This window comes from Meriones unguiculatus, chromosome 8 (assembly GCF_030254825.1).
Source record: "Meriones unguiculatus strain TT.TT164.6M chromosome 8, Bangor_MerUng_6.1, whole genome shotgun sequence".
NCBI classification, from domain to species: domain Eukaryota; kingdom Metazoa; phylum Chordata; class Mammalia; order Rodentia; family Muridae; genus Meriones; species Meriones unguiculatus.
In genome coordinates this window covers 115,427,211-115,528,341 of record NC_083356.1, presented here as the reverse complement: position 1 = coordinate 115,528,341, position 101,131 = coordinate 115,427,211, and the positions used below count along the sequence as shown (strand labels likewise).

Genomic DNA, 101,131 nt, shown 5'->3' with positions numbered 1-101,131 from the left:
GTGCTGTAGTTGAAGGGAGCATGAACTTGCCCGGCCTTCTGGAGAGGGATCTGGCAGAAAATGGATAGGTCATGTCAGTGCTGCTACCTTTCAAGCTGAAAGATCAGATGCCATCAAAAGGGCACACGATGGCCATTGTTCACTGCAGCATGGCTTAGAGCACCGCTAAGAAGGAAGGGAATAAAGCCAAGGTTCATAAGCAGTGGTTGCTCTCCACATTGACTTGCACAGGAAAAAATGTTCATAAAGGGAAATGTGAGGTTTGAGGACACTGATGGTAAGAAAGGCAGGGATTAAGCTGTGTATACATGTATCATGCAAAAACGCAAAGGAGAAGCATAAAATTGATGGGTTGTGGGAAGTTTTTACTTTCTGTACATTTCTAGTGACCTATGGTACTCTTAGAGAAACAGTAACAGTGTATTTGAACAGGACTTTAAAAGAATAAACTATAAAGGGCTTTCTCTAGTTGCTCACAACTCTCATTCATGACTCACAAGATAGTAGAAAATGCATTGTCTTCCAGATAGTGGTAATCTAATAAATACATTTGCTATCTGAAATTTCTGGAAATACATGACAGGGTTCCCCAAAATGCCACCTACACAGCACTGACTGACTTGGAACCTGCTATGGAGAGTAGACTGGCTTTAAATTCTTACAGATCTGCCTGATTCTGTCTCCTGGGAACTAGGATTAAAGGGATGTACCACCATCCTGGGCATAACTCTGTATTTAAAAAAAAAAAAAAACTGATAAGACAATTGAGTTGTTGGTTATCTCTGTGGTTGAATACTTGCTTCTTATGTGTTAGAAACATGGGAGGGAGAGTCTGAAAATCAACATATTTAAGTATTTATAAAGACTACTCTAGAACCTTTCAATTCAAAGTATGTAAGTCAATGTGATAGTGCAGGCTTGTAATCACACCACTTGGGAAAAGGATAAGAATTCAAAGCGACCTTAGCCACATGTGTGAAGCCATTCAGGGCTGAGTTAGAGCTTATTACAAAAAACAAGAATACTCACAACTATGTATGGTTTGCAGGATGAAAACACAAAACCCCAGATTTGATTCTAGACTCACCGAATCAGAATTTTCATAAGCTCTCTGGTTGATTCAGAAACACTGAGTTTGTCATGGATTTGAGATTTTCACTTTGCTTCTAACTGTATGTCTACATTGTGATTATTTTTATAGCCTTTAGCCCTCCCAGAGGGATCTCTATGGTCTATGAGCTTTATAAATATTTTTTAAAGGAACACAGCAGCAATGAATGGTATATGTTCTAAAATCTATAGGTAGATCCACCATTCAGAAATAACCATTATTTATTGTAATGAGTTCTAAACTGGGCACAGTGGCACACACCTGTAATCACAGCCAGTCAGGGAGGCAGAGGCAGATAGATCTCTATGAGTTCCAGGCCAGCCTGGTCTACAAAGAGAGTCCAGGACAGCCAAGGCTACAGAGAAACCCTGTATTAAAAAAAAAAAAAAAAAGGTTTCTAGGTTATCCTACAGCAGTTTGCTTAATCCATGAGGTTGAAGAGAAGTAACCATATCTTAGTGATTGTTTTAATGGTTGTTTTGATGCTCCTCACTCTAATACGAGAGTCTAGCTAAGACTGGTTCTGCCATCAGTCTAGGACTTCTTCCCGTTACGGTAGTTTAAATAACACCCTATTGGCTCACATGTCGAATACTTGGACCCCAGTTGGTGGAATTGTTTGGGAAGAATTAGGAGATGTGGCCTTGCTGTAGGCCACTAGGGGTGGGCTTCAAACAAACAAAAAACCAGTGCCATTCCCAGTGTGCTCTCTGCTTCCTCTTACAATTACACATGTGCTCTCTGACCTGATGCTTGGTCACCTGAGGCTGTGCCATCACGGACTCTAACCTCCTGAAACTGTAAGCTCAAAATAAACTCTTCCACAAGTTGCCTTGGTCATGGTGTCCTATCATAGGAACCATTCATGAATGTAACTGTTTATGCGTGTGGATAACTGGTAGGGCTTGTTAGGTCTGAAAATACCCTACAGATAAGGCAGACAGAAATATCAAAGGTTGATACTGAGCTACACACATTTACTCTCTTTTTTATTGTAAACATAGATCACAGGCAAGTGCTCTTACCTTCAGAAATTTGAAACAACTTCATGGACATGTCATCAAGTCTTTATCAGGAATTCTAGAGATTCTGACATTAATTAAGATGGAATAACTACTGATATAAATTCTCTGCATGATACGTTTTGTTTGTTCTTGAACTATCACTCAAAGAACTTCATTTGCAAATTTCTGAATTTTTGCAATCAATAATTCATGGAAGCCACTCTGCAGCTGCAATTATTTACAGAGAAACATGATTTTGATGAATAAAAAAAGATAATTTCGGGGGCTGGAGGTGTAGATGCGGTCTCAGTCTCCTCTGCCTGCCTGGTGAGAAGAGAGGAAATACATGTCCTATCTATGCATAGTGACATACTATCTATGTATAATGATGACCCTGGAATGCCGTACCTGGCAACAGCACTGAATCTAGGCCACCTAGGAAAGATGGTTGGGTTGTTAAGAGTTGGGAGAGAAAGTTCTATCTTCTGACATTTCAAATTCTTTCAGAATAAGCATGCTACATTACATTTTCTTTTGTTTTAATAAAAGATCTTTAGAAAATACTGGTCAAAATTTAACTTTAAAAATAATCAAAATAGGTTCAGAGATGTAAAACTCATCAGATTATGCTGTAGGGATCAGTAATGACTAAATTCTCCCTAGATTTTTATGAACAATCTTTATTTACAGAAACCAAACTTGTCCGTTAACAATATGGCAAAGAAATACATATCAAAACCTGCTGCCATTGAATTTTATGATTTTTATTGCATATTTACAATTGGGCACATTATAAGGATTTACAGTAGAAGCCAAATTTCCCAGCCCTTAAAAATCTCATTGGAAAGATTAGGTAAGTAACACAAAGGCATTTGAACATGGGCACTGAAAACATATGCATGACCGTAATTTTACAGGTGAATACTCTGTGTAATAGAACAGAAGAGGAGGATAATACACAGGAGAAAAAAGTCACCCAAGTATGAAGCAAACAAAGTTAAGCTGAAAAGATGGAAATTATGACATTTAAAGGCTAAAATGTCTACAAAGCCATACCTATCTGCTACGTAAAACTGTGAGGTAGAGTTCTTCCCAACCTGTTTTCTGAATTCCTGACCACCCCCTGGGCACTTCTCTGCACAGATGCCTTTTTCATGCTGTGGTGCCGGGAACTGGCTCTTGTGTTTTCCTGGCCTCTCCACTTCCACCACAGTGTTCTCTTCTACCCAATGATTCCTCTCACTCTGCTTACTGAAAGTTGGTGGTCTAGGTAACATAATCGAGCTAGTGCCATTTCTTCTAGCTAATGAAGTAGCATAGTTGGTCTTAGGGACCTCTGGGGGAGCTGTTTTGTGGCAGAGAGGAACCCTTCCCTCTTATCCCAACTACCACATTCATACACAAGTGATGTCATTTCTACCCCCAATTTCTCTTACCATCTCAACGTGGGAATCAGAAAAATCATTTACACCTTTTTATACACCCAAGATATATTTTTAAAAAAATCAGGGAACATGACAACACATTGGCAAAATAATAGTTTTTTTTTTCTTTAAAAAACCACTCTACAAGCCAGAAATTCTAAGTATTTACTCATGAGCAAACAAATAACTATATTCACATAGCTGTGCTTAGGAATGATCACTGTAACTTAGTCCAACATCCCAGTTATCCAATAAGGAACTGGGGAAATGAGTGGCAATATACACTCATAAATGGGATAATACTCAGCAGTAGAATGGGGATGAAATAGTAATGCAAAGTCCATGAAAGAATCTCCCGAATACAACAGTAGTGAAGATGCCTTGTAAAAGAGAGAACCTGATGTGATGTGAATTAAAAACAAGCTCTAAAATGGAACATCTAGCTTACAGCAGAAAACAAAACAAAACAAAAAACAGTGCTTGTCATGTGGGGACAATGATGGGTGAGAAGGGTCGTGTGGGAACTTTTAGAGGGGTAGATTTCCCTCTACATAATACTCGATATATTTAAACACACACACAGAGCACGGGAATGTTCCATGCATGTAGATTCTAGGAATGTAATTTCTGTCGCCAGAAAGCTACAAGCAAGGATGGCACCCCTGCAGTGAGAGGTGTACGGAAATATTTAAGTGGAAGAAGCCTGCAGTCTCAGATGCATCAAAATAGATTCTGGATGGACATGGACAAAGCAAGTGTAACTAATGCTGAGGTGGTGGGAATACTATGACATTATTTTATAGACTTTAAGCTTTTATAAGAAAACCTTGAGAAAACGGAAGGTTCGACATTTACTGCCCCCAAATGTTCAGATGACATTGTAATCGTCAAGTATTACTTTGTGCCAATTTAGAAAACTGAGCTTCCCTTCAGAGTGTGAGGCAAGTGATTCAGCTCCCACTTCTCTTGTTAAAAGCTGCCCAACTGATAGTTCGATCATCTCACGGCTCTGGAGAAGCACACCTACCAGATAACAGTACTCTGAGCAACTTGACTGGCTATGGAGAATATCACCCAAGCTAAGATGAAGGCTGGAGAAAAAGTGACCCTAAGAATGGTTTGTGCTCCACCTTATAAACTAAGACAGTCAGAAAAACGAGACAGAAGGGCGTGATGCTTCAGTGTGCAGAGTGAGAAGCCACTGTCGCCAGTGGACAGACCTACGTGCTCGCTCTGCATTTGACTTGTCTGTACTTCCAAGATGCCTCCTCAAGATTCACTAGGAAGCAGCCTCAGAGTGCAACGCTCCATTCAGACATGGCGTTCCACATGCCTTCCTTCAAACTTTCACAGCTCTGCTCTTAATACTTGACAGTAACTATTTTTAGCCATGTTTAGAATTCCTGTATCATGACATATAAAAATTATATACTGCATCTTGCCTCATTAAGAGTTCTCACAAAAATAATCTTGATTCTCTGAAACAATTTATTCACCAGCTTTCAAAATATTTAGTTTCAGTGCTGGCTGTCTCGTGCTCTTGAAGATCTTCATGTCCTAGCACAGGTTCTGCTTCTTCCTCAAGTGCACAGTCTAGTGTTTATTCTTGTCTCAAGTTCACTTTAAACTCCCACTGCGGCATTAAGTCATACTGAGCGTCACCTCCACGGCACTGCCAGGGCACACCCTCACTTGAGCCTCTATTACAAGACCAGTCTTCCCCATTATCACTGCCCGAGTTTGTCAAACCGCCTCTTCTCTAACCGAAACTGACACTAATGGTTGTCTCAAGTCATCTTTACCTCAGTACTGGGAGATTCTACAAATACCCTCAGACTCATGCTCTTGCTTTTATGGCTTGTTCCTTTCTTTACACTCCAACCATGTCATCTTTCTTTGGCTTATGTTAACTGACGGAGTTAGTGGAGTTGACTCATGCCCTGTCAAACACAGCACAGATGATAATCCTGTCTTGTCTTCTGTCTGACTGTTCTATTTTCCTCCCACAGTGGGGAATTTGTCAGTTTTAGAGCTTCACTATACTGCTGAGGGTACCAAATCTACCCTCAGCATCTCAGATATATAATCTGAATATACGTTTCCTTATCCACTGGCAAAAAGGGGGCAGGAGCAAGGGAGGCAGAGGTGAAAGGGTAGAGGTCAGGGGTGGAGGTGAAAGGTTACGGATGAGGAGAAAGAGGTGAAGAAGTGAGTAAGGTGAAGGGAGTAGGAGTGAGGGGGAAGCAAACGGGTAAGGTGTAGGGCTAAAGGGGTGAGGGCGAGAGGGTGGAGGTGAGGAAGTTATGGAGCAGAGCAGATAAATAGTGTGTGGTCTCTGCCACTCCATGAATGTCACTCGAGACAGAGCAAGATTCAGAATACTATTTTCTGCTCTGAAATATAGGAGAATAGCAATGATATCTTCCACTGTATTTGCCCCTTCAGTTTTCAATACTTCTGAGGATTACTGTAATTCATTATTGAAACTGATGACTTGTACATTTGCATATTTCAGAGTCTCTAGGATAGTCATTGACACATATTTATTCTGAAAAGTTGAGCAGGGCCAAATACTACTTTGTTTCATGGAGACTACTTTCTGCTCTCGATGGGGAACATTGACTTCTGGAACTGAACATTAACGCTAATCCTGTTTGTCCTGCAGAGCTTTCCCTTTGGGTGCTTAATGAAAGACAGCAGCACTGTACAAGCCTTTCCATAGATGACTGCCTATTTAATGATGCTTATTTAGGCCTGTATCTTCTCTACAAACTCAAGGTCTACAGAGTTACATCAGCTATAGTCTCTTTTAGTTTTTAGCAGCCATCATGTTGTTCTGATGACTTGGTGTGTTTGGGGTAGGGTGTGAGGCATACGTAAGAACAAACCATCTCTTCTGGCAAGCACTTGCAGTGTATGAAAGAATGCTGATGGTCCCTACCGACATGGCCTGTGTAGTGGGATACATCCGCCCAATCCAACCGTCACACCATGGCATCAAAGGGGGTTAGAAGAGAAAACAAGATTTGCTTAGAACTACTGAAAAAAAAATCAGCTTGTCCTGTTCTCACTGAGAAGAATGACAGCAGCAACGCTAATAGCAGACCGTCCATGACCTGAAGTAAGGAGGTGACAAACTATTAAGAGTAGGGGACATTCACAGGCCAGTTCAAACCCCAACAGAGTACGAGATCCAGTCAACCCTCAAGCACAGAATGCCAGCTAAGAGGCTGCGCCCTCACCAGTGTCACTGATGACTCGACCTGGGCAATAAGGTCAAAACAATGAGAGCTGGGAATAAAGCCAAAAGACTTAAAAGGAAGTTATCATCTTTGCCTCACAGCTCTGCTGAGTCAGACATGCACTAAGAGATGGCTTCAAGCTGCCATTGTCTACTGAGTTTACACAGGAACAAAGATATAGGCCAAAAAGAAGAGAAAGAAGAGGAGGAGGGGGGAAGGGGAGGAAGAAGAAAGAAAGAAAGAAGGAAAGAAAGAAGGAAGGAAGGAAGGAAGGAAGGAAGGAAGGAAGGAAGGAAGGAAAGCAGCAGCCAACCAGATACAAGCTAACAGAAGCCGTCCAACTAACATGCCAGGCAGTCCCTAGGAAGGACTAAAGACATGCACGGGCCTGTGGCCTTGAACCAGTTAGGAAGAAGGATTTTGAATGTCTGTAGGCCAACGCCAGCAAAGGTCTGAGATTTCAAACAAGCTGAAGTCCCAGCCTTCGTCTGTCCTCTACATGAGCTGTGAGCACAGGAGAAAAGTCGGTTTGGGGCATTGCTGGGTTTTTATTCATAAATCTTGTGTATCTATCAAGATACACACAACGAAAAGAGGCCTACATTTTCCAATGAAGGGACCATGCTCATTCTGTGTATCTGGTTTCATGTAACTATGCAGATCGCACATGCTTTCCCATATTTTGTCTTTCTTTACTTTTTACAGGAAAGTGGGCTTAAGGACTGTGAAAGTTAACCCATTTGGAATCATGCATCCATGAGCTGATGGTAAATTACAAAGTCAATAGAAACACTGGTGAATCTGAAACTCAGAAAAAGGAACAGAGAGTGAGTATAAGGAACAAACATCTGAAAGTTACGTGTCTAAGGGTCTAAAATATCAGGCTTATTCCACGGAAACAGATTTACAAGGCAGTCCTGACTCTAGGAAATAGTACAGTAGAGGAGGGTTGTTACTAATGCTATAATGGAAGACAGGTGCAGGACCAAACATGCTACATACAAGGAGAGGTGTGGGCACAAGACCTGTGAGACAAGAGTCAGCCCCCAGAAGGACTTACGACATAACAGGAAAGGCTTAGCACCGTCATGAAGACTGAAGAAAGACCCGCAGGAGCTCTTACCCAGGAGGAGAGCCCCGGAGGAGGGTTATCAAGTATAGAAGGAACGTCTGGATGGTCTCAGAGGCAGCGGCAGTGTAAGACATGGGGAGCAGTTGAAGTTTGCCCTGGACATTGTGGCACCATTAATCAAACTACTCCAGGAAGAAAAGGCAAGTATAGTATGTCTTTCATTTCTGTGGAAACGGCAGGGAGGCAGCTGAAAGCCATGCATTTCAGATCAGACATGTCCTGCAGGACACTGGGGATAAGATGCCTAATGAGCCAGCGAGAGGACAGAGGCAGAGTGCGCATGTGCAACAGACCTGCGTTAAATGAGTCCAGAACTAAACTCTCAGTCACGGCAGAAGATAGAAGAGGGTTGGAACACTGGGAGAGATGCTAGAAATAGAGAAAAAGGGAGGTGACGTGACAGAGAGCAAAAACATTCAACTCAGTAACTGGAAGACTCTGGCTGATTTTCAGAAGGACGGTTTCCTGTAAAGTGAGCTCTAAGCTGAATGAAAGGTGCCACAGAGTGAGTGAGGAGGATGGATGGACAAGGAACATGGACTTATTCACAGCTGGTAGACAAGAAGGCTGGGGAAACTGGCTTTAGCATAGGAGGGTATGCGAGCATCTCTACAGATCGCAAAAATAAACCATCATACAGTTCTTTGCATAATTTTGTACTGATGAGCCCAGTTATTTTTCACTTTAAAAAAATCTTCTAAAATAAAAATTAACACAATGTTAAACTATATACATTCTATAACTTAATACAACCATAGAAGCATTACCATTATATGACAAATTTTATTTCTAAACATCTGTACAGTTTTTGTGTCTAGACTTCTTCAGGATGATTTTGCCTCTAGTATGATATTAAATATTATTAACAGTTTCTGCTTTAGTTCCAGAGTGATTACTGTGATATAAAAGATTACACTGAAATAATTATGCATACCTTCATCCTTAGCCCTCCTTCCCCCAAGACAAAGTGTCTTCAGGGTAGTTAATATTTTGGACAGCACTTTTCAAGAGAAAAGTTAAAAATAGTATTCTATTATAATGTTCTTAAATGTCTAAATTGCTCTTCACAATAAACATGCTTATTTTTATTATATACACATGCATACAATGTGAAATTCCTGCCTAACATACATGCAGCCACCATCAAAAGCAATGATTAACCCGTCCTCACAATCTTAAGAATGCCCTTTTAGTAAGGCACTCGTGTTTAGAACCAGGATGTAACTACCAAATTAAATAAGATGTTTAAAGAAGACTTTTATTAAGCACAAACAACTTTTAATACATTATGAATACAGTAGGAAAATGTCTTTCAATGAATATGATATATCAAAGATCTGAAGGGTTTTCTTCATATAGACAATAAAAATAATCCATTTTGAAGAATTACAAAGTAAAATTTTGAGGACACCACTATTCACTAACACTCTAACTATGATCTAAATATCCTACATCACCTGGGGAGGAAGGGCAACCATGTTTTAGAGAGAATTCCTAAACTCTGATTAGCACCATTCAAAGCTTAGTATCAGCTGCTCATCTACACACTGACAAGCCCGGTACAGCGTGAAAGCAAGGACTCCGCACCGTGCTTACAGTTCCTTCTTCAAGATCCCTGGAGTCTATAGTCTCAGAGCATGTTATGTGGTAGGCCTCGGCAGTCGAGAGGTGTTAGCATTTAGAGAGACGTGTCGTGGGAAGAAAGGCTTTTCCTGTTGTGAAATGCATCTTAATGAGCTGTGGCTAACCCTGCAGTATGCCAACTGCAAAGACTTGTGGGCGCATGACCTGTGGACCTGTGGGAGCTGGGGACATTAGCTCTCCGTGGTCACCATTTCAGGATGTCTCAGCTGCTGCCTTTTGAGACTGACCAGTTTCATTCTGTCTCTGATGTGCTCTGCAGTAGAAGCCATGTCACTTGGACTCCCAAAATACTGCTCAGTTCTAAAATCAGAAAACAAACAGGTTAGCACAAATTCACTGTAAATGTTATGCAAAATGGGATCTCGCCTTTGAGTGCAAACTAGTGCACCTGAGGTCACGCACAGTGACTTGGCCCTGGAAGCCAGTTTTGCTGGTATTATTCTCTTCTGCTGCAGGTAAATCATATGGGGTTAAGCTACTTCTGATAGTTCAAATCTAGGCATTCCTAGAGATTTTCTCAGTATAGATTATGAATAACATTCTTCCAAGGGAATAAAATGGTATTTTTTTCGACATGAATTCCAAATACTCTTTGGAGCTCATGACACAGCAGTATGGCCCTTGTGTCTCATAGCCAAGTTCGTTCTTCTTTCTGTTTGGCTCCAGGAGGTCCCCAACTGCTGTGACCTGAAGAGGCACAATTATCCCACCCTATGATCAGGCATGAGAACCAAGACAGAGAGAGCTGCAGTCACAGCGGAGAGGTAGGAAAGGAGCCGAGACCTTGGACTCCAGCCTCTACCCTCATCACACTGCCACGAAGCCAGGATACCTTACTTTATCTGATATCTTGTCTTCTATCTTGGTTTCTCTCTCATCTGAATGAAACTTCCTTTGCCCTACCTCTCCTTGACTCACTGACAAGGACCAGATTTCCAGGAATGAAACTCTGATTCTTCTCCTGGCTTGTTGATTTTCATATTAGGCCATTTCACATTTGAAAGAAAAAAGAAGGGTACAGGTGACTGATGAGTTTTCATCTGTAAAATCTAGGCTGCCTTAGAGCCCAGAGAGGAGGACAGGTTTGGAGCTGGATAGACCTGTTTGGACTGTGTCCTAAGTCCAACAACCTAGAACTGGGAAATTCTGGTCTTCTTGCTTAATCTGAGCCTTGGGTCCTTCGATTCTAAGTCATAAATAATCTGGATCAGGCTGGGGTAAGCAGCAGGGCTGAAATGTTGAAGCTGCTTTGCTGGTGTCAGGCCTCCCCCGGCCCGCCCTTTCTGAAGGAGGCCCACAGTCTCCTAACTCACTATCACCACAGCTCAGGCTCCAGGCCGTGTCTTAAACTAATCTGTGGTCATCCATCTACAAGTTGTCAGGACACAAATCTGAAGTCAACTAACAGCGACTGTTGCCAACAGCAGAATTTGGACTCTTTTCAGTCTACGCTGATTCATTGTAGGAGTTGAAAATGTGGACCAAAGTTAAGAAGCCTGGCTTTCTAAAGAATAAATCGATAAGCGTGGGCACCATACCCGTCGGGGTAAACCACAGGGACAGTGAGTCTATCCAACAGTGATTTCCCAACTGCTTCAATTTCTTCAAACTGCTCCTCATCATTAATAGCTTCAGGCTCTTCTGGGCAGTCTTGCAAAACCTGTAGCAAACAAAAGGGCAGCACCAATCAAGAAAGATAAAAGCGAGTTAGTCCGGGCAAACTTTGGAAACTGAAGAATGTGTTCGGCTCCATGCTTGGTTATCTTCGCTAGCTGTGCAAGCCTAAGCTGAGACTGGTAAAGAAATTCTAATCACAAACGAGCATATTTCTAGTAACAATAGAATCTATGTTAGTACAAAAGAATCTATGCTGATTTCTAGGAAAAAAAATAATGCAGTGCTGTTTGGAAAATGAATGGAAGTCGTGCTTAAGAAATAGTCCCTAACTACTGAGGTTCAGCGACCATTTACTAGGCACTTAATGGGATGTTTATTTAGCAAAGTTGGGTGTGAATGTCAGACAGACTGTTCTTAAGGAGCTTACAGACTTCAAAATTCAGAGAAGCTGTAAACTAAAACCAACACACAGTGTGCAAGCATGACTGATGTGAAGGTCTGCCTCGTTTCTTTCATCTGCTGATTTCACTGGCTATAATTCAAACATAGGAAGCTGTCTCATCTTTGAAGATGTTTTATTCTTCTGGTTTTTTATTTAAAAATTCAAGATTTGGGGCTGGAGAGATGGCTCGGTGCTTAAGAACAGTGACTGTTCCTTCAGAGGACCCGGGTTCAATTCCCAGCACCCACACAACGGCTCACAGTGTCTGTAGCTCCAGTTCCAGGGGCTGCGTCGCACCAGGCATGCATGTGGTGCATGTATCTTCACACGTAGGCAAGTCATCCATACACACAACTCTTTAAAAGAGAAATGCCAACTGTCTATTTAAAACCTCCTAACTGTATTTTTTAATATACCTTCTAGAGAGTTCTTGGTTTAGAAAATATCCCCACGTTTAAAAATCCTCTCCTAAAGTGTTACTGGTGGTGGCAGAAGCTGGAAGGATTCTCCTGATACAGGCGGGGCACTGTGCCCTGAGCCTGCACTGTGCGCACACGCACTCTGCACTCTCTGCACACACTCTGCACATGCACACACACACTCTGCACTCTCTGCACACACACTCTGCACTTTCTGCACATGCACACACATTCAGCACTGTCTGCACACACACTCTGCACTCTCTGCACACACTCAGCACTGTCTGCACACACACTCTGCACTCTCTGCACACACACACACTCTGCACTCTCTGCACACACACTCTGCACATACACACACACTGCACACACACTCTGCACTCTCTGCACACACACACACTCTGCACTCTCTGCACACACACACACTCTGCACTCTCTGCACACACACTCTGCACTCTGCACTCTCTGCACACACACTCTGCACTCTCTGCACACACACTCTGCACTCTCTGCACACACACACACTCTGCACTCTCTGCACACACACTCTGCACTCTCTGCACACACACTCTGCACTGTCTGCACACACACTCTGCACTCTCTGCACACACACACACTCTGCACTCTCTGCACACACACTCTGCACTCTCTGCACACACACTCTGCACTCTCTGCACACACACTCTGCACTCTCTGCACACATACTCTGCACATGCACACACACTCTGCACTCTCTGCACACACACACACTCTGCACTCTCTGCACTCTCTGCACACACACTCTGCACACACACTGCACTCTCTGCACACACACTCTGCACTGTCTGCACACACTCTGCACTGTCTGCACACACACTCTGCACTCTGCACTCTCTGCACACACACTCTGCACTCTCTGCACACACACTCTGCACTCTCTGCACACACACTCTTCTGCACATGCACACACACTCTGCACTCTCTGCACACACACTCTGCACTCTCTGCACTCTGCACTCTCTGCACATGCACACACACTCTGCACTGTGTACACACACCCTGCACTCTCTGCACATGCACACACACTCTGCACTCTCTGCACACACACCCTGCACTCTCTGCACACACACCCTGCACTCTCTGCACATGCACACACACTCTGCACTCTCTGCACATGCACGCCCACCCCGCACATGCTGCGCTGCCACACTAGCCCTGTGAAAGCCCATTTAGCACATTTAGGGTCTACACTTTTCCTGGGTGAGTGGGATATTGTGTGATAAGCAAAGTGTTGGCTGAAATAACCAGTCAATAAACAGGCCAAGCCGTGCCCTCCATTTCCTGTCGTCCTCTTGAGGCTGTCATTTGTCTGCTGCTTGTTCTTCAAGGCAGGGTCTGTCTCGACGCTCAGCCTGCCCTTGAGCTGGTGGTCTTCCCACCTGAGAACTAGCACAACTCAGTGTCTGTCAAGCTCGGTGTGCAGGAGAGACTTGACCAAGGCCCCTTCCGACATGTGCTTGATGGCCTCAGCTCCTGAGGTTCCCTGTCACACCCGTTCTGTCGTGAGATGAGGCTACAGCTCAGGCTTTAAAGTCCCCTGCATATAAACTGCACGGTGACAGCACAACACAAAATTAACTGCCTTGCTAAGCTTCCTTCCTGACGTTCTCAGCATCACTGAGTGAGAGGAAATGTGTTCTAACAGAAATTTGCCAAAACGACACTGCTCTCTTTATCTTTAGCAGCTTCTAGAACTAGTGACATAAAGCTATGGAAAAATAAATTCTAGAATGAATCTTTAAAAATAACCACAGAACAAAGAGCTTTTGTTTGTTTGTTTGTTTGTTTGTTTTGAGGTTCCGTTACTGTTTGTGTCATTAGTTTCCTTGGCCAGCCTTTACTCTAAATTATGAAATCACAAGGTAATTAAAAAAATTCCGAAAAGTACTAAAGATATAGTTGCTAAAACAGTTTCCTTCCCTGGGCCTATGAAAGAGCCTGACAAGGTGACAGCAGAGTGCAGACAGAAGCCTGGACCTGGCTGGACAGGGCCGGTAAGGAGGGCAAGGGGAAACAGGACAACTGTAGCTTTGGAATCCTGTGGCCAAGGTCCCCAGAGCCGGGTCAGGTCAGGAGACTTAGTGTTAAGTCTTAAGACATCACACGCATTCAAGTGAACCTTAGCAACAGAATGAATATGAGTAGTAACACACACATTAATCACATAATTATATTATTCCAAGTAACACTTTTAAACACTGGCACCCTTCTCTTTTCCAGGAAGTACACTGGGGCTGGAGAGGGCTCAGTGGCTAAGACATCACCTACTTTCCAATAGGCCTCAGGCTCAGTTCTAGGACCCACGTGACAAAGCACAACTGATGGTAACTCCAGTCCCGGGGGAAGCTGGTGCCCTCTTCTGGACTCCGCAGGTACCACATACATGTGATGCCCAGACTTAAATCAGGGAAACACTTAAACACACAAAATAAAAGTAAAAATTCAAATACGTTTTTAAGGTTCCTGCCTACCTTCTCAGCATTTGAGTGGAAGGCGATCGCCATCTCCAGCCTGTGCACTCTCTCCTCAGAGGCTACCGTGAACTGCTTCCACACTCTGTTCAGCCGAGGCAGCGTGTCCCCCGAGGAGCGGGAAGCACAGCGCAAAGACTGGCACAGCACGACGGTGGCCTGCAGCAGCTGCCTGCCGTAGTCATAAGTGCTCTGGGAAGGGAAATCACCACCGGGTTAGAAATAAGCAGGTCACAGAACGGGGGGGGGGGGGGGACAGGGTGTGGCACCACATCAATATTGCACAGCCCAGTGGCTTCCGGGATCTGCACACACAATCAACAAATGCAGCCGTTTGTCTGGTTAGCTTCACGTTTGAGTCGCTTCAGGCTTCCCAGCCGGCTAAACTCTGCTGGCCAAACAATGCCAGCTCTCTGATTACCAGAAGGAGGCGGCGAAGTTAGCTACACTCCTTATATCACGTACAGGAATGTAACCCTGTGAGCTCTGTGTTAGGGGAAATCCACAAACGTGCTCTCAGTCCCCAAGTAATTGTGTATCCGTGTGCTACCTCTCCTGAGATGACGGGAGCGCTGCTTCTACTCTGCGGTTATTAACAAACACCTCACATCAGTGCTGTGAACTGTTAGCTGGTCCACACGGCAACATAGCACATAATGCAAAGTACGGGGAGCGCGGAGACCCTACACTCAGGAGGCAAGCCCTCGAGTTCAGGGGGGGCCAATCTCAGTGCGCCAGCTGGCACCCTCTGAGCCGTGTGTAGGGAAACTGAGCTCCGCAGACCTGGAAGGTGAGGCTGCACTATAATCTCACAGAGAGCCACGCGCACACTGCACCTCAGAGAAGGCAAGTTCCGTCTGTACCTGTGCGACGTCCACAAACTTTCTATGCTTTTCCAGTAAAACCTTCGTTTCCTGAGCGTCATCGCCCAGCCTGGTGTGGGTCTTGAGCAGGGCATCCAGAAGTTCACTCAGCCATTCTACCGCCTACAGGGAATACAGAAGAACGCTGGAATCAGAACTCTTCTCTTGTATTAGAGCTACACAAAAACTATCTTTGTTTGGTTAGTTAGTTCTTTAATTATAACCTTGGTTTTAGCATTCATTCAATGCCATACTCAATGAACTAATGATTTCCCCTGCTCCTCAACCTTCTGTCTCAAATGCCAAGGCTGGACCTCAGTGTAAAACTAGCAACACATAACACAAAGCCATGGGTCTCTGTAATACAGTTCTGCTGGGATCAATACAGATATGGATTCTGAGAATGGTAAGTTCTCTCTACACATCAAGATTAAATAAGTTTCTGACACTAGACACATGATTACTTCAAGTTTATGCAGGGCTGAGAATTCCTCTGTGGGGTAGAAAGCCATATGCTTCACTAGCCTTCATTCCAGGACAGGACTAACAACCGAGCTGACAAAAATGTTAATAAATGTTCCCAATCTCTAAATCCACACAGGGTTTACCAAGGGGGGAGTAAAATGGGATCAGCAAACCAGATGGAGTACCGAGTCTTATTCCCTACAGGAGAAACAAGAGCCTGACGGGATAAGCGGAGTCCACAGGACTCAACACCACAGGAGTCCACTCTTCATAGCTCCGTGAGGTTAACCTTGTGAGTTAAAGTGTAACGAACTTCATGTAGGCTAGCCTCCGGGGCAGGGGCTGTGGGCCTTACCTGGGAAGCGTCCTCCTCACACTTAAACAACTGCACCATCTGAAGCATCTTCAGCCGCCGCACGTCCACCATGTCCTCACATCTAACGGACCAAACACAGGCTCAGCTCACTCTTCCGGCAGCGCATGACAGGTCACTAAAATACTTAGTCCTACGCTATGGAAACCGCAACTAGGTTGTACTGGCTTGTCAGGAGTTTATGAATATCTAGTCTATTATCTATGTTACATCAAGACCTCAAAATACCTGGAATGATACTGAATGACAAACCCTCTTGAGGATAGCATGGATTCTGCAAAATATTGAAGCAAAGCATAAATGCAGTGGTCCACCAAAACCCAAGGAAACCTCCATCGCCAACTTTATTAAACAATCTTCAAAGATAAAAAGTATGAAAGTTTAGAAGACGATGTTTTGTGGAAATCTAATATATTTTATCAAATTATATTATCTGAAATAATCTTAAATTCTTAATTAAAAACTTATATCTATACTCTTTAGGAAGAAAATAACCCACAGATGTTTTGAGTTTAGACAAACACAATGCAGAGCATTGTCTAATCTCACTGTGGCCTGCACACATAACATACAGAGCAAATACCAACAGTCCTGGTGTAGCTAGATCTGACCCATTTCTTCCATTCCCACACAGTTCTGTGATGAGAAGCAGGAAGGGGACTCCTGAAAAGCCCCACATACCAGAAACAAGGAATTTAACCAGGTCCCAGGCTCTACATTCAGCATTCCTGAAGAAAGCCTAATGATAACACAGAACTAGCTACCAACAGGTTACTTTTTAAATAAGTACTTCTCAATCACAGCCTAATGTTATAGTGTAGCTTGTTAAGGTTCTTCTACAAGTGAAGGAGAAAAATGTAAGAAGTATGCAAGATACCTTCATAATAAAGATGATTAACACATGTAAGCTCATACATATTTTGTGTCATTGGGGAAATAAGACAGTTTAGCTTAAGTTTAAATTGTATATCATCTAAGCACACATGAGTCAGATTGGAAAATGGTCATGGGAAATGATAAAAACTGCTACAGACACATGGAAAGCATGCTGTGGGGGTGGAGAGGAAAAAGGGACTTTCCTAGCACAAGCATCCACTGGATAGAAAACAAGAGAAAAGGGAAGAAATCCTGGACACATAAAAACGACAGTGTATCTGAGAAACAAAGCAAGAGCAACTCTGTGGCATTTATGGACACTAGGACCGCAGAGCTAAAGGTGGCTTCCCACATACCCTAACAACATGGTTTTGCAGAAGACAGGCCCAGTGCAACCCCACCTGTCAGCCATCTTCAGGCCAGCTTCTCACTCACCAGAAGTCCATGCCCCTCCCCCCCATGGGGGGATGATGAACATGGTCAGAGACCGTTGAGGCCTCACAGCTCTCCTCTGGTTGTGAACTGAAGGCTGATAAAGAGTATTACTTTAAGATATTAAGATAGATAATGGTGCCAGGCTCAGGGGTATACGCCTGTAATCCCAGCACTCAGGGAGGCAGAGGCAAGTGGATCTCTGTGAGTTCAAGGACCACTTGGTCTACAAAGCAAGTCCAGGACAGTTAAGGCTACACAGAGAAACCCTGTCTCAAAAACAAAACAAAACAAAACAAAACAAAACAAAACAAAACAAAACAAAAAGATGGATAATTGTGAAATGAGCAACACTTGTCAAGAAAGGTCAATTTAGATACTGAGGCTAAAGATGAATTACACACAGCTGAGGCAGAATTGGTCAATTACAGGGCAGTCCAATTAAAGTAACAGACTCAAGTGTGAAAAGAGCTGTACAATCACCAGGTGGGGCCGTTGAATACCACCACCTGTGGTCTCCAGGCCCAGGCAGAACCCAGGGCCTGTGCACGTTAGTGCACATCACCTAGTAATGTGGAACAGCATACAGAGCCAGGAGACAGAGGTGAAGAGGGTGTGAAACTCCTGAGTATGTCTGGGAATGGCTCTGCACCTAGAAGTGGTAACAAGGTTCCACAGAAAAAAGGAAAGCTTGATGAAGATGAGGAAGAGGAGGAGGAACTGATGAAGCAGCTCCAGTAAAGGAGTCTGGATGACATACTCCAGCCAAAAATGAAAAAAAAAAAAAATCAAACCAGAATGGAAAAGACTTAAAAAATATCAACACCATGATCAAAAGGTCAAAAATCCAAAGCAAACAAACAAAAGAATAGAGAGAGAGAGAAAAAAAAAACATCCAAAGGACCAAGTTCTGTAGAAGATGTTAAGGCAACAATGCAAGCAAGTATAGAAAAGAGGGTTCTCTTCTCAGAGTGGAAGCCAAGTTCATCAACTACGTGAAGAGCTGCTTCCAGATGACTGATGCTTCCAGATGGCTCCTCAAGATCTCTGACAGTGGAGGAAGTCGCTCCCCACAGTAAGGACACTGCAGGTGCAGGGCAAGGAGCAGAAGGGACCCCTGCCCTGTGACTCTTCGTGATGTAGAATGGGGAATTCTGTGAAATTCTCTTCACGACTCAAGTGTGCATACTCCACAAAGCCATGCCAGGTTACATATCTGTACCTATTCTTGCCTCTGTAATTTTTGTTTTGTTTTGTTTTTATTGAGACAGGGTTTCTTGGTGTTCCCTTGGCTGTCCTAGACCCGGCTGGCCTTGAACTCACAGAGACCCGCTTGCCTCTGTCTCCTGAGTGCTGGGGCTACAGGTGTGCATCATGGCTTTGCTTCTGTAATGTGAATCTTTTACTTTCTAACGCTGTCAGGGCACTGTTATAGGCTGAGTCTCTAGAGCAATGCTTCTCAACCTTCCTACTGCTGTGACTCTTTAATACAGCTCCTCATGATGTTGTGACCCCAACTATAAAAATTACTTTACGGCTACTTTCTAACTGTAACTTTGCTCTAGTTATGAATTGTAACGGAAGTATCTGATACACCAGATATGTGACCTGTGACACCCGAAGGGCTCCCAACCCACACAGGATGAGAGTCGCTGCTCTACAGCCTCAAATTCCCATTAGTCTAGCAAGTGAAGCAAAATCAGTGTCAGTCTACTGCCTAATCCTACAACCAACACACTAACCGACATGTGACGTAGGAAGATGAGCTGCAGAAACAGCCAGGCAAGATTTAACGGAGCTCTAACGTAACAGAAAAGCACCTCCATGAGATCTTAAAGTAGGCATCAATATCTGAGTCTAACTACAGTCTTTACAGTAAGGGGAGACAGTTCGTGTACTGAACTGGCACTGGTTGTCAGAACAGTTATGTACAACAGTTATCACATACATATGATCAAGCAGGTAAGACAGCTGAGTCTATATGCAACGTGTAAGGTATGTAACTTCTCTCCTGGTCTCACATTATCTGGGTAAATGTAACATTAACGTTCAGACTTTGCCTTTGTTTTCTAAGCTGCATATCCTCCATCACTCCTTGTATGTGGTCCACGTTTTCTTTGTTTTCAATGGTTACGTCCTTTCCATAGGCCCAGGAAGCCTGGTTGGAGATCTGATCCAGGAGGCCTTGACCTTTTTCTCGCAAACCTTGCAGTCCCACATCTAAAACAAACAACACTGGATTGAATCTCTTAATAAGGGTGTTTTCCCCACAGCAGCTGGACATGGGTGCCAAATGTACAAGCTTTAGACACTGACATGCCAGGGCGCAGACTTTTGACTATTTCAGGCAACAGAACCTTGAAACGGGGCTCAAGATGCAACTCTCTCTGTTGCCAAATTCTCCCCAAAGGGAATCTCCAAAACACAAATATGTATACAGGACTACTTTTAAAAACTAAAAGTGTAACAATTCCTATTTCAACAAATACGATTTTCTATTTTTCCCTTTTGCTTTTGTACTCCAATTTTAGGGAAACTGAGCACACGATTTGCTTAACAATGTGTAAGATTTGAGAGATTAAAAAAAATGCAATATATAATCAAAGTAAGAGGGTGAACCTGTGCAGAAGCCTGCCACAGCTACACGCCAGGAAACCCCACTCAGGACGTCTAGACTCCAGATTAGATGTGCATAGGAGTTTTCTTTTGAGCTAAGGGGCGGCTCAAGAAAACTGCCGATACTTACTTTAAAAGCATGCTTGGCATATGAATTATTAAATAGTATTATGCATATCATCCACTAACAAAGGCTGTAAGCAAGTAAAATGTCAATACAAAAATGCTTTTTAAACCAATTCCCTGAAGTTGTTTTCATAATGAATTAATTCGGTTCAATCACGTGTCATCACTTCCTAGTAACTCAGTGTTCTGCCCCCTCTCCACTCAGCCCTTCTGTAAAAGACCCCTTCTCAACTTCACTGCCGACTAGGGAAGTTCACTGTGTTTCCTACTGCAAACACACGTGAAGGGTCTTGATGTCCAGCGACAGAGCTGGGTTAATGAAACCGGACCACACTTCCCTGGACCACACTTCCCTTGGAGACTATTCCCAGTGTGGAGATACAATGCACAAACTCAAACCAACTGTTCGCTTTCTCTTGGTTAGAATACAGCAACAACAAAATCACCACGTCAAACACCGGTCAAGACATGCAGGGTTTGCCGTGGAACATTCATGAGTAATTACGGTTTCCGCATGCATTTACAAATAACTGTCCCTGGACTAACAAGACATAGCACCTTAGATCGACTGAGTAACAGGAAGGTGAAGGGCCCAAGGAAGGCAGGGCTGACCAACCACAATGGAAAATAAATGTTTTAGCATAAATCATAATCCTTCAAGGGAATAAAACCTTTCAATATTATGTTTTCTGTGTTCCCTGCAAATGATAATTAGTTCGGTATATAAATTAACTGTCTACGCATGGTAATGTTTTTAAAAGAACTCTTCGGTTTCAGCATTTTTAAAATCTGCTTACCAACACTTTTCAGCTTCTCTTCAAGCAGTTTTAAAGTTTGCTGAATCGATGCTCCATCGGCTGGTGCTACGTCTACGCACAACATCCCTAATAAGCCGTCCAACTGCTGAGACAACTGAAGCAGAGGGACAGAGAGACAACCTGATGCAACCGGCATCTCAAGGCTTCAGTGATTAATGGGCTTTATCTAATGAGGTCGTCACAGTGCACTTGGAGAGACTACGCAGTTAAAAGATAAGGACGAGCAATCAGAACACGTGTTATCTACGGATGGGACACACTAATGCATGCACCAGGAGGGTCAGCAGAGTGCAGGAAGTTACCGATGGCTCCATTTCTGTCTATGTTACAAAACATATGCACGGAGAAACCATCAAAGCGAGCAGCTAGCTTGGAATGCTCTTAGACATTAGGCTTAATTAGACAATAGGCGTAATCGCATGCAGAATAACAAAATAACTTCTAATTAAAGGATTTCATTTCATTACCTCCACCAGTAAATTACTGTCCCAGAAAAGTAATCACGGGGCATGCAAACCTACAAAAGTTTTATGCATATTGTTTGTACCGTTTGGTGACACGGAAAGCAATCAGAGCAGGTACTCACATCTTGGGCCACACCATGAAATTCCAAAGCCGCCTGCAGGAGGTTCTGCCTAAATTCGAGCTGACTGGCCTGCCGGTAGCAAACGTCGCTCAGCTGCTGCTGCAGAGACTTCAGCTCCACAAGATCCTCCTCATCCCCAGCGTTCAAGAGGGCTGCAATCTGCTGGTTAAGCTCCACATACACCGCGAACCACTCCTGCAGCGGGGATGTGACAGAGCGCTGAAGGCCGGACAGGCTCCTGGAGCGCTGGCTGTGATTTCTCCACAAGAGAAAATCTGAGAGAATCCCCCAAATCCATCCACTGTGGTCCCTGAAGCCAGCCCAAACCAGTCTACCCCAAGCCTTCTAAAAGGCCCCTTCTTCTCTGCTCTAAGGGATGCCAATCTAACTCAGAAAACACAGGGCCCCCGACGTTTCCCCAGACCAACTATAGTCCTTACCACCAACAGCCCACAGGCCTGGGTGGGTTCACAGGTAGGCCATTCCTCACTGTTACCTCCACTCTGTTTCTTGTCTGCTCTCCCAAACCTCACCATGTTCTCAGTGCACACTGCTGAATCTGAATTTTACCCCAGCAGGGGTGTGGCAAAGGCTTGGCTTTCTCTCAGCACACTTCCACCATAAAGACACCTATCAAACGCCAACTCTAGAACTTGTCTCCCTGACTCGAAGATTCTTTCTCAACTATATAGCCTCACTTCATCTCACTGACCTACCGCAGACACCATAAAAACTAATTGCTTACTGCTGCACAGCTCCCTAAACCATGGCCTCATGAACCCCATTCTCTGATCTGCAAGTTCTGACCCCAGCTGTCCTCCGGCAGGCCCACACCTAGAATGCCATGGGTCCACCAATCACTGTCCAACACGTGTACCATCTGGAACTTGGCAGCCTCCTGCATCAAAGGCTGTGCCTACCTGCGCTTAGAGCCAGGCCATGCTTCCTCCCACTGATGTACCGCAGCTATGGCAGCTCACGTGGCTTGGGCACTATAGCCGCGCACCACACAAGCATGGTCCTGGCAGAGCACTCAGCACAGTGGCGCTCCACAGCTATGTGGCTTACCAACACCTCAGTCCCTCAGCGTTTATGCCACGTAAAGACAGTTTCAGGGCTTGCTGCCCACACTGGCGGGTGGGGAGGGGCAGGAAGTGCGCAGACCTTTTAAGGCTGTCACTAACCCCCAGACCTTGGCACTGCTCCCGTCTCTCTAGTCCTTTTCTCCGTTCTCACGATTCTGTCTCCTCGCTCCTTCCATCTCCTGCTCTCTTTTAAGGACTTGTCTTGTGGCCAAATAGGTGGCCTTTCCTTAAACAACTTACAGGAACTACCGCATATTAGCTGGATACATTAAGGGTTCTGGAGCTGTGGCAGTCCCACGAGTGCACATCTCCCACTTTGTGCTTCGGTCATATCAAAGACCCCAATTTTTTATCATTTAAAAAGCTTGCCATACACAAGTATTAAGTTTTATTCTGTAATATCATTTTTAAAAAAAATCCTTTTTTGTTTATTCTTCTTCCCCCTTTCTCCAAGCATTTTCAGCACTGTCCGTGCTCCCCATCCACCACACACACACACACACACACACACACACACACACACACACACACACCTCCTTTCTACTTTCACATTCTATGTGTCTTATTGGCCTCTGCACTCCTTTCTCAGAACCTCGTAACCCTCTTCCATGATCTCCCTTCAGTTTCACAACCTGTGCACACGCACTGGCCCCCCACATACTGAGTACATGCAGGGACGAGAGAGCGTTCAGTTCCTAGGATCCCGCTTCTTCTGTGACCCCACCTGAAATCCCGACCTCCACTGGAGCCCTGCAGCCGCCTCACAGCTGAGCCCGCGCCTGCAGCCACGGCTCCGCGACTCAGGGAGCCGGTCCACTGCCGCTGCCACACAGCTTCGCTTCTGCAGCAGCGCTATCTGTGTCACCCGCCAGCGCTCCTCACCTGGGTTGCTTTCATCACAGGCAATCAGCTAAGACATATTTAAGGGCACATTCTAGTCTACATTTTAATATGCTTTAAGTCACACATACATGTTTACTTTCACATACATGCAAACATGAACACATGTAAACCCATACAGAAATGCACACACACACACACACACACACACACACACACGCACGCACGCACGCACGCACGCACACACACTCCTTTATAAGAGTTTTCAACACTCATTTTCTCTCATTTCCTATTCTTTTGAATTTCTCCCAAAGTTGTCCTAATTTTGTACTTCCATTCTTCTAAAACCAACCATGTCACGTGCACTAGAAAATTCCCAAAGCTTCGGTCCCCCACCAAAGAGTACTGCTGGCTCTGCTGTGTGAACTTAACATCTCCTCGAAAGTCCGCTGCCTCCGTAACACTTGTTAGTTCTTCATTGTTATTATCTCTCATGCTACGCTCCACACAAGTCGATGCTCAACGTGTGCCAAGACTTGCACATACCATGTGACACAGCCTTGGTTCCTTCCCACAGGTTGAAGGTCATCACACATCCCAGCTGCAGACTCTCCCTCGGCACTGGGGCTTCTGTCTCTGTGCTCCCTGACAACATTACATCTCCGTCATCTTTCCACAGGGTGCGTCCAGCACGGGTTTTCTATCTCAGGCGTCTTCTGTCTGAATTACCCCCTCACCACATTTCAAGGATGGGCAACTCATCTCCTCAGAGAGGCCCTTCCCCAACACTACACCTCTGCTGCTCTCTACTCCCCGTCGCTCCCGACTTGGCTGTAAATTCCATACGGCAAGGCTCTGCTGTAACTCAAGCATTCAGAGCAATGTGCTAAGCTGGCACATGCTGAGCAAATACACACGACGCGACAGACAGTGCGGACTTGGTATCAAATGCAATATGGCAACGTCGGAACATATTTTTCCTTCACACGACTAAGAACACAGTAGCGATACATATGGGAACCCGTACAACAAAGACCTACAAGCCTACACTGTCAGACTGTGAAGGTCGTCACTGTGGGCCTAATGGTGGTGATAAGGATTGTCTCACCATCTTATTGATTATTTTAGAAACAATTTGTTTCTAAGGTGTTTTTTAAAAATATAAAGTTATGACAATGACTAATAGAGAGTTACCGAATCTTGTTTTACGTGTGTGTGTTTTGTGTGCACATGGGGGGTGTAGGTGTTAATGTGTTGCATGGAGGGGGAGGTCAGAGGACAACTCTCGGAAGTGGGGTTTCTCCTCCCCCCATGTGGGTACAGAGGACACAAGTCGGGCCATCAGACTCGGAAGCAGCCTCTTCTCTCCAGCTCAAGAACGGCTATTTTCGTGAGAAAAGTATCGTGGAGAAAATTGTTATCATGCTCTCAAATAGAAAGTGATTTCACTGTCTTATTTATAGCATTTAGAAATTTCGTTAGTATTCTGCAGAAATGTGTCCAGTTCCTGAAAAGGAAGTTGCAATGATTTTAAGCAAAGCAATAAACTAAGGGACTGGTTAGTGTTCTAGAACACAGTTTCTTACTGAGGACTTCAAGCTTCAGTTGGCTTAGTGCATATCAAGCAGTCCAAACTGTTTGGGGGGCCCTGGGAATTCAGGTTCTTGTAACCTTGACAGGGGTGTAACTAGAACACAAGGGCTGGCATGCCCCCAAATCAATACCTTGATCAGAGATATGGATTTCACTGATTTACATAACTGAGGTTGACAAAGAGTCAGATCAGCCTGTCTAGGATGGGGTCAACGAAGACCCGGCTTGCCTGTAAGATTTACTGAAAATTAATTCAAGTGTTTCTCCCTTTAAACGGGGGTGTGTAGAGTACATGTGAGCTCAGGTGAGCACGCTGCCTTTGATGTGAACACTCTGATCTACCTGGCTTGCACATCTGTTGTACGGAAAATGACTGAGTATGGTAAGATGAAGAAGCACAAAATCTGGGGCTTGAATTCCAACTGTTGGGTGGCTGATGAGCCTGAATGCCTTCTTTACAGCACAGGTCTCTGCCACCAGTGTGTGTGGTGGCGCACAGCTGGAATGACCTTTACCAGAACAAGCATCCTAATGCAGGGGAAAGAAACTGCCAGGCCAGGTAACCAAGGCGATTCCCACATGGTCTTTATCAAGAGGGTTCGTGTCTTGATTCTCAAGCAAAGCCACACTGCTGGCCGCTATCAGATGGCACACCAGGAGCTCTCGGCCTCCGAGGCTAGGCCACTGCCTGAACGCCAAAACGGCTCCAGAGACTACACTTCACTCTTACCACAGCTCTCCCACTATGCTCGCCTCTGCCAAATTGTACAAGTAAGGCTTGTGCTGAATGAAAACTCTTTTGTATAGTTCTTGAATGTTTTGAGAGAAGGACTGTCTTCCAATTTGGAATTCTTAAAGCTCTGAGGTTGCAGGCACACAACACCACACCCACCCAGCTTCATTAGAAACATTGACACCTGTGAGCAGATTCTACATCCACCACGTTTCTGTCTCCCTGGAGTAGTGAAAAGCTGAATGGATTTCCAACCCATAATCCTGAGCAAAAAACTGCATGTTGGTAGGAGTCGTCTTCATTACATTAATCCTAAACAAACACATTTGAGGTTTTAGTTCTCCATTATGCTTTTATGTGAAATTTGAAATTTAACGCTGGACGCTGTAATTAAATGCAAATGATACAGTAAAAATGTTCCAAATTCTTTGTTAGCTATCAATACTAGAATTTTGTCACTACTACACAAGACCTGAAAAACACCAATAAATGCTTTCAACATTTGGGTCTTATTTTCAAAGAACAGAGTTTTATTTTGTTGTTGGGCTTCTGGTTGGTTAGTTGGTTGGTTGGTTGGTTGGTTGTGGTTTTGAGATGGAGTCTCACTATGTAGCCCTGGATGGTCTACAACTGGCCATGTTGACCAGACGGGGCTCAAACTTGTGGTAATTCTCCATCCTTTGCCTGAGATTACAGGTATATGGCATACCATACCAAGCTAAGAAAGTCTTAATAAAATACTGACTAATAGAGCCGTAACCATCATAAGCAGGCCAACCAACCCATTCACAAGGCAACAGAGTAGCGCCACCTCTTGGTTAGAGCAGCACACTCCTCTCTTTAAGCCTTTCCAGGGAGAATTTCAAATCTAATGAAAGTACAACCGAGCAAAATGATGGAACTCCACATCCACCAAGCTTCAGCAGTTACCAGCCTGCGGCTGACTCCATTTCATCCACACTCCCACACACTATTTCCACACCTCCCGATCATACAATGAATGCCAAACACCACACACGCCTTACGTGACATCTGCAACGGGCCATAAGTGCTTCTCTTTGGGGACCATGAATGCAGACGTCAGTTTAGCTATGTAAGTCCCCAAGTACTAACAGCTCAAGAGCTAAGACACAAGCTAGAACACACTGTCTCTTAAGTTCACTCACTACGTTGAGTGGTTTCTCTAAGGACGAGACAGAAAGGAGCACATTCGGGCAGAGATCCGCTCTGACGCCAGTATCGTCCGTCAGCAGCGTGGTGGCGTCTGGAATCTACATGGTCCGATCCAATGTAACAGTTCTGCATACATTTCAACACACAAAGGTACGCTGGAGCAAAAGGCTCCATAAACATGCTGCCTCTTTAAAGTAACTTAACGACCGTGTACAGACGTCATGCAGGCATGTCTATGCATAAATCTGCACATTTGTCTAGACTTACAAAACACGCCATGTGCTTCGTGATCCAATGTCAACTTACACATGGTATGTGATAATTCACTTTACACCTACAAGTGTTTCCCTCTCTCTCTCTCTCTTTTTAAATAACAAAACACAATGACCTGCCTTCAGGATCCTCACATCACAAGCCCTCACTAGAAGTCTTACAGTCTTACGTAATTAAGACCTCTCAGATGAAGTCAGAATGCTCTATGACATATATTGTTTTCAAGAACTAAATAAGGAAACTAATTATAGAATCCATTTATACTATAATAATGTACTCCAGAATAATATACACAGTTCTAACAAACTAAATCCCTATAAAAAATAAAACAAAACCAAAACCCAAACCCAAACAACTCAATAGCATTACATCATTTGAAAAGGATCAAGAAAATTAAGAAGATTATTATCCCAGGAACAGGGCTCATAAGTTATCCACTTACAACTTTGTTTAACCATAAAAGAGCGATCCATGTTGGAAACTGTGAAATACATTAAGATGTATATATTTTCAATTATATGATTTAATTTCTAAGTTTCTTATGGGTTCCACATTGTTACTTCTGACCAGTTTTTGAAGATATTCTAAGGAGATGCAAATTAGCAGATTTAATTTTAATGTTTCCAATTTTGTATTCAGTCCACCTAAAATCAACATAGGCAACATGGCTGAGGGGACAGAGGGTCTTCCTCCCAAGCTGGATGCGGCTTTCTCACTGAGGCCAGGCTCACCACCCCACAGCAGAAGCCAAACAACACTGGCCCCTTCACTCACCAACTTTTACATTTCAAATTCTCTTGAGCCATTATTATCTGCAGCCAGTGTTGGGATTAATTTATTGCCCAATCTATATCTGATTCCCTAGAGTAAATCCTTCACCAACAGAGAACAGACAGGTGCTCTCTATCCCACGTCCTCGGCTCCACAGCTAGGTTTAACGCAGTGGCTGGGGTGGGGCTCCTCTCTCTGAGGACTACAGGAGTGTCACTTGGAAAAGGAAAGGCAGCAGTGAGGAACAGAGTGAGGGGCAGTTGAGAGTTTGAAGAGGGAAGTGAGTATGGTCAAAGCATTTGAAATGCAAGTGTAAGAACGCCACAGTGAGACCACAGTGTCTGTGAATAATACTTGCTAAAACGACAGCAATTAAAACCAGAAGTTTCTATCTCAGGACTGCTGATAAAGATTCTGTATTTTTTGGTCACCTTTTCCCTAATACTGTAAACATCACCCAAATCGTCCTTCTGAAACAAAGCCATGGAACCCTCTGGGAATCAAGTCCACACTATCACCGATCATGGACTGTTGGAGTGTAGCTTCAGATCTCTGGGCACTCAGCATAAGCACTCTGTCCCTACAGCAACATGGGGAACAACCCAGTACACAGCACTCAGCATCTCCCAAGCACTAGTGATGCCCACGGGAGACCCCGCTGTGCCTCGCGGAGGGAAAGGTCCTCACACTGTGCTGGCTCTCGATCTCCTCGTGCTTCTGCTGCAGGGCCTGGGAAGCCCTGATGGAGTCGCCGATGCCCCACTGTGCTCTCAGCTGCTCAGACCCAGGCCCTTCCAGCCAATTCACAACCTACAAAGGAAAAGGGAAATGAAAATAACCAAAAGCTCTTTTCAAATTTTCATTCTCATTAGTTTCCCTTCCTTTAATTCCTAAATTCCTCACATGTTTATAACTTCAATAATTTAAATTCTATTGCGTATCACTGGCAGTACATGTCTCATTTGGAATTATGTATTTATACTGGATATTATTTCCAAAAAATGGAATTAAGAAGGATGAACTTTGTAGCTAACACTTGGCTCAGCTATCCAACCATCTGACAGGCTGGTGCGGGGGATGGGGTGGGGGTGGCGACACTGAATGCTTCTATTAAAGAAGGTTAAATTTTTACTTATAATAAGAGATCCAGAACTGCAGGATTTAGGGTTGGGAAGGACATCAGAAATGACATTGGTGAAAGGTTTTACCTAACACTTCAGAAAGTTGAGTTTCAGAAATTAAACGACTTGTCCAAGGCAACAATATACTACTGAAAAACTAGGACCAAGAGGACATGGGTAATGATCCCGTGGAATATTCTTTCCAAAGCCCTAAAAACAGAGTTAGGGAGCAAAGTTAAAACCCTACTTTCTCACTTTAGGAGCAAACTGCAGAATGAGAATACTTTAATACTCTCTAGGTGTCTTCCTAGGATAAACACTCAGACTTCCTGAGAGAAGTCCCACACTCTTCTCAATAGAATATTGCGGGGGAGGGGGTCTACAATTTGCCAGCATGACAGGACCCAGCAGAAGCAGGAGAAAGGAGGCAAGAACCATTTGGAGTATATAGGAGAGTCACTGTAGCATCAAAACCTCATGCTCCCTCATGAATCACTGATCTCAAACATGCTCAAAGTTGTATCCCATCAAATATTAACAGCTCAGACCAGACCCTGGGTGAATTTTAGCAGAAGCAACATTACCAAGTATCAGTGTTTACCCATCAGCCTTTATCAGGTGCTTGGAGGCACAGAGCTAAGATCAGACAAAGGCAGGTTTCCCTCACTCCTCCTACACACTCACTGTTAACAAATTCAAACAAAGTAGAGTGGAAAGAGCATCTCCAAGCGCAATCTGTCACTAAGCTACAGCAGGGACCCCGAGACTAGATGTCTAGTGACCTAAACCTAAACCTAGAGGGCAGTTGTTGGAAAGTGAGTGCACAAGCCACCATTGCTTGCTGGGCTGGCCTCAAAATAGCGAAGAGCAGCCTGTCTGCTGTGGTGCACTTCTGCTAACACAGGGTTGACACATGCTGTTTTAAATGTTTATGCGTTCCTTTTTATGCTGTACGAGCATACAGCATAAGGAAATCATGTGCATTTCCTTCTGTTAATCTTCAAAGCAGTTTTCCTCCTGTATCTTTCTAGATGTATTTGTTTCACCCAACTCTCAAGATCCAAGTGATTTCTATCTTGTGGTTGTTCACTTAGCACTAACCTGCACTACTGTAGTAATTTTCCATGCTGCAACTACAATAATTTTCGATGAGTTTACAAACCTTATTTTAAGCAGGCACCTCCTCGCCTGCCTCTCTCCAACTACCCAATCAGTCAACCCATCCAGCCCACTCTAACCCTAAGATGCACTACTTCATGAACCTGCTGCATCTGCGGTCAAGACTCTCGTTGCACGGGTATGTGATGAACCTGCACAGCAGTCAGAGGCACTATTTTCTCTAAAAGTGTCCACTGTTGTCCAAAGATGATGCTCATGGCTAATGGCATGAGCGAAATACTTGCTTCTATCCAGAACACCTAAGGACGAGTTTTAACTATATTTTCAACAGCCTTTGCAAGGTATACAAACTGTTGTTGTGGAAATACTCCTGCCAGCTAGAAGAGAAATCTGTGCATACAGGGGACATACAATCAGTAGTAACTACTAACTGAATTCACTACAAATGTCTGTTTACTACATGTGTGGGGGCTCCTGTGATTTCTCTTTGTCTTTTTATCTTATATTCTACTGCCTTAATATGCAGACTTCTATTTTAAGGTTAAATACAAGCTCAACATTAAAACAGCATTACTGCTGAGTCTGTCACTGGAATAACTGTGCGGGGCTTTCTTCCGCCTGCACGCTGTGGCCAAGTTCATCATGCACTCTACCGGCGGCAGGTGCTCTTCAGAGTAAGACAGGGTCTGCTCGCCACCATCTTCACGGCCTTCTCCTCAGTCTTTCCTAGGACCTGCCTCTAGGGGAGCTGGCTCTAGACCCTGCTTCATTCCACCAGCCAGCATCATGTTCACAGAGGAGACATGAATCCTGGCTCTGTTCCCAAGCTGTAAGATGCTGTTTCCTAACCTTGATGGGGGTGTGCAGGCTCCTTTCAAGACACACCAGTCGGTGTATCTAAGACCCTCATTACTGGTCCATGTTTTAGTGATAGATTCAACAGTTAAGACAGACAGGAGTTTTTAAAGAAACCTACAAACCTTATGGGAAAATACAGATGAGAGACAAATCGTAAGGCCTCAGAGGATAGAAGGAGCTAGACTACAGGGAAGGTGGAACAGCACAGAGCCTGGGAGTTCCACAGTCCCACAGTAGGTCTCATAGCGGCAGCAGCCCTGTGCACCACATCTGAGGCGAAGGCAGAGTTAGTGTCAACACAGGGGCTGCCTGCCTGCTGATTAACTCACCCTCGTGTGTTTCTGCACTGCCTACTTCTCGATCAAACTCTTGCCTCTTTGCCTTCTACACAGCAAGAGAGCCCTAATCAGAAAGTGATCTCCTGACCCTGGGTTTTCTGGCCTATAGAACTAAATACACAAGGCAAACCTTTGCTCTTCATCATTAGTCTGTCTGCCATGTCAGTAAAGACACAAAAGTGAGGAAGAGAGCAGAACCAACTGTAGAGAAGCCAGAAACCTGAACATTGACAGAGAAACCACATGACCAATAGTACACAGCTTTAACACTCACAGAAACTGACTTTCCTCAGTATGTAAGGTCGTAGTGTACATGCAGTAACTGCATGACTATTTCTAATAAAATTATTCAAATTGAGGCCAATGTCCAGGAAACAAGTCCATTTAACTGCATCTATGATGGTGCCTTGCCAAACGGTGTTATAAAATTTTTCATTCACACTTTACGATCAAGTATGAATGTTAACTTATTTCAGAGACAGTTCTATAATTTATAAATTATAGAACAATTTATAGCAATAGGACCCCTTAAACAGTTATTAATACAGTTCAATGCAAAGTATGACCTTAGAGGTGTAGCCTTAAAAGCTGTGAGAACAAATATTTGCACAGGACAAAAATGCCTCTAATGATCCACTACTGTTTTATACTGGAGTGCACGAGGGAACATCAGGACGCATACAAGGTCAAGCCGGCAGGAGGGCAGACAAGCACCTGACTGCAGGAGGGGCTCAGCCACTGCGGACACGGCCTCCAGCTGTGCACTCAGGCAACTGCGAGTGCATCCTACTTGGCACCCGTGGCCTCTCTCCAGAATGGAGGAAACAAGCTGCACTGTCCTAAAAATAATGCTGCAGTGCTGGCAGAAATGCTGCCATAGTAAGAGATGGGAAAGCCCACAGGCTCTTCAGGAAAGAGGTGCTGTGGCCGACCCAGGGGCGCTTCACAGAAGCAGCACGGAGGATAGCTGAATTCCTCTGAAGCCCGACCCTGCTGATCTAAACTGAGGCTGAAATCACCACGTGACGGCTTAGCACACAGTTTACCAGAACTGCTGACGGCTCACGCATCCCATCCTCAGCGACAGGCCAGCACAGGTATGCGCAAAAGTCAGTTTGCACTGATTTGACAAAAACACATGTGTGTGCACCTTTCCGGTTAGCTTTATATGAACTGAATTCCTCCAAATCTGAAAGACTCTATGGTGTGTGCCATGTGTTCAACATGCCATTCACATGTTGCTGTAGTTACGTTTAAACAATCCTTTTGGAGAGGGAACTTGGTCTTTAACCTGTGGCCTGTGGGAGCGCTGCATGCTCAGCAGTGGTGCACCAGCATATCGGCAGATTCATAAGCAGCCAGGTGTGGCCACACCGCCCGCCATCCCAGCATTCAGAAAGCTGAGGCAGGAGGCAGGACGATAGAGAGCTCATGGTCTGCCTGGGCCACAAAGGGAGACCTTATCTTTAACAGAAATTAAAAACAAACAAAGAAACAAAACCTGAGCTGCAATGAAAGTTGTCTCTTTTTACAAATGATCTGTTAACTAACACCAAAGTCATTATCCATATCAGCAGCGGCAGCGCCATCATCACTACCATTATAAATAGCATCATCACCATCACTACAATCACCATTGTCATCATCTCCCTGCTATAATCTCTTAATTGGGCGTTTTAAAAATGCATTTTCAATACACTGACATCTTTTATCTTATCTACTCAGCAAAGTACATGTGGGTGATGATTCTTATCGCTTTTCACAAATCCAAAAGCCAGAATTTGTTCCACATCAGGCATTAAGGATCTTGTAAAATTATCACCTTAATTCTGCACTTAAAAGTCTTGGTTAACTGGTGTGTTGCTAGTTAGTGCTGGAATTCCTCTGTGGAGGATGAAATGAGGGCACAGAATAGTCACCCAACAGTTATCCAAGGCTAACCTGCTTGGAAAAAGAAGAGGCCACACCCAGACAGCCTGTATTCAGAATCTGAGCCTTGTCCTAACCACCGTGCCATTTTGTCTCTGTGCTCGTCAAAGACAATTCCATCATAAGGGCTGAAGCTTACTGAGGCTTAATACAGACCGCCTTTAACATACTAATGAGTACATGGAAAGAGTCACAATTAAATATAAGCTCAGACATCTTTAGTTTACATGTGATCAATGTAAATAAAGCCTCAATTTTCTGTCTGGAATTCAACATCGTCCTCTCACATCTATCTTCCTATCACGTGCTACAGATTCAGATAGAGGCCAGCAAGCTACAACCTACAGGCCAAATCTGGCCCATTACCCATTTTTCAGATAAAGTTTCATTGAAAGAGACTGTGCACATTCATGTACATATACTATACTTATACATTCATTATACAATAAAGGCCAAGTAGCTGCAACTACAAAAAACACCACGTGATCCAAGAAGCCTAACTTTTGAGCCTTTACAGCTAAAGTCAGCTAATGGTTATAGCAGGGGCATTTTGGCTCTGCTGTGCCACATCGGATGACAATTACCTTGGGCCACACATTCGAAGAAGTGTCCAACCTGTTACCCACTGGCAATGAAACCATCCACGAGTTTTTCTATGTGACACTGCCGCCCTGGCCACAAAGCAGGCTGGACATTGCTCTCACAGTCTAGCTTAGCAAATATGCTCCACCATTAGAGTGCTGGTTCCTTGCTGAACACTAGCCTTCCAAAAGTGGTCCTACACATGCCTCAATTATGAGAAGATGCTCTATAGAACCTGGTGCAACCCAAGACCCCAAATTCCTCATTGTGCTCTTCCCTAGGCACCAGAAAATGGAGCCTCCTTTCTGGGTGGTGAAATAATCTTGGATAAACCAACCGCTACTTCCTTGCATTAGGCCTTCCCAGACTACAGCAACCACAGAGGGCTCCCTCGATAAACGACTAGAATGCTCTGCTTCTTCCCTCTCATGCCTTTCCTCCTTAAGCTTAACAACCACCAAAACTAAGTCTACTTTTCTAACTTGCATAAAATCTAGCACCATTCCTAACACACATGAAGCCCTTCGTAAAGATTTACCTAGAAAATCAATGAAAGCTAGATTTAAAAAGAAACTCTTGAGGATTTCAGGCTGCTTGTGCTTATTTGTAAAGGTCTGATTGTGTGTGTGTGCGTGTGTGTGTGTGTGTGTGTGTGTGTGTGTGTGTATGGGCATGCACATACAAGCGCAGGTACCCACGGAGGGCAGAGAACACAGCACCACACTCCCAGGAGCTGGAGGTAGCGGTAACTGTGAGGCCCTGAGGTGGGTAGTGGGAACTGCACCCATGTCCTCTCGAGAGTAGTAGAGAGCAGCCCTCTGTTACTGCTGAGTCATCTCTCCAGCGGCTCCAGCTTGTATCTTCAAATAAAATAACTTAAAGATTTATTTTCTTAATTGTTCAGTAGATTAAAAATCCACCATCATCTAATGACGAGAAACGTCTAATATTTTTTTTTTGGCATTTTCAGCCATATTCTGTATGAAAACCAATTCTAAAAGCAACTAAAATTCATAAGTATATTTAACATTTTTATAATAGCATAAAAATAAACTTTATGTTAGAATTACCTACATTGCATGTTCTACCTTTGAATGCTAGAATAGAATACTTTACAGTGATAGTGAACACTATCAAAGTCCAGCATATTTTCATTGACAGCCAAGTTGAGCGATTTGCCATAGGGTATCAAATTGCTCCTGCACGAGGTCAATCCTCTGATTGAACACCATCAAGCTTCCTTTTAGTTGAGCATTAATTCCTTTTTGTACAACTAAGGCATGAGGTACATTGGCTAAATGATTATTCAGGGTCTGTGCAGTCTGCCCAGTATGACTCATGGCTAATGCCCCGGTGGTAGCTCCAACAGCCGTCAATGAGATGGCAGTAACAATGGTGGCTGTAGTTCCAAGATCCCTTTTCTGTCTGAAGAGAGTCATAGCGTGAGGGGCATCAACGGGCACAGGCACCCAGCGAGGCATGCGAGTAACCAGGGCATACCTAACTTTACTAGCATTCCAGCATTGGGCAAAAAAGCAAGTATCATTACCACAATTACTTGGCTCTATCTGGCTAATAATGAATAAAACTATTAAGTTTTAGAAACTAAGAATAAATCAAGCAACCATGTTCAAATTTTATGAATTAAGTGAATATAGAGAACATTTGTTTTGATGTCCATTCTATTAGTGAGTTAAATGATGAATTCCACCATTGCAGAAATAGTATAACCTTAATGTAGATTACAAAGATATGAATCCAGTCTGGAATCTCTCAAGTTCTCTGCTTGACATAAACAAGATTCAACACCATCAGTCACAGGACAGACACCACGAGGACCAACGCCGGGCACGCACAGCCCGAGAGGCGGCGGGACCCACCTGCATCACCTTCTGCTGGATCTCCTCCAGCTGCGTACGCTTGCTGCGCTGCCTGCACACTTCCTGGTAGCGCGTGTACTGCTCCCGGAGCGAGTCGAGCAGCTTCATAACCTGCGGCTGGGCCAGCAGCTCGTCATCCATGGGCGACCACGAGACCCCTCCGTCGGAGCCGTTAAACCGACGCTGCTGCAACTCAGACAACAACTCGTGCCCTTTTCAAAAGGAGGAGACTGGCGGTTAATGCCCACAAAGAGCACAGTCCCTACGTGCTGATCTCCTCAGTCCGAGCCCCTCCTTAACCCCCGCCTTCCTGTAAGGAATGAAGTGCAAGTGGAAACCTCACACGCCACCCTGCACATGTACACACACAGACGAGAACATAATTGTTTTATATAGACTGAACACATGGCCAGTTGCGCGAACACATCCACCCTACATCCCATAGTAAATGAGCACACGTGCATTAATACGTATTTGTCAGATTCTTGCTGGGTTATTGCTCAAGATATTGTGACACTAAACTGTCTTTCTCTGTGGGGTAAAATTACACGCTAGAAGTTTCATTACTAATTCAAGAAATAGTAGTTCAAGTTGGAGGGCTTCAACTCTTCTGTCTCGAGCGCAGCACTTAAAAGAGAAGTTGACAGAGAAGCAAAGGGATCACGGTAACCTGAGGAAAGCCTCATGAGCAGTGCAAAATAAAGCTCAAATATTCTCTACAGGAGTGTTTTGAACAGACTAGTGAGCAGGCCACGGGGGTGGAAGAACTGCAGCAAGCTCACTCAGGAATCTGCTCAGACACGACAAAGCTGTAGGCACATTTACAATCTCAAAAATAAAGAGACCATTTTCCCAGGATGAAACTACTCTGATTATCACACAAGTATCAAAAAATATTTACACATTATAAATTTTCTTCTCATCTTTATTCTGAAATAATGTATCCTAAATTTAAATGGCTTTTAAAGTCTAGAAAGAGAATTTTTATTATAGCTTTCAGATATAACCAATTTCTTTTAAAAAAATCTAGATTGTTCTAAATCTCCATTATATACTTTCAATGCCTACTTTAAGTGTTCAGAGAATATAAAACAAAACTTAGTGCATATATATAAATATTTAAAATGTTCTTAGATCAATGGCTTAAAATAAAATGCTTTCAAAAATGTTAAATAATTCATGAAATTAAGCCTTATATAAAATTGTACTTTTACTGACCAACTACTGTATTTTTTAAATATGTAATTTATGGGTTATAAGCATTTCTTTGCTCCCTACAGAAATAAGATCTGTATCATATTGAAAACTGAAATACAGCTGAACAAATACATCAGAACTATTCAGATTTTAATAAATTATTCCTGGCATTTTCTAATTGGAAAAACACTTGTTTTAAAAACTGCAAATACTTAAGACATCTGAGTCTTTGCATGGACTCCATGTACATAACATGTGTCATTAACATCAGAACACACTCGTTTCTTCTTCTACTCTGACAATTGCAATCTTAGCATTTTCCTTGTGGGTACCATCTTTACCAGAGAACATTTAGGACAATTATTTCAGAAAACAATCTGGCAGCTCCCTGCCTGGGTTCAGGTTCTGACTACAAAATTTGCTGGCTGTATATATGCATGAAAAACTCGGCCCATGAAAGAACGGCCTGGGGCCTCATGCGTGCTAGCAAAGTATGCTGCTCCTGAGTGACATCTGCAGCCCTTCTCGCATTCTTGGTGTTAAGATGAGGTCTCCACATGTCCCTCAAGCGTTCACTTAACTCGCTGTGGATCAGGCAGGCCTCAAACCTGTTATCTTCCTGATTCTACCTCCTGGGATTGATAAGCCTGGGCTCATCTTAACCGTTTATGCTCTGGTTGCATGCCTTTTAAAAGCGATGTAGTAACAAGATCTACCTCACAGACTGTGTGGAAGGATACATGAGTTAGCATACAGAGAACACTTAGATTTTTCCTGGACCCCAGTTAAGATGGAAGTATGAGCTATTAGTTATTTAAGAGGGTTAGAAATAAAGTTGCAGTATTTCATTAAAGGACTTCTAATTCATTCTTCTAGAATCAATGGATTTCTTCTACAGACATGGGACCAGGACACACGCTACATGAAGCATGGGGTGTCAGTACACAATGCCACTGCCAAGGGCTCAGCGTTTCTTACAGATGATTACAAACTGCTGTAACTGGCGCCTCTGCACTTGGACCTGCTTGGAGCTACGATGATAAATTTTCTTTATTGATTCCGAACAACTTATTTCCTTAGGTTATTTTTTTACCTCTAAGCCTTGACTTCTTGAGGTATAAAATAGAGACAATAATACTAATTATGTCAAATGTTGTTGAGGGAACACAGCACATAATAGTCCTCCTAACAACCCAATGAGACAGAATCAACTGCACTTTGTGAAATCTACTTCATAAAATAGGAAACAAATCCAGTACTTCCAGGAGAAAATAATTAATCATTATTAATTTTAAATGTTATCCTAACACCATCAGGTTAATCCTAAAGCAGTCTGAACATCTTCCCTTTACATTCCTACTACATTACCCGCGTATGTGCTGAATAAACTTTTTAAAGAGAATCACACTTTGTTTACTAGATTATTATTATTATCATTAATAAATGACGTTTTTCTGCTTTACCTGTCTGAAGAACTGTCTCAGGATCAACGGATGGAAGAAAGTTTAAATCCACAGACCTGGGAGGCATCAAAAGAATCATTTTTAAATGCTGTAGTATTTCTATAAATCTACTTCAGAAATTGTTTTACACAAAATACATATATAATCCAGAAACATTTGATGTTAAATTCTATCAGACTACTAAAGAGCTAACACCAGTGTTCCTAAAACTGTTCCATAACTTAGGAAATGATTACTACCAACTCATATTAAGAAGCCAAAAGAGAGGTAAAGAGCAAAAAGGAACACTATATCTAAATAAACATAAATGCACAAAATTTTTGATATAAAATTTGCAAGCCAAATTCAACAACACATTAATAGGATTGGATACCTTTGCCAAGTTGGGCTGGCTTCCGAGCAAAGAATTGTTCAGCATATATAATTAAGTATAATATAGCAAACATATTATTTTAGGACATAATATAGACTTCAGAAACCTCAATAGACACAAGAAGACAAGGGTTACCACTCTCTCCCTTGTTATCCAACACAGGGTCTGAAGTATTAGCTAGAGCAGTGACAGAGGAGAAATAAAGGGGATACAAACAGGAGAGGAAAAGTCAAACGGCCCCTTAGTGAAGATGACATGACCCATGATTCCATAATTAAAGCCCTGACAGAGACAACGGAAAACTCTTAGACCTGCATTTGTGCTTGCTGAGTTTTGTCTCCTACACCTTTAGCAAAGGAGTGGGAGAGAAAACCCAGATGCAAACATGACTAACATGCACACATATCCACATATGCATGCGTGTGTGGTGTGCTAACAGTTGTGCTCCACTCCTTCCTGCTACGGTCCTGTTTCTTGGGCAGCTGGATGTCTGCCTTCACTTTCTTAAACACTGGAGAAAGAAAATTCCAGAAAGACTGAGGAGCTAGCAAATCAAAGTCAAAGACCATGCTGCTGTACTCCCAAGTACATCCCGTAACTTGTTAACTGATCCATGGCTTCACCTCTGCAGGGACCTAGATGCTCCCTGAGGGCTAAGACAATGAAGTCTGATACAAAGCTGCAAGAGCAGGACTCTAATACCTGATGATAAAAGGAACCAAACAGGAACATTTGAGTGTTTAAAGAGACTGGTAGACCCAAGTTCCCAATACTTCTTGTAAAAACACAAGTCAACATTTCCCAAACTAATAAAAACTTGTTATAAAAAAGAAAGGGAATGAGGCCCTGGCCTTTTGTCATATAAGCATGGGGCATCTAAAGACGCAATGAAGCAGATGTTTTGATGCTTCCTCGGAGCCCTTTATCCAGGTTTCCAGCCGTCAGCAGGGACAGCAGTACTGCAAACTCTGACCACTGATTCATTTTCTGTGGGTGCCCTCTTCAAATGTCTGTCGTTCTTCACAAATAAAAGCGTGTGCGATTGCCTCATATGATCACAAACTTAGTCATAATGTTTATATGTATTTACATTTTTATATGGTGCTGTGCAACTTTGTTTCCCAGGCAGAATATGCCAATTGCTGTCATGAAACAGAGCAGACAGGATTACCATCAAGAGTCTGTCATAAGACTGGACCCACTAACATTCTCTTGTGAAAGTGTAGGAGGGTGTGCCAGACAGCACAAGAGGCCTCTCTCCACCTACAGGAAATACAAGGGGTTGACCCGTGCCAGACAGAGAGTCTCTTCTTTGGTGCTATAGCTGCCTATTAAGTTGTCTACTGTCTTGTAGGTAACCCCTTATCTATGCTCCCATGAGCAACCCAAATAAAATTATTGCTACTCCAAGCTAGACTTGTGTGGAACCAAGACTCTAATGGGTCATGAATGTATAGAAGGAAAAGACATAGCCTGTGCCTCCATGGGAAAAGCGACACAAAGTATGCTACAGACAGCATACTAATACTTGTGAGTATTTATGCTATCTTTAACTAGACTGCAATTCGATCTCTTTTTACACTTTCGTTTTAATCAACATTTGATAAAATTATCATCCTCTTACATCCATGTGATCATGTTATTCCAGCTGACTGACATGTGACCGTGCTTAAATACATAGGTTCCACTGTATATTCAAGGAGCAAAGGAACGGGATGAGAGTGCCTCAAACTTCCTAATGAAAAAGCACAGTTCTAGTGACCACTAATGGGCTGGCTGCTGTTTCTTAGTGTGCTTTAGCCTTAAGTAGAAAGGAACGTGGCCCACCAACCAAGAAATGAAGGTAGTAAGTTTGGACAGCTACAGCTTGATGACACAACCTGACCACTGTGCCGAGAATGATGAAATGCCAAACTCCTTACGTTAAACTTACACATGTCAGATTTCAAGAGAGGAGTTCTCTATGCTAGACATTTTGGTACTAATGAATGTAAATAAAATTCTCAGAATTTTATTTCAAGCTGCAGATGTGCTCAGGAAAAGGCAAAATTAAGAAGAGTAGAAAATAGCTTCATTTCCAAAGTATGTTCTTTGGAAAGAACATACTTGAATACTCTCCAGTGCAAGGGGGAAAAGTACAGGCAGGCTCATCAAAAATTAGCTTTTTAAAGCCGTCATAAGTCAAATGAAGACTGAATGTGTAAAGCAGACTCTAGTAGCTGTGCTGTTGCGGGTAAAGAACTGTGGCCTCCTATCCTGAGCCAGCAGCACGGGCATGCTTCACCACACGACCCTACGCACCTTTCTTTCTCCTGCTCATTCCCCTTATCACTTCCGTTGTTGATCAGGGCAAGTTCATCCAGTAATGACGTGGACTCCTTCGTGAACTTCTCAAAGACCTGCAGCAGGAGCGCGTACAGACACACCATGAATAATCTCAAAAATCGACACATAATAAGTGGTTCACTTACTGGCAACAGCACAGTCAGCGGGATTTCTTTCCCCTCCCAGAAGGCCACACAGTGCAGTTCAACCACCAGAGCTCAACAGTGCACAGCCCAGAACAAACCCACATCCCACGGGATGAGGAGCTTTAACGGTGGTGGAATTTCTAATTTAAATATATTCAATTACTTCACTCACAATTATTTTCATTCTTATACTTCTTTGAGAAACATCTGTACCAGTAACAAACTCCGTAATGACATAAATGTTACTACGACCAGTTGTATCCACCAATGCTAGTCAGAGACCATTTCTCACCTTACTGTCACCAGCCAATACTAGTCATATGTAACATCAAGAGTTTCACAGACAAGTCCATAGTATAAAGAAACATTACTTATAATTTTACCATGATTCCGTAAGTACTTCTGAGAAAAGATTTGGGCGCATCTGAACACAGGAAATAGACTAGACATACAGTTGCCTGATAGCACGCCACTGTTTAAATATGGGGCAGAAATGGCTATTCGTTCAGGGATAACCAAGTCTCCCAAGGTTAACACACAATCTCAAGATGCCACCTTAGAGACCTTCTCTCCATAACTCAATAAAACAATGCAGTGTAACACAGAGCAGTGTCCCCCAGAAGTCTGACAAGGAGAAGCTTTCTGAAACAGCAGGCTTAGACTATCATCCTGAGCTGCAGGCCGACAGCTCACGCGATGCTCGAGCCCCTTCTGAAAGGCTGAGCTCATGGAGCTCACCTCTCAAGACATTGTGCTGCCATCACGCCACTCTAACGGTGCTCTTACTAATCCTGACCCAACCGGTTACAGCTACCATGGAGTGCTACGGTACGGCTGATCCAAGTGTTTAAGGTCCACACTCATTTTGTCTTGCTCACAACTGGACAAGATGGTACTAGCATTATGACTGCCTTAAGGCCTGGAGAAATTGCATACATCAGTAAAGCCACACGCTGGTTTCTGGCGTCAGGAATACAGTTATGTGACTGTGACCCCAGAGTGTGAGCTCCATATACCACACGAGTGTGACACGCACAGTGCGCCTCTTTGTTTTTATGAAAACAACCTACAACTTAGTTGATTAAGATGAGATAGTTACGCAGACATCTCATTTGTGTGTAAAAACATTTTTCTTGTTTTGCACTAATACCAACCAGCCTCTTATTTAGCCAGTCCATGTGATCGTAGGTGAGGCTCCCACCAAAGTCTTCTGTCAGCTGGCATGGCTCTATGTAGCGGGTCAGCTTATTGGCAGACACTAAAATGACCTGCGGAGGACAAGCAAAGGAACACTGAGTACACCATTAAAGTCTCTGAGGTAAAGGAGATTGAAAAGGTAAGAAAAAAAAAAAAAAACACAGCACTGCCTCAAAATGATAGCAAATAACCATTAATTTAAATAGTTAATGTGAGAGCATTTCAAGTCAATTTAATAGATTGTGGTTATCTGCTAAAAATATATCAAAAAATTCTGACAATATCAACATTAAAAAACACTAGCATCACAGATAAACTTTTAAAATATTTTATCAATATTAAAAAAAATCCCTTGGAAATGAAACCTTTTCCTTAATAAAATCATGACAAAGAATTTTTACATCTATTCAAAATTAGCTGGTTGTACTAAGATAACATTTTTTTCTAGGCAAACACTGCAGAACTATATACTCTTAACATCCAGACTGTGACATCCAAACACTATTTCCCAGTGAAAGGAAGCAGGCTAGTCAGGGCACTGACAAAGTATATACGTAAGAACACCATCTCACCCAGGTCACCACAAACTGTCAGAGAACACTACTACGGTAGCACCAAAGGGGCCTGAAAAGATCTGTGCTGACTAAAGGTGTCAGTAACAAATGAGGCTGAAACACTGAATGGCTTAAATCTGTGAACTTAAAAGATAATCTTCAGGCTGGGCCAAGGGATACAGGCACTGTGCTGAAGACCAGCAACACTGACTTTCCTAAGAGGGACCAACTGCAGGCACGTAGCAAGAGAAGGCAATTCTCTCACTATGCAAATGCTCCAGCAAGGACATCAAGAAAGGACAGGAGATCCAAGCCCATTCCCCAATTTCTGATAAACTAAGAAATACAGACTCTGAATGACACAGCTATTGACAAAAAGGTCATGGTCAATGACTGAGTCTCATTATCAAGAACTTATCTCCAAGCAAGTAGCCTTGGGAAAAGAATCAAATCTGAATGTGGCTGTGGAAATCCAAGTGTGGATTGGTGGAAATAAAGGCTGAAGATGGTGAAAGTGTGATAAATTTACTGCAGGGTACTCACTACAGTGTGCTCACAATGGATGCCCTGCAGGGTGAAAGCTGGGTCTGTCCAAGAATGACAACAATGAGGAAGAGGAGGAAGAGAAGAGGGGGAGGAAGAGGAGGAGGTGGAAGAGGAGGAGCAGCAGGAGAAGGAGGAAAAGGAGGAAGAGGAACAGGAGAATGAGAAGGGAGAGGAGGAGGAGCAGGAGCAAGAAGAGAAGGAAGAGAAGGGGAGGAGGAGCAGAAGGAGGAAGGGAAGGGGAGAAAGAGCAGGAGGAAGAACAAGAAACAGAAGACAATGAAGAAGAAGAAGCAAAAGATTAAGCAGCTTCACTTAATGAGAAAGCCAAGCCCGCAGCTAACAGCAGGAGGACTGCATATTCATTTCCAGGAAACACACAGCACTTAAAAACCTTCCTGTATGTGCAACAGTCCTCAAAGAAAAGCTTGGCAGATGAAAACAAAAATCTAACCAAATAAATAAAGCAAATTTCCAAGGAACACAAAACACAGCTAATACTTCCAAGAATAAAAATTAATTTATTCTGAGCTGCACTTGAGCTATGAGGGAGCACAGCCCTGAAGCACAGATGCAGGCATCCCCAGACAACGTGTTCCCATGTAGAAGCAGTTCCTTGAACACTATGGTCAGAGAACAAGAAAGTGATTAATTCAAGGCCTTTTTCAATCAACGTTATCTGATGTTGTTCTCTGGTTCAGGCTGGCGGAAGCCAGTGGCCTGCTGGAAGTCACTGTGAAGGTTTTTACCTGTAGCTGAAGTGGTAGACCAGACACAGAGGTGAGCTGTTCGGTGGGCTCAAGACAGCTCCAAGTAATGTGGCTTAGATCTACAATATCCCAACCATCCACAAGGCTCTACTAGAATTTTGAAAAACCTGAAAAGAATAGATGAAGCCAGGGGTGTTCTTGACATAGGAACATAAAGAAAGTCTTTGGTCCTGGGTCTCACCACCAATAAACTTCAAAAAAGGTAAGATTCAGATGCAATTAGAGAAGAACACAATTTCAACAAGTACACTTTTATTATTATACGTGTTTAGAGATAAAAGAGGTAAAAGCAGCATTCTGATTGTTAGCATCTCAGTTTGATGACGAGATTAATGGCAATTCTAGTCCTGTCACAATCATAGGGATGCTGTCCCCTAACCAACAACGTCGTACTGAGGGACAGAAGGACCCTGAATACACTGGGTGAAAAGAGAGATGAACAAGTGTACAGGGATCTCAGACAGGATGCACTTACAGAGAAACACTGAGGTTAGCAACAAAAGGAGCATTCAGAGGACAATACAAAACACTGCGGAGTAGAGCAGGAGCTGGATCAACACAAGAGTGTCCCACAGATGGGAACGAACATGCAAAGTCATGTGGGGACAACTGACAGGACCACTAGGTGCTCAGCTAGTTAACACTGTGGAAAGCTGACAGTGAAACTTTGTTGTATCATATCTAATACTATAAAACAAAGCCCTTAGTCATGCTTATAAGAACATCGGCATTTGTAAAACAGTTACATGTTAAAAATAAGTAGACGACCTACAAAGACATGAACATTTTTACAAAAGCCCAAATTATCTGGAATGACTATAAGGAAAATAATTTTCAATTAAATAAGAACCAATGTTGAATTTAATTCTATCTCTAAGCTCTAAGTGCCACTTATTAGCTAGTGTTGTTGAATATGTTTAGTGGCAAAATAGCCAACATTTGAAATTAATTCCATCTCTTTAGTACATCAGGCTTTTAATAAGCACTTATTTGCTGGGTAAATATCAAAACTGAACCTCTTCAGCGTCTAGGAGAAATATACTGATACCAAAAGCTTCATTCATTAAATGCTTCCATTTCAAGGCAAACATCTATGACACCAGACCAAAGCCGTCTTTTCTTTTATCCTCCACAATGTTTAGCCACTGCTCATTCACACAGTAGGCAGACACCTATGCCTGAGCAGCTGCGCCAGGCTTGCATGGAAGGTTCTGGTTTTCCCCATTCTGTCCACGGTTCAGAGTCGGAACAGATGGCGTCCGTTCACTTTGCATTCACACAGAGTGGCCTTCCGTAGGTCCCTAGCTGTGAACTATGCATCTGAAGTACTCACTCTCCACAGTGCCAACTGCAGCATTCAGGCTTTCTTGGCTCAGCTTCTTGGGATGTGGTTTCTATCCATACTGTCAGGAAAAGACTCTTTGTCTAGCTGGAGCCATCGTCCTTTAATTGGCTAACATACATCTCGCCACTAAGTCCACATAATAGTGAAATCTACCAACACCAAAATTGCAAGAACAAGTGGGGAGAAACAACCCGGTTTCCACTCACTACACAGGAAGCTAGAAAGAGCACTCCTCCAACCAAAGTAACTACAGAGAAATTCAAAGTCTGCATACATGGAGGAAAATAATGAGACACAGCCAGAAGCCAATTCAACACTTTCCCTACCTGCTAAAATCCAAACAAAAGATAAGATGGGTTACTATGCAGGCACAAATGCTATTTACCTTGATTTTTACTGTCTTGCACAAAATGTCCAGTGTTCAATTCAAAATAAATTTAAAAAAAAAGCAAACAAGAAACAGCACGTTCAAGACTCAAGCAGACAATGTGAGAGAACGAGTGAATGTGTTGCCAGGTAGCTGGGATTATGCAGATAGCTACAATACACAGACAAAAAGGTCATGGCAGCAACAGACAGACGAGAGTTCACCCAAAAGACAAAACCTAGACTCATCGCTTAGGGCCTAAAGGGGCTGGATTCTGGATGCCACTGCAAGCAGCAGAATCTAAAGATACTCAAGGTCTCGACATACAGTGTCACTACATTTGCATGGACAGCCCACATAAAACTCCTGCTCATTTTAAATCAATGGGGGATTCCTTAGGATACCTAAGCAAATGCAAGTGGTGGATAAACAGTTGTTCAACTATACTGCTTAGGAGATTATGGAACAAAGGCTATATTCAGTAAGAAACAAGTGTGTGTATGTATCTGGTTGTGTGTGTGTGCGCCTATCTGTCTGTCTGTCTGAATCTGTGCACATGACGGTATATGTGGAGGCCAGAGAACGACCTTGGATATCATTCCTCAGGTCCATTCACCTCTCTTTTTGTTTAAACGCAGGCTCTCTCGTTGGCATCAAGGTCACCAGTAGGTCAGGCCGGGTAGCTAGCCAGCTCCAGGGATCCATTTCCATTTCCCCAAGACTGGGATTACAATTATGTGGCACCATGTCTGGCTTTTATTTTAATTAATTTTTATTATTTATTCACTTTACATCCTGACTATAGTCTCCTCTCGGTCCCACCCTCCCTCTCTTTTCCCCTCTAGCCCCCTCCCCTATTTCTCAGAAAGGGGAGCCGTCCTCCCCCACCATCTGACCCCAGCCTCTCAAGTCTCATCAGGACTGCCTGCACCTTCTTCCTCTGTGGCCTCGCAATGACCCCCACCAGACGGAAGTAATCAAAGAGCAAAAAACAAAGTCCACATGGGAGACAGCCCCTGGTCCATGTCTGCTTTTGACTTGCCTTCTGGGACTGAACTCAGGTCCATATGTTTACACAGAAAGCTCTTCAGCCATGGAGGCAGCTCCTCACCAAGAAGCAACTTTTTCAAATATTTTTACATGAAGTTTGAATCTATGGATGAGAATACTTGGATGCAGGGCTGGGCATGCAAAAGTCAAATAGAGATGCTACGCAGCAAAACGATGGCAACAGATGAGACTTTCCAGTCGTCTTGTCAACAAACTCGGCATGACCAGAAAACAGAGAGCCTGAAAATGGATTAAAATTGAAAATACTCCAAGAGGGAAAAAACTCACACTGGACTAAGAACACCACTCCGTAACGGGGCATTTGCCTCCCGTTCATAAGACGCTAAGTTCAATCACCAGAACTTTAAAAAAATGAACAAAAAGGGGATAATTCGGGGTGAAAATAAAACAGAAGACCAAACAAGAAAAATGAGATATTTTCAAATCATCTAACATGGATACGGTTAAAATCCCACAAATACAGAAAATAGAGAGCACAGAGATTTTTCAAATCACAGTGGAGAAAATTTTCAAAATTAATGGGAGACACAACTCAGAGATGCAAGAAACTATAGAGGCCACCAACAAGAATAAATACCAAATGAAAGATCTATGCAAAACTAAAATCCAAATGAAATCTTGAAGGTGGCCAAAGGGGAAGAGTGACCTAAACATAAAAGGTTGAAAACGAACACAGCTGACTCCACGTAAGAAAAGCCCTGGAAGTAAATATGGCATATCATAGACAATACACTCTTAGGTCCACTCTAAGGTAGACTTGCTACGTTTCCTCCCATAAGCACTGACAACTTTAACACAAAGGCCCTAGTTATCTAGAGTTGAGTTAATAGTGTTCAGAGGGAAACAGAACTTTTTACAGCTTATGAGAAAGACACAGTCATTCAACAAGTGTCTGAGCGCTGGGAATATACCAGTGATGGTGTAAGAGGCACAAAGCAAGTGCTTCCAAGTAACTAAACTCAACATACACAGTAATGTCAGCCAAACCTACTTTCAAAGATACAACACATCTCTTTTTGTATAGATCATATTTACCTCAAAGCCAAGTCTATCCTTTTCTTTCCAAAAACAAAAATGTGTTACTTTCTTATCCCAGAATTCATCTGGTTTCACTACACAGACAAGGGATACTTCAGCCGGAACAACATTCTGCAAAAGAGAGTAAGTACAAATTATACATGCAAATGATTTACTAAATGTGCAAATTACTAGACATAGTTGTGATTATGCTTGGATACTTGGAAAAGAATTCAAGTAATAAAGCAGAAGAAACTCTTTAAACTTCAAAATCTAAATGGCAATAAAGAAAGACAAGCTATTCAGAAAAGTTTTCAAACAGTTTTAAACAAACCATACATGTCAATTATGTCTGTTATATGCAATATCTCTGCTGGGAGTATGTTTAGATTAAACCACAAGACTTAACATTTTAGCTGAGAAACTATTAAAATTGGCTTTTCTATGGTATGGGACAAATGCTTCTAACACCACCATCATGAAGAATTTCTTCAGAAAATGAGAAATCCATTTTCCCGCAAAGCTAGTGTCTTAGCAGCTGTTACACAAACGTCAGGATTCTCAATGATCATTAATGGGAAGAAGAGGACAAAACTACCTTTTCACACAATACAATTTCACATTTTCTAATATGACCATTTGCTTCCTGGAGAGGACGGCAGTTAGCATTTATTAACTTTGTGAGTACTTCTTTCAATTAGGAAGCCACATGAAATCTAACTTGAAAACACATCTGCACTCCAACCACAGTTCCCACCTTTTCTGCTAACGTTCCCAAACTTCCTCCCACTTACCTGCAGGAGGCTGGACAGCCTACCACTCAGTGCCTTGTGCTCAGAATGCCTTGCCAGGGCTGCTGATGTCCTGCTGACTCAGGCTTGGCTGTATACCTCCCCCTCACATCACTCCTCCACAGTCATGCTGAGCCCAACTCCCAGAATGCAAGTATGATCCCAAGTTTGCCCCCTACTTCCTCTGCACAGCTGTTTTTCACTCTGTGTCCTGTACAGAGTTCCCTCCTTCGAGAGGCCTTCCCCGCCATCGCGTGTGTGATGCTTGTCTTGGCCCCACTCTGCATTCATCACAGCCTTCATCACCACTTAATGTTGCTCATTAATTTCCTTAACTGCTCACTGCCTGACAACTCAATGGCACAAAGCTTCCCAATGGCAGCTACCTTATCTATGAATGTCTCTCTCTATTCTCAGTGTGTGACATATATGCCATTCCGTATATAGCTGTGAGATAACTGAATCTTCATTAGCAGTAGATCTCATTCAAGAACAGAAGCAAGATGTCTGACTCAGTTCCTCCAGACTGTTTCACAGGTCAACACATTACTTCTGAAAGGTCCCAATGAAAAACATCTTTGAGGCTTTGAGGGCCACAGAATTTCTGTTCCAATTATTCAGTTCTGTGGTGAAGTATAGTCCTTAAACAGTATACAAATGATGTGCACAGCCAGCTTCCAGGAGTTATTTAAACCCAAGAGTCCAACCACTACTCTAAGCCATGAGGGCTGCACCAAGTTATCATAATTTCTAGGAAAGAGATGGAAATGATCTCTCAACAGGAGCATGTCAGGGTCCAGTGAAAAAAAACAATGCTCCTGTAATGACTATGACGTTGCTAAGGTAAGCAAACTCAACTGCTTCAAACCCTTATCAGTGAGGCTGAATGCAGTCTGTTCATTTATTGACCTATGGAAAAATCAGTATTTCCAAGTCACTGGATAGGAAAGCTGTGAGAATCAAGAGAAAAAAGTCCCTCTTTCTGAACACTAGCAACAGGCAGGGCTGCCCTCAGGAGTCTGGGAAGCTCCCAAACAGCTGGCCCCAGCTCCTGAGATCAAAACAGCGAGTCACTTCCTGAGCAGAGACAGTTAACCACAGAAAATGACCAAGGGAGTTCTGAAAAACTTAGATATGAGTTAGTCCAAATTTCTAAAAAATTACCTATGAGGGAAGAAGAAATCACAGCATGGACTGTGTCCACTGACTGTTCTACAGAACTGCAGATCAAAGTGCAGTTCAGAGCAGGTCCCAGAGGCTCACCTGTGACAGGTGAAAGGATGAAAGGAAGAACCGAGACCGTCTCGATGGATTCCTTACCTGAGCGGAATTTAACAACTCTTTCAGAGACCTGAGAATGATCTCCAGGGTTGGAAAGCAACGTGCTGCCACACATTTGGCAGAGAGGCTGCTACGGGGCATCAATCTGTGCCCCCGAAAAAGTGGTCCTAAGAGGACACCTTACTAACTCAAGACAGAGCCTAATGAGGAAGCATTTAGCTCATATTCTTAAGAAAGCAACCGGGGCTGGAGAGATGGCTCAGCAGAGAAGAGCACTGGCTTTCTTCTGAAGGACCCAGGTTCAACTCTCGGAACCCAAACAACAGCTCATTCCTGTCTGTAACTGCAGTTCCAGGGGATCCAACTCCATCTTCTGGCCTCCTTGGGTACCAGGCACACGTGTTACACAGAAATGCACACAGGCACAACACCCATACAGATAATATTTTTTAATTAAAAAGGAAAAAAAAAAAAAGAATGGAGCAATGAGTAGGAAATTTGGCATCACTTCAGACACGGAGGAAAACCCAAGGCCCAGAACTTGGGCTCTGCAAACTTCCAATTCTGTGAGGTTAAACTTAAATAATGTATACAGTGCTTCAGAAACACTAAGCTCTAACACCAGAGTTAAAACTATCCCTCCTTATTGCCACCCCTTTAGTGGTTTCACTCTAATCATCCTGAATAAAGAATGAGACATCGCACAGCACTCTCCTAGCTAAGGGCTTAAAAGCGCTCAGTTCCATTTCTCTCCACAGAACCTAAGAGCAGCCCGCCACTGCTGACATTCACTGACACCCTGTATATGGCACTGACGCTCACTCAACACTCACTACCCTGTTCCTGCCAAATTAATTACAGTTTCCCCAAACTGATCTATCAACTCCTTTCATTGAGTTTGCTTCCTATAGAGTGTCACTAAGTGACAGTCCCCGCCAGGAGGGGCTTCTCATCTTCTTCCAGTTATTCAGATAACTTTTACTTAGCTCAAGTATTGTCTTCGCTAGAAACTCTTCTCAGGAAGACAGTGCAATGAGACCAGTTGCCTGAGAGCAATCTGCTCACCTTGGATGCCTCCGTGTCTCACAGTAATATTTTCAGTAGACTAATAGGAGTCTGCATGTCTCTGCTAGAGGCCAGAGACGGACAAAACAGTCTGTGGGGGCATGAGGAAATACAAGGCGAGATGCCCCGCCCACTCTGCAGACCTCGTAGCTGTTTATTAAACGTGAATTTGTGAGCTGCCGATGTCCCAAAAGACACAACTATAAAACAAATTTCTGCGCTGTACGTTCTCAGTCCAACCATCACAAATCCCTAATTTTTATTGTTTGTTTGTAGTTTTCTTTCTTTTTATTTTTTAAGAAGCTACCCAGTATGGGAAGATGTGTAAGGCTCACCTGCAAAACTTTTTCAGACTTGACTCTCCCAGCCCTGCTTGCTGCATTACCAATAGGCGCCAGGGAGGGAGGGTGACCCCAAGCACAGCACACCAGGCATGCCCAGGTGACTCCTGAGTTCCCGGCCGTCACGTGACAACCATAGGCTCTGTTGCTCAGACTACAACATCACATACTATTTATACCCTAAAAAGCCTGTAGAGTGAGGTGGGGTGCAACTCTACCACATAAATTTAAACATATAAAAATTCAATTTAAGCAATTCAATGGAGGTATATAAAAAAAATTTTTTTTAGAACTACGTCACTGCTGAGAAGCTTGGGCATGGTCTGATAAACAAAATGTACTTGCTATTTTCACCATGGTGTCCTGCTATAAAACATAGATCGTTTCCCTTCTCATGATGTCCTGATATAAGACATGAATCATTTCCTGATTGACAGACAAAAGGAACATTACCTGCAGCATTAAGACGACTGTCTTCACCACATTCCACTGAGACTTGCGGCCATCCACGATCACAGTAAAGCCTCTGGCCTTACACTTCTCACTGAAACAAAGTACAGTTACAGGTGTGAAACGGCACGGACTTTCCTCACAACCCTGAAGGAAGCATTAGTAGCAGCTTAACACCTTGCTTGTCTGACCTACAATAACAACTGATAAAATTCTCCAGGAGTCTTTCCATTTTCTAGTGTTGGTTTTCTCAGTTTCCAAGTATTAATCACAAGCTAAGATGGAATGAAAATGCTCTGGAAACAAGGGAAGTGAAGGTCTTAAGTGATGAAAGCAGCCGCTCAACTTCTCCATCTGTTACTCGGGATCAAAGAGAGCCAGGGAGCAATCAACTGCCTCATGCCTCATGCATTCTTACCAGAATTTAGGATGTGTAATGACACAGCTTAAAACAGGTGAAGAACAATAAGCTATTACTAACCCACTGGAGACTGGCTTCCTTGTGCACAGGAACTATACCATGGTGAGGCCAGACTTGCTTTACAAATGGAAAGCGTGAATGCACCCCATCTAACCCACCACAGCTTTGATTTCCTCATTCTCAGGCATCTGACCAGCACAGAGCTGTGAGATACGTTGCACTATATCTAATTATTCAAGCATTTACTGAGTGTAAGGGCTGCTCCATGCAAAAGCTCCATTCTAAAGGCAAAAGCACATAGCTATTATATCATTACTGTTGACATTTTGTACTTACAACCTTAATGCAAGAACCTCCCGTGTCCTCCCTCAATACAGGGGGAGAAACCTCAGCCTTGCTTAGCCCAGCAAGGATTCTGACGGGACAGCAGGACAGCCTAGGGTTCCTTCAGTTACACACACTGTCGGGAAGGTGAACAGCCGACTTCCCCTGGGATTTTAATCTGGCCTAGGATATCTCAGAGGCCTTTCCCTATTCTCTCCCCGCATCCACGTTAGCCGCCGAGGCTGTGAGGAAAAGCAAGGCCTGTCTAGTTCCCCCAAGAGACAGTTGAGATCCCAAGAATGAAGAGACACAGTTCAGTATTTGGGAAAGGAACAGGGAGACGGAGGCAAAAAATAGGCTAAATAAACAGAGGTGAACCCCACACATAACGCTGTTTGAAGCACGCGGCCACACAGAATGTGCATGTCAACATCCGAAGCATGTAAGTTCTGATAGTCAAAAAGTAGCAGAGCAGTGCAGCCGCAGTAAAAGCTACTGCCAGGAGCTGATACACGCCATGATCCAGGGGACTGGTCACGACATTATGCTAAGAAGCCAGGAGTAGGCATCAGATGTTATATAATCTCTTGTGCAGACTATGCAGCAGAGGCAAATCCACAGGGCAGATTAGCACTTGCCTGAGGCGGGTGGCAAGGGGAAAATGGGCGGGATTGCTAACGCACAGAGATTCTTTTGGACTGATGAAAACTATTTGGAGTTACTGTGGTCACAGGACCCTGTGAATATACTACAAACCACTCAACTGAATACTTTATTAAAATGATATTTTATGACAAGTTAATGAATTTTTAATGTAAGTATTTAATATTCCTACATTGAAAAAAGAAAAAGGATCCTCTCAATACCTCTGTAGAAGGGGAAAGTGATGCAATGAACACCCGCATCTAGGCTTATAATAGCACATAAACGCTTAACCAAACATCCAATTAGCATTTGCAGGTGCAAGCAAAGAGGCCCAACAAGACTTATACAAAGGCCAGCATGCCTTAGTGTGGCTAAAAGCCCAGACAGGCCAGCCAAGGCAGGGGAGATGGATGCTAAGCAGCCTCTGAAGAAAGGCAAGATCTTAGGGCCTCCTGATGCTTAGAAGTTTGCAAGAAATGGAGCCAAGACAAAGGTTTCCTGTGTGAGGCCACTACCAAAGACTCGTCACTCCCAACACTTGATGTTTTGTTATTAGTGCTTACAACCCTGAGGTGTAGGTCATACAACCATTTGTTAAATAAGTTTTTTTAATAACACATTTATATTTCAATGCATATTATAAATTAATCTGCAGGTTAATGCTGTGAAAGTAATGAGCCTTGCAAATGCCATCTGTACCAATCTTAAAGGATAAAACACTAAATCTTTTAGAGTGCTTAAAAAGACCCTTAAATTTAACTTTCTTACATTTTTCACTAAGATGGAAAATGAAAATATACACAACCATGGAATAGTATTTCAAAACTGCCAACCAAGTGGTATTTTAGATGCTTTGCAAAAGGCATGTTCATGGGCCTAGGGTGCTATAAATAAGATTCCTATACCTGTTTAGAGCAGGGGAAGATAGAGGAAAACGTGGGATCCCTGATCCTCAGAGTCTTTCAGGGGTAACAAGGCTGGGTTAAAAGAGCTCTATGAAAGAAATGTGGATATTAAATATCCTCACTTCTAACCCAGAAGGGCTTTTGAAGGACTTCTAGGTCAATGCCCCAATGCTCACAATTATTTCTTGACCTTATCTAAGGGTTCTCCTTTTGGTCAGCATTCTGCTGACACATTTCAGCACTGGCCTGACCATGCTTTTATTATAATGCTGTGTACGGAACTCCTCTCCATCAGAGGACACGTTTACAGAGTATTGGAATGTTCATCCACTAAGACTATGAACTCCTGGAGCAATGCTTTGAGATTAGAAGGCCATGCGTGATCACATGTCTGATAATGCCTGACTCAGAATATAACACTGTGTTCCATGTTGAGATGAAGCCCAGACCATAACCTACGTGGTGTTGGCTGACCCCAGCCTCCCCTCTAGCCAGCCTCCTAGCACTGCATTCCCCTTTCCACGCTCGCCTGGCTGGAGAACCCACAGGCATGCTAAAGCTACTCCAGCCTCAGTGCCTTTGACTTGGTAATACTCTTTCATCAGGTATTTGGGGGCCCACCACTCACTTCTGTAATCATGGTAGAATGTCATCTCCCTATCTTGTATGCTGCCACTGATTCTTGTGAGTCTTTCTCTGTGTTTGCTTTTTCAGCAGACAGATGCCTGACACAATGAGTATGCATCTGTGGCATTTGTGTCTGGTCCTCAGGTAGTGCTGGCTGCTGGTCTGCTTTATTCCCTACTTGCTTAATACCCAGAAAACCAAGGAGTCCCCACAGGCCTTCACAGCCACCTAGACTTCTAGCCTCAATGTCTGTGTGCCTTGTACTACCTCCCTTAGACTCCTCCCTCTGAAGTTTCTTCTGTAACACTGAGTGTTTTCACAGGTAGAAAAAAATCAGTAATTGGATTTTTAAAATTATTACAAGTTGAGAAATCTAACAAGGTAGTTTTAACAGATTGAATTTCTATCAGGAAGGACATGAGCCATTCCTTGGTGACATTCTACAAGACTTGAGTTGCAAAGCCACAGATGGTTTCTGTGGTTTCCAACTTTGGCATTCTCTGTCACACAGTAAGTTCTTTTTGAACTGGGAAAGAACATGATTTGAAGTATTGCCAATGCACTGTTGAAAGAAAAATTCTAAATAATTTTTAAAGGATAGCCAGGCTTTCTTTTAGAACACAATACTCAGTTATTATGTGAATTATCGGTTATGGCTGGCCCGGGTTATGAGCTCCTTAAAGAGGTGGCTCCTACACACTGAGAGGAGGTCCAGAACCGCCTGGGTTTGTCACAGGCTTCTGGCCAGGCCGTCCATGCTCACATTCTCCATGCTTCAGTCCCCTCATAAAATGGAGACGCAGGGCCGTGCCCCTCCCAGAGGGGCAGGATGAGGACTGAGTGACCATTACCTATTGTTACCTTAAATGTGGGTCTTCTCTCCAACCCCTGCCCACAGGTCAAGTGTAGGCTCTAACCATGATTAGAGTTCTAAAACAAAGCACAAAGCAATCAACAAGCTTGCTCACCAAACAACTACTGTGTTCACAACCCTCAATTTTATTTAGCGTTTCATCAATTGTGAGTCCATGAAAACAGCCAGTTAGCGGGTTCCGTAAGCCCACACAGATGTATGCAGAGCTCTGGAGAAAATGAATTTGTCGGAAGATAAAGGCAGAAACCAGTGCTGACCATTGACTAAGGATGGGCCAGAGCTGTGGAATGTGCATTAGAACACCCCTCTCCAAGAACTTGCCTCTCCTTAGAATGTGCAGAGATGGAAATAAAGTGCTTTGATGTCTACCTTATATTCCCTATTAGTGAAACAGTATAAACCTTTGAAAACTTAAGAAGGACTAATACTTTTTAAGAAATGAGAGGTTACCATTAGTCACATCACTAAATTTAGAATATGTGTGTGAGAGACAGGACACGGACTAAGAAGGTCAACCCTTTAGGCTGCTTTCCCTCCCACTGCCTGCCTGCCTGTGAGCACAGCTCTGAGTGAACACGAGTCAGGAGACACGGGTTGACGTGCTGTGCTCTTCACTCAACCTGAGCCTCCTGCACTGAGTGTGAGTGAACAAGTCTGTGGTTTGCCGGAGCAGCCTCGCCCCAGGTGAGCACATGGCTCCAGCTGGAGGAACATGCATGGGAAAGCGATGTGCAGGTCTCTGGGCCTGCTGCGCCCATTCTTACTACATTTTCTTTACTTTTCTGTCTGACATGTGTGTGGGTTAGTATGCCACGACACACATGGGAAAGTCAGAGAACAGCCTGCCAGACATGGTTCTTCTCCTCCTACCACGTGTGTCCTGAATAGCAAACACACGAGTGGTTAGGCTCAGGAGTAGGGGCTAAGCCATTGCCTCCAGCCTTTTCCTCTGAATAGTTTTTGCATTTCACCTGAACCTCCAAAACTGTCCTTCACGGAAACTACAGCTACAAAGATTTCTACTTTGAAAAAACAAACAACAAGAACAGAGAAACCCCTGACTGGATTGGTGTGAGGGGCAGCAGATCCTAGCCCCATGCCATGGCTGGCCAGTTGTGTGATCCTGAGTAACCCAACATGCTTAGTTTCAATCTCCCAACTATGAAACAGAGAAGATGGTCCTGATGGTCCCTCAATGACTATTTTCATGATTTATTAGCTGTGAGTCTACCTCATCTTAGTCACCTGAAATGAGAGGTTTATTAGTTATTGGGAATTTATAAATTGGCAGTAAGCAACACAGATCAGCAAGGCTACTCTGTGAGTGCACTGACTATGGGGCCTGGTACTTTTCCTTTTCAGAAAGGAAAGAAAGAAAAAGGAAGGAAGGGAGGAAGGGAAGAAGGAAAAACACTTTTACTTGAAGACTTGTGCTTCTCCAGTGCTGAAAAGAAGCAGCCACAAATCATTAAATGCCACATCTGTACTGGAAGTAGGTCTGTGTCCTTGTCAGTTCTGTTGTCCACTGCACACACATGTGAAGAGGGAACCTCAACTCAGGAATGGCCTCTGTCAGTCAGGCTGGCCTGTGGGCAGTGCCATGCCTGGGCAGGTGAGTCTGGGCTGTATAAGAAAGGCAGTTAAACATGAACCCAGGCCAACAAGCAGCACTCCTGCTGGCTTCTGCTTCAAGCCCCTACCTCGAGCTCCTGCCTTGGCTTCCCAAGATGATGAACTATGAGGTAGAGGTCAAGGAAACCCTCTCCTCCCCAAGTTGCTTTGGTCATCGCAACAGAAATTAAACAACAACAGGAACTGGCACCAAGGGTATAAGAGAGTTAAACATGGGCCCAGGAGCAGGCCAGCAAGCAGTGTGGGGCGCTGATGTCAGGATGTCTTTTGCAAGATCTGTGGGAAGATTCTGGAGGTGAGAAACACCATTGAGTACTCAGAGACTAAATGTTGTGGGAACCTGCAAGATAATACTGAACACGATGCAGACAATGGAGAGCTGGCTGGGGAAGTCCCAGAGGGAAGTCTGAGAGCACCTAAGACTATCAGCCATTTATGTGATGTTTTGAATTAATAAGCTGTGGCTCTGGTCACCCGGGGCTGCAGAATCAGCTATGGTTAAAAAAGACCAGTACCACTGAAGTGAAAGCTGGGCTTTACGGAGACAAAAGGTACTGGTTACCTGAGGCTAAAAAAAATCATCTGTGATAAAAATCTGGGGAGTAGCTCATCAGGGTCAGTATACAGGAGCTGTGATCCAGAGAGGGGCAAGGCTGCATCTTTAGCTGGAAGCTGCAAAGAGTCTCCCATACAGAATTGATTTTGATGACATGAAAGCTGCAGGACTGAAGGGGTCCTGTGGAGCAGCAAAGGCTTAGTGACAGACAAGGGAGACGGCTGGTAACAATGCAGCCTGGACTGCAGTGGAGACTGCGGGATTTCAGATGTCAGAACCACAGGATAGCCATCAATGGGCAGTGGCAGCTGTGGTGCGGGGCCAGCCTGGGCACAAGCCTGCCTGACAAGCTGAGTGCTGTGGAGGCAGAGCAGGAGATGGGGCGTCTGTCTCCAAAGGCCAGAAGAGGAAGTTGGGTCTTTAGAGTTACGGGTGTTTGTGGGACACCTGCTGTGGGCACTGGGAGCTGAAATCAGGAAGAGCAGCCAGCTCTCCTAACTGCCAAGCCATCTCTGCAGCCCCTGCTTTTGATTTTGAAGTGACTGGTAGATTTAAGCAAACAGAATTGACATTTATCTTCATTCAAGAACTATGAAAATTAAACATTCAAGAACCATAAGTTAAATTACGTGGATGCTTTTGTGTTTTTAAAATAAAAATATTTGAAGACTAACAGACTTTGCTCATATTAGAGACTAGTGAAATAGTGAACTAAAAGAGAATTTCCCATAAATTAAATTCTCTCTTTTTTAATTCATGTGTGTTTGTGTGTGTGGATGAGGGTGTCACACGTCTATGCAGAATGTGTATACCTGTCTGCACATGGAGGCCAGAGGGGACACTGGGTATCCTGTTCTGTTACTCTCTTGAAACACGGTCAGTCACTAAGCCTGGACCTTGGCTGGCAGCTACCAAGCCGTAGCAAGCTTCCCGTCTCTGCTACTCACAGTAATGGGGTTTGAGGTGGGCTTGCCCATATCTCATGCATGTGCTGGGCACTGGAATGCATGTCCTGCAGTGCCCTTAGCCTCTCCTCAGCCCCTAATGTCTCTTCGTTCTGAAGCTCCACGGTATTCAGACGCTTAACCTAGTGGTTCTTGAAAGGCTGAAAGTACATATTTAGAAATCCGTGTGCTGTGAAGCGCATTAAACAGTGCTTTATCTGTGTACTGCTGTCAGCCACTGGTTCTAGTCTTTAACTGTAATTTCACTGCTGAGAAAACACATGATGCTTCAACAGCAAGAATCAATAGAAAACAATATTGAAATTGAAGAAAATGACACCTTTGAAGTCACCTTGGGATGCTGAGTAGATAGTCCAAAGTGACGCTGAGCTCGTCCATATTTGTCTGCTCAAGGCATAGCGGAATTGTCAAGATGAGTCCACTGCGTCTGTCCTTTCCTCCTACAGAAAAGATACATTTAAGATTTACTGGATACTAAGACGTTACATGAATAACATTCTATTCCAACGTTATTAAAACAATCACAAGTTTGGAAACTATCTAATGGGTACCTGCGGTTTATAAATGCTTATAACAGTAAAGGCAAAATAAATAAATAAATAAAAATGCAGAAGAAAATGCATCTATGAAATCTACATCAAAACCAAAATCATTTTCATTTTCTTTCATTTAGTCTTCTGCCTAATTGAATCACCTTATCAAATGCCTGCCGTGTGCCTAGTACAATCAGTGTTGGCAAGCACGGCACATTTGCATCTGGAATGAAAAGGTTTACACCACCGTAACAGTATAAATTATGACCACTCATTTGCTACACTGTGTCTTCATATAAAATCCATTAAAAGGGACTGAGATAATAGAGAAAGACAATTAAAAAAAAAAAAAGGCTGTGGTAAGTGTAAGAAAAGTAGACTCGAAAAAACACTCTAAGACTCTTTAAACCAAGTTGAAAGAAGAGCCCATGATAAGAGAAGTCCTGAGTTCACTCCCAGAAGAAACAGACCTGCATGTGATATGGAAAGCAATGGCAGACTGAATTCTATGTGATAGATTAACTGATTCATTCAGCAAGCAACGTGCTGGGCTACTGCTGTGCACAGGCAGGCCAGCCAGCTGCAGCCTGCTCAAGTGGACACAGCCCCGTCCACCCGAGAGCATGGAACAGGACTGGAGGCTACAGCAGAAAGCCAGGGACTGGAGCACACAGAAAACTCAGGTATGTTACGGCCTTGTCCTGTTTGCCCTCAGTGTAAAATGTCACTTTTGAAGCCCAGTCTGATGGCACAGGCCGACAGTCTCAGGTAAAAGCCGGAAGACAGCAAGTTCAAGGCCAGTGTGGACTACACAGTGAGATTCTCACACAGCCCAGGACTGTGGATACAGCTGAGTAAAAGCTCTCCCCTACCTAAGACCCTGCGATCAGTTCCCAGCACAAACGAACTCCGAGAAGTTGTATTCATGCCTACCATCCTTCAAAGTTCTGCACACGCTTGACTCACACGGAAGCCTACTGTCAGAACCAACTGACATTTACAGTAGCTTTAGAAGTTTAAAAAGCAGCAAGTCCTGAAGCAAACAATTCTGTATAATCTCTAGCAATTCATCACTAAAAACTGAAAAGCCTGAGGTGAAAAAGACTTCCATTAGTGACAGAAATGCAATTCATGGCATGACAACCATAAAGGGCTATTTTCTATGCAACTGTTGATATTGAACCACTTTGTCTAACATCAATAAACTGCAATTTCAGAGGGTTCGACCTAATACACAGTGATTCAATAGCATTTTTGTTGGTTAGAAATAGGCTTTATTTTTTTTAATGGATTACATGGGTGACTTCCAAATGTTAGTAGGCCTTGGGTAATTCTGTTGGTTTGAAAACATTTTCCTTTATTATTTAAATAAAGAGTTTGAGAATAACTGGCATTAACTACTAATGGCCACAAAATAAAATTTTAAGAGTGGACAACAGGACTTTTTGTTTTGTTTTCTTTTGCTGAGACGGGTCCCTCTATGTAGCCCCAACTGTCCTGGAATTCTCTACGTAGACTAGACTAGCCTTGAACACACGGAGATCCACCTGCCTCTGTCTCCTGAGTGCTAGGATTAAGAGTGTGTACCACTATGTCTGGCTTACACAAGGGAACTTTCATTTGCTCTTCAAAGCTGTTAAGTTTTACCCATACATTTAAACTAAATGCGCAGGAGTTCACACCTAGACTATAGGTGACATATAAACCACTCTGAAATTTTCCTTTAGGGGTCAAGTTTAACCTTCAAAATTTTATTACCCTGAACTCCATACTCACAGTTGTTACTGGAGGAAAAAAAAAAAGAAAAAGGCACTGGTATAAAAGTGAAAGTCAGAAGGCAAGAGAAGCAAAGACCTTCACAACCGCTATAATCAATGTACTCAAATGTTGTAAGCCACTAAAATGCCATTGGTGAAAAGAAGCTGACAGCATCCACAAGTGACAGCAGTGTGGGAAGACGGGCATTTCAAAAGTAGGAGCTAGAAAACTTGAGACAAGCTTCTTGGAGGACATCTGGCACACCCAAACACTTCAAAGTAGTTGGTACGGTTGGTTGGTTGGTTAGTGGGTGTGTTTGGTTGGTTGGTTGGTTGGTTGGTTGGTTGGTATGTTTGGTTTTTTGGTTTTTCGTTTTTGCTGTTGTGTGAGACAAAATCTTCTGGAGCGCATATTGGCCTCAAGCTTTTGTTCCTCCTGCCTCAGCCTTCTGAGTGCTGGGATTATACAACAAGTACATGCCAATTTACCAATCCTTGTATTCTGCTCGATATTTCCGGTTATAAGGATGTACACTATAAAATTCACAAGGCTACAAACATAAATGTCAATAACAGCTTTCATACGGAACACCATGGAGACGATGGAGTGCCCACTGACAACACGTTCTTAAAGAACATCAGATTAGGAGAGACACGACCAGAAATTCAGCTTTTTGCTCTGTCCTTTATGATCCTCATCAGGAAAACATGTCAACTTACAAAGACACAGCAGAAGTCTGGGGTTAGAAAAGAAATTAAAGCTATCCAGACAATGACTAAAGCTTGAGGAAAGAGGAAAAAGGGAAGACACTAAGTCTGAGTAGCGCTGACCTGCAGGCGCTGGAGCCTATAGTCTGTGCTGACATATTCAGTTAGCCAGATTCCAAGGACAGTGCGCCATAATGAACCAGCCCGCAGCTCTCAGGGGAGACAGGATCCTCCCACTTCTCCTTAAATCATCTTATCAGACATACACTTCACAATAGTAACTTTAAGCAAGTTCAAGAAAGAACAGGGAAGAGCAGAAGTGGCATTTTTATAAGTCTTCCAGTACAGTCAAAGTTTCCGTGATGGAAACTTTGCGCAGATGGAGGACAGAGCGCAGAGAGAAGGAATCAGAACGACTCCCTCCCGGACACCTGTTCAAATGGAGGTCAGTCAACCAGCACTTACCACTCACTTCTTTAGAATTACTTTAGAAGTGGGAAGCTATGATTTCATCAGTGTTTAGGTTAGTCAAATCACAGAGCAGAATAAAAACCAGAATGTGAGAAACCAGCAGTGACGGCCACAGCCACCCATTAAAGAAATGCCTTAAAAACAAGACCTTTATGAAAGAAATTACTAGCGATTTTGTTAAAGTAATCAAAGAAAGCTTACGCAGCACACAATCCTGGCCCAGCACACATACCTGAAAGGAAGGCCAGCTTCTTCTTCAGGACGGGCAGTATCACCGACGCCTCCATTTCACTCTGGCAAACGTCCTTGCTCCTGGAAACAGGGTGAAACATCAAACACAACAGTCACTCTGTGAAATTCAGACTTGTCATGGTTCATCCAGGGTTGCTCCATCTGCGCAAAAACAACTGGTACTTTGAGCCAGGTAAGTCTTTTCGTGCAGGGAGATGCAGATCTTTTAGTGGCATCCCTGCCCTTCACCCACAAAATACCAGTGACACCCCTCAACCGCAGCTGTGACAACCAAGCTAAATCTAGACACTGCCAAACATTCTTCAGTAGGCAGAGCCGCAGCTGGCTGAAAACCAACAGCTTACACGTTTTTCAGAGCACCACTCCTGGGCCAGAATACTAACTGTAGACAGCAACAGCTCAGGAATTGCTTCAGTTCTTTTATTAATCCATCAGGTCGGCAGTCAGTCTCCCATTGTTTTCCCTAGTACACAGCTTATCCCAAATACCTGGGTCCCTGTGTAGCAGTGCTAACAGCATTCTCTAACTTTGTGTGCTCTTCCTCCTTCCTAATGCCCTAACAGACCGGAGCCTCTGCTTACTTCAAGGCACTTCTCAACGCAGTCTTACTTAGCAGCTTCATCTTACCACATTTCAAAGCTTTAAATTCTCATGGAGGGATCTATTTGTTAGCTCAGTTCATTTCTTTTGCTTTGCTGTAATCATTGTTTGTTGTTGTTTGTTTGTTTTTTGTTTTTGAGACAAGGTCTCGATCTGTAGCCCAACTGGCCTGAAACTCATTCTGTACCCCAGGCTAGCCTCCACCTTATGGCATTCCCTCTGGGCCTCCTGAGTGCTGGGCTGTTTATCCCTTAGGGCACGCCACAATTTACTATTTGGTTTTCCAGGGTCCACAGTCACAGGCAGGGTTTATGGCTACCTACAAAAAGGGAGTCCTCCAGTAGTCAGTGCAGGGCAGGACAGTTTTCCTTAAATGGAGGCTTTGGCAGGGCAGGCATTCTGAGACCTGTCCAACCCACCAAACAGAAGCTGAGCAGAGCAGGGCCTTTAAAAAACAGGAAAGCTGAGGCTCAGCTACACTGGCTTCTTACAGGGAGTTGCAGCCTGAGGCAGCGTACTCTAGCCATCATTCTCTGTCCTTCCCTCTCTGCAGAGCTCACCCCGTCCAGCCAGGGCAGGCAGGAGAGAGCCATGAGAACCCAGGGAAGACTGCTCTCTTCAAAACAAGCTTCCAGGGTGGATAACATGACTCTCTGGAGTGTGCCCAGTGACTACCTGCTGCGAGCCTATCCCATTTCACCGTGTTTTGGCTGGAGCAAAACACTCAAGTTGCAGTCCTGCCCTACAAAACTACACTCTTAAAAAAAATCCGTATTTGAAAAAAAAAATAAATCTAGTCATCAGATAATGGCTAATTATGCAAGGCTAATTAAGACAGTGAAGTATTTTACAGGCTTCGCGGTTAAGAGAAAAACAAAAACAAAAAATACCATTACTAGTCCCACCTGCTTAGAGAGAAAACAAGCTGTCAAACTGATTGAAGCATCCTTAGGTTTTACTCCTTAAACACTTGTTTACAATTTGCTCTTTGCATCCTGAGTCTGGCTTACCCTGCTAACAGAGTTCACACAACCTCACATTTTTACAACCTGATAGAAAGAAAACCTATAGCATTTCATGTTTCTAGATCAATACTACTGTTTGATCAGTCATTATCAGCTGAACAAGAGTCCAGAAAATATGTGTTCACATCTTACAGCCTCCCTCCTGTGATCAGCTTGCTGGAGCCCTGATCTCAAGTTTGATCATGATGCTATAATGATTATGGTAATTAACATTCACCTTACACTTATTACAAACTTCACCCTTTTCTAAATGACTTCTAGTATTGACTTATTTACTGTTCCAGGATTTCTCCGGCAAGAGCTAGCTGGCTGCTGCACCATCACACAGCTACTGAGTGTGGGAGGCAGGACTCAGAAGCAGGCGATCTGGTTCCTTCAAGGCCACTTCCCTAACACGCTCTCAGCTTACCAATCTCTAGCTCTGAAAACATCCAGTGACATCTAGGCAATTAAACCCCAAACTCGTCTAGCCGGGATACAAACAACAGACACCCGGCAAAATAAAACACTTATCCTCAGTCTTTGTCCTTCGGATAGGACTCCACAGCCACTTGGAGTTTCCTGAGTGACAGGAAGGAGTGTCTTGTCACTGCTGAAGGGCCGCTTCCTATCAACTCATGCTAACGGAGTAAATTATGGTGGAGTCAGGCTATGGGTTTTATACCAATTAATACCAGCCTAACTGTTTACCACTGAGTTTTCTTGTGCTTAGAGGGGCAAATGTGAACTTCCATCTTGTGGTCTAAGCTCACCCTGGCAGGCTGGCGCCTTGAGGCCTTCTGTTTTCTCCCCATTTCTTCAGAGGCAGCTGCCAAACCCTTCAATGTATGACAAAGCACAAGTGGGTTGTTGGTGGTTGTTTGTTTTTGTTTGTTGTTTTTTTTCTGAGATAGGGTTCTCTGTATACCTTTGGCTATTCTGGAACTCACTCTATAGACCAGGGTGGCCTCGAACTTACAAAGGTCTGTCTGCCTCTCCCTCCCAAGTGCTGGGATTACAGGCGTGTGCCACCACTGCCCAGTGCACAGTGTTTTTTAATCCAACAGCTTTTTTGTTATTTTGGGGGTCACGTTGAAAATGACAAAGAGCAATGATAAATACCCATTTTGGGGTACATGGGCCATAACCAAATAAAATGTGAAGCTGTGGAGGCGGCCTCCCCTCATTCTACCTCTTTCTCTGCTGCCACTAAAGAAAAAGGCAACAAAAATGGTAGAGACTGTATAGCTATGTTAGTTCTTCAAGCTACGGCTTAGGGGTCAGAAAGATGGCTCGTCCCTTCAGAGTCTCGCTGCTCTTCCAGAAGACCCAGGTTCGGTTCTCAGCACCCACACCAGGCAGCTGATAGTTCTCAGTGACTGTAGCCCCAAAGAATCTGATACCCTCTTCTGGCCTCCAGGGCATTCATTGTTATAGACACACACAGAACATAAAAATCTCTTATTTTAAGTTGTTATGCCTTAACTTTTCAAGTGTTTACAGAATCCTTTTTAAAAAATAATTTGCTTCTCTTTGATTATGTTAATGCCCCGTGGAAGAGCTAAATTATGTATGAGGTCTAGAAAATGAAGAAAAGTTCTGTGGAAATGTATGCAACCTCCACAGTGCGCTGTTAGATAAGGCAGAAGCACCAGGTCCTGCTCTCACCACAGGGCAAAAGCAGGCATTATTTTCACAAAAAAACATTACTCACCCCAAATATAGGAAGGAGCAATATTCTCAATTAAAGAGTAAAGCCAGCAAGAGACGGTGACCTGATATGACAGTTAAAGCTACCTAGAAAGATGCAGTTTTTAAATCTTTGCTAAGTAGAGTAGGGCATACTTAACAAAAAACGAAATAAAATGAATGAAAGGTTATTACATAAAAAGGATGAAAAACCAGGCTAGTCAGCAAGGCTCCTGGGAGGCCCATGAGGGTAAGATGAAATCTGCGCCTGGCCACGTGCTGACCTCAACCACAGCAAGGATGATTCTGGATTGCGCTGCTCTGGTGTTCAGCACCTCAAGTAAGTACGTCATATCTTACCAGCCTGGCCACAAACTCACAGAGGCCCACCTGCCTCTGCCTCTCAAGTGCTGAGATTACAGGCGTGTGCCATTGCCCAGCTTAATATAATTTCTTGATACAAAAATTTAAATGTCACTGGGTTCCTTCTAAAGCAAGACATGACACTATCTGCAAAGCAGAAATGCACAAGCTACGTTCTCCTAATAACTGCACCTATTCCAGCACCTTTCCCAAGATCTCAGTTGAAAGGGCAGAAGAACAACCAAATAGTTATGTAGCTATCCTGTCTTCCCAAGAGCATCAATCTAGGTAACAGTTTACCAGACCGAGGCAGGGCTAGGTGCTAGGTAACCTTGCTGGCAGAAACACCAGAAGCAGTAATGGACTGACATAAACTAACGCAGAGGAACACTCAACCTACATCCTCACATCACTGGAAACACTCGAATGCCCACAGCCTGGTGCCAACAACACCCACACCCTTCTGCAGCCCCAGCAACCCACAGGAGTAGGTGGATGCCCAAAAGCTAATTCTGAAGGTGGCCAGGGAAGTCAATAGCTGCCATCAATGGGCAGCCATTAGAGGGCAGCAGAGCGTGTCCCGAGCAGCAGGACAGGACAATTACAGGCCTTTTAATCAAGGCTCAGCAAATTACACTTCAAAAGAGATTATAATTGATGATATGTGTGGGGTGCTGGAACTCTTCTCCCAATAATGATAAATCAACCAGTCTGCTTGGAAAATTCAGTTAGATTCTTTGAAGAGTGTTTTTTTAACAACCAGAGAAAACCCATTAGGATTGCCTGAGGCTAACTAAATCATCTCCAATAAATCTACATTATGTAGACACATAATGGCGATGAACAAAACCAGAACACAGGCTCCCTAGACTTGTATTTCCAGGAAAACACTGAAACACAGCTCTCCTTCAAAGCAGGTTAGGAAGAGCTTCCACTGGCGGTTAAAGGCAAAGTCTTTGAAATAAAAACACACACAAGGCCAGCGCCTACTGCTTCTGCCCGGCTCGCCATACCCACACACAGAGCTGTGCAGACAGGAGCTTCGCTCGGCATCAGGATGGCACTGTAGAACTTCCACGTGACTTCTGTGTCAGAGCAGGTGCCAGGTTGACTAGCAACCTAGTTTTAAAACAATACTGACAGTTTCAAACGGAAGAACAACAATCCTCTAGAAAGACGCTGAATGAACACGGAAAACAATGGCGGGCTTTCATCGCCTGAATCTAGGGCTCCTCCTTGAAGTAGCTCCCCAGTCCAACCCTCCTCACCTGCTGCGGGCAGTGCTGGCCAGGCTGGGCTGGAACTTCTCTGGGCTATCATCTCTTCTCCCCTGACCCTGCTTCTAGAAGGAAGCGTTTGGTTTTATTTTTGTTGTTGTTGTTTTGGTTTCCCATCCTCAACAAAGATACACACAAATCCCACTGGCTGAACTCAGACTGAATCCCATTCCCCAGACACTGCAGATCCAAATACATTCCAAGGGAGGTTCAGTCTGACGTGTTTCAAGGCCCCAGGCTACCAACAGTAAGAGTGTAAATTAACTTTAATCCTGTTACTTCTGTGTCAAATACCACAAAGGAAAGAACACCTTTGTTCAAATAAAATATGACCTACCGTGTGCATGGACATTTCTGGACTGTTTGCTTACATAATGTAAAAAGGTTTAATCCTGGGGAAAGTGGTGGAGGAGCAAGAAGGACAGAGGGCATTCAGAGAGAAGAGAAACCGTGGCCTGTGGCACCTCTGAGACAGGCTGGATATCTACAACAGGATAGGCTTCCAGGAGGATATGGGGTGACTCTAATGGAGACCCCTACAAGGACTCTCTTGCATGCTTTTGGATCACTTCCCCTGGCGGGGTTGCCTTGCTAAGTCACCAAGGTAGAGGATGCACTCAATCCTGATGTGTCGGTTTAAGTGGGTAGTGGTGGGGCTCCCCTTTCCTGAGGGGGAGGATGGGGGGGTTCAGGGAAGAGGGAAGGAGGGAGGGTCTGTCAGGAGAAAAGGGAAGGAGCTACAATTGGGGTGTAAAGTGAATACATAAAAAGGATAAATAAATAGACAGACAGACAAAGAAAATCTACAAAAAAGGGGGGGTTAACCCTATCTAAAAAATTGCCTCCCCTCATCAAAACTACTCTTAATTTTATTTAATGTGTGTGACTGTTTTGTCTGCATGTATTTATGGGCACTGTGTGCGTGCCTAGGCCAGAAGAGTGGACCGGATCCCCTGGATCTGGAACTCGAGGTGGCTGTGAGCCACCACAAGGATGCTGAGAACTGAACTCAGGTCCTCTGTAGGAACAGCCAGTGCTCTTAACCCCTGAGCCCTAGCCATTTCTCTAGACCCAGAAAATTCCTTACTCTTATGGATTTAGTTATGTATGTAGTATCTGGCATACTCCAAGATAGTAATTGCTCAATGAACACTGCCTACTGCCTATTGCTGACATTTCCTTCCTCCACTCATTGCTAGCTCTACCACTGAGACCAGTCAGAGAATTCCCGCTAAAGCCTCTGGGCCAAGAAATGAAAACAGTCCTGGCCCTGTTATAAATAACACATGTCCAGATAGTAACGGCCCAAGGATCCTCACCTGTTCCTACCAGTCTCTCCATGGTATCTCACTTCATCAGAAGAGAAAGCAAGGGCTAGAGGGATAATTCGCTTAGGGCACCCAAATGGACAGATCACAACTTGCAGAAGCGGAACCACTGACTCATCTAGCCCATCTTTTCATCATTTTGGGTGGATTTCATAAGTATACACATTTTACCTTACTAAAGCTGTTAAGCAATTTAAACAAACAACAGAAGTGTCTAGAATGAAAAATCTGGATATAAGCGGTGTTCGTGGAAGGAGCAAAACACAAAAACTAAAACTGTGTGAGCACCATGCTCTCAGCCACCTGCGCTCCGCACTCCAAACGCTTTGCAATTCATCCCAACTCCACTGTGATCAGAGCAGGAGGCTACCAAGAGCTTCAGCAGCAAAGACAGAGTCCTTTCAATCCTGAACATCCTTTGGATGATATTAAGGTGTGTTCTAAAGAGCCTTTATCTGTTCTGGAGCCTGGGACTTCAAGATCACAGTTCCAGCCAGTTCAGGACCTGGTAAAGGTGCTCACAGGAGGCACTGTTTGGGAGCCCTCGCAGGATAGGGGGGCAAAGGCAGGCAGAGGAGGGAAAAGCAGGCTTTGCTCCCTTTAACCTGGACACCTTTGGTAAGTAGGTGTGATGAGGTCAGCAGCCAGTGCCTGGATCTCTTCCTGAAGCATACTGCCTGCCACCCCCAAAGAGACCAAGTCAGTCTTGGAGACACTGAGCACTGGGAACTAACTGGGAAGGGACAGATACTTCAAATAGGACTGACAATTTGTCAATAATTGCTCAAAGCAGATGATGGGTAAAACTGCTTTCTTTTTTTACCTGTGTTTCTTTACACTTGAAAATGTCCATGAGAAATACCCACGCCAGTAATAACATCTTTAAAAATGCAAACACTGAGAAAAACCAGATATAATCCTTTAAACAACAGTTTCCAGGTACCTTTTTTTTTTTTTTTAATTTCAAAACCAACAGAGAAAGCCAGATATAGTAACGCATGCCTATAATCCCAGCATTCAGGGGTTGGTGGTGGGGGAGCTGCGTTTGAGGAGAGCCTATGTGATACATTGTAACTGTCTAAAACACAAAAGGGATTTAGAAAACAGACCAAGTGTGTTCTCACTTTCACCATCATAATCTAAAGGTGGAGAGTAAGGCATCTGTGAGTGTGCGCACAGCTCTGCCATGTCCGAGTCACTCAAACATCTTAGAGTCAGATCCTGTGTCTTTCTCACTAGTCGTCCTCAGCCTCCCTTGCTATCACCACCACCACTCACGCTTTTTTCACGAGATCAGTTACTGGAAACGGAAAACATGTCCACAGCCCACACCGTGACAGGTAAGCAGTGGCTGGTCAGACAAGCAGGCGGGTCTGCTAGGTAAAGCATCAACAAATACCATCAATGTCAGAGCTTGAGCCGGACAAACGGATCTCAAAGCTGTGTGCATGCTACATATCAACAGTGAGAACCTGTTCCGAATGTTACAACAAGCCATCCTGCCTGTGTAGTCAATAAAGACAAAACAGTTACTGTCTCTGAGATCAGAGCAGGTATGGTCTCCGCTGTTGGAACGTTCCTGTGTGCTGGCCTAGGAAGACCCCCACGCTCAGCCAAGGCACAGTAAGTTCTGTTGACTAAAGTCCCTGCCCACAACCACACCAGCTTTCTCATTTAGGTGCCATTTAGCAAAATAATTAGAAAGTCAAAAAATAAGCTGTGATAATTTTAAACTGACCCAAGCACTATGAATGCAGTGTGTATTTTCGTTGAACTGAATATTAAATTACACACTTCAGGGACATTTGCTGGAACATCTTGGGTCCTGGCCCATTAGGGTCGTGAGTGAAGAGAGACACTGTCTAAGGCCTTCTTCATGGTGAGCCAACTCTAATTTTAGGCTCTTGGAAATGGCTTACTCAGCTTCACTGTTTACACACTAAGTGAGTTTTCATCATCTATATTTCAACACTTATACAAGTCATTATTTAACGTGCACACTTTTCATTTCCTGAACTTATACCTTAGCTTTTATGATAGTAATTACCATAACCCTCATCTCACTTTTTGACTTTAATACAAGTTTTTCAACTTGTTTTCCTAGCATCAGTTAGAGGGCTTCTGACTCCTGTCACCCCATTGTCACTTAACAAAATAGTTTGATTAGTTATCCACAAGAGAACTGCAGAGGAAAATCTAGGGTCTCTCGGGATAGTTGAAAAGAAAAGCTTTTACTGGCAAGTATCTCCCAACACTTCAAGCAACATAACCGGCACAATTGGTTATCAAGCACCATAATTACCATAACTCTACACACAAGATGGTGACAACAGAAATTAAAACAAGTGTCTACTGTAGGGCCATGCAACACAGTTTTAAAATGAAAAACTATAGCAATTATTTACTTTACAAAAAGTAATCTAAGGTTTGTGTGTGTGTGCAAGTGTGAGAGTGTGTTAAAAACAAACAACAAAATAACAGGACAGGGAATGCAGCTCAGTTAGAATGCATGAGTCCCCAGAGCCAAAAAGTAAAGTAAGACTTAAGAGCTCTTTCCAAGGAGTCCCTGCTTCTATACAAAAGATAGCAGGTCAGTAAGTGGTACCAAAGAGCCCTTCCTGCTTTGGTGACTATCCTGACAGCCCAGCCTAGCTGTGTATTCTGTTCCTAAACAGGAGCAGCAATTAGATTACATGTGGAGCCACCGGACAGGAGTCAAACCCCGACTGCGCCTCCCACTCAGCATTAGTACCACAGTACAACAGACTTCTATGAAATCGCCCTTTTAGCTCCAAATCGCTCACACAGGCCTCAAAACGGAAGAGGACCAAAGCCACCCTTCCCAACTCCTTCCCCTACAGTCTTCTCTGCAACTGGAATCGACCATGGCATCTGTCACCTACTAAGGCAGAAATCTATTCACAGCACCCAGCCCTCACACTGGAAAAGGATATGCCACGTCACGTGCTGCCAGGCAACTCTGCTTCCATAATAGGCCAGTGTGTGTGTGCACGCGCACGTGTGTTGGCTGGGGAGAGGTGGAGATGTGAAAAGCCTTAACACTATTCTGGCCTAAACATAATACTTAAATTACACATATTCCACGCTCCTATGGTGAGGATTTATACTGCCTTCTTTTTAACTAAGATACCCCTCTGTGTATAAGGTTTGTGTGTGTTTGTGTGTGTGAGAGTGTATGTGTGCATGTGTGTTAAAACAAAAAACAAACAAACAAACAAACAAAAAACCAGAACGGGGGACATAGCTCAGTTAGAATGCATGAGTCCCTCGAGGTTTAATAGAAGAAGTCTGTTACACCGTGATACCCCTCTGTGTGTGTTGAGAAGTGAGACGCTGTTTAGGGTTTGTGAAAACAATTGCAAAAGAAAAGAAGAGAAAAATGTTATAATGATTCTACCTAAAGACTCTGGTGGGTAGTAAATATGGGCTTGACTTTATTAAATGGGAAGGCTGAAATCCCAGAGGATTGTTCTTCGTAAGAGAAGGCGTACAAGGTTCACCGTGAATGCTAGTTGGTCCTATACCCTGTGTTGCAGGATCTGATGGCCACTGCTGTCAGTAGGAGGAAAAGTACCATGGGACACAGTTTCACAATTCTTAGATTAAGCTAGATCTCCCAATATGCCGTTTAAAGTTCTTGTTAAAGAACAAATAAAGCCACACAAAGTCTGCACCTGCAACACAACTTCAGGCCAACTACGAACTACAAACAGTTCAGGGAGAAAATGCAAATGATGTTTTTATGGAATTATTTCTGAGGATTTCCCCTTAACCCTTAGATAATAGGAGTGGATCTCGGCAAAAGGAAAGTTGTACAGGAGGAAGAGGATAGTAACAGAAGACCTGAAACTAACCCAATCACACAGAAAGGTAAGGCCACCATCAGTGCAAGATCCTTGAAGAATAACTGTGACAGCCAGCATCATCAAGACAGGCCACAAGCAGAGTCAAGAGGGCAGACGTGGGAGGCTGAAGCATCAGAGGTATGTAGGTACCAGCTTGGCCAGAGGATGCCAATGGCTGTTTAAATGCAATGTCTTACATGCCCAGGAGTGGTTTTCAAGACATTAGCATCTGAGCTGAGGACTAGTCAAAGCACACTGCCCTCTCCTTCATAAGGAGAACCACACAATAGACCAAAAGCCAAGCAGAACCCAGTGGGGGGAAAAGCTGAACTGTCTGCCTCATGGCCTGGGTATGGAGACCTCAGTCTTCCATCTTTGCTCTAGAACATGCAACACTGCTGTTCTCAGTTCTTGAGCTTTTAGCTCTGACTAGAAGTTTCAGCACAAGCCTTCCTGAGTCTCCAGACTGTAAACAGCAAATCCTGGGGCAATTCAACCTCCATAATCGCATGATTCCATTTCCTGAGACAGCAAGATAGAAAGAGCGAGCACACACTTTCTCCTTCCCTTCGTTCTACTTCTGCCTCCATTAATATGAGTCAGAAAAAGACAGAGACAGAGAGAGAGAAAAAAAACAGAGAGAAAGAGACAGAGAAAGCGAGACAGAGGGAGAGAGAGCAAAGAGCTATCCCACACAACAGCCACATTTACCTACACGTATGGCACCTTAAGTCAGTCTACTAAAGAAACAGCCCTGCTCACTGACAAAGGCAGAAGCTGTCTCCATGTATATGAAGAAACCTATCTTCATTTACAATAAACTAATATAAAAATAGAATTAGAACAAGAAAGCTGCTGAAAACTTAACAAGAACAGAGTAAAGGACCTTAATCATTCCAAATTGAATTATCTCTCTTTAAACAAGCATTTTGGGGGCATGAAAAGACATCTGAGATCAGAAATTTTAAATCTAAAAGCAAAAGACAAAAGCAAAAAGAAATGAGATGACTGGCTGGCTGCAGCAAGAAATAAAATAAAATGGAAAGGTCTTATTGGCATTGAAGACAGATTAAGTTACTAAATATACTAAATTAAAAACAAAATAAAAGACAATCTGGTTATCACACAGATGGCTCTGCTTAAACTAAATGGGTCACAAAACAACCAAAATTTATGTGAAAGGAACTGGGGGTTTGACGGGAATGACAGGTGTATGTGTATACATACATATATACACACACACATATACATACACATATATATGTATGTATACACATATATGTATATATATGTGTATATGTGTGCATGTAGGTATGTATGCAATTGTCAGATAACACAATTCATAAAAACAAAATATAAAAATAAACTAAGCCATTTTAATCTTTTAAATTCTTTCAACAATGGCACTTCAAAAGCCAACAGAATCATCTGTACAGCTACTATTAAGTCATGTGTTTTGAACAGCACACTCTCACTATCGGACAAATGCCGCATGTCTCTCTCCCCTGTTAAGAAGCACATTAAAGTATTATTTTACGTGAATGGGTGTTTTCCCAAATATATGTATGTGCACATGTGAGCACCTGGTGCCTTAAAAAGTGTCAGAGCCTCTGGAACTGGAGTTACAGAGGTCGTAAGACAGTGTGGATACTGGGATGCTAAAATGGAACCGCCGCCCTCTGAATGAGCAGAGCTCTTGATCACTACATCACCTCTCTAGTACTCCATCTTTGAACCCTACTGACCACATCTGAGGTGGGGCTGGAGAGACAGGAGAGGTTAAGGGTGTGTACTACTCTTCCAGAGAGAGGACTTCTATTCCTGCACCCATGCAGCTCACAGGCCTGGAACTCCAGCCCCGGGTGAATCAGAGCCCCCTTCTGGCCACTGCCAGCACCGCGTCATGTGCAGATACACATATAATTTAAACTATGTACAAACAGCCAAGCAGTGGCAGCACATGCCTTTAATTCCAGCACTCAGCAAGCAGACTGGCCAATCTCCATGAGTTTGAGGCTAGCCCAGTCTATATAGCAAGTTCCAGGACAGCTAGGAATACACAAAGAAACCATCTCAAATAGATAGATAGATAGATAGATAGATAGATAGATAGATAGAGATAGATAGATGATGGATAGATGGATAGATAGATATAGCAAGTTCCAGGACAGCTAGGATTACACAAAGAAACCATCTCAGATAGATAGATGGATAGATGGATAGATAGTAGAAACATACATACACAGATACATATATAGATACACAGATACATGCATTGATACATAGATAAATACATAGATGATAGTTACATACACACACATACACACACAGATACATAGATGAATACATAGATAGATGATGATAAATGCACAGAGAGATAGATAGATAGATGACAAAAAGATAGAATTAAATCCTGTCTTAAACTCTAAACTGGTTGCATACAGAAAAGATAGAAGGGAAAAGCACAATACTGACATAGGAATATGTGCCTTCGGCCATATTAGAATATTTCTATAAGATTCTATCGCAGCACTAGTGATGACTGGAAAGCCCAACCTTAAGTTCCCTATGTTCACGTAGACAGAAGATTGGCTCAATTAAGAGTGAATAAAATTACACAACAAAGCAAAGCTTGGTAGCACCTGCCTTTAATCCTAGAAGCAGAGGAAGCAGGGAGAACTGTGAGTTCAAGGTCACCCTGGCCTACAAAGTGAGTTCCAGGCTAGTGAAAAGCACAGTGAGAAAATATCCCAAATAAAACAATAAGAACTGCACAACGGAATGACACACAGGTCTAAAACATGCAGCTTCTTCATCTACTAGGAAATAATTCAGCTACCTCTTCAGCAGGGAAAATCTAAGTATATTCAGTAATGGCAGCTCAGTCTCCATGTGGGTTCCTGAGTAAAGGGAGCAGGGGCTGCCTCTGTCATGAACTCGGTTGCCTGCTCTTTGACCACTTGCCCCTGCAGTCTTGACCGGCCACAGAGGAAGAGGATCCTGGCAGTCCTGGTGAGACTTAACAAGCTATGGGAAGACAGCAAAGGAGGAGAACTCCCCCATTCAGTGGACTCCGGGAAGGGGATGGGGGAAAGAGGGAGGGAGGATGGGACTGGGAGGAGTTGAGGGAGGGGCTGCAATCAGGATATATAAAGAATAAATTGTGAAAAAATAAAAATTAAAAAAAATAATAAAGGGAAAGAGTGGTCTCTGATTCTTGGGCCTTCTCTTGGCCAAATGCTGACATGAGAGCTTTTGTTTTATTATATTTTATTTTGTTATACTTTATTATCATCTGTTTGAAGCCTTTTCTAATGAGAGACAGAAAGGGCTGGATCTGGATGGGAGGAGCAGTGGGGAGGAACTGGGAGGAGTCGAAGGAGGAGAAACCAGAATGAGTATAGTACATGAGAAAAGAACCAATTTTCAATAAAAAGAAAAAGTAATAAATATTTCACCTAAAAATAAAAACATTAGCTATATTTAAAAACAACACAAAAATGAAAGATGATAAGTATTTATCTGCTCAATTTGTGCAAAGAGAAACAATATAAAGGAAAATCACCTTCTAAGAAGGGAAGGCAGGAAGGGGCGATAGCTGGAAAGCAGCGGTGAGGATGGCTAACACTCTGTGCTCAGCTCTCTTTGTCTGTCTACTATCTTACATGCTGAAAACAGGAGGGGCTGCAGAGCAGCAGTCAAGAGCAACCACTGCTCTTGCTGAGGACCCTGAAAAGTTCCCAGCACCTGCATAGCGGCACACAACCATGTGTAACTCCAGCCCCCGGGAGTCCCACACCCTCTTCTGGCCTCTGTGGACACTGCACCCATGTGATATACAGACATACATGCCGACCAAACACCTATACTCATGAAATAAGAGTACAGCTACCCAGTAAGCACTGTACAGTAGAACAAACAGGAAATTAAATTAAAGGAAAGATGACACATATTTCACAAGGATGGCCAGGTAAGAACTTCCGAAGGGGAAATCCAACAGAAACAGCAGTCGCAGCTGGAATTTCAGATAACCGATGTGACCACACAGAAGGGGGGTCACTAAACCAACCAACTCTCAAGCTCCTTTTCCATACAGCTGTAAGCACTAGAAGCCCAGGATGACACGGAGTCCAATACATAGGTGCAGCTCTTTCTAAATTGCCTGGCGTGTGGGGGAAAGAGGAACCAGGTATCTCACCATCACAGAGGGGAAGCTGCAAAGATGGAGGAGACTATCGGGATCCTCAGTGATGGCTGGATAAGGAAAAACAGAGTTTCTAATGCACAGAGGTAGACGAAGGAAGCAGGAATGCCCCAGCCCTGTCCACTGAGAGCACTGACGGTTACTTTATATTCCAATTGACCCAGCAGCTGAACACCACCTGCTTGACAAAACCTTTTTTTGGGTTTCTGCATGGGTATTTTGGGATAACATTAACAATTAATTTGTGCAGCAAATGAGTTTGCCTTCCATAATGAGTAGGCCTCGTGTAATCAGTTGAATTTCGGAATATTAATAGGTAAAAAAAAAGAAAACCCTCAACCCAGTTAAGAGCCTTCATCAGATACAGCCTTCAGCCTTGCTCTACAGGATCAGCCCTTCCTGCCTGACCGCCAGTAACTACATCACCATACCCTGAGGGCTGACCCACACTCACTCAAGCCTCCATAAACACACAGATGCAGGTGATGAAACAGACAGGGCCATGATATAGACAAAGACATACATAGCTCCTGTTGGTTCAGTTCTCTGGAGAACCCTGATTAACATAAGGGCCTAAAAGCAATTGTTACTGAGGGCAGTGTAACAGTTATGCAAGGACCCACAGCCTGATTTCTAAACAGCATTCCAAGGAAGAGGAATTAGGATTCTTTGAAACACTACAGATTCCAAAGGTGGATAAGGCATGTATGGGTGACTGCGACACGCCTGCCAGAATGTAAATGCTGAAAGACTTCTGAGCCCTTGTCAAAAGGACATTAAAAAATCCAGGTAAGAATCATGACTGTATGTTCTCACTTCTAAGTGAAAATAGGAGAACTGAAATATCGAAATATCACCCCACAACATAGACATTAATTATGAAGGGACAGTCACCTGACAGTGAGGAAACTGGTGGGCATCACCACACCCAAGTGACGTGTGCATGTGACCATTGGTAGAATACAACACCACAGGCCTCCTGACAAGACATGGGGGAGGGGCAGAACTGCTGCAGAACAGACGCCAAAAGGCACAACCCAAATCTGAGGATGAGGACGCACCCCACCCACCTCAGTAGCGGGCTATGTTGAAAGTTAGCTGCAGAGTGTTCTTCCAAAATGGCTGGAAACGAAGCCTGAAAGCGTCCTAAGAGTGAGACACCACAGCGTATAACACAGTGCCAAGAAAGGATTTCCCTGTCCCAAAAGGACACAGGAAGCTTAGCAAAATTTGAACAAAACTTCTAGTTATCTGTAATAGTTCCCTGATGTTTTATTGTAATTACATGTATTTTTAAGGTGCATACTAAAATATTTAGGAGACAAGGACTACAATATGTACAAATGGCTTTTAAATGGCTGGGGGGGTAGTATTTCATTATTGCTTTTTGAAGAGTATATGTGATGTTGGGCATAGTTACATGTACCTGTGACCTCACCACTCAGGAAGGAGAGGCCTTGGCCATACAACAAGATCCTGTCTCAAGACACCAAGGTCTGAGGTCTGGGAAGTGGCTCAGCAGGTAAAGACTTACCCTGCCAGCATGAGGTCCTAAATTCAGATCTCTCTGGGTGCCAAGTTACAAGTGATAAGGCACCCCAGCTGCCCAATCTTCATTCTGATACCTACAACTTCCTCTCAGACATATTCTCCACAGTTGGGATGCATTAGATCTCCATATCTTTGTGGGATGACATTTATCCCTACAATTTTTCAATCATTAAAAATATAAAAATAGGGATTGGAGAGATAGCTCAGAGGTTAAGAACACTTACCGTTCTTCCAAAAGTCCTGAGTTCAATTCCCAGCAACCACATGGTGGCTCATAACCATCTATAGTAAGATCTGGTATGCAGGCAGAATGTTGTATAAATAATAAAAAATAAATCTCAAGATATATCTATATAATGTCAGGCGCACGGCACACAGCTGTAACTCCAGCACTGAACCAATGAACTCCAGGTTCAGTGGCAGAACCTGTCTCAAAAGTAAGGTGGAGAGTGAGAAAGACACCCAACATTGACATCTGGCCCCCACAAACACACACATGTATGCAAGTACAGGAACACATGTAAGCATGTGCGTACACACACACACACACACACACACACACACACACTCCAGAACCCAAGCATGGAACAATGAACAACAAACAAACAGCTCTCAAAAGAAGAAATACTAATGGCCAATAAATATTTTTAAAGTGTTCAACATCCTTAGCAATCAAGGAAATGCAAATTAAAACTACTTTGAGATTCTTTCTCGCTCCTGTCAGAATGGCCTTCATAAAGAACACAAATGACAACAAATGGTGATGAGGATGTGGCAAACAGGAGCCTTTTGCCACTGCTGCCGCGAGTGTGCGCTGTGGTGGCCACCATGAAAATCAGTCTAGAGGTTTCTACAAAACTAAAAATAAAATGACCCTGTGACACCACTCCCGGCATACTCAAAGGACCCTCTAGCCTTCCACGGAGATGCCTGCACATCTGTGTTCACTGCTGTTACATGTATAATTCAAAGAAACTGAATCAGCTGAGATGTCCACCCACAGATAAATAATGAGAACATGACACAGACGCACACTGGAACCTTATTCAGCTGTGATGAATTTGCAGTCTGCAGGATCATGGGGGGACAGGTAAGCACATTCCATGAGATGAGCCATGCCACACTGTCTCTCTCACTTCCAAACCCTAGCTTCTAGTGTATACGGATACATGCATGTGTATGTGTGTGCTTAAGTGGATAGACGTATGTAAGTGGACGTTAGGTGAGCAGAGGTCAGGAAACTTAGAAGTGGTTCTAGGAAAGGTGGAAGAGGGGAGCTTTAAGGGAGAGTTGTGGGGAAGGTAGCAGAAAACAAGTGATAGCAAAGTGAAAGAAGAATCCTGGGGACTGAAGGGTACAAGAGGGGAACTGGGAGATGAGGGGAGGAAAAAGTGGATTAAAGTAAATACACCATGTGAAACTTTATAAGAAAAGTTGTTACTCCGTATGCCAATTGAAAACTAAAACAAGAAAAAGAAAGCCAAGACCAAGAGGCCCAGCTCAGCAGTAGAGCACTTGGCCAGCCATGTGCACAGCCCTGGGGGTGAGTCCCGGCACAGAAAACAACAAACACAGGAGCGGAGCTGATATTAGCAGACCGCAAGGTAAAGACTCTATATGTGTAAGAATTCTTCAGATTCTTTTTGGTTACTGTTCTGTAAACCTCAAATTATTTCAAGATGAAGGCAACTTCAATAAAACAACAGCATTTGGGAGTTTTTCCATATCACCCCATGGCACACTTGCACATTCGCTCACATCATAAAACCTAATGGAAAAGTCCACGCTATTGTTGTCCCGTGTCCCGCACCATCAAGGCTGCTCCCCCTTCCACAGCACCACCGCCCCCAGACTGAACAGTGCTGGCGGCCTTCCTGGCTGCAGACTCTCCTCGCCGCCAGCCTTCACACATCTGCAAAACAAATCTGTCCCCTTACTGCTGTTCCTGGTGTGAAGTGGCCAGGCCTCCTGGACTGTCACAAGGAGGCGGTCCTGCAGGCCGGAGGCCCTGCCTCTTCAGCTCTGTGCCTCTCAGGAGCAACATTCAGATACACCTCTGCGCTTAAGTCCTGGGCTCTGCCACCAGCCACCTGCAACACTTTCTTCTACAGGGCTTGGCTGGTCTGAGGAATCCCTGCCTGGCTTTAAAGCTGTACTTGGCTTTGCTTTAGCTGTGCGGCATTCCTGACAGTGTGAAGGTGGGCGCCTTGGCCAACCTGAGCTCACTGAGAGAACAGCTCACACAACAGTCACTGGGTGAATTACCTTCTATATTCTTAAAAAGTTCTCAGTGTTGATTAATATGAAGAACAGTACATACACATACACACACACACTAAGAGCACACAGTAGAGAATAAAGACATTAAGAAGTCTCCCCATAATGTTTTGCTGAAAATGAAGAAAGCTAAGAAAATTTTTTAAAAATTTTAAGTTGAATACACATCTTTCCAAGAGCATATACTTCTGCTAAGTAATGCAGGACAGAACAAGTTATACACTTACTTCTTTATGTGATTCAAACTTAACATTTTAATTTCTACAGCTTTATAGTTAAGGACACTGTCAAATGGTTTCTATTGCTGTGAAAGCTCTCAGTCATGGACAGAAACTCAAAGCAGGAACCTGAAGGCAGGAGCTGAAACAGCCGCCATGGTGGGGTGCTGCTCAATGGCTCACTCCTCTTGTTGAGCCTGCTTTCTCATAGACTCCAGGACCACCAGCCCGAGACGGCTCCATCCACAATGGGCTGAGCCTTCCTACATCAATCACGAATTAAGAAAATGTACTATAGACTTGCATGTGGACCAATCTGGTCGGGTATTTTCTCAACTGAAATTTCCTCCTCCTAAATGATTCTAGATGATGTCAGGTTGACATAAAACTAGCAAGTACAGAGACTATTGTTCAAAGGTTTTAAATCATGAACTAAGGTGGAAATTAACACTGTAAGTAACAATAATATAAAACCGAGGGCAGTGCTACTTTATATTTATAAAGGATAATAATCATCTTTTTGTCAAAGTGCTTTAAAATACGTGACTCCTGACTTTAAATTCAGCTCTGTTAAAAACCTAATCAGTCTTGAATCTTGCTGTCTTGGTTCTAAAACCAAACCCATTATATATAATCTTGTATCAGAAAAGAAGCTAAAGGAAACATTATCAATGATAGCTGCCCTTCTCTCCACTACATATAATACAGAAGATGGAATTATCTCAGTCTTAAAGCAGACATTCTAAAGTTATTACTGACACAATGATCTAAGTTAAAACTTCTCTGGGAAAAAAAAAAATCCTACAACACAGAAATGTGTAAAGCCCTGAGAACAGAAGCCAGCCTTGCCCCGGGAGGCTTCACGAACCTGCCGTTTCTCAAGCTTGCTGACGGCCAGTTTGCACCGATTCTCCCGTAACTTGAGGGGTTGACCTCTGCCCACCATCCTGTTCTTCCTCTGTGTTCCTATCAGGGCTGACACGAACACTGAGCATCCACTAAATGATTGCTCCAGCAGGGCAGGGACAAAGCCAATTTCATGTATCATTGTGTCAGCCTCTCCCCCGTGAGACCTGACCACTTACAACATACGTGGAGCACAAGGGGGCTAAGACAAATAGCTGAGGTAGGCTGAAGAGGTTTTCTTTACCACATTTATTTGTTTGGGGGTAGAAGGAAGGTGCAGGCCACAGGGCACGTGTGGAGGTTGATGGACAACCTGCGGGAGTCAGCTCTCCTTCCACCATATGGGTCTCACGAAGGATAGTCCCTGGGCTTACCTGCTGCGCCCCCTCCCACTTCCTAGAGAATGTGTTTAATGGCTAGTTTTTGTAAGACTTTGCCTACTGTAAGAATCATGAAGGCATTTCTATTCCAGAACAAGAGTGGATAACTGGACTGCACATGCCTAACACAGCCACAGGCCTGCTTCCAGTACCATGAAACTTCACACCCTTGCCAGCATTTGCAGGGACAGAGACTCCAGCCACCACACACCAAGACAAGAGTCCATGAAGCTGGCAACCTTATCCCCGCCAGAAAGATGGAGATCCAATCATGGCATAGAAATGATATGGTAAATAGTATGTAATTGACCACTTAAAACATAGAACACATCGATTCCATAAAAAGTACACCTTAAAGAAAACACAAGCATCTAGGACATTCAGAAAGCCAGAAGCTGACTGAGACTTGGACAGCCATCTAGTAATATCTCCTGTCAGTCCCCAAACCTACTACACAGCACCAACTCCCTGGTGACAAGCCCCTCGGCCAAGGCTTCTGAAGGAAACTAGAAACCTACTGTTCGATGACTGACTAATTAGAGACAAGGTCTCACTTTTATAAGCCTGCCTGTGTCTTACTTACAGAGGTCATACACAAAGACCTAACTAAATATGCACACCCCGAGCAGAGAACTAGAACACTGCGCTTCTCCCCACAGGAAAGGCACTGTCACAGAAGTTAATTGAATTCTTATCTGCCCTCCTATTTTTATCTCCACGATCTCTATTAACTGGCCTCTTTTCTCCTTCCTCTTTCTTTCTTCCTCTCGCTTGCCCTTCTTTCCTTAGGCTGAATTGCTTTTCCTACTAGAAGCCAAAGCCACCTGCCTACTGTTCCGCCACCATTTTCCACAGAACGCCATGGTCACTAACCACTACCAATGTCTAACTGTCACTTCCTTGTCTGCAGCTAGCCGAGATGCTTAGACTCTTAGGAGCTATGCACGTCATTGTCCGGGCCAAAAAGAAACTCTAACTCAGATTAAGATTACCTTGGAGTTGGGCATGGTGTCACACATCTATAATCCTAGCACTTGGGAGGCAGAGACAGGATAAGGCCTCTAGGCTACAGCATGAGGTGGAGCTTAGTCTAAGCAACATGAGAAAAGGTCTTTAAGAGAGAGAGAGAGGACTGTGAATTTCAACTGTATATGGTGATGTACCCTATAATCTAAGCAACCAGAAGGGGGAGGGAGGAAGGCCCAAACAGGGAGTAGCCTGGGCTAACAGCAATCTCCAAGACAGCATAGCCTATAGGGTAAGCCCTGTCTCAAAATAAATAGCAAACATCCAAAAAGACAGTTGACTTTGTTTAAATAATACAGAAAAACATGTTACAGTCTTGTTATTTTCCTACAAGTATCTTCCTAAAAACTCCAAATAATGAAAACAATTTTCCTGGTAAAATGGGGACAGTGAACTACAAAAAGTTACAAGCTCTGGTGCTGAACACGGACAGGATCTAGATCACCTAAGAGACAAACCTCTGGGCAGGTGTGTAAAAGAATTTCTAGACTTGGTTTACTGAGGTGGAAAAACACATGCTTAAATGTGGCATCACCAGCCCATGGGCCGGGGTCCAGGCCTGCAGAGACATGAGCTGGGTACCAGCTTCACCTCTGCCTCCTGACTGCCAATGCAATCTGACCAGACAGGAACAGAGAGCAAAACAAACTCACAAAAAATACAGACCCAAGCTCTAACCCAGCAAATACATTAAGTGTAATAATCTAAATATACTGAGAGAGCCAACGGAGTGGTCAAGAAACACGAGCTGACTGCAAGCTGCCTACAGCAAATGTAACAACCTGCTTACGGCTCTGTGGGTTTATCCAGAGCCTCACACACACTAGGCCATTGCCCTACCACTGACCTATAGGCAAGCCTCATTTCTTTCTTCTTTTAAGTTTGAGACAGAGCTAAACTGGCCCTGAATTTACTCTGCAGCTCAGGCACAACTCAAACTTAGATTCTGCCTCAGCCTCCTGAATAAGTGCGATTATAACACACACCACTTACCCCAAATTAAGCAGAGTAACTACTTAATTTGCAGAGGCAGGCTGCAAGTAAAAGAATAAAAATGAAAAAGCATGTAAACAGTAACCAAAGGGATACAGGGTGACCTCAACCATGTATAAGCTGGGTTCAGAGCAGAGAAAATATCAGACGTACATCACTTAATGAGTGCCGATCGGCGCAGACACAGCACACCTGAGCATGTGTCCAACGAACAGCAAAGCTGGAAAACACGGCAAAACAGAACTGAAAAGGCAACCAACGGTCAGAGCTGGAGACTCGACAGACAGAGGCCTCCCTTTCCTCCTCACCCCACCCCACTTCCTCCACCTCTCCTTCCTTCTTCTCTCCCTCTCCCATTCCACTTCTCCCATCTCCATCACTCGTGTCCTAGCCCAAAAGCTCATAAAGCAGAAAATCAACAACAGAGAACCCAACAGCTCCAGATCAAGCCGCAGTTCCTCATCCACCCTTACGGAGCAGTGGATCAGATAGAAGAATGCACCTAGCTTTCAAAGTGTCCCTGGGTCATATCCCAAGACCACCCAACTTAGGACAACTGTAATCCGACTGAATGTCTTCGCTAATCACAATGCTTCTAAACTAGAAATCAGTAACAAAGACGCAAGGGAAATAAATTTTCAACCATTGCAAAACTAACAAGCAGTTAGGAAGATTGTGACCAAGGAAGGGGTAAAGGTAAAATCCACTGGAAAAACTAGACAGCAACAGTCGGCCTCCATCCAACTCTGAGCTTATGTATGACTGGGCTCTCGTTAACAAGTTCCCTTGGGCACACATATCCCCTTGCTGGTTAAGCAGGCATTCTTGATAATTGAATAGGATAAAACATGAGTTTTTTTTTTTTTTTTTTAGTTCAGTTCTGGTGTTAGGGTGCAGTTCAGTGGCAGAACATGTATTCGCCCTGAGTTCAAGCCTCTGCACTGCCACGTCAGTTCTTCTATTACTAGAGTCACTGAATCACATGACATAGTAATGAACGCATATGGGTGGGTGTGTCACCAGCGCTTCCCTCCGCCAGCCTGTGCTCCACGCTCAAATGTCACCAAAGCAACTTAAGTGCCGACACGAGCCTGCACAAGAGAAATGCTATAAAGTGAATGCCTGTGACCTCTCGGAAGTCCTAACCTTCAACGTGACGTCTGAGGTGATGGGCCTCTTGTAGGTGACTAGGTCCTGAGGACAGGACCAGCACCTTCCTGAGAGAGATGGCCAAGTCCTATAACAGCTCCGACCTCTACACTCCTAGCCACAGCCATATGGGAAGCAAAGACAGAAGACCTCCAAGTTCAAAGCCTACTTGGGCTGCAAAGCAGGCTCAAGGCCAGCCTGGGAACTTAATGACACTTTCTCACGTTTTAGAATGTAAAGAAGGTCAGGATACAGTTCAGAGGGAGAGCACCTGGCCTGGCCATGCATGTCTAAGCCCCAGAATTCAATGCCCCATGCCACAAGAAAGAGCTCCAAAGCCCCTTCCTAGCCACCTCCAGGCAAGGCCACAACCAGCAGATGCGATTCTGTGAATCACCCCAGACAGCAAACTTGACACTGCTTTATCTTAGACCTTCCTACCTTTAAAAGTATCAGAAATAAGTCTGCATTGCTTATAACACCCCCAGAATGTAGCCTGAACAAACAAACTAGATATAAATAGCAGCCTGAACAAACAAAAACAGATGTTAATTATAAACATTTTTCTCCTACCAAACTTATTTTTTTCTAGAGCATCTGATCTCAAGGAAGTATTAGGGGGAAAAAACCAAATATCTGCTTACATGACTCACACTAAGATATGAGTAACTACTGGGCTAGAACAGTCCCAAGGTACAAAGGCACCCCACTCAAAGGGCACTAACAGAAACTGAGTGTGCAGAAGAGAATCTGAGTGCTCCCATCTGCTGAATACAGTGGCCCCAGGGCCTAACACATGCTGGCCTGGCAGGTCTTGAGTATTTAGAATGTAAGTGGCACACAAAGCCCAAGTCACACAGCACTAATAGCGGCTTTCTTCTTGCCGCATACCCAGACCTGAACGGGCTTTGTCATTGTCCCACAGGGAGGAGACATGAGCACGATATCTGGATAAAGACAAGACAAGCCCCAACCACATTTGTAAAATCTGCATTTGTCTTCTCAGCCGCGAGAAAGCCCACTCCTGTCTCCTGAGTGCTCCAGCGCATCCATGTAGATGCTATCTCCTGGGCCCCAGGGTCTGTCCTCTCAGATTAAGACAAGAAGACTTAAGAGGACTGAAGTGCATTTTAAGGGAACTAAGAGGAGTTCTGGCTCAGCTGGGTCTGATGAAGGAAATGGGTCTGCTTCCCTTTGGCTGAACCCCTAGGCTTCAGAAGAGACTCAGATTCCATTCAAGTGTTCACTTCCCCTCTTGGTTTAGTATCTCCTTCCTTTCCTCAGCATGGAGGCCACGTTTGTACCTACACCATCACCTCTAAGTGCCAATAATGTGTTCCAGAGTGCTGGAGGGCCGGTCCTGTGAGTAAGTAGCAGGCATGTACAACGTTCCAAGCTTAACTCACAGACCCTCCAACATGGCAAACTCGGGAACAGCGAAGGACTCACCACGCGAACCCCAGCCAGCTGAGAACTCTGACAAATGCCATCGACACCTCCTCATCGAGAGAAAAGGGTTACTCTGGCTTCGTGCCGGAGGCTGCAACCCACTAACAGAGGCCCCCTCCTCTTAAGCACGGTGGGTGAGGTGGCATGTTATGCCAGGCAAGCAGAGTAGAATTGTTCTCTCCTCATCAGGCAGATAAAAAGGGCGTTTCCCCAGACTCCCTCAGGACTTGCCTCCAGTGGCCCAAAGAACACACCGCTAAAGCCCAGCGCTTATGGTTTCCACCTCCTCTCAACACCACCAGGCTGGGGTGCTGCTTCTGACACATGGGCCTCTGAGGGACATAAAAACACCCAAGCCTTCGCCCACTGCGCCCAGGGCTGAAGAAGATGAAAGACACCCAAACCACAGCAAGCTGGGGAAAGCAGACTCTGTCTTGTTTTTAAGCAATAGGAAGCAGGGAAGGAAGGCAATGGGACGTGGCTGGGCAAAAGGCAGTTTAATGACGATGCTACTTAACAGTATACACAACTGCAGACTGGCAATGGGCTTGCAAGCTGAAGAACAGGAAGAGAAGGAGAACCTCTACAAGTTGCTGCTAGTGCTAATCGTGGTTATATATGCAAACAGCTTACATTTCATGCCTATTACTATGCAAAATAATAAATCTGCATGTTATAAATCACGTCAGACTGATGTGTTTTGAGCTTTAGTTTCTATAACCACAAACTGTGCTCCCAGCCCTCTCTTGGCAGCCTCCTTCCTGGTCAATTACAAAGCTGCAAAGCAACAGGGTTACTCCCTTACAACTCTAAGCATCCCAAGTCACCACGCTTGCCAGTTCAGGCCAGTACTTTGGAATTCGAATGCTCAGCTGGTCTGCCCTACAAGTACAGTATTTTAGTCTTTCCCAAGTTACCCCTCACCTCAACAGTTTCCTGTCACTTCCCAGTTAAGGAAGAACAAATGAGCTCTGAACAGGCAACAAACCAAAGCTTCTGCTTGCTTGTTCAGTTGTCTGAGATTGGATCTCACCGTACAGCCCAAGCTAGCCTGCAACCCACTATGACTCTCCAGCTTCCCTTAAACTCAATGGCAATCCTCCTGTCTCAGTCTCCCAAGCGCTAGGATTAGAGGCATAAGCAAAGCCCAAACTCTTAAATACCTAGGTTTGAAAACATGCTCAAATTAATTCATAACTAAAGAAACTGCCAACAGGTAGACAAAGATCAAATAATTTGGTTGCACACATAATGCTGCAATAGCACTCTTCTGAGACATCCTTGGTCAATACACAAACTGCTACCTCCGTGGAGGGAAATTCGGCAGTATCTCCAGAGATTAGAAGCAAGACTCTCACAATGGCTACTCTTGGCTGTCTACTTAACTATATCTGGAATCAACTGTAGACACAAGTCACCTCAACAATGCTCTAAGGGAATTTCTTAGCCAGATAATGCAAAGCAAAAAGACCCAGCCTAACTCTAGGCAGCACATTCTGGTGGCATGGAAAAGGACGTGAAGGAAGGAAACCGCTTTTCGCCTGCTTGCCCTCACTGCTGATGGCACGTTTATCTATTCTGTTGCTGTGGCACTCCTTCCACATACTAGAACCAACTTCTTTGGGATTCTAGCCCAGACTGAAGACCAGCAGCTCTCCAGGACTCCTTCAGGCTTTGAGTACAGGAATGGGACCGCTTAGACCAACCAGTGTCATGTACTGAGTAACTGTGAGACAGCCATTGTTGGGGCTGCCCAGACTGCACGCTGTAACACAATCTTAAATCCCCTTTGAGTAACCATACTCATTCTATCAGCTCTGCTCCTTTAAAGAACCCGAACCAGAAGAGATCTAAAATCCAGTTTCTACAAATATTCTGGCATATGCCTTCCCTCTCCATTATCTGTGAAATAACAAAAAAGGAATTAATTACAGTATTATTCTAACAACCAAAACCAGTAAATTTTTAATAAGAGTAAGTCCTTATTCAGCATTAGAATCGTGGCAGATGATCCCCTAAGCATCTCACACATTTTCTCATTTAATCTTCCCACAACTCTTATGAGGTGAGGGCCAGGGGGAAAAAAAAGGCCAGGGAAAAGTAATCCAAGATCACATTGCTGGGGCAGAAATAGAGTTTGAACCTATATGATCAAGCTCTCAAATCTACTCTCTTAACCATTATAACTTACTAAATCACCTAAGTATATATGAAATGGCAAGGCTGACATAAAATAAGCAGAATGTTTAATTCCAGAGGTATCAAGATTTGTCGAAGCTACACCCATCACATGGTTGGGCTCACGAGGAAAGGCTCAGACACAAACATTCAGGGGTGTCCTGGGGCCCTAATAAGTCTTAGGGTCATTGAAAGACACAAGGCCGAGCCCAGAGAAAAGCAGTAACGCAACCTAGTACTCCAGAAAGGATCCTGGGCCAGAAAAAGGGCAGCAAGTGGAAAAACAGATGTCCAAATAAAGTCTGGATTTTAGTCACCAGTAACAGGCCAGTGCCAGCTCTGACTAACCTACCATTGTAAGACATGGTCAGAGGAAACTGAAACTGGGAGAGGAGCATGCAGGGGACACTCCAGAACCAGAACCAGAGGCTGGGGATCTGGCTCAGTGCCAGAGCACTTACCCATAGGAGAAGGCAGACAACTGTTCTGTATGAGGTGCTGAGTTTGAGTTCCAACACCAAACAGTCAGAGATAATCTCTCTCTCTCTCTCTCTCTCTCTCTCTCTCTCTCTCTCTCTCTCACACACACACACACTTTTAAAGACAATGCTAGGGGGATGGTGTACACTTTTAGTCTCAGTATGTGGTAGCCTAAGGCAGGAAAATCATGTAACCCCAACGCAGCTCATAGGCAGCCTGGCCAACATGGCAAGGCCTGTCTCAAAAAAATATATAAATAATCCAAGTGCAGTGGCTCATACCAATAATCTTAGTCCTTGGGAGGTAGAGGCAGGGGGATTCGAAGTTGAATGTCATCTTCAGCTACACAGAGTTCCCGATAAGCCTCGGCTACAGGAGACTTTGTCTCAGATGAAAACAGTAAAAGAGGAGAAATGGGAGGAGAAGGGAAGGGAGAAAAGGGGAAAAGAGAGAGGAGGGGAGTGGTAGGAAGAGGGGAGAGGAGAGGTAAGAAGAGAGTGGGTGAGGGAGGAGAACAAAGCTGTTCCTATGTCCCAGCAGGAGAAAAAAGAAGCCAAGGTTCACAGTGTGCACACTGACCCGGAACACAGTGCGGGCACAAGTACCCAGGTGTCTTTTATGTCAACAGGATAAGAAAGCACAAATGCAGAAAACAGACACCTCTGGAAGGGCAGCACCTGAACCTGCCAAGACTGGCAGCTTCACAGAGGACTGTGTTCAAGGGACAGAATAAAAAGTCTTCGTGTGTCTTCTTGCCTCTTATAAACTGAAATGTATGTGTTCATTACCTAATCAAAAACACAATTAACTTTGATAATGAAAAGGACTTGGACTGAGATAAACTGTAAAAGCAATGTGGGGACTGGGAAAGACTAGAATTCAAAGAGAGGAGAAGAAGCCGGGTCTCCTCTGCTGCCTCCCGCCACCGTCCCCACCATCACTCCTCCTTAAATGTACTTGGATCCCAGCTGGGTCGGTCTGCTTGCCAGCGAGCCTCTTCCTCAAACTGGCCTCTCTCCCTGGAAAATCTAAACTTACAAGCCTCCCACCTATTGTGTTTTTAGCATGCCGTGTATCTTATCTGCACCGAGGACAGCAAGTACCGATGCTCACGCTGCTGCAACTCCCACAGCTGACAAGCCCTGCTCAGTGCTCAGTAGCCGTCCCACTAAACGCAGCTGCCACCGCCAAGCCGACCTGTCTGGCTGAGTCTGCCTGCCTCCATGTCCTCCTCCACGAGCTCCTGTGTGTGTATTTACACCACCTTCGGCTCTCATGGACTAAGGACGTAAGAATGTATAAACTACCAAAAATGTAAAGCAAGGAACCAAGGCTAGAAGCTGTTCAGCATGAGACCTACTGGGCCACCCTGGGGTGAGTCTGAAATCCAGCTTTGGCTTTTGGAGCAGCAGAAGAGTTTGGAAACTCCGTCCACAGAGAACAGTTCTTGAAGGAGACTTATTATATAAAGTAAAGCAACTACTCCAAAATAACCAAAACGATACCCATTTACCTCTTCAAAGAAGGGCAGTTCCTGTCAGTGTTCCTCAGGAGACTGTTGACACTTTACCAAAGCCCAGCTCAACACACTGATTTTTACAAAGAACAGACACAAGCTTTGACAGCCCTCTGTCACTATACTTGGCATTGTCATTCCTGGACTCCCAACTAAAGTATAAACTCTCTGAAGACAAGTTCCAGCTCTTCAAACCCACAGTCCCAATGTGCTTGGCATGTGAGAGAAAGAGAGAGAAAGACTCGCTCACTGAAAATCTGCACGGTGCAACTAAGCTCACCCTGGCAAAAGTCCCTCTAACCTCAACACTGCAATTTCCACCCCCATTATGTAGACGCTGAGGCCGCCACAGTTTCCCAATCCTTTTGTGGATTATTGGGCATCAGTTTTATTTGTGATCTTCCAATACCATTTTTAGTTTTGCATATCCCTAACTCAAAGCCTGCCAAGATATGCAATCAATGAAACTGAAAGAGAAGCACCCGCTCCAGCAATCCCTATTAAAGGAAAAACAATGTTACCATCTTTCAAGAATATAATCAATAGCTCTTTACAAACCAGCTGACAGGCGCAGGCTCCTTTCTAAACGACTCTGCAGGGCCAGAGAAAACAGGGAATTCTCATGCAGATTTTCTCCACTTCTTTCCAAGAATCTGCAGTTTCTGCAAATCCTGAACTTCGAGGGACTTGTCCTGCCTGGGTCTTACCACACATACACGCGTATACACACACTGAAAGAGTGAAAGAGAAGACTGGGCCTCCCACTGAACCTCCACCCCACCATAAATTATGTAGGTAAAACGATCATGAGCAAAACAAAGTATTAAGAAAAAGACCACTCCTAAGCACAGACATCAGTGCACATTAACAATTCTCCATCTGTATTTTATTCATGGAAATCATTAATAAATAAGCAGTCTCCTTTGACCCGGGATGGGCTTCTTGCACATCAGTGTTTCAGTTTCCAGGACACTCCATACTTAATTCCCTGCACTCGAGGGCCTGCTATCCCCCACCCCAAGAGGGGATAGCTGTAATGAATGAAAAGACCTGGCCAGGGATTGGCAGATGGGGGAGAGACAGGCTCTCTTGACTATAAGGATCTGAGCAGGTAGGTGACATAGCCAAGGTCAAAGGTTAGCAAAGGTGATACAGACTACAACTCTGACGTAGGCCTGCAGTTCATCTTGCTGACCCAAGGAACCTGAATGTTGGTCAGAAATTATTTGCAAAAAAGAAAAAGGAAAGAGAAGAGAAAGTACCAACCAGAGGCCAGGTGCTACGTTAATCAAATAGGTAACAGATAAAAGATAGCACAGGGCTAACCCAGCTCCGTGCACTCTACTGTCCTCTACTTTCCTGCCTCAAAAGACTCAAGTGTTTGGAAAGAAATGTCTGCCAGAATTAGAGTCTGGATAGCCTAGCAGTTCTTACAAAGCTTTCCAACTCAGTGGAGGCCAGCCAAGCGCCACTCTATCCGCTTAACTTTGCTCTTCCTGAGCTAACACATAATCCTGACAGCCACAGTAACATATTACATCTGAAAAGCACATGACAGTTTATTACTAGGTAATTTTAATTTTTTTTCTTCTTTACTTCATATTGTTTTCTCCCCCCACCCCCCACCGTGGGGTAGGGGCGCACCTGCCACGCTATACTTGCGGAGGTCATAGACAGCTTGTGGGAGCTGTTTTTTCTCTGCACACCAGGTGGGTCTCAGGGATCGAACTCAGGACATGAGCCTCGGCATCAAGCACCTTCACCCACCGAAAAATCTCAGCAGCGCCCCCCCCCCTTCCATGAGATAGAGTGTCATGTACACCAGGCTGACCTCAACCTCCCTCTGCAGCCCAGGACAGAACTTCTGGTCCTTACGCCTCCGCCTCCCGAGTGCTGATGTTACAGGCTGCTTGGTGTCTGTAGGGTTTGAACCAGGGCTATCACATCTGTTAGGCAAGCGGGCTACCAGCTTAACCATATCTCCACTCTCTTTAACGTTTACTAGAAGCAGCTACTTTGTTTTCTCACATTTGACCCCATATCTCGTTGAACATTCCCAGATCCTGTGAGCAGAAATTATTGAACTGTATGATGAGTCAGAGGGATTCTAGAGGAGTAAGAAGCCCACCTATGATTCACAGGCAGTAAATACACATGTAAGCTTACACTATCCTTCTCTATGAGAAAAGCCACTATGACCCTACATACTGGTTAATCACCAACCTTGGTCAACTCGTAAAGTGTAACAGAAAACAAGTCAGGAACCTGATAGCACAAAGAGAATGGGGGAAATCCGAAAGGTCATCTCAGGGTGCTCCATTCCCCAGGGTGTCAGGTGATAGCTACCGCATATTGACAAGATAGACGTCTGTATCCACCCCAGAGCTCAGAAACAGAGAAAGTGCCCCCACCACTCTCCGAAGGCTCTGTTTAATCTGGAAGCCAAAACCAGGCAAGGACAAACTGATAAGGCAGCGTGGACATTACGTGTATCACGTGTGACCACAGATGCGGAAGTCTTCATACATCTGGCTGGTCCCTTCTGTGAAAGAAAAGCTGGTTATGACTGCCCTGCTCTAGGTCATGCGAATGTGCTGACACGAACGGATACAGGTGTGGAAGCGTGAGTGACTGCAGAGATGAAGGCGGGAAAGAGACAAGAAGTGAAGGGAGACGTTCAGCTTCTGCTCTCCATTCTCATACTCGTTCAGTTCTTAGAACTAGCTTGTTCTATAGCTGACAAATAAAAATATATATTAAAAGCAGAGCCCAATTATTCACTTTCTGTAGCTGCTCTCGCTGGTACAGCAAACACTAATTCTTTCATCCACTCACACGCTCATTCACTCATTCAGAAGATACCCAGGGTCCAACTCCTGGTGTGTCCACCAGGTAAAGGCAGCGACAAGCAGTCGGTCAGCTGGCTCTCAAGCAGACTGTGTACTTCCATAAGACATGGCACAGAGGGATATCAGCCAACTTCTGATTTTCATCCATGCCACACTTTCTAAATCTTATTTTTAAAAAATTAGGTTTTGTTCTAGTTAATAAATATATTTGTACTCATTTACTTGACAAATGCTAGTCCCTGCCTATGTGTGAGGTACCACACTACACAATGGACTTGCCATGAAGAATAAATACTGTCCCCACCTAGCTTCTAAGGGGCTGGGAATTTTCCATGCATCAGTTTTAAGGGATGCATAAAAGCTGGAATGAGATCTCAAACTTTGAAGTGAAACCATACCCTCCAAAATAAAATTTAATTCCAGTTTAACCCAGAGAAATAAAATTAATCCTTGTATAAAATCATTCAATTATTTTAGCCCTGAAGGGCATAAATTAATGGGAAAATAGAAGCCACTGAATTTACAGGCTAACAGTCTGAGAGAGTGCCCGTAGGGTTCTAGGATCAGGTAGGCATGAAGAACCAGGTACCAGATAGAACCGTGACTCTGTTTCCCCATCTGAAATAAGGAAACCACAACTTTCCTCCATTAGGGTGGGAGAACACAATTTATCTTTAGAAGCATAACAAAATCTGGTAACAAAGCACTGTGCTCTTACACTTGCTTCCTTATATCTGGTTTAATTTTCCCCCACACACAACTTTGTCATTTATTAACCAAGCAAGATGGAACATCTGCCTGCCTCACCAAGCAGAAGAATGCAGGAAGTGAAGTCAAAAGACAGAAGCCCATACTCACACCCTCTCTAGCTATAATGCTTAAAAACAAGCAAATGATGGAACCTCTCTACACCTACCAGTAAACTACATATAACCCACCTTCTAGAACAATTTAGGGATCAGAAATGAAAGAACCTGTGAAGGCATAAACTATAAATATTTCTCCAAAGAAAATATGCAAATACTAATAGAAACATTAAAAGGAGAGATGCAAATAGAACCATATTACCTGACAGCTATGAGAATTGATAGGGCTCATCAAAAACAAAAACATCCCCAGGAAATATACGGAAAAGGCGGAACCTTGGGGATAGGGGCTCCGCTGGGAAAATGCCCGCACGTGTAAGATTCTGAGTGCCATCACCAATACCACATCAAAAATAAATTAACTGAAGAAAACAGAACCCTCATGCTTTTCTGATGAGAATGCCACTGTAGAGCAGCTACGGGAAACAGCATAAAGGTCCCTCAAAAAGTTATATTCACCACGTGACCAGGAATTCCACACAGAGGTACAGTCCCAACAGAAATGTGAACATGTCCATAAAATATCTGAAAATGATTATGTACCACAGCATCATACAAAATAGTCTAAGAAAAGATAACCCAAATGAGCAACACTTAAATTAATACATTTCAGTATATCCATACAATGGAATATTAGTCTGCCACAAAAACAGTACATACTGTAAGATAGATGAACACTGGTGAAAAACTAAGGCATTAAGGAGTACATGATTCCATCTGTGGCATGTCCAGAAAAGGCAAACAAACCCACAGAGACACGAAGTAGTTGTGCAGGCCTAGAACTAGCTGTGATGTGAATATACAAAAACTCCAAAACTGTGCACTGTAAGAGTGACTATGCATGAGATATAGGTATCAAACAAGGCTACCACAGAAATCTAAGTTTCCGCTCCTTTTCATTCAAACATGCCCTGCTCCTCTGATCTTAATTAGGCTTCTGTTCCTGTGATAGCACACTGACCAAAACCGATTGGAGGAAGAAAGGATTTCTCTCTCTTCAGAAGGTACAGTCCACCAGCAGGGAAGCCAGGGCAGCAACTCAAGGCAGGAACTGAAGCAAAGGCCATGGAGGGTACTCTCACTGGCTTGTGTCCACGGCTTGCTAAATTTGCTTTCTCATACAAGACAAGACCACCAGCCCACAGTGAACAGGGCTCTCCCACATCCACCACTAACCAAGAAAATCCCCCACAGACTTAGCTACAGTAGGCCAATCTGATGAAGGCAATTCCTTGAGATTCCCTCTTCCCGGGTATCAGAAACCAACCAGCACAATAGTAAAGGGCCTAACTTCCCTGTTTGCTTGCAGGAACTAACAAAGCGTTTGAAGTTGGATATTACAAATGAATGTTGTTTTTAACAAAGTGAACTTTATTAAAAGAGAAACTGCACAAATCTATTCTAATCTTGTTCCAAAAACAGAAACACAAACAAAAAACAAAAACAAAAAAACACCTTACCAAGACTGTGTTTGTTCTAAGTGAATCCTTATAGAATACACATGTATATACATATATGTACATCAAAATGTGATATTTTTTCTTGATTTTTCAGATACGTCATTAGTAAGCTCACCTGTTTAAAATATCTATAGGAACTTGACAATCAACTGAAACCCAGGTAGACCTGAAACCCAGGTAGACCCAACTTTCTGTCCTCCTTATACGTTCCGCATTCTAATCTCATACATGGACTAGTCCAAGCTCATTCACAGTCGTTAAAATACTGGTGAACTCTTATCTCATAGAGCAGGGCCAATTTTTAAGGTTAAATTTGATCTGGAATGTCTGAATACATATTCAGCAAAATTACTTCCTGGAATTCGGGATATAAAAACAATCAATAGAGAAGTGTAAATGCTTTGTGATTCCTTTGGAGTTTTTCTTGTTGTCATTGTTTGTCATAGGGTAAAGGCTGCCATCAAGTTCTGTCCACAAAAAGTATTATGTATAAAGGCTTCCTGGTTCTGGAACAAAGAAAGTATTTTATTGCCTAAAGCAAAAGAAAAATATTTTCCTTCCATTTAGTATTGTTATACTAAAATAGCAGACCAATGAAACCAGCTAGGTGTGACAAGACCCAAGGTTTGTAAACAAAGATAAATTGTTCTTTATTGTGATTTCATCCTGGATGGGGGCAAATCCATCCCCCTAAAAAAATAAAATTGGTCGAACCAAAGAAAACCACGGGGATTTTGCAACATGGGGGTACCCTGAGTGACAATTTTAATGTAAGAGCTTGTCAAACTGCTGGCAGGCATGGTGGGTTGTGCTGGGAGCGGACAAACCTGAAGACAGCAAGGACCTGTCAAACAGCAGCTGTCTGGTTATTCCCACAGCAGCCCTCCCAACTTCTCTGGGTGAGGGCCATGTGTGAGAGGATGTCAAAGCATGGGGAGCCACGGGGCTGTCAGTGTCTGCACGCCCCAGGCGCAGGCAGGGTGAACCCACCATCCCCTCCAGAGCTCAGCAGCCTGCGACTGTCCTTCCTTCTGGGGGACACCGGATAATCCAGGTCCTTGCACCCCGGTCAAGTATCTCGGGCCTCCCTTTGTGGCTGTCTACGGCTGGAAGGGCTGTGACCGGCCCGCAGGCCCCGGAGAAGCCGAGCCCTCCGGGCAAACCCGGAGCTCGGGCCCTGCAGCCCGCGTCCCGCACCGGCGGCCACGGGCGCACACAAAGGAGCGGGCCGGGACGCGGGGACGCGGGGGCTTGCGCGGGACGCCGGGGAGAGGGGAGGGAAGGGACCCCCGTGAATCCAGGCTGACACGCAAACCTGTTGCTGGATTCGGGGCCCGGGGACCCCGCGAGGACACGGGCGCGACGGGTGCGGGGCCGAGGCCGAGGCGGCGGGAGCGGGGAGGGCCCGCGGGGCTCGCACCTCGGGCGCTTTGTCTGCGGCGGGCGCGGACCGGCCGGCGGCGTGGGGAGGGTGGGGGAGGACCGCGCCCGCCCTCCCGCGCGGCCTGCGCGCCCCCTCCCCGCCCCGCGCGGCCGCACTCACCTGGCTGGCGCGGGCCGGGCTGGCGGGCGCTGGGGACGACGCGGGGACGCCGGCGCGGCGGGCGGAGAGCTGGGCGAGGCGGGAGGGAGGCGGGCCGGGGGCGGAGCGGCCCGGGCGGCGGGCCCGCGGCAAATCGCTGCCCGGCCCTCCGTGCGTCAGGCTGGGGGGCGGCGGCGCGGGTGGCCCGGCCACCTCCCGGCACCCGCGGCCCGGCCCCGTCCGCGCGACCTCGCGTGCGCCCGTGCCGGCGGCGGCGGCGGAGACCCCGCCCGGCGCGGAAGGGGGCGGGGCGCCCGGACTGACGTCTTGTGGTCCCCACCCGGCGGAGCGCGACCGCGTGGGTGGGTGGTGGGAGCTCTCCCCCGGCCGGGGGTCAGGAAGTGTGGCTGGAGTGGCCCTGATACCTTGTTTGTGTCCTTCTGCTTCACCCACCTCCAGAGTCTTCCAGGTCTAAAAAGACCCCTGAGGCTGGGATGCCTGTGGCCCCAGGTACCCCGGGTTGGGAGCTGGGAGGGAAAAGGTTTCAGGGATGAATGGCTGGGTGGGATTCCAGACTTTGTTTGGCTCTGGGGATCTTGCTGTGGGTTGGATGATCCAAAATTCACAAATGGGGCTTTCTGGTGATGACTACTTCAGTGTCCTCTTTCGTATTGTGTTGCACAAGTCACTTTTAGGTCATTTCCTGAATTCAATTCAAAGGAGTCATCCACGCGAAACCACAAAGGCCACATGGTCCCAATGCTGGGCCTTCCATTGAATGCGCACTGCCACTCCAGTATTACCCAGTTCTCAGAGGACAAACTTTCCTTTCCAAATGAACACCCAACTTTCTCTGTTGAAGCTCCCCAGCTGAAAATCAGAGAGCTTTCTTCCTCTTAATTCTAGGGGACCCATCTGTGTCTACTGTTGCGTGGTTAAAGGAGTGCCACTATCAACCAACCCTCCAAACCCAGAGCCCAGCATGCCTCTTCCGTGTCTAGATCCTCAGAGGTTGAGTGTGGCCATGGACAAGCCAATTTAGCATCCGATGCCTCTATGTCTTCACCTCCAGTCCCATCACCCGCCATATCCGTGCACCACACAGGTTCCACAGGCGCGGAGGCTTGGCCTCTATGGTTGCTCCTGCCTGAAGTACAACCTTGACCTAACTAGGTGACCTATCCACAAAGACAGTGCGTGGCTTCCTCTTCCTACCACCGGCTCACAGGCCATCCTTTCGCCAGCCCAAATACACACACACACACACACACACAAAATTAGAGATTCTTTTCTCTCTATGTTCATAGAGCCCTTGATTTCCTGTGATTATCCATATTACTTTCTTTTTCCATTTCTTTCTTTGGAGGTCTTTTCTTCCCGGACCGTGTGATCCTTAAAAGGACAGGGATTTGGCCTAGCTCATTCTGGGTTCCCAGAACACAAGTCCGTGTTCAACACAGGGAAAGTTCTCTTTCAGTGTTTGCTGAGGTTAGGTCACCACGTACCCTACAAAACGTACCTGCCTATCAATGAGGAACTCCAAGGACATCACCACCCTCCTGCAAATTCCCTCCCTCCACCACATGGGATTCCCTGGTTATTGTTTTAAAACCTATTTTCTCCACTCATATTGATCCTCATAGCAGAAGAGCATGCCGAAAAATCCACTCCAGTAACTCACAGCTCCACCCGGATTGGTGTATGTACTCTTCACCTACCCACGGCTCCATGCTGAACCCCTCAGTTACTTGATGAGGGTTACAAGAAAAATGAACACAAACAAATGAAAAGTATCCAACTATGAATTCACAGAACGAAGGTGTGTGCCTCTGGATAGCTGACAAAATGGACTCCACTTCATCTTTTCAGTTGAGTTGACCTCACATCCAGAGTTCTTATGGTTCTATATTAACATCTGAAGAGAGAGAGAGTGTGTGTGTGTGAGAAAGAGAGGGGGGGAATTACCAAATCCTTGCAAATCAAGTGTCCACACCTTGTTGAGCTCCCAGGGACCACCCCTCAGTACTCGGGGGTATTTTTCTCTGACAGCTTCTGCTGCCCCCTATGTGGACTGAACTGAGTGTCTCTAAAAACCTAATGAGCAGACAATGATGTGGCTAGAAGCTCCACCTCGCTTACATTCTAAGTGGAGCAGGCAGATCTTTAATCTCCTAGCTCTGTGACCTTAGAAGAGCACAAATACTGCAAGCATGACCGCCCTAAGGGGGAGCAGTAGTAACAATGATTGCACTGTAAGTCATCGTGATACAATAGGAAACAAAGTGTGTTAAGTCGTCCACAAATTGGAGCCCAGTACTACAGTTCGTGCCTGAGCACAGAACACCCGGGGTCTTCTCTACGTAGCCTTGGGAACATTTGATGACAGCAGTCACCCTGTGTTCCCTGTTATCCCTGCCCTTTAGTGACCCTCCACCCACCTTCTCCACACCGAGGTAGTGCCGCTTACACTGTGTCCAAGAACAGAGTCTCCCTGCTGGCATTCCAAAAGCAGGCTTGACATCACATGGGCGCTTTCCCACCTCCTAAGCTACACACCCAGGGAAAAAGAAACAAAACTACCCGCAGATCTTTTCTTTTCCTACAGACACAGTGGTAAGAGCATTATCTTCTCCAAACTGCACTTTGCAGCTCTGAGATCTTTACATCTGTGCCTCTTAAACATCACTGAATACATCTGTGCCTCTGAAACATCACTGAATACATCTGTGCCTCTCAAACATCACTGAATACATCCGTGCCTCTCAAACATCACTGAAGATGTTCTGCACAAGGAGCCAACTCAATAGCAGTGTGCAAGGAGATGGACGTTTTAAGTGAAACTTTTCTAAATTTCATGTTTTCCCACACAGTTTCCCTTGGGCTTCTTAAAGCCACGTTTAAATATCATTTTAAATGGCGTGAATTCTTACACCCATCTTGTTTTCTTTTTCTAACAAACTAATATTGGAAACCGCTTTTTAGGAGACTGTTCTGTACATGCTATGTTTGGGCCTCTGAA

General features: G+C 44.2%; 1 protein-coding gene across 1 annotated transcript; it reads right to left on the bottom strand.

Annotated features, from left to right (window-relative positions):
• Positions 1-2,858: 2,858 nt before the first annotated feature.
• Sestd1 (SEC14 and spectrin domain containing 1) lies at positions 2,859-98,366 on the bottom strand. The gene is made up of 18 exons (XM_021647150.2): positions 98,134-98,366; positions 62,942-63,021; positions 59,572-59,680; positions 52,295-52,385; positions 48,382-48,495; positions 42,654-42,767; positions 41,330-41,427; positions 38,656-38,711; positions 35,996-36,207; positions 28,856-28,978; positions 21,701-21,895; positions 21,094-21,208; positions 19,615-19,774; positions 16,229-16,310; positions 15,409-15,531; positions 14,546-14,737; positions 11,096-11,217; positions 2,859-9,857 (listed from the first exon to the last, which is right to left on the bottom strand). The coding sequence occupies exons 2-18, from the start codon at positions 62,994-62,996 to the stop codon at positions 9,728-9,730; spliced, it is 2,091 nt and encodes a 696-aa protein (XP_021502825.1). The 5' UTR covers positions 62,997-63,021; positions 98,134-98,366; the 3' UTR covers positions 2,859-9,727.
• Between the last annotated feature and the right edge of the window lie 2,765 nt (positions 98,367-101,131).

Bases quoted from the DNA above. Each gene is read 5' to 3' on its own strand.
- Sestd1 (XM_021647150.2), bottom strand. From the start codon at position 62,996: ATGGAGGCGTCGGTGATACTGCCCGTCCTGAAGAAGAAGCTGGCCTTC. The intron at 28,979-35,995 runs GTGGGTCCCGCC...TTTCCTTTGTAG, and splicing joins TCCAGCAGAAGGTGATGCAG to GTTGTGAATTGGCTGGAAGG. The intron at 11,218-14,545 runs GTAGGCAGGAAC...TGTTTGCTACAG, and splicing joins TCCACTCAAATGCTGAGAAG to GTTTTGCAAGACTGCCCAGA.